The following is a 117,967-nucleotide window of genomic DNA, read 5'->3' on the forward strand; positions in this document are numbered from 1 at the left end:
GGTGATTGATGAGGTCGTGCAACCACAGAGAGGTGGTGATATTAAAAAATTACTCATCCAGAAGGAAGCGTTTTGGATACACCGTTTAGGGACTCTGGAGCCGCGCGGTATGAACCGCGATTATGAACTTTCACGATTATTATAGATATATGTTGACCTGAATGGCATGAGTTAATGTATATATTTGCTAATTTCTTTACAGAGCGGGAAATGAATCTGCACTCTACGGAAATCTCCGCTATGAAAATTTTCTATTAATGATTTGTTTTCTTACTTTTTTTCATTTTATATTGTTTTCAATATGTATACATCTTCACAGTACATCATGTGCTTTGAATGATAGCAATTAATGACATGGTACCTGTGAACCGGATGTAATTATATAAGCTGCATTCTAACAGTTACCTGTACTGGTTGACAAAGGCTATTGAGCCGTAACGCGTACCTACCCTGTATGCTATGCATGTTGCATAAATAAAACCTTTGAGATTTCAAAAGCTTCTGAGTGCCGGGACCCTTTCTTCTAATGGTATCAGGTTATGGCCTGACCTCTGGCCACGAGCTGTTCAGTGACCATATTCATGTAACTAGCCAGCTGAACGGAATGAGTTAATCTGTGAGTGATGAGTGAATTGCAATGAGATTTCTCTATTCTGATTCTGGACATTACAAAGGGCTTTTAATTTATTTTGAAAGTAAAGTATATTATCTGGAGTTCATGGAAAACGTCGACAGACATATGGGGGGAGATTTATCAATTCCTGTCCAGAGGAAAAGTTGCTGAGTTGCCCATAGCAACCAATTAGATCACTTCTTTCATTTTTAAGAAGGCCTCTGAAAAATGAAAGAAGCAATCTGGTTGCTATGGGCAACTCAGCAACTTTTCCTCTGGACAGGATTTGATAAATCTCCCCCATGGTGTACATAGCAGTACAGGAGGGGGCCATAGAAAACTGGGGCCCCATTTTGGTGCCTAAATTTGCCTCCTAGAGCAGAAAGATGCATTAATGCAGTTCCTCTTGGAAAAGGAGTCAAAGGCTATGGAAAGGAATTCTGCAGACGGTGGTAGGTGATACTTCCCTAATGTTGTAATTAGAGATGAGCGAACTTACAGTGATTCGATTCGTCACGAACTTCTCGGCTCTGCGTTTGCTGACTTTAGCCTGCATAAATTAGTTCAGCTTTCAGGTGCTCCGATGGGCTGGAGACTCTCTCCTAGGACTGTATCCACCTTTTCCAGCCCACCGGAGCACCTGAAAGCTGAACTAATTTATGCAGGTTAAAGTAAGCAAACGCAGAGCCGAGAAGTTTGTGACAAATCGAATTACTGTAAGTTCACTCATCTCTAGTTGTACTGGCAACACAATGTTCCGTTGTATCCGAGCTCTGCAAAATAAGGTGGTCAGTCCTAGGAGAGTCTCCAGCCCACCGGAGCACCTGAAAGCTGAACTAATTTATGCAGGATAAAGAAAGCAGCTGCCGAGCCGAGAAGTTTGAGACGAAGCAAATTACTGTAAGTTCGCTCATCTCTGGTTGTAATTGCAACACAATGTTCTGTTGTATCCGAGCTCTGCAAAATAAGGTGGTCAGTCCTAGGAGAGTCTCCAGCCCACCGGAGCACCTGAAAGCTGAACTAATTTATGCAGGCTAAAGTCAGCAACTGCCTAGCCGAGAAGTTCGTGATGAATCGAATTGCTGTAACTTCGCTCATCTCTAGTTGTAATTTCAACACAATGTTCCGTTGTATCCGAGCTCTGCAAAATAAGGTGGTCAGTCCTAGACGTCAAGGTTTAGGGTTTGGGAATAAGTCTAAAAATAAGATCAGAAGCCACAGAAGTCTACAACATTTTTGTCTGAGGTGTGGCTGTGACTTTTATGCTACATTTCTGTCCAGAAAACACTGGTAAAGTACAATGCAGAAAGTACAGCCTGTGGGAACATAGAGGTTCTCAAGTTGAGGTTCTTTCATTTATAAAGCTGTTTAGTCCCATCAGCTTAGTGATGTGTTTCTAGTGTGCACTATGTAAAAATATTTTTATTTCAGTTTTTTTTTATAGTTATGTTAATATATATATGTATACCTCTGTTCTAAGGACTAGCAGTGATTCTGAAGTGGTGGAAGGGGATTGCATGTGGCAATCATGTGCCTGATGAGTGGACACCAGGGAGAGCAAACTTATATGGTACAGCTGCCCCTATAGGAAAATCATCAGGAACACTCCTGTACACTGTCTAATCATTGAGAACACAAATGTATACAAAAAAGAACAAACAGAGGTGCTCTATGTGCACAACCCCCAAATATGTAGTGGTATCATGTCAGAAGTTGTCCAGAAAAACAGGATAAAAGTATCCTAAGATGATGTCAGCTAGTGATATTCATTCTGGACAACCAGTGTTAAATTTAAAAAAAAAGTTTATTTACAACAGACAACACATTTCGAGCTGTTGCTAAAATAAAATGTATTTTTCTTATTTGCACTGGTTGTCCAGAATCAGTCAATACCAAAGGTTAGCTCTGGATCCCTTCTACAGCTTATAAAGAACACAAGAGCTCCTCTGTCTTCTCCTGTTAGGGTATAGTCACACAAGGCAGATTTGTGGTATATTTTCCAGCTCCGGAAGTTTATGCATATATTTATGGCTGTGTATAAAAGGGAAACATGTGAGTAGGGTAGTGGCTAGCAGTGATGTTGGGTGCTGGAGATATGAAGCTCATCCTCTCCTCTCTGCCTACCCTACTCTTGGTAATGCTATCTTCCATCTGATGAAACAGAAAAAGTAGTCCAGCACGTTACTTGTCTTGCAGTCCGATTTTTCTTTTTTCAGGAACTTGTTCACAAGGAGTAAAAACATCTAACGCATTGCACTTGGAGGGAAACGCGTTAGAAAAAGTAGTCCAGAACGGTACTCGTCTTGCAGTGCAATTTTTCTGAATAAAGAAAAATTGCACTTCAAAATGAGTACCGTCCTGGACTACTTTTCCTGTTTCTACGTACTTACCAAGGGCCGGGGGCAAGTCCGGTCAAGCCTGTGCATGGGAAAGTTAGAAAAGAAGGGGTGAGCTGTTGAACGCTACTATTGATCTGCCATCTGATGGTGAGAGAATAACAACTCTTATGTAATGTTCGACATTCACCATCAAAAGGACAAACAACATTATATATAGACCAAAAAGACTGTCTAAACAGCTGGAAGAGGAGCACCACAGGGAAGAGCCTGGTTGCAAAAAAATGGTACAAGTTTTTAACCTTATAACCCCCCATCATCCTTGTGTTGGCTGGACCACAGCTGGAGTTGTTGTCAAGGCTCAGAAATAGCTAGATGACATATAAGTACCATGAAGCATAACATTGGCACTACTAGACAAAAATGGGACTATAGAAGTGTCAAGTTGTCTAGTAGATCCTGGATCATAGAAAATCCTGGATTGTAATATGGATGGCAGCTAAATTTTACAGAATTCAAGATGTATCATTATTTCAAGCTAGTGATCTATCAGAAATATAAAATCTTACTGACAATACCTAGGGTATGTGACACTGCAAAGGTGATATTCCTTTATTAATCATTAGGAAAGGGACATCTATAATAAGATCATAGGTGTTCAGAGGCTGCATGTTGTTGGTAACCCATGGATGCCTTAAATGGACAACAGATAGTTAAAGCGTACCTGTCAGATCCCATAAATTAAAAAAAACTGTTACATGTTACTCAGTACCTCATCCTGATCATGTGCATGTTATTTGTATGTCTCTATCACCGATATTTCTCTAAAAAAAAAATAGCATGTTACAGCTGCTCACTGTCTTTTCCATCTTGTCAAAGGGAGGGAGAGTGTCCCTCTCTTGCCTACACTGTATGACTCCTCCCCTCCCTCATCCTGCTGACTCACTGCTCTTGGGAGCGAGCCTGGCAGCCCTGCACTGTAACCCTTTCCTCTCTGGATTTATGCTGTACACACATACAATGATTATTGGAGATTGCCTGTACTCTATCTCCAAAGACAATATGGTGAGTGTATAAAGGCTGGTTCACATCACGTTTTCTCCCATACAGGAGCGCATACGACAGGGGGTAGCTAAAAACTTGCGCTCCTGTATGCCTTCGAATGCGCTCCCATATGTAATTCATTTCAATGAGCCGGCCGGAGTGAAACGTTCGGTCCGGTCGGCTCATTTTTGCGCTGATGTGCTTTTTCCACAGGACCTAAAACTGTGGTCAACCACGGTTTTAGGTCCGGTTGTAAAAGCGCATACGGCGCAAAAATGAGCCAACCGGACTGAACGTTTCACTCCGGCCTTCTCATTGAAATGAATTACATATGGGAGCACATATGAAGGCATACGGAAGCACGAGGTTTTAGCTCCGCCCTGCCGTATGCGCTCCTGTATGGGAGAAAACGTGATGTGAACCCAACCTAACTTAGATTTTTCTATGTCATTCATGTGTGTCAACCTTAGGCAGTGCTGTAATGCTGGGACTTGTAGTTTTGGAATAGTTGGAGGTACAGTGTTTGGATAAGTCTTTTTTGCAGCAGTGCTGCCTTCATATGTCTACCTGCAGCTTTTGCAAAACTGCAACTCCCTGAATGCACCTACATCCTTTGACTGTCCAGGCATGCTTGGAGTTGTATTTTTTCAACATCTGGAGGAACATGATTGGTAAAACTGTGTTACATCAGTGTTGCTGCAGGCTGTGTTCCCCCTTCAGCCTTGTCAATCAGCCACCTCGTGTCCATGACCCTTGGACACGCTCATGCTGCAGTGGGACATATCAGTGTCCCAGGAGGTATGGGGACCCCTAGTGGTGGGATTTTCGAAGGCAGATTTCTTTAATAAAATGTTATTTTATTTTTATAGAAGTATATTAAAAAAACTATTGTTTTGCCAAGATGTACAACATATAAAAAGTTTTTTATCTGCCCATTTAATGTTCACCAAAATCAATTGTAAACATAGTCAATTGTAAACAATTTTCCATAGCATTACAATCATTTTAAAAAATGGTTCACCAAGAAGAATTTTCAGTATATCTATAAACAGATTAAGTATTCACTAAATTCACAATACATCTTTGAGATTCTAGAAAGTCCAAGAAAGAGCTTATAGTACAAGCATTTTACTAAGTTGTCCAAAAATACCTTTCTATAAGCATATCTGGAAGGACAAGTTGACATACTCTCTAAGATTCCATCAGACATCCTAGTGACCTTTTACCTTAGTGGAGGAATTCATTCCAAGCTTAGATTAAGCAGCCATTTCAGGTCTGCGGATGAGATAACATAGGATTTGTAAGCACTCTCGCTACAGCACAGCTACTGTTTAAAGACAGAAATCACTGTGATGGTTGCGAGGGGCATGGCCTTGACATCACGACCCCCGCAATCAGACATCTAATCCCCTATCGTTTGGATAGGGGATAAGATTTCTAGGGAAGAGAAATGTTTCCACAGGGCATCCAGAAATATTAAGTGGTTGTCTCAACATTTCTTAAAGTTCTCTTTTAAAGGGGTTTCCAGTTTTAGATTTGTAATAAATAATATAATAAACAAGAAGTTCTAACTATATAATATACACCATATTTCAGTTTTCAAGATGACTTTGTCATCAGTGAATAAGAGCAATATTGTTCACATTTACAAGCTAAAAAGCTCAAAATTGTAGATGCACACCCATTGGAGCCACATGTGGTACCCTAATCACTGGTTGGGGAACACTGTCTTACATAGCCAGTCCTTCTCCCAGCTGAAAAGTGGGAACATTTGTGTCCAGATAGGCCCTGCTCTGTGAGCCAAATACATCAGTAGCAGCATTTTCCTAAAAATGTACAACTCCTAAAACATAACCTAGACAGAAAACAATGATAACCAGAGGCAAAACTTGTAGGTTCTGGGCCCCAATACAAAATCTGGCCCCGTGTGCCATTTGTAATGCTGGTCTCTTATAGGGCAGATGTGCCTTGGGGGACCCTCTAGGCCCCAAGGCACTGATGTGACTGCTACCTCTGCACCCTCTAGTCACACCCCTGCCGCTAGTCATAAACTGGTTTACAGCCTGTGAGTGTTCTTATTCATTATTGGCAAAAGTAGAAAAGAAATGTCTAGAAAATATAAATGTCTAGAAAATATAAAGAAATTGAAACATAAAATATACAATAAAATTATAAAATTGTACAACTTTACAAACAGTAAACCCAGTTGTGTAGATGAGGCCTTGGGCTGCATTTTAGCCAGTGTCTCTTCCAGCAATAACATGGCTATCTATGTTAAAGGGGTACTCCGATGCACACATCTTATCCCCAGCTTCGTGACGTCACACCACGCCCCCTCCATTCATGTCTATTGGAGGGGCCCGACGGCTAGTACTCCCATAGACTTGAATAGAGGTGGGGGGCAGCCTGCATAGCCAGTCATGGGGGTCCGGGGGTCCCCAGCGGCAGGACCCTCGTGATCAAACATCTTATCCCCTATCCAAAGGATGAGATGTGTGCAACAGAGTACCCCTTTAAGTTCAGACCTTTTATTTAGTCAATTGAAAGAAAGAAACAATCTTTATGTTTGGTTTCTTAAATTCAGCATCCATTTGAAGTATCCATTAAATGTATCTACACTGAATTTTTTAACAAATGTATCATGTATAGTCTGCCTATCCATAACTTCTTACAGCAGTAGGCATTGGAATAACCATGTTTATAGCTTCTTTTTGTCTGTGTCTTCCCACAAGTAAAAGGATTAAACCTGACAATAAAATGAACTGGGGCAGTGATGTAGCAAAGAGATAGTCTTTAAGCCTCTAAGGGACTTAGTCAATTCTCCATCTTCAAAGTACAGTATAATCCGAGGTGTGAGGGAAATTGGCAGGGACAGGTTGGCATGCCTAGTAAGCTCTATATATAGCGGGAGCCAACTTTCAGCCACCCTCTGTGTGTTTGCCAGTGTCCTGTGATCCAAACATATAAGAGAGAAAAGCGAAAGAGTCAAGTAAAAAGCCCTACACAGGGTGGGGTGACGCCACTGCTTGGTGTTGTATCTGGAAAAAGAGGAAAACAAGAAAGGAAATTATGAATTTTGTTGCCCAGTTCATTTATTCCAGGATTTTACACAGCAAGGATCCTGCCCTGAACCATAAGCAAGAGGAAGATTCTGATCCCTTCTGGAACAGGTTGGGAAATCTGTAGTCCGCTGTTTACCCTTAGGAGACATGGGCAATGACCGAGCCCTTGGTGGCCCTCTGTATCCAGACCCTCTCCTTCCTCCCTTGGGGGCAGTAGTGGCGTGCTTGCTTCACATCGCTGTATTTGTTGTAGCTGTGCTATATAGGTAAATCCCTTTATGTTGTCTACAATGCATTTAGCTTGTTAGTAACCGTACTTGTCTGCTGGCAATGGTTCTGATTTGTATGGTGGTTAATGTGTCAGTATAAAGACTGAATAGGCCATTTGAGATACATTTTGACACTAGTCCTCGGTAGAGTATTGTGTAGTCATTATTTGTCCAAAATAAAGTTGTGAACATAATCAGCTTAAGGTTATGTTCACACGGGCAAACCCTGCACCTCTGTAAAGGGCTGCACTACTGTCTATGAGCAGTGGGCAGTGTAGAAAGGCACAGCCCTGAAGTTTTCATTGAATTTAATTGGAGCTTCATAGCTTAACGTGGTACTCCACCGGCCAGCATTCGGAACATTTAGTGCGCGCTGCGGGGATCGGCCATGCCCCTCGTGATGTCAAGCCACGCCCCCTCAATGCAAGTCTATGGGAGGGGGCGCGCCCCCTCCCATAGACTTGCATTGAGGGGCGTGGCCTGAAATGTCCCAAACTCTGACCAGTGGAGTACCCCTTTAAACACACAGAAAGTTTGCATGGTTTCTCCTGTGCAATTGAGATCAGTAGAAGCAGGGTTTTCTAAAGTGATCCGGAAATCAGAGTATTATCAAAAATCATGCCGGTTTTGCCTGTGAGGACATACCCCAAAAAGTAAAAATTTTTATTTTCTATGAATACAGTTGTGGTGCTTACTATTTTTAGAACTTCCTGTCATTCTGTGTTTCTGTTATTCCCCCTGTATATGTATTTAAAAATAAAAAAAATATAAAAATGACAATAAGGCATTTCCCTACACACATTTAATGTACAGATCTGACAGTGTGGTCACGCCCAGTTGTCAATGTGAACATTTCCAGGAGGAATAACAGAGGGATGGCATAATACAGATTTTCTCCAGTGTTCTTATTTCATGTAGAATACCATTATTTAAACAGATATAACAGCTGAGATATTCCATGTAACATCCATGTACATCAACCATTTTTGATGCGTTAAAAATATGGCAGCACTATCTGTAAAAACAAATGCCAGTGGTAGTGACATTTACATTTATAATATGCATTGCTGCCTAGCACACAGCTATACCCAGAGCAAACATTTGCTTTTGCATGGAAAGTGAGACGAGTCAGAGCAGGGCTTTCCAAATTGGGCATCATGACACATTAATGTGTTGGCGGCAGTCCCCAGGTGTGTCACAAGACCGCCCTGTCGCGCAGCAGCAGATGCCGCTGGTCCAATGACCCTGCTGCTGATCTTAAAAAAATGGCCGCTTGAGATCAGTGAGCTACAGTGGCTGCTGGGACTGGCGAGTGACATCCCTGACATACCCTGGAGCCCCGCAGGAGGACATCACTCATCAGACCTGCCTAGATGCTGATGCTCCACCTAGGCTTGCCACAGGGGGTGGTTAAGGGGGTGGGATAAAATGGCACAGACGAGGTTCAAGGGGGGGGGGATAATGTGGCACAGGGGATGGAAAAGAGGGGGTAATGATGTGGCACAGAGAGTGATCAAATGAAGGGATGAATTAACACTGGGCAGGATCGGGGGGGGGGGGCAGGGGTGAATCATGTGACACAGGAATGATAAAGGGGAATGAAATGGCAAAGGGAATCAATGAGGGAGAATGGAATGGCACAGGGGGTTAAGGGGGAGGATGTGGCACAAGGAGGGTTTAAAGGGGGTGAGAAATGAAATGGCACAGGGTGAGATCAATGGGGGGAATGAAATGGCACAGGGGGTGATAAAGGGGAATGAAATGGCACAGGGGTGATAAAGTGGGGGGGGGGATGTCATGGCACAGGAAGTAGCAGCCACATTTGTAATGCTGATACAAGTATCGTGTTGTGGGTCGTAGGAAGCACCAAGTGATACATGCATATTGGCGGTACTGCGAGGGAGGTGTCACCAAACTACGCATGTCTAAAAGGGAGTGACCGACATGAAAAGTTGGGAAAGCTTTGGATTAGAGGCATTGTGGATATTTGGATCTGATTTGGCTTTTCTCAGAAATGTAAACTGTTCTTCCTTTTGTTTGTGCTGGATATTGACTAGTGGATAAAAAGGAAGAAGAGTCATAAGATGCAAATGACTGGATGACAGCTGAAGGTAGGGGGATGGAATCACTGAGCTGCCAACCAACCTTTCAATGGCTTTTAATAATGGAATAATAGCATAAATGTTTGTGCTAATATATCACAGTAAAGATCAGTACACAGCTGCATATTGGCTCAGGGATTTAATCTACTTTCCTTCACTCCTATCTATGCCAGGTTGTATATTTAGAAACAGACATTGGTGACAGCAGTAGAGGAGGATTGTGTACACTGTGTACCGGTGCAGCATGGTTACAAGGATTCTTATTTGTTTCTCGTCATCTTATAAACTAGTCCCGACATTTTCGTGTAAATAATTCATCTGTTATCTGTTTTGGCCACCTCCATCCTACTCATCCCTAATTTAAAAGTCAGAAAGATTTTCAAACTACTTCATTTTATGACATTTTTAGGTCAATTTCCAATTTAAGTTATAACAATATCCTTGTTGACTGTTTAAAAAGAAAAAAATATATATCTTTGCATCTTGGCAGTAAATAGAAATAATAAAACAATGATTTCTCAGATATTGAGCTAAGGGAGATCAAATGACAAAATGCAAGCATTCGAGTCTAAATACACTCTCCTCAATAGGCAGGATAGTGAGAAGTTTCTTTCTTTTCTCCATAACATATGTTAACCATACATACCCCCTAATTTTTATCTATATTCAGAAACTTATTAAACAAGGATAATTATTGAGCCCACAAATGCTCAAATGGGGTAACATATGTGTACAGGGTCAGATGGGATCCTTGGGTACAAAAAAAGAAATTGGTCTGGGTAGCCCCCTGTTATAGAACACATACAGGAGTAATTGATCTAAATCAAAGTAATCTGGAGCTGTCTACCACACCGATTTGCCTCATCATTTAGAAGGCCCTTAAGGTGCTATATAAATGTCTGTATGTACATCAATATTTATGTTTTTCTAAGAAGATAGTTATTCTGATACGTAGTCCTCAGTTTGGTGGACATAATTTGAGCCCTTAAAGGGGTACTCGGGTGGAAAATTATTTTTTTAAATCAACTGGTGCCAGAAAGTTAAACAGATTTGTAAATTATCATTCTACAGCAAGGATAGTAATGGTTACAGCACCTTTCCACCTATATGTCCTAGACTCTGTTCACACTCTATGCACCATATGTGTAGCGATGCCGGATGTGGATCCACTGACCTTTGTGGCTGATGACACGGGCCGTATTGGGGAGCGGAGTCTAAGGTGCTGCAAGGCAGGATGGGCTTGCTGCGGCAGGCGACACCCGGGTTGCTATACCCGTTACGACTCGACCACACTGGTAGCTGGGCAGGCGAGGTACAGATGGATAAGGCAAAGGCGTTGGACTTAGCAGAAGGTCAAGGCAGGTGGCAAAGGTGCATAGTCAAAAACGAAGGAGGAGAGGAAGGGCCTAGAACACGGGAAAGGCAAACAGACAAAAGTATGCTTAATCTCAGGCAATGGGCACTGAAGATCTGGCAGGGAGGAAGAGGCTGAGCTGACTTAAATAACCTGGTAGAAGGACCAGGCACCAACCAATGGTGCACTGGATCTTTAAATTACATGAAGCTGGCGTGCGCACTCTAGGAGGCAGGGACGCGTGTGCCAGGAACCAGAGGACAGAGCGGAGGCAGGTGAGAAGCGGGTCACAATTAGCATGCGGGCGCAGGTCGCGATTAGCATGCGGGTGCGCCCCGCGATGAAAATCGCGGCCCAGCCGGGAGAGCGGGGAGGTGAGTGCTCACAGTCGGAGCGCCAGACTGGAGCGCTCACCGCAACAGTACCCCCTCTTTAGGTCTCCCCCTCTTTTTGGAGGACAAGAATTTCCGAATGAGGTCACTGTTAAAGGATGTTCCCAAGACCTCTCCTCCGGCCCGAATCCTTTTCAATCCACAAGGAAAAAACATTTTCCTCTGATAAACTTGGAGTCCAAAATTTCTTTACCAACATGAACATCGGAGGTACCTGAGATGGGAGTAGGTGAGAGGGAGACATGGAAGGAATTCGAGATCCGGAGAGAGGATGGCAGATGGAGAGAATAGGCCACGGGGTTTAGACGTTTCTTGATCTAATAAGGACCCAGATAGCGAGGGCCCAGTTTATAACCTTAAAGTGGATATACTTCGTTGACAACCAATGCCTTTTCTCGTCCGCCTGAGACTTTATACGAGAAGTGGCATACAAAAGAGATTGACGAGTCTTCTGCCAGATGGTGGAGAAATTCTGCACTTGTTCATCAACCAAGCTGAAGCGAAGGCGGATTTCAACAGTTTAGAAGCCTCTTCAGCCTTTGGAGTCCAAACCTTAGGATTAGAAGGGTGCTCCCAAGGTGGAGTAATGAGGAATAAATTGCCGATAGTAATTGGCAAAACCGAGGATGCGCTGAATAGCTCTCAAGCCTGATGGTCTTGGCCAATACAGTACAGCAGACAATTTGTTAAGGTCCATTTTAAGACCTTGACTGGTAACGATATAACCCAGAAAAGGAAGACTGTTTTTGTTCGAAAATACACTCCTCCAGTTTTACATAGAGATGATTGTCTCGGAGACGTTGTAGGACCTGACGCATGTGGGAACGATGAATCTGTACATTGGGTGAGTAGATGAGAATGTTGTCTAAATAGACTACGACACAGGAGTATAGGAGGTCACAAAAGATATCATTGACGAACTCCTGGAAGACTGCAGGAGCATTACAGAGTCTGAATAGCATTACAAGGTACTCACGAGTATTAAATGCAGACTTCCTTTCGTCACCTTCTCGTATGCGAATCTAGCTATAGACCCCACGAATGTCAAGTTTAGAGAAGAATTTTCTCCACGCAGATGATCAAATAATTCCGAGATCAATGGAAGTGGATAGCGGTTCTTGACGGTAATTTTATTCAGGCCACGATAATCAATGCAAGTTCGCAAAGAACTGTCTTTCTTTTCCACAAAGAAGAATCCGGCTCCGTCTGGGAAAGAAAACTTCCTGATAAAGCCTTTTTGACAGTTTTCTTGAATGTATTTTGACATGGCCTGAGTTTCGGGAATAGACAAAGGGTAAATTCTGCCCCGAGGAGGACTAGTTCCGGGCAATAAGTGAATAGGACAATCGTATGGATAATGAGGTGGTAAAACTTCAGCTTGTTTCTCACTGAAGACGTCAGCAAAGTCCTGAAAAAACCATAGCAAACTGGGCAGAGGAGTAGAAGGAGACAGAAGTGTATGAATACAGTTGTTGTAGCAAAAAGGTCCCCATCAGAGAACTACTCCAGTTTTCCAATCTTGCTGTGGGGCATGGAGTTGCAACCAAGGAAGGCCAAGCAGAAGAGCGGAGGAACAATGAGGTAGTACATAGAAGGACAAGTTCTCCGTATGCAAGACTCCAACCTGCATAGACAATGGTTCTGTGCGAAATGGCACAGTACAGTCCAGATTTTCTCTGTTGACCGAAGAGATGTACAAAGGCTTCAACAGGCGAGACACCAGCAGATGATACCTATGTACTATGGAGTCATCAATAAAATTTCCCGTGGAACCAGAGTCTAGGAAGGCAAGAACGGAAATTCTCTCTTTGGAGGGTAGAGAAAGATGGGAGGCCTCTCCCACAAACCCTAGGTGCGAGCATTCCCAGTGACTGTGGACGTACAGGACAATCTTTGAAGAAATGATCTGCACTGGCACAGGAGAGACATAGATTCTCAGCTCGATGGTGAGTTCTTTCCTCCAGAGTAAGGCGAGACCAATCCACCTGCATAGCCTCCACTGTAGGAGGCCACGTAGAAGGTTGCGGTGGTTGCTGGAAGACTGGTGCCAGGCGAGGAAAGGCCGAGGTTGTGCAGACTCCCTTTCTTGACGTTGTTCCTCACGTCTTTCAGAGAAACGGATATCAATCCGAGAGGCCAGCTGTATGAGATCATTTAAAGTAGATGGCAATTCCCGGGCAGCAAGGACATCTTTAATTTGGCTAGAAAGTCCTCTTTTGATAGTGGCGCAAAGAGCTTCATTATTCCAGGATAACTCTGTAGCCAGGGTACGAAATTGGATAGCATATTCGCCCACAGAGAAGTTACCCTGAGAAAGGCTCAGCAAAGCCATTTCAGCGGAAGAAGCTTGTGCAGGTTATTTAAAAACACTTTGGAATTCCTTCAGGAAAGCCTGAAGACTGCCTGTGAGTGGGTCACTGCGATCCCATAACGGAGTTGCCCAGGCCAGAGCCCTTCCAGTTAACAAACTGACAACAAAGGCCCCCTTTGCTCGTTCCGTAGGAAGCTGTTCTGCCATAAGCTCTATGTGCATGGAGCACTGTGTCACAAATCCATGGCAGGAATTGGGATCCCCTTCATACTTCTCGGGAAGAGACAAATGGAGCTTGCATCCCCTGGTGACTGCTGGAGCAGGAGGCATTACAGAAGCAGGAGGAGGCTGTGGCTGCTGCAGTTGTTGCTGGGCAGTAAGCAACTGCTGCAACATGGCGGACAACTGGTTTAACTGTTGCACTTGGTGAGCCAACTGCTGCGACTGGAGAGCCACTATAGTGGCGAGATCCGGATTCTCGGGCTGTAACGATGCTGGATGTGGATCCACTAACCTGTGAGGCTGATGACAAGGGCCGTATCGGGGAGCGGAGTTTAAGGTGCTGCTGGTCTTCATTAGAGCCCGCCGCAAGGCAGGACGGGCTTGCTGCGGCAGGCGACACCCAAGTACACCCGATACGACTCGACCACACTGGTAGCTGGGCAGGCGAGGTACAGATGGAGAAAGCAAAGGCGTAGTCGGACTTAGCAGAAGGTCAAGGCAGGTGGCAAAGGTGCGTAGTCAAAAACGTGGTGGAAGGGTCTAGAACATGGGCAAGGCAAACAGAAAAAAGTGCACTTAATCTCAGGCAATGGGCACTGAAGATCCGGCAGGGAGGAAGCGGTGGAGCTGACTTAAATAACCTGGGAGAAGGACCAGGCACCAATCAATGATGCACCGGCCCTTTAAATTTCAAGAAGCCAACACGCGCTCCCTATGAGGCCAGGGTGTGCGTGCCAGGAACCAGAGGACAGAGCGGAGGCAGGTGAGAAACAGGTCGCGATTTGCATGCGGCGCGTACCACGATGCGAATCGTGGCCCGACTGGGAGAGCGAGGAGGTGAGCGATCATGGTTGGAGCACCGGACCAGAGCGCTCACCGTAACAATAAGTATCTCCAAACTCGTGGCTTAGTATACACCTAGTAGGTAGTGCTGCTACGTGCAGGCAGTGTAATAGATCATGAACTGATAAGAAATAAAGACGGAGTACTGACCGGTAAATCTTGAAGCAGGTGAATATTTATTCTTAAGACAGGAACACTGTGCATAGGGGAGCGGACTGCCAGGAACAACTTCAGGCAACGGACCGTATCACGCTTCTGCGCTTCCTCAGGCCCTACCGTATCACGCTTCTGCGCTGTAGGGCCTGAGGAAGCGCAGAAGCGTGATATGGTCATTTGCACGAAGTAGTTCCTGGCAGTCTGCTCCCCCATGCACAGTGTCCCTGTATCAAGAATAAAGATTCCCCTGCTTCAATATTTACCGGTCAGTGCTCTGTCTTTACTTCTTATCAGTTCAATATTTGTAAATTACTTCTATTTAAAAATCTTCATCCTTCCAGTACTTTTCTTTTCTTTCTGACCACAGTGCTCTCTGCTGTCACCTCTGTCCGTGTCAGGAAGTGTCCAGAGTAGGAGCAAATCCCCATAGCGAACCTCTCCTGCTCTGGACAGTTCCTGACACGGACAAAGGTGTCAGCAGAGAGCACTGTGGTCAGAAAGAAAAGAAATTCCTTCAGCGGTTGGTCCGCACGGACCTGCACTGTCACCATTGATGACAATGCAGTCTGATTGTAATTCCTCCAAACTAATGAACATGTTCATTGTTTCAGCAGATTGATTTCAGTGGCGGAATTCTGCTGCTGAAATTCTGCAATGTGAACGAGTCTGCGGAAGGCCCATTCACACCAATGTTAAGATTTACACAGCGGAAATCCAGAGCTCAATTCCACGTGCAGAAATTCTGTAGTGTGAACATACCCTTACTGTGAACTATTGAATTAAAGCTTGACAACACTTTAGGAAATAAAATATTGTACAATAAAACAAACCTATGGTGAACATGAAAACTAATATTTGTATAAGGCCATATGCATCCAATAGAGAATGAATACATGAAGGCAGGATTACAGGATAAATTTACATAGCGATAGTTGTATGTCAGAAAAACAAAGCAAAGTACACGGATATCATATTCAGCATGGATATAGAGGTCTGTAGGGTAATAGTATAAAGGCAATACATTTCTATCATCCACGAGTGTACAATTATTATCACTATAACTAAAGGAAATCCATCACAATGAATTTTCAGCCCAATCTGTGGACAACAAGTTATAGAGCAGGAGTAACTGAGCAGGTTGATACATAGTTTTTGGAAAGATTCGGTGTAACTTCTAAACTTAAAATTTTTAGACCCTTCTATGCGTAAGAGTCCAGTGAGAAATCTCATCATTGATTGATATCTATTTATGTATGCATAGTAATATAGAGAATGCTATCAGTCACAAATTAGACTGCCCACTGGACTCTAAACCCCCAAAATAAGCATTGAAACAAAAGTGTAACCATAATGTTGTTGAGGCAGTAGGATACACTTTCAAAACTCCTGGCAAATCCGTGTATCTGTCACTTTAGCAGCAGGATATGTAGTTGCCAGGTATGTTTACAAGGGTCTACAGCGAGTTTCCCCCTGTGGGTGTAAGCCGCTGTAGGTCTAAGCTGTGGCGGCTTTTCTGTGAGGATTTTCCACAGTGGAAAATGAGTCAGTGTAAGCTGCTGTGTTTTCCGGTGGGGAAAACTGGCCACAGCTGAAACTCGCAGCGGAAAACTCGCTGTTGATCTGCCCCTGTGAACGTATCCTAAAAGTGTATTCTGCTGCCGCAACATCATTGTAGTTGCACTATAATGAATTATATTGAACTGATTCTTTTCTTGTAATATTGTATCAATCTGCCAAGCTCTTCTTCCTTTATAACATGGTGTCCACAGATCAGACTGCATGTTCAACTTGACAGGTTCTCTTTAAAGGGGTACTTCATCTCTAGACATGTTATCCCTTATCCAAAGAATAAGGGATAACATATCTGATCACAGGGGTCCGACCGCAGGGACCCTCTGTGATCTCCAGGCCTGTGCTGCGATGTCACGGTCACAGAAGCCTGGAGCTTCCTTGATCATAACATCACGCCACACCCCTTCCATTTATGTCTATGGGAGGTGACGGCTAGATAGACATGAATGAAGGTTGCGTAGTGTCTGTGTTCGCCTGTCATCCGACACAGAGTGGATGGAGTACCCCTTTAAGGGTATGTTCACGTATTAGTATACAATAGATCCCACCTATGTAAACGTACCCTAAATCTGCATGATGAGAAATCAAAAAAGTTGCCAGGATATAGAACTCAACTGGCTTAATATCATGCTTTTGGCTTCACAATTTTTGTCGCTATTAGGATAGGTAGTATAACATAAGTGTAGTATGAACTAATAGGGAAGGTGTTTGAAGCCTGAACCTTATTCATTTACATGGATATAAACCTATTTATATGTGGATTTATACTGATTATTCTTACTTTATATGTTTTTTTTTTATTTTTTACATTGTGTCATTCTGACGAGAAAAGCTTTGTAACAGTTAATTTGTTTGTTTTTACAATTGTAATAGCATTCAGGGTTATAATGCACTATAGAATTTTTTTTTACCATAAAGCATATCTCATCAGGTATATCTGGATTTGGTCTTTTCAATGTAATTTTTGCTGTATCTTCTGGTAAGATAGAGAAACCCCCCACTCGATGTGACATCTTACATAAGTTCTGCTATTTACTGTTTCCTTTGGCAGTCAATGGGCTGCATTCATGTCCTCTGAGTCACTGTATTATCACTTCTGCCTCATTGTGTGATATACTTGCATTTCTCTTTTTCTTTCTTCCTGTCCAGCTGTGTCCAGAGGTTGGTCCTGCACAAGTAGGTTCATGACACATAGTTTTAACTCCTGCCTGCTTGCTGTGTTTTTTTTAAAGTACTTGCTGTGGGTCTGTCAAGCGATTGGTGGCCCCGATGACATACATCCTTACTGATTTACTCCTTGTGTCTGCTCTTGATGAGAGAAGGTTCCCAGCTATACATTAAACATAGATTAATAGGGCAGCGAGCTGGTCTTACATCATTTATACATATGACATTCATAATAGGATCTGATATGCTTCAACATTAAAATAGTTTGTTGGTTGTGTAATCGCTCCCCTCTGTAGTTCTACAGAGCCCCAGGACATGATGTAATAATATGAGCATAAACATAGTAAGCAGCGAGGAAGAACACAGAACACTTCTTAGGGTGGGTTCACACTACGTTTGCAGTGTACAGGTACCAGATCTGGTTGGGAGGAGCGAAAACCGTCCGCTCCCGTATCCCAGCCGGATCTGGCCCAAACCCCATTCATTTCAATGAGCTGAATGGAGTCAAACGCTGACTCCGGTCGGCTCATTTTTGCGCCCTGTATACGATTTTCTGACCGGACCAAAATCTGTGGTAGGCTGGGTTCACATCACGTTTTAAGCAATATGGGACTGCATACGCCTGGGAGGAGATAAAACCGGGTGCTCCCGTATCCCTGCCGGCTCATTTGGTGGACCACAGTTTTAGGTACGGTGGGAAAACTGCATACGGGACAAAAATGAGCCGACCGGAGTCAGCGCTTCAGTCTGGTCGGCTCATTAAAATACATTACATACGTGATGTGAACCCAGCCGTATACCACAAATGAGTTTCAGGCCAGATCTGTCTGGGATACAGGAGTGGCTGGTTTTTGCTCTTCCCAACCGGATCTGGCACCCGTACACTACAAAAGTAGTGTGAACCCACCCTTACAATGGATTTATCCACATAACTCTATATTCCATTGGACTTACAACGGGGTTAAAATAAATAAATAAAGAATGGTAAGAGTCTTATTCATGTAACCTTCATCATTCTCTAACTGAGCAAGTTACTTAAAGGGGTTCTCTGCCCCTAGACATCTAATTCCTTATCCAAAGGATAGGGAATAAGATGTCTGATGGTGGGGGTCTTGCAGCTGGAACCGCCGCAATCTCTGTGCAGCACCCAGCGATCATACAGGGAAACATACAGTCTCAATTCAAAAGGTTTGCAAAGCCATTTCTAAGGCTTTAGGATGCCACTAAATACTCAGGTACTGTTCTACCAATATATGGCTCTTAGAAGAAGCAGTGATGAAGGAATCTCAGAGCTTTAGAGGGGTACCCTTTGAGCGGGCGGCGGGGGATTGCCCCCTCCCATACACTTGCATTGAGGAGGCATGGTGTGAGGTCACGAGGGTCGTGGTCATGACATCATGACCCCCGCTGCCCGCTCAAAGCATTTGGAACAAAATGTTCTGTATGATGGGGCAGCAGAGTACCCCTCCAAAGCGCTAAGATTCCTTCATTACTGCTTCTTCTAAGAGCCACATATTGGTAGAACAGTACTTGAGTATTTAGTGGCATCCTAAAGCCTTAGAAATGGCTTTGCAAACCTTTTGAACCGAGACTGTATGTTTCCTATGTATTGTTGCAAATGGAAAGATGCCATGGCCTGGGTGTCTGTTGCTCTTCCAGTGACTTGTAGGTATCCTTATATTGTGCTGTCATACAGGGAACCAAAGGAGCCCATTGCTCTCTCTTCAGAGGCCTGGAACCTGGTGTTGCCTATATTAGAAGGTCAGGCAGGGGGTGGCACTAGTTTGTAGAGAGCTTAAAACTTCTTCTACCTCTGGCTCTGGTGTCTCCTCCATATTGCTTAGGGTTGAAGGTAGTCCAGTTCACCTTCGAAGAATATATTGCAGTGTTTTTTTTAATCATTTCTAAGCAGGTATTTTGTATTTGTCTAGGACTGTTGGGGATCTATGTTGTGCTGCACATGGGTGTTTGCAGTTGCTCGGGAGGTATGTTGTTCTGGACTCTAGTGCTGACAGGGGTTATTATTTACACTGCATTGTGGTAATATGCTTGGTATATAGGGTATTTTGGCTACTGCGCAGTAGTATTTGTTGACTTGCAAAGTCTTGTCATCATCATGGATTTACTGCTGAGGTCTGAGTTGATAAAGTAGCCAGAGCAGCCATGAAATAATAATTGGTAATGCAACAGTGCGATCAGCATTCCAAAGTGTTATATAAGTGATCCAATATACACAGCATCATATTCCTAAGTGGAGCTTAAAGGGGTATTATCATCACAAACATTTATGGCATAGCCATAGGATATGTTTGATGTCAAGAACAAGGGTCCCCCATAAAGTCCACCATTTTTCGCAGGGGCTGGCTGTGCCTAGGACATGTCTAGGAGAAATAGCCAAAACACAGAAGAGGTTTTTTTTTCCATTTACACCCCCCCCCCTCCCCCCCAGCATGCAACCAGTTATTACAGACCCCCCCCCCCCCCCCAAATAAAATAGAAAATAAAAAAGTAAAAACATCACCACATCTATCAATTGGTTGTGTCTGGTTCTGCAGCTACTCCACACAAGTAAATGGGGCTGAATTATCTCTATTGCAGTGAACTCCCCCATATTCAGTCTAAAGGAAAACTTTTGAATTAAAAAAAAATCTAATACTTTTATATTTGCTGCTGCTGCTGCCAGGGGACCAGCCTTTATCTTTCGGCCACCCCATAACTTTATCCACACCAAGGACACCACCAATGGGTCTGAGTGAGTGGTTCTTATTGGACTGTGCATCATTTTATTGTTGGCAGTAAATATTGACCAGCCACATCACATGATCATTGCATATTGCATGTTTCTGATTTTCCTACTATTACTTCCCCGGATGAACCCTGCATTGCTCTGTCTTATCCAGATAGGCGGGGGGGGGGGGGGGGGGGGCTGGGGGGGGGGGGTGAAACGCGTCAGGAATATGAATTATGTATTGTGTCCAGTGACACAACATTGTGCATTGTTGCAAATCTGTTTGCTGTGTTAGGTGATGGTTTAGAACTAAGATGGTATTGGGTTCTTTATCCTAACTACACTGTTTAATTTTTGATTTATTTTCATATTTTTGAGGAGGATTTATTTTATCATATAAGTTACAATTAAAGGTTAAGTTTTAATGAGCTAACAATTCTCTTCCTGTGAAATTTTGTCCATATTAGCTCTTACTGTACCAGTGTATCTTTATCAATTTTCAGTAATACTTTTACATGGATACAGCTGAAAAACAACTCTTGATAAAGACAACAGGCTTTCCAAGTCCACCATATAGAGAGAAACATCACATTTTCTAAGGCAAGAACAGATTTTTGTCATAAAAATCTACTTTTTACCCCCTTTCGCTAAAGTGGTTGCTACAAAAACCAATGGGATGAAGTTAGATGTCATCTTTTCTCTGCCTTTTTATAGCTTTGGGTTGGGGGGATGTGAACCAACACATAGATGTGAATTAGCCCTTAAATGTCCTTGCCTAGTTTAGTCGCACAGTAAAGTATCCAATGTCCGAGTGTAATATTACAACATTGTTTCGGTGGTTTGTGATAGCATACATATACCTACTTAAGAAGAGAATATTGTATGGATTTATTACAATTGTCTTTGGTTCCATTTGATCCACCCTTATCCCCTGGTTGCTATCTAAGCCTAACCATATCTTGCATTGATGAGGAAAAACAAGTCCAGAAAAGCTGTATGCAAAATGGAATCATGCCTCTAAGAAGCCACTATGCTAAAACAAATGCTTCCCTTCTTGTGGGTTTGTGTAGAAAGTGATGACATGTAAATTCCTTCTATTTATAGACAGGAGTGTTGGACTTTACAGCCAGACCTCAAAAAGGTTACCTGACAGAATCACATTCCATGCCAGTGAGCCTAAGTTATAGATTCTACAACTTTGCAACTACAGTCGCAAGTCTTGCTGACACGTAGGTCACCAAGAATCGCAGCACTTGCAAGAAAGTTAAAAATGTGAGGTGATAATACAGTACAAGCTTGCTATGGCTAAACGATGTTTAAAGGGAAACTGAAAGTTGGATCAACTCCATTAATCTGAATATATAGGTGGGTAGTGTGGGTAATCTTGAGCAAAATGATGTATTCCTTTTCACAATCTGTTCAACTGTCCCCGAGATATAGCAGAATTTTGCAATATGCAAGGCATATTTGAAATATCATATCTGCACATCTGATGCCGGCCCCCGGGTCATTATCTCATCAGGAGAGGAATATCGGTGAGTACATCATTGTACTCAGGATCAGCCACGCTAACCACATGTATATTCAGGTTAGTGTTGAGCCAGTTAGGGTTGAGCCATCTGTCAGTGTCCCTTTAAGACAAGTGTGGAAAAAATGCTGCAAAATAAGAATGCTTTTCATTTGTATCAGTTAGCAAAAGGCAAAGTGAATGAACAGATGAGAAATCTAAATCAAATGAATATTTGGTGTAAACACCCTTTGTCTTCAAAAGAGCCTTGATTCTTCTATGTACACTTGAAGGAACTCTACAGGAAGGTTGCTCCAGACATCTTGGAGAATTACGCATAGGTTTTCTGTGGATATAGATATGCTCAAATCCTTCTATGTGTTCATATAATCCCAGACACACTTAATGATATTGGGATCAGGGCTATGTGGGGTCATATAATCACTTCAAGGTCTCCTTGTTCTTTTTTATGCTGAAGATAGTTCTTAAAGGGGTTGTCTGACAATGAAGCCTATTTTCAGCTGTCTAATACATGAACATATATTGGTCAATAAAACTATGTTACTACCTTATTTTGTGGTCTGTCATGCTTTCCTTCTGCTTTAAGTGCAAACTGTCTGCTCTGTTGTCATTAGTAGCCTAAATTCTTTTCTGGTGTATATCGTGTAACAGGCTTCCTGTTCCTGTGTACACTCTAGCCAGCAATTCAGCTAACTCTATTTCCCTCCCGCTCCACCTTCTTGACTATGAGTCTGTCAACATATTGGTGGGGAGACAGAGGTGACTGAACTCCCAGCTGAAGTGTACATAGAAACAGGAAGTCCATTACATGATGTACATCAGACAAGAAGTTAGGCCAATGAAGACAACAGAACAGTTTGCATCAAAAGTAGAAGGAAAGCATGAAAGACAGTAGAAAGCTAGTAAAATAACTTTATTTACCAATATTTGTCATAAGACAACTCCTTTAATGACATTGGCTGCATGTTTGGGTCATTGTCCTTCTGCAGAATAATGCATGATAAGTAACTGGCAATGTAGTCCAGCTCGCTTCGCACCCAGCCCGGTGCACACAAATCCCAATGCAAGAACGGCAATCCAGCGTGGGTAAATAGAAAATCCAGACTTTATTAGCTCACGGTAAAACGGTACAAGCAACCAGCAGATCAGACGCGTTTCAGGCGCATGCGCCCTTCGTCAGTGATGTCAGCCCTCTGCACAGGTGTCAGTTATATACCGGACAGGTAATGGGCGGATAGCTTACTACCAATCAAAACTCGTTTAAGTCCACTGCAGGGGGAAGATACTGATACAATACAAAAATATAAAAATGCAAGTAAAAGTACAAAAATTGCTAAAACAGTACACTAATGGGCGTTATGGACATAGATGGTTAGGAAACATTTAGAAAAACAGTGGCATAAAACAATGTCATGAAATCATGCATTAAACATGTAAATAATATATGACATATATCCCTTTTGATTTCTCCATCTAATCATCAAATACAATCATGTGGCCCAGACTTTCAAAATAAGCCGGCCATTGCACTTACCTATTCACCTCAATTCACACAGGTCAAAAGCATTATCAATAGACATCTTCATTTTCTTAGACAGGACGAGACTGTAGCTAAAATTCTGTCCAAAGGATGCCACATAGTCCCAAAAAAGCCAAAACTTTGGGAGATATGTTATCTCCTAGTTTAGTGCTGTCAAATACCAGACACAGCACAAACTGATGGAGTAATAAGGGATTCTATAAGTGTGGTGGCAGGATTTGCAGAACACGTAATTATGCCAAGTTGTGTACACATTTTTCTGATGCAGAACAAATTAAAAACTATGGCATAAAATATTATATCAACTGTAATCATTACAATGTAATTTATGTAATTGAATGTTCACAGTGCCAGCTGAAATATGTAGGGTCAACTACTAGAAAGTTAAAAGTAAGGGCACTTGAACATCTCAATGACATATCTAGCAATGCTATTAGAAACCGCTCAGCAGCGTCTTTGCATTTCAAAACCGTTCATGGTGGCAGCACCAATGGTTTTCAAATATATGCAATAGAGCGTGTTCACACAGGACCTCGTGGTGGTTGCATGCGGCGAAAATAACTTGAACGTGAAGCATATTGGCAATTCCCCTTGGATACTAGTGCACCCAAAGGGTTAAATCTAAAAAGGGAACTGCTATTCCACTATTAATACCGCATTGCAACCTACACGATTAGAAATACAGTTTGTCATATGAAATGAAACCATACATTCTTTCATTTTACTCTGTCATATATTATTTACATGTTTAATGCATGATTTCATGACATTGTTTTATGCCACTGTTTTTCTAAATGTTTCCTAACCATCTATGTCCATAACGCCCCTTAGTGTACTGTTTTAGCAATTTTTGTACTTTTACTTGCATTTTATATTTTGTATTGTATCAGTATCTTCCCCCTGCACCGGTGTCAGCGGACTTAAACGAGTTTTGATTGGTAGTAAGCTATCCGCCCATTACCTGTCCGGTATTTAACTGACACCTGTGCAGAGGGCTGACATCACTGACGAAGGGCGCATGCGCCTGAAACGCGTCTGATCTGCTGGTGGCTTGTACCATTTTACCGTGAGCTAATAAAGTCTGGATTTTCTATTTACCCACGCTGGATTGCCGTTCTTGCATTTAGAATAATGCATGATGTATGGCCAATCAGATGCCTCCCTGGTGGTATTGCATGATGGATAGGTGTCCATTTGCTTAAATGCAGTCCAAACATGCAGACACGGTTGGCTGCAGATGTTCATTATTGTACCGCTCTCTAAAGCTTTGGTGAACAAACTGTTACACCGTCAGTTACAGACAAATATTTAATATTTTGAGTCATCAGTCCAGATCACCTGGTGTCATTTTTAGGACATTTTAGTTCCTATGTTTTCATGCATAGTTGTTTAGCCTTGTTTCCACATAAAGGTATGACTTTTTGGCCGCAATTCTTCCATGAAGACCACCTATGGCTAGACTTCCCCTGAACAGTAGTTGGGTGTACCTGGGTTCAACTGGCTTTTTCCTGTTTTGAACTGATGGCAGGTTTGAACAGGTCAATGGGAAAATGTGGATCCTACAGTGGGCCCCTGAATATTAAGACATGTCTCTGCATTTTGCAAAATTGCTTAGGCTTTGCTCAATTTACAGCAAATTTGTTGCATCCTAAAATTCTAAAACGGTAAAAGAGGAAAAAATTGCATGTAACTTTAGGGTGGGCCTAAGCTAATTTTACTCAACGGTCCTAGGCATCCCAGTTCAATTCTGGTTGAAGCAACAGCTGGACATTTTTTTTTTGTCAATAAGAAGTAAGCATGATATGTCTTTCATTTGCTTAACTCTTTCCTTGGCAGAAATCTACAGTCCTAAACATTGACTGTTTCTTTGTGCTTCTTGAAATAAGCCTGAACAGCACATTCAAGAAGCACTTAAAACCCCAGCCTGCTTTAATACCTCTGCCTGAAAAAGACCTTGCTGAAGCAGTATAACTACCATGGGTCTTGTTGCTGTTTTTACTCTTGCCATGGCATATAAAACATCTAACAACACTGTCTAACACAACCTCATTTTGTATCAGAGTTTGGCTGTTCCTCACCCAGTTTTAAATCTCTCACACAGCTGTTTCTGTTTCAGTTACTGACTGTGTTTAAACTTACATATGAAAATGATTATCAATATCACCGGTTTTGTATAATGAGTTAATCATTCGCATTACTATAATCCTACAAATACCTTGACTTTTAGCAAGTATACCTAGAACTGCATTTTTTTCCGCCCCTATCTAAAACTTTTGCACAGTACTGGCATCTACTCACTGGTATGTCTGCATTGTCTACTTGATGTGGCACAACAATAAACATGCATGAGGATTCACAGTGAGTGTCAGTGCCTTCATTCTCTTTCTGCCAATTTTGAGATGGAGCTGTCTTACTTAGAGTACTACTGTTTCTATAACTGTTTTAATAATTGCACTTATGGTTCAGCAGTGCCAAACTCCACTTTCTTTTTTTATTGCACTGTAATTGGGTATTGTTGGCATTGTTCTGACCCACAGAATAAAGATAACATGTCAGTTTTAACTCCCACTGGAAAGCATGAAAATAACCCCCACCAATTTCCAATTTTTTTGTCAGTCTCACCCTGCAAATTATCATATTTTTGTTTCTTAATATGTTTTATAGTAAAATTAAGGGTAGCATTAGAAAAAGGCCCAATAAGGCTCTGTTGAAAGACAAAGAGTTATGTCTCTTAACCCTTCCAGGACACAGGGCATACAGCTACGCCCTCGCGTCCTGGGACTTAAAGGGGTGCCAGAAAGTTAAACAGATTTGTAAATGACTTCTATTAAAAAAATATTTACCCTTCCAGTACTTTTTAGCAGCTATATGCTAGAGAGGAAATTCTTTTCTTTTTTTATTTCTTTTTTGTCTTGTCCACGGTGCTCTCTGCTGACACCTCTGTCTGTGTCAGGAACTGTCCAGAGCAGCTTAGGTTGCAATGGGGATTTTCTCCTGCTCTGAACAGTTCCTGATACGGGCATCATGTGTCAGCAGAGAGCACTGTGGACAATACAAAAAAGAAATGTAGTCTAACTCGACATCCTCATCACTGCTTTGCAGTCCTGCCTCTAGTGACTGTGATGGGGGGCTACTAGAGGTGGGGCTACAGAAATGACAGCCCATTTATCTCTTAGTCTCTGTCCAGTGGAGTAATGGGGATGCACTTGATCCTTCATTCCATTTTTCTTCAAATACAGTGTTGCAGTCTTTTCAAAACTTCATGCAACAGCTGTTTGCACTAAATGTCCTTCCTCATATATAAAGAATGGTCTGTCATCTTTTAGGATGTCAAGTGTGAATCCGTCTGGAAGCATCAGAATGTGGAAGTGAACTGTTATGGATATTCACAGCAAAAAGAGATGTAGAGTGTTAATTGACCTGTGTAGGATATCTGGGGGTTATATCTCCAGGAACCATGTTTTAGTTTTCTCATTCTTATTTAGATTTGTTTAGCATTCCAAAAACATCTACAAATCTAGCACCTGTAAGTACAGACAGGTGCCAACTTCAAATAGGAGGTCACATATAACTAGAAATGACCTTATAGGGTTTCAGTTTTTTCTGGGAGGATTGACAAGAAAGTCCTTTAATGGAATTATCTTTCTTCATGAACTACTTTATGTAGATAGACATGTGACTGCAGGACATCTTAGGGTGCATTCACATCACGATTTTACCATCCTACTTTTTCTCACAATTTTTTACTTTCAAATTGTACAAATCTGCATGCCAAGTCGTATCCATTGACTTCCATTCAATAATCATATCCAACACATGCATCAGTTTTGATCCACATCCGAATTTGTACGGTTTTAGATTGGCGGTAAAATCGTGGTTGACCACGATTGTCCTCTCAGATTCAAAATCGAAATCGTATACGATTTTTTTTTATTATTATGGCCTATGTAAATTGTACTGAATCGTGTGATTGTGAGATTTATCGCACACGATTTCTTTTTACACATGCGCTGTAGTGTCTTTAAATAAACTTTATTGCCTTTGACATACATATAATTTTCCAAACATGATCAGATTAACAGGTCATATTTTCTGAATAAGTATGGGCAGGGTATCAAGGATTGTCCCAGGTATTCTTTATTTGTGATATCCTCATGTTAGGATACATTGGGAGTGGAGACTGGAGGTACGAAACGTGTAACATGCAACAGGTGTGGAAACACTGTGCCACCCAACTGATTTGACCTTGGGACACTCCTGAGGGCATTGTGTAAGTAGCACCCTGGTTTTCACTCTTAAACCCTCACCCTGAGGTCTTGTCACAGATGACCATCAGTTTGCTACCTCTGGGAGGGGTCCCAGTTTGGATGGCTGCTGGCTTAGTGGGCCCAGAGATGCTGGGGTTGGGCACTGTGGAATAGGACAGACGAGTCCAGATACTGGTCAAGGGTTCGGACTGTCAGGATACATGTGTGGTCAGAAACGGACTAATGGGTTGAGACAGGCAGCACAGACTCACAGTTATCAGGATGAGATCAAACAAAGGAAAGGCAACAAAGTACTGTACAAAAAAGCAGGCAGAGGTGGAGTCAAGTAGGCAAGAGATGAAAACACTTTCACTGGATCATAGGAACCTTTGCTCAAGCAAGGTGGTGTGGGTGATTGTAGGTGATTGTAAGGAGGCAGATGGGTATGTGCATAGGCCCTTTAATGGAGTTGCCAAATCTAGCCAAGCGCTGTACTTGTCTCTCTTTAGCAGCTAGATGGACAATGAATGAAGCGGCAGTGTGACTGCATGAGTTACAGCTCCATTCAAAAGAAAGGAGTCAGGGCCCTTTCCTAGAGATGAAGCTGGGACCACCTGCTACCTGACACTTATCACCTATTCTGTGGAAAGGGGATGCAGTAAAGAGGTTGTCTTTTGAGGGTGTTGCATGATCTATATATAATATTAAATTTTTTTATTTCCAGTGCTCCTTGTGTTCCTAGGCTGGGACACATGACTCCCCTGTCTGTAATTTCAATATTTTCTATGATGTCACGATCGCTCTGACTTCCTGTTCCTTCCAGTGAATGTGATGTCACAGGATGAGTCATCAGGTGGGTGGGGCAGGCATCTCTTCCATCGATTGGCTGCAATTAAACATTGATCTTAGCCTTGCTCCTAAAGGCAAGGCTGACAACAGAGCCCAGTGGAAGCTGCAGCATTAACCCCTTAAGGACCATTGGTTTTTCCGTTTTTGCACTTTTGTTTTTTCCTCCTCACCTTTTAAAGTCATAACCCTTTCAATTTTGCACCTAAAAATCCATATGATAGCTTATTTTTTGCACTCCCAATTCTACTTTGCAGTGACATCAGTCATTTTACCCAAACATCTATGGCGAAACAGAAAAAAAATCATTGTGCCACAAAATTGAAGAAAAAAACGCCATTTTGTAACTTTTGGGGCCTTCCGTTTCTACGCAGTGCATTTTTCAGTAAAAATGACACCTTATCTTTATTCTGTAGGTCCATACAATTAAAATGATACCCTACTTATATAGGTTTGATTTTGTCTTACTTCTGGAAAAAATCATAACTATATGCAGGAAAATTTATACATTTAAAAATGTCATCTTCTGACCCCTACAACTTTTTTATTTTACCGGCCGGTATGAGGACTAATTTTTTTGCGCCGTGATCTGAAGTTTTTATTGGTACCATTTTTGTATTGATCGGACGTTTTGATCGCTTTTTATAATTTTTTTATTACATAAAAAGTCACCAAAAATATGTTATTTTGGAAATTTTTGGACTTTTTTTGCACATACACCATTGATCTTGCGGTTTAATGAATGATTTATTTTTATAGTTAGAACATTTATGCACGCGGCGATACCACATATGTTTATATTTATTTTTATTTACATGTTTGGTTTTTATGGGAAAGGAGGGGGGGGGGTGATTTGGACTTTTATTAGGGAAAGGGTTAAATGGCCTTTATTAACTTTTTTTCCCTTTTTTTGCAGTGTTATAGCTCCCATAGGGGGCTATAACACTGCACAAACTGATCTTTTACACTGTTCACTGCAAAGCCATAGCTTTGCAGTGATCAGTGTTATCGGAGGTCGATTGCTCAAGCCTGCATCTCAGGCTTGGAGCAATCAATGGCCGAAGGGATGCACCGGAGGAAGGTAAGAGGACATCCGCTCGCGGGTTAGCTGATCGGGACACCGCATTTTCACTGCGGTGGTCCCAATCAGATCTACTGAGCAGCCGGGAAGGGTTAATAGCGCTATTAGCCCTGGGTCCTGGCTTCAGATACATACCAGGACCGACCCAATATGTCACGGGGTCACCGTGAGGGGTCACCGTTGAGGGCAGCATGAAGTGGAGAAGAACAGGGGCTGGTAATAGCTTTGTGGCTGGCTAAGTGGTTTGCACTGTTGCCTTCCAGCACTGGAGTCCTGGGATCAAACCTCAGCTAGGACAACATCTGAAAGGAGTTTGTATGTTCTTCCTGTCTTTGTATAAGTTTTACCCCACACTCCTAAACATAGTGATAGGTCAATTTTGAATTTAGATTGTGAGCCTTATTGTGGACATTATTATCATTGTGGCAGGGACGTGTCCTGGCTCCACCAACTATAATCCTTTCCTGTCTACATGCAAATTGTTTCCTGACTTTACACGGTATTGTTAATTAAGAGTAAAAAAAAAAAAAAAAAATATATATATATATATATATATATATATATACATATATATATATGCTAATCACCAAGTCACCATGCTGCCCTGCAGACATATACTTTTAATAACATAATGAGTATTTCCTGCCTAGGGGTAGAGTAGACAGGGCTATGTTCGTTGAGAAGGATGTTGAGTAGGAGGCTGTGATGTCAGCCGTGCCGACCCCTGCGATCCAGATATGACATCAGCAGGAAGTTCTTTATTTAAATAAACAAACAGCAACATAAAATGCCCATGGGCATGAAGGCAACATAGGTTAGAGTAAACAACTAATGGAAAGGACGGGATTACAAATGATGGTCTATTACAGTACGAAGAAAGGGCTGAACAACCCCATAATATTAACTCAGGATACCCTTTTATATAAACCAATCAGCAGCATTTACTGTGAACTGTAACATTATTATTACAATCACAATACTCTGCACAAGCTCCTCCAGCTTCAATAATAGTCACAGATAAGGAAATTGTTGCATTATTGGCACACATATTTACAGATGGTTGGTAACCTTGGCAAGGTTCCTGCAGATCACTATAAGCACAGGAGTCCACACACATGAATATGTACAACTCTTAAAACCCTCATTTATAGGATTAGACACATATTTGCTTAAGTGAATGGGACTTCTGAATGAGCTTATAATGATCTGCTGGAGAGTATCTGTTTAAGGTATTTAAACTAGTGCAGCACACAACCTTGGAGAAAAGGTGACATAACTAGTGAAATTTGTGTCATTGATGTTATTTACTCTAAAGTCATGTTTGGAAAGAACCTTTAGAATATAATTCATTTTGATATTATTATGATGTCATTACCTATTGTGGTGACATGTGGTAATGAAAAAGGGGTTCACAGCAATGAATGGGTTATATCATATAAGCAGCCCTGGTCTAAGCAGTGAACTGTAGCTGCTGATAAGGACAATCTAAAGAAAAGGGGGGTGGGGGACTACATTTAGGAAGCAACTCTGTGTAGGGAGTAGGGATACTTAAACAAGGATAGCTGCTTAGAACTGTATGGGTTATCAGAGATGAGAGGAAAGCTTTGATTTACCATTCAGGCACAGTGTAGAGCCTCTGGACTACATGGATCCTCTGGTGAACACTGACAGGATCAGAATGAATGCACACAGCCATGCTTTCTCCCCTGAATAGCACTTTCTTTTACTTTTTTTTTTTTATTCTTTATTTCATTTTCATACATATATACAAAAAAAAAAAAAAATTCATATACTACAACTCCTAACCAGGAGCATATCATTTAATATAATCATACTAAACCATACCTACCTTCAAACACCACCATTCATACGTACTTACATATGAATGCAGACCCCTCATTACTAAGACATTTCAAAACAAAAGGATAGTATAACGCAGAGTTAGTACCTACTCAAACCAGAGATATTTCTAAAGACAGTTATCTATTCCTCTAGCTCTGTACTCCATTTTTCAAGTTGCCTCTCTCGTACTCCTAAACGTCTACTTATATATACCCTTCCATCGTGATGTTTTGGGGGTACAGTGATCTTTACAGCCGATAGGTCTGGTATATCAGCAGATTTCCACCGCTGAGCAATGGAGATTCTAGCTAATGCGAGAACATGATATAAAATAGATGATCGCGTATCTGTATTTTGTCTAGAGTTAAACAATAAAATGCCACTTCTGGTCCCCATACAAGAGGAAAAGGGAGTAAATACTCCAAATAACCCCTAACACTGGACCAAAAGGGACGGATAAGTTCACATTCCCACCAAATGTGCATTAAAGTACCAATTGAGTTGCCACACCTCCAATAATGCATTGGGGATGAGGAATACATTTTGGCTAACCTATCATGCGTATAATACCACCTGAAAAGTAGCTTGCGTGAGGATTCAAAATGATTAACGCATCTAGACACCTTCCTATGGATGTCAAAAACGAACCTCCACTGCTCCTCTGTAAACTTTTTGCCTAGATCCTCTTCCCACCGTATCTGGAATGGACAATACGAAGGCTTCTTAACTCGTACCAACTCCTTACAGGCTATGGAAATTCCTTTAGTGAACACCTTCTTATTTAAGAAAAAGCTCTCAACTCGTTCTGCTTTTATTCTGAGGCCACTTAAGAGAACCCACGAAATCGCGTATTCTTAAATATTGATAAAATTCCTTATTAGGGTGTAGGTACGCGTTACTTATGACAGAGAATGGAAGCAGACTTGCACGTTCAATCATTTGAGATATATGAGTTATACCTAGTTTAATCCACAAGGTAAAATCCAGATCAGTTATATAATTACTTATTGCAGAGAGAGGTATATCTGATATACGTAGTGGACATACATTTCTGGTACATTCCAATTTACTCCCCACTCTTATAGCTGCTATAACTGAAGAATACATAGAGGGCGCTAAGTAATCAGGATTAAAACGCAGAGCCCATAGAAAATTTTGTAAAGATGAAGAACCCAGCAGATCAGATTCCATCTCTACCCAATGATAGTTCATCCTGCCACCATCATTTCTTCAACTGATCTAATATGACTGCACCCCCATTCCCCCATCCCTAAGTGAGTGATATAGCAGCTGAGCATTAACTCTAGGGCATTTACCTTTCCATAAAAATTGTAGTATAACCCTTTGTAATTCAGTAATATACCGGACAGGGATTATGATTGGCAAATTACGGAAACAATATAAAATTTTTGGTAGCAAAACCATCTTTATCACTGCTACACGACCAGCCCATGACACCGGCAGTGCAGAGAATCCAGAAATGTCTTTGATTATTTGGGATTTGAGAAAGGAAAAATTTACTAAAGCCGTTTTAGAAGAAGAGGTAGCTAATACAATACACAAGTAAGAAATCTGGTCCTCCAGCCAAGAAAATGGAAAAGCAGAGCATATAGAGCCCTGTAGATCTGTAGAGAGATTAAAGGGAAGGAGAGTTGACTTAATAAGATTTATCTTATAATAGCTAGCCCTACCAAATTCCTCCATAACAGCTAAAATCGCAAGCAGAGATCTCTGGGGGATCATTAAACAAATAATGATGTCGTCGGCGAATAGTCCTATATGGTGATTTTTTGTTCCTACAAGAATTCCAGAAATTGCCGGCGACATCCTTATATGTTGAGCAAAGGGCTACATCAATAAAACGAAAAGTAAAGGGGAAAGAGGGCATCCCTGTCGAGTACCGTTGCAAAGGGTAAATTTATGTGAGACTGTCTCCATGCTAAACACTCTGGCAGTGGGGGGAATAAAGTGCCATAATAGCCTGTTCAAATTTAGATGGAAATTTGAATTCATGTAGGACCTGGCGCAGGCAGTCCCAGTGAACCCAATCGAACGCCTTCTCCGAATCCAGTGAGAGAAGCAGAGAAGGCGTTCGATTGGCGCACACCTTAGCGATGAGATCAAGGCAGCGTCTGGTGCCATCAAGTGTCTGGCGGCTTTTAACAAAGCCGACTTGGTCTTTAAAGACCAATTTAGGTAAGATTTTATTAAGTACGATAGCATACTGTCACGATGCCGGCTGGCAGGAGGTGGATCCTCTGTGCCAGAGAGGGATGGCGAGGACCGTGCTAGTGGACCGGTTCTAAGTCACTACTGGTTTTCACCAGAGCCCGCCGCAAAGCGGGATGGTCTTGCTGCGGCGGTAGTGACCAGGTCGTATCCACTAGCAACGGCTCACCTCTCTGGCTGCTGAAGATAGGCGCGGTACAAGGGAGTAGACAGAAGCAAGGTCGGACGTAGCAGAAGGTCGGGGCAGGCAGCAAGGATCGTAGTCAGGGGCAACGGCAGGAGGTCTGGAACACAGGCTAGGAACACACAGGGAAACGCTTTCACTGGCACAATGGCAACAAGATCCGGCAAGGGAGTGCAGGGGAAGTGAGGTGATATAGGGAAGTGCACAGGTGATCAGACTAATTGGAACCACTGCGCCAATCAGCGGCGCAGTGGCCCTTTAAATCGCAAAGACCCGGCGCGCGCGCGCCCTAAGGAGCGGGGCCGCGCGCGCCGGGACAGGACCGACGGGGAGCGAGTCAGGTACGGGAGCCGGGGTGCGCATCGCGAGCGGGCGCTACCCGCATCGCGAATCGCATCCCGGCTGGAGGCGGTATCGCAGCGCCCCGGGTCAGTGGATCTGACCGGAGCGCTGCAGTGAGGAGAGTGTAGCGAGCGCTCCGGGGAGGAGCGGGGACCCGGAGCGCTCGGCGTAACAGTACCCCCCCCCTTGGGTCTCCCCCTCTTCTTAGAGCCTGAGAACCTGAGGAGCAGACTTTTGTCTAGGATATTGTCCTCAGGTTCCCAGGATCTCTCTTCTGGACCACAACCCTCCCAATCCACTAAAAAAAAGGTTTTCCCTCTGACCTTTTTGGATGCCAGAATTTCTTTGACGGAGAAGATGTCCGAGGAGCCGGAAACAGGAGTGGGAGGAACAGATTTGGGAGAGAAACGGTTGATGATAAGTGGTTTAAGAAGAGAAACGTGAAAGGCATTAGGAATACGAAGAGAAGGAGGAAGAAGAAGTTTGTAAGAGACAGGATTAATCTGGCACAAAATTTTGAAAGGACCAAGATAGCGTGGTCCCAACTTGTAGCTAGGGACACGGAAGCGGACATATTTAGCGGAGAGCCATACCTTGTCTCCAGGGGAAAAAATGGGAGGAGCTCTTCTTTTCTTATCCGCGAACTTCTTCATGCGTGATGAAGCCTGTAAGAGAGAATTTTGGGTCTCTCTCCATATGATGGAAAGGTCACGAGAAATTTCATCCACAGCGGGCAGACCAGAGGGCAACGGGGTAGGGAAGGGGGGAAGAGGGTGACGGCCGTACACCACGAAAAATGGGGATTTGGAGGAAGATTCAGAGACTCTGAAGTTATACGAGAATTCGGCCCATGGAAGAAGATCTGCCCAGTCATCCTGGCGGGAGGAAACAAAATGTCGTAAATAATCACCCAAGACCTGGTTAACTCTTTCTACTTGTCCATTGGATTGAGGATGATATGCAGAAGAAAAATTTAATTTAATCTTGAGTTGTTTACAGAGAGCCCTCCAGAATTTAGACACGAATTGGACGCCTCTATCCGAGACGATCTGCGTAGGCAACCCGTGAAGACGAAAAATGTGTACAAAAAATTGTTTAGCCAACTGAGGCGCTGAAGGAAGACCAGGAAGAAGGATGAAATGTGCCATTTTGGAGAATCGATCAACGACCACCCAAATAACAGTGTTGCCACGGGAAGGGGGTAAATCAGTAATAAAATCCATACCAATCAGAGACCAAGGCTGTTCGGGGACAGGCAGAGGATGAAGAAAACCAGCGGGCTTCTGGCGAGGAGTCTTATCCCGGGCACAGATAGTGCAGGCTCGCACAAAGTCCACAACATCCGTCTCCAGAGTCGGCCACCAATAGAAGCGAGAGATGAGTTGCACAGATTTCTTGATGCCTGCATGACCTGCGAGATGGGAGGAGTGACCCCATTTGAGGATTCCGAGGCGTTGGCGTGGAGAAACAAAGGTCTTTCCTGGAGGAGTTTGCCTGATGGAGGCTGGAGAAGTGGAAATCAGGCAGTCAGGAGAAATGATGTGTTGCGGAGAGAGTTCAACTTCAGAAGCATCCGAGGAACGAGAGAGAGCATCGGCCCTAATGTTCTTATCGGCAGGCCGAAAGTGAATTTCAAAATTAAATCGGGCAAAGAACAGAGACCACCTGGCCTGGCGAGGATTCAGCCGTTGGGCAGACTGGAGGTAGGAGAGGTTCTTGTGATCGGTGTAAATAATAACTGGAAATCTTGATCCCTCCAGCAGATGCCTCCATTCCTCAAGTGCTAATTTAATGGCTAGAAGCTCTCGATCCCCGATGGAGTAGTTCCTCTCCGCCGGAGAGAAGGTCCTAGAAAAAAAACCACAAGTAACAGCATGCCCGGAAGAATTTTTTTGTAGAAGGACAGCTCCAGCTCCCACTGAGGAGGCATCAACCTCCAATAGGAAGGGTTTGGAAGGGTCAGGTCTGGAGAGCACGGGAGCCGAAGAAAAGGCAGACTTGAGCCGTTTAAAGGCGTCTTCCGCTTGAGGAGGCCAAGACTTGGGATCGGCATTTTTTTTGGTTAAAGCCACGATAGGAGCCACAACGGTAGAAAAATGTGGAATAAATTGCCTGTAATAATTGGCGAACCCCAAAAAGCGTTGAATAGCACGGAGTCCGGAGGGGCGTGGCAAATCTAAGACGGCAGAGAGTTTGTCTGGATCCATTTGTAGTCCCTGGCCAGAGACCAAGTATCCTAGGAAAGGAAGAGATTGGCATTCAAACAGACATTTCTCTATTTTGGCATAGAGTTGATTGTCACGAAGTCTCTGAAGAACCATACGGACATGCTGGCGGTGTTCTTCTAGATTGGCAGAAAAAATCAGGATATCGTCCAGATATACAACGACACAGGAGTATAAAAGATCACGAAAAATGTCATTAACAAAGTCTTGGAAGACGGCAGGGGCGTTGCACAGGCCAAAGGGCATGACCAGATACTCAAAGTGTCCATCTCTGGTGTTAAATGCCGTTTTCCACTCATCCCCCTCTCTGATGCGGATGAGATTATAAGCACCTCTTAAGTCCAGTTTGGTAAAGATGTGGGCACCTTGGAGGCGATCAAAGAGTTCAGAGATGAGGGGTAGGGGGTAGCGGTTCTTAACCGTGATTTTATTAAGACCGCGGTAGTCAATGCAAGGACGTAGGGAGCCATCTTTTTTGGACACAAAGAAAAATCCGGCTCCGGCAGGAGAGGAGGATTTACGGATAAAGCCCTTTTTTAAATTTTCCTGGACGTATTCAGACATGGCAAGAGTCTCTGGGGCGGATAGAGGATAAATTCTGCCCCGGGGTGGAGTAGTGCCCGGGAGGAGGTCGATAGGACAATCATAAGGCCTGTGAGGAGGTAGAGTCTCAGCTTGTTTTTTGCAAAAAACATCCGCAAAGTCCATATAGGCCTTAGGGAGACCGGTCACAGGAGGAACCACAGAGTCACGGCAAGGGTTACTGGGAACCGGTTTTAGGCAGTCCTTGGAACAAGAGGGCCCCCAACTCTTGATCTCCCCAGTGGACCAATCCAGGGTTGGGGAATGAAGTTGAAGCCAGGGAAGTCCAAGGAGAATTTCAGAAGTGCAATTGGGGAGGACCAAAAGTTCAATCCTCTCGTGGTGAGATCCGATGCACATTAGAAGGGGCTCCGTGCGGAAACGTATGGTACAGTCCAATCTTTCATTGTTTACACAATTGATGTAGAGGGGTCTGGCGAGACTGGTCACTGGGATGTTGAACCTGTTGACGAGAGAGGCCAAAATAAAATTTCCTGCAGATCCGGAGTCCAAGAAGGCCATAGTAGAGAAGGAGAAGGCAGAGGCAGACATCCGCACAGGCACAGTAAGACGTGGAGAAGCAGAGTAGACATCAAGGACTGTCTCACCTTTGTGCGGAGTCAGCGTACGTCTTTCCAGGCGGGGAGGACGGATAGGACAATCCTTCAGGAAGTGTTCGGTACTAGCACAGTACAGGCAGAGGTTCTCCATGCGGCGTCGTGTCCTCTCTTGAGGTGTCAGGCGAGACCGGTCGACCTGCATAGCCTCCACGTCGGGAGGCACAGGAACGGATTGCAGGGGACCAGAGGAGAGAGGAGCCGAGGAGAAGAAACGCCTCGTGCGAACAGAGTCCATATCCTGGCGGAGCTCCTGACGCCTTTCGGAAAAACGCATGTCAATGCGAGTGGCTAGGTGAATGAGTTCATGTAGATTAGCAGGGATTTCTCGTGCGGCCAGAACATCTTTAATGTTGCTGGATAGGCCTTTTTTAAAGGTCGCGCAGAGGGCCTCATTATTCCAGGATAATTCTGAAGCAAGAGTACGGAATTGTACGGCATACTCGCCAACGGAAGAATTACCCTGGACCAGGTTCAACAGGGCAGTCTCAGCAGAAGAGGCTCGGGCAGGTTCCTCAAAGACACTTCGGATTTCCGAGAAGAAGGAGTGTACAGAGGCAGTGACGGGGTCATTGCGGTCCCAGAGCGGTGTGGCCCAAGACAGGGCTTTTCCAGACAGAAGGCTGACTACGAAAGCCACCTTAGACCTTTCAGTGGGAAACTGGTCCGACATCATCTCCAAGTGCAGGGAGCATTGGGAAAGAAAGCCACGGCAAAACTTAGAGTCCTCATCAAATTTATCCGGCAAGGATAGGCGTAAACCAGAAGCGGCCACTCGCTGCGGAGGAGGTGCAGGAGCTGGCGGAGGAGATGATTGCTGAAGCTGTGGTAGTAACTGCTGTAGCATAACGGTCAGTTGAGACAGTTGTTGGCCTTGTTGCGCTATCTGTTGTGACTGCTGGGCGACCACCGTGGTGAGGTCAGCGACAACTGGCAGAGGAACTTCAGCGGGATCCATGGCCGGATCTACTGTCACGATGCCGGCTGGCAGGAGGTGGATCCTCTGTGCCAGAGAGGGATGGCGAGGACCGTGCTAGTGGACCGGTTCTAAGTCACTACTGGTTTTCACCAGAGCCCGCCGCAAAGCGGGATGGTCTTGCTGCGGCGGTAGTGACCAGGTCGTATCCACTAGCAACGGCTCACCTCTCTGGCTGCTGAAGATAGGCGCGGTACAAGGGAGTAGACAGAAGCAAGGTCGGACGTAGCAGAAGGTCGGGGCAGGCAGCAAGGATCGTAGTCAGGGGCAACGGCAGGAGGTCTGGAACACAGGCTAGGAACACACAGGGAAACGCTTTCACTGGCACAATGGCAACAAGATCCGGCAAGGGAGTGCAGGGGAAGTGAGGTGATATAGGGAAGTGCACAGGTGATCAGACTAATTGGAACCACTGCGCCAATCAGCGGCGCAGTGGCCCTTTAAATCGCAAAGACCCGGCGCGCGCGCGCCCTAAGGAGCGGGGCCGCGCGCGCCGGGACAGGACCGACGGGGAGCGAGTCAGGTACGGGAGCCGGGGTGCGCATCGCGAGCGGGCGCTACCCGCATCGCGAATCGCATCCCGGCTGGAGGCGGTATCGCAGCGCCCCGGGTCAGTGGATCTGACCGGAGCGCTGCAGTGAGGAGAGTGTAGCGAGCGCTCCGGGGAGGAGCGGGGACCCGGAGCGCTCGGCGTAACACATACAGCTTTATATCACTATTTAATAATTAAATAAGTTTAAAGTTTGCTGTATTATCTGTTGGTTTACCTGCTTTGGGAATGGTGACCACCAGCGCCTCCAACATTTAGCCAGGGGGAGCACCTGTTGAAACAATAGCATTGAAGGACCTGAGTAAATAGGATGCTAATAACACTTTCTAAGCCTTTGTGATATCTTGGTCTGTTACATCGTTCTGTATTACATCTTGGTTAGCCAACAGCCAACTTTTATTCCGCCACGCTGAACACATAGAAAATGATAAGGCTAACGGACCATAGTAACAAACAGATGCAAAAGGATGCAAACTGATGCAACTGGATGCCATTTGTCTGTTATTTTAACAGACTATTAAAAAAAAGAAAAAAGGACAAGTGGCATCCTTTTTCATTCTCTTGCATCGGTTTCTATCCTTTAATGTCCATTAATGTCTGTTTTTTCTGTCTGGCTACTTCCTGGTTGCCCACACCTCTTCTGAACATGCTCAGAAGTAATAACTGATCAAAAACAGATTGGAAATAACTGATGCAAAGGATGCCATTAAAGGCTTAACAAATTGCCTATTTTTTGTCCTATTCAAGCACACCGTACAAAAAAATAAAAAAAAATAAAGTAGATATTAAAAATCAGGAAAAACATATATTGGAAAAATATATTTTCAAAATACCATGAACTCTGTTTATCCTTAGCACGATAGTCTCAAATTTATTCTAATCCAGAAATATAATTTCTGCGGCAGGTTAACTGAAAATTACTGACTGTGATAAATTAAAGAAAGAAAAAAAAACACAATAGTAAAAAATCTAATGACCTCTCAAAGGGCGAAATTATTAGAGCTTTACTGTATTTGTGTATATATTGACAGACCTCCAAGCACGCTTCAATATTAAACCAGGGTGTTGTTCCATAACCCTTGTATGCTTTGATGTGAACTTTACTAGCAAAACTAAAAATGAAACAAATTGAGACATGTGAAACATCAGACCTATTATTTTGTTTTCTTTTTTGAATAAAGCCCTAGATATTGTATATGCATTATATTCATCACATGCTTTATTTATTTAAAAGTTTTATTTCCCTTTGACATGAGTGGGTTTAGATCTGTTTTCACATATCTTTTGCTATTCCTAACAGTTGTGTGTTTGTACATGCATGTACCATATTTAAAGAGTCCCTGTCACCAAACATACACTTTGCTATTTACTTGCTGGTAAAATTCTCAACCTTAAAGGGGCACTCCGGTGGAAAACTTTTTTTTTTTTTTTTAAATCAACTGGTGCCAGAAAGTTAAACAGATTTGTAAATTACTTCTATTAAAAAAATCTTAATCCTTCCAGTACTTATTAGCTGCTGAATACTACCAAGGAAATTCTTTTCTTTTTGGAGCATAGATCTCTCTGCTGACATCATGAGCACAGTGCTCTCTGCTGACATCTCTGTCTATTTTAGGAACTGTCCAGAGCAGGATAGGTTTGCTATGGGGATTTTCTCCTACTCTGGACAGTTCTTAAAATGGACAGAGATGTCAGCAGAGAGCACTGTGCTTGTTATGTCAGCAGAGAGCTCTGTGTTCCAAAAGAAAAGAATTTCCTCTGTAGTATTCAGCAGCTAATAAGTCCTGGAAGGATTAAGATTTTTTAATAGAAGTCATTTACAAATCTGTTTAACTTTCTGGCACCAGTTGATTTAAAAAAATAAAATGTTTCCACCGGGATACCCCTTTAATAAGTTATTTATGTGATTGAAAAAGCAGCCACAACGTGGCTCTGTTCTGTTACCTGCCGCAAGTCAAACAGTTAGTTTGGTCTCCTCCTTGCCTGGCATTAGACCAAACTCAGGAAGTGTGTGTGGGGCATGGCTAGGCACAGCGCTCGCAGGCTTCAGTGACGTTGCGCCTGCTGGGGAATGCCCACTTTCTCCTGCTGGGAACTCACACAATGTGAGCAAGGGGAAAGGTAGGATACACAGCTTTTTAAAGCTCGGAAAATGTTTTAAGGGCAGGAGGGGTGTTGGGAGTAGTTAGAGAATATAATCTCAGTTAGTTTAGAAAATATAGTTTTTCTTTAACAAGATATAAAAAAATATTGTATTGTAATGGTATTTTCTTGTTTGTAGAAATGATGGAATTACAGACAAAAGACAACATGCTGCAGAGAAAAATAAGACTCAACTGCAGAAAAATGGCCCAGTGCAAAGTGACCAGAAAGGTCCTCCTGTTCCTCCAATTCATCCCGAGAGGCTAAAGGACTTTGTGGAAGAAGAATTCCTGAATGGAAACTTGACCACATGGGAAATGAAGATTTCAGGGAACCCAGAGCAACCTTTGAAAGATGCTGTTGAACCTGTTGCTGTAAAAGCCCGAAAGCCAAGTGTACGGCCAAAGAACGAATTCTTAAGGTTTGAAGATATCAGTGGTGCAGCCTTTAAAATTCAAAGTGGTATACAAAAGACCCCCTGCATGGTACGAGGCGCATGAAACTGGAATAAGATATAATGGGTAAAATTGCATAGTAAAAAGGGGGTGTTAGCTGTGTAAATCACCGGCACAGGAATGTTCATAGATAAACTTGAGTACTGACAAGATCGCAGTGTACACACCTGAACCAGTTTACCAAAATTACTTTTTCTATAGTACTGGTCTACATATGTGGGACAGAGGGACTTTTTGGGCATCCTCAGGCTCCTGGGTACAGGTGTAACTACCTACCACCTATTTACATCCCTCGGCTTTACATGTGCAGTAGAAAACCCATCCGTGTTTAATCAATAATCTTTGTGTGGATGGGGCTGTATGTTCCTCTTTTTATTGACTTGAAACACATCTAGTCTTACAATGTCTTATTTCAGTATTCAAGGATTTCCAAACAATATGGAGTAGACATTTATCTGAAGAAGGAATATCTCCAGTATACAGGATCTGTGAAGGAGAGGGGTGTATTGTACCTTCTTACATCACTCCACGAGGTACAGTCTCATTCTTGATTTTGAATGAACACATATTGCTTGAACCATAAGAGTCACAATGATAAGTAAGATGAGTAATATTAAATATGTTCTGGAGCTCACAGGGGGTTCCCTCGTAAGATCAGACACTTATCCCATACCCTGTTTATGGAAGAGAAGTTGTTCTTGAGTGGACAACCCCTTAAATGGTTCCTGACATTGATTAAAATGACCCAATATGTAACACCACCTTTCCACTGAAATTAAAATCACTCATGGAAATCTAAAAAAGACAATGGAATGCAGTCCTCTAGGTTATATAAGAAATGGAACACAAAGTGGTAATAAAAACAAATAAACGTATTTGTAATAGTGATAAACTGTTAAAAAGTTATTGGAATTATTGCATGTATGCAAAAGATTAAAAATCAATCTGTGTTAAAATCAACATTTTTTTATTTATTTGAAAGTGTTAAAATGTATATAAAATTTATAATAAAAATGGTAAAAAGTTATAAAAAGCATAAGGTGCACACCAATAAGTACTTAAGCTACCTAACCAAAAACTCCTTATAAAATAAGAACACAGAACCCTGAAAGCTGATAAAGACCAAGTCTGCCTATCCGGTGTTCTCAGTTTTACATACATTCTTGGTCAATTGCAGTAAATGTGAAAAAAAACTATGATTATAAGCAATGATTACAGCAATGCCCCCCCCCCCCCCCCCCCTTCCCCTGCCTTCAGTAGTGATTTTCTGGTGGTCCTTGATTGTTTTGGTATATGTTTGCAGCCACAATGTCATGTACATGTATGTGCCCCCATCAGCCAATCACTGATCTCAATGCTTCTACGCCATACATGCCAGTACCACTGCTGAGGCCCAGTGATTGGCTATAGCAGTCAAGTGGATATACAGCTTGACACCACTGAGGAAAGAGCAAATAACCTTTGTTTTTCAATAATATAACATTTACTGCAGCTTGTTTATTTTTTTAAAACTCCTAGACAGCCCCATTAAACCCTTCATTGAACCGTCCCTACTTGTTAGAAGATTCCTGTCTCGGGTAAACTGATCAAAAGGGTGCCCCTGCTGAGACCCCCCAGTGAGCATTTGTAACATGGGATCTAGGCCCACAGTGAGAAAGAAAATAGATAAAAGGGGGTCCACATAGGAAAGCACAATGGCACCCACTGCTGTTGGTTTATATTATTGCCTTCTTCCATCCCAAGAGAGAGTACAAGAGCTTGTTGCCTCTTCATACTTTTCCAACCTTTGTAAAAATGGGGGACCTGAGCTCTCACATTTTGCTAATGTTGCTGTACTTGTAAAGATAGGGGATCTCTGTGTAAGTGTCCACAGCCATGGGGATGGGGTCAACTTCAACTGGGTTTGCTAATATAATACTAATGCCCCAGATTTATCATGGTGGCTCATCTTCACACTGTCTAGACCAACTAGTAGTTAGCTTGCTAAATACCAAAATGTTCTACCCCTTTTTATTACCAAATATAGTTGCACCACACAAGCCACTGTCCCTTTGCTGGTAAGCCAGTTTTTTTGGCAAAAATGTTGACACAATTCTGAATCATTTGTAAATGTAAATTATCCTCAATATGTTGTGACATTTTATACCATATCACTGCAGAATACCAATACAACGTCTTAGGACATAAAATTAATACACGTAGTTGCATGATCCAGTAGGACTTGGAAGCACAAAGAATACAATCATTCTTTTAGACATTTGTGTATAGATTTTCTCCATTTTTTGAACAGGTATGGCTCTAGAACATTCCACTGTCTATTCAGTAAGTTATAACCTTTTCCTCCCACAGGATCAGCAGAGGAAAGGAGTGATTGTGGCTACAGATAGTAATTTTGCCATGGCTGTAGCTTTTCATGCATCAGAATTACAGATCCCTGTGTTTGTCATTGTGTCGGCTGGAACATCACCAAACCGGGTCAAAATATGCCGCGAATATGGGGCTATGGTTATTTTATTTGGACCCACAGCAAGAGATGCTCAGAGCCATGCCCGGAGACTGGCGCAAGAGAATGGTTACCTATATATTGAGGAGTATGTATCATTCCTATTCCCACACTCACTTTTCCTACATGACTTCAGTTTAGTAAAACAAATGAGCACATAGCTATCCAAATAGTATGGAAGATTGTTTGGTCCATTCTGTTAATTAATGTAGCAATAATAACATACTTTGTTCAATAAAGTAAAGAATGAATGTTTATTTTTATTACAGATAAAAATATTAGCAGCTGAAAAATGATAGCCCAAATATATGACATTCCAAGCCAAATACAAAAATTAGTACAAACACCTTAGAAAAAAGAGAAAGATTCTGGCACTGCCACTGCCTTCCTAATTTAGTCCAAAATGACATGTATTGTGTCTGCTGGTAGCCAAACAAATGTTCAACTGGGGATCAACGTGGGTGGTGCTACACGCCAAATAGATACAAACATAATCAGCGCACATAGAAGAAAAAGAGGTTGCGGAGCAGCTCACCAAGTCCGAGGCTAGTAGTCGATGATGTCACATCGCGATCAGGTGGCACGAGAACGGAGAGGCTGAAATGGTTACGGGGGGAGTCAGGCGTCGGGCCACAGCTATATCGCACCGTTTGGTGCTTCGTCAGGGCCCTAGGGGCCGGACGAAGCACCAAACTGTGCGATACAGCTGCCCTAGGGGCCTGACGAAGCACCAAACTGTGCGATACGGCTGTGGCCCGATGCCTGATTCCCCCCCCCCCCGTACCATTTCAGCCTCTCCGTTCTCGTGCCACCTGATCGTGATGTGACATCATCGACTACTAGCCTCGGACTTGGTGAGCTGCTCCGCAACTTCGTTTTCTTCTATGTGTGCTGATCAAATACAAAAATTCTTCAATCCCCTTGGGTGTCTGACAGTAAAGTTAGGCTGGTCTGCATTCCAAATAATAATATTTGTTCATATGTTAATAATAACTTTTAATAGCAGCAATAACATGGTAATGCTTAGACTTTAAATTTGCCATTTATAAAAATAAGTTCCTTTTATTTGTTAGGAGTATATTTCACAATGCCAGAATGTTCTAGTAAATATAGTTTTTGTCATATCTGTGACCTGTGTAATTGCAAGGATTATATATGTTCCTTCTACCTATATAAGCAGACAGATAATAAACTACAATTACATCTATAGCATTTTTACTCCACTTACATGTGTAAGGACCTTGTATTTATACACATGAAGCCCTTTGTGTCGCCATTTGTGCCTCCAAGGCATCATATACAGTACTTCCCTACCAGCAATTATTATATTCTTAAAGGGGGACTCTGGCATTAAACTTTTTTTTTCCAAAATTATGCATAGGCTGCTGCCATAAAAAAAATTAAAAAAACTCTACTTACCTCCTATTGCTCCACAGCCTTTGGGGAAATCCTCTTTTTGGTGCCAGAGGTTGACGCATTATCGCTAGCAGCCAGAGATTGGCTTAGTGGCAGTATGATGTATTAGGCCCTGGCACCAGAAGACCAGAACTGGGCCTCAAGACCAGATTTTAGACAGTGACATTTTTGGCCGTACAACCCTTTAGTGAGTCAACCATCACAACATTATGTGACAGTGAGGTACATAGTCTCACTGCTCTTATAGTAAAGAATCCCCATATGTGATGGTGAAACCTTCTTTCCCTTAGATGTAGAGGATGCCCCCATTTTATGGGTCCAGGTTCTCTTTTTTAGGTTTCTGCTATAATAGACAATGCATCTCTGTTTTTTTATTCTCAGGGAAGACAGTGCTGGTTATCTTGCTGGGCTGGGAACTGTTGGGCTGGAGATATATGAACAAGTGCCCAATTTAGATACCGTCATATTTCCTGCAGGTGGATACTGTGGCTTGTTAGCTGGATCAGCAGCTGCCCTAAAACATCTGAATCCGAAAATCACAGTAATTGTAAGTATATATGGAGCTCAACCTAACATAAATATTGGCTGTGCATAGCTTTATGCTGTTGAGTTCAGATTCTTGTCAATTTAACATTTGCTAGAGGAGACAATGGCAGGGCCAATAGACTGACATAGCCTAACATGTATTACATTATTACAAACATAACACATAAGTCTGCATACAATAGAATAATAAAATACTCTTGACTGTCCAACATGGTTAACATGTGTTATAGTCCCCAGGGCAACCTGTTCATCCACTCCCCTTTCCACCAGCTTAATACCCCAGTGGCATTGCAAGGGTCTATAAAATATGCCCCTTTCTTTTGTTCCCCCATACAATTTCAATGCTGCCTCTTTGAGCACCCATATAGTTATCTGTTTTGTGGTTCAGATCCCAAATTGTACCGCCTTTCCCTAAATAAATAGATAAAAAAATGTAAAAAAAACTCTCTGAACCCTGTTCTTGCATTGAGTAGCTGAGTCCCTTTCCTGTTGCCTGTTGTCCATGGTTCAGTACAATCGGTGTGATGTAGTGATGTCCTCTGCTGCTTGCGACCTTTTTTAGTTCACAGGCCTAAAGCAGCCTATAGCTTACAAGACTGTATTGAAATAAAAAGAAAACAATCCGGGTGCAGTCCTAGTGCAGTATTGCAATGTCAGCTCAGGAACACAATATATTAAGAAATTTGCACTTATCGAAGGCTGTTGCGCTAAGAGCACAACACCTAAATCAGCATGTAGTTAAATGGCTATTGGTCAGCAGCCCTGGGCAGGCCCGATAGCTTCAGGAGCTTTGGATATACGCACTGTATAAAGAGGACGGTAATAGGCAAATGATCCCAGTGATGGCGCTTCCCCAGAGTAAAAAGATTTATTCCAGGATAAATAGCATAAAGCAAGTAAGATAGCACATCCATCGTGTTTCGGGTCCGAACTAGACCCTTTTTAAGGTGCATGCACACACTTGAGAAAGGGTCCGGTTCAGACCCAAGATGCTTTGTTGTGCTATCTTACTTGTTTTATGCTGTTTATCTTGGAATAAATCTTTTTACTCTGGAGAAGCGCCATCATTTGCTTATCACCGTCCTCCTTATACAGTGGGGCTTACAAGAGGAAATGATGGAACAAAGAGCTATTTCAACTAAATCTATCTCCTGAGGAGGTGGGTAATGCTGAGTGATGCTCAATAAGGATAATAGGCCACAACCTTTTTCCTTCCAGGCCCAGTTGTGGTCACACCACCTATGACCAGGATAAGGGTGGGTTCTCACTACGTTTGTAGTGTACAGGTGCCGGATCCGGTTGGGAGGAGTGAAAACCGGCTGCTCCTGTTCCAGCCTGAACACCATTCATTTCAGTGGGCCGACCAGAGTCAAATGCTGACTCTGATCGGCTCATTGAAATGAATGAACCCACCCTAACTGATATTTGATCTTATTTCCTCTAACATTAGTCATTGTAGGGAGAGTTAAATGGCACATTTTCATACAGGTTGTCACGTTCTGCAGAAATTGCCGGGTTCGGCATACTTTGTTCTAATGCAAAGTTATAACATTTGGCTTTATTTAAGAAACTATATGAAAATACAACCTTGCTTCTCAAAAAAGTAGTAATAAAGCTGATGGCATTACTGTCTACATTTTAGGCCAGATAAGTGTGGCACAATGTCAAGGCTGAATACAACATTTTTGAAATGTAAACATTGTAAATTTATTGATATATTATTCTCATTGTTTGTTGTATTATTTAGGGTGTGGAGAGTGAAAAGTTCCCCATTGTACAGCAAGCACTGAAAAAAGGACACTGCTTAACAGAACATGACTATCTCACTCATCCTTTGTATGGGGGTAAGGTTAGAATTGAATATCACACTTCTTTTTATTCAGATGTTTGTTTTATTGAAAGAGTTTCTATGTGCATATAACCATAATCCCACCCAACATCTAAGAAGATACTCAGGGCTTCTGTCTTCTGAATATTAGTACTATACAAGGTCTCATAAATGAAGATAAACAAAAGGCAATCGGAGAACTCCCTTGTGTGGAATCGCTTGAGGCACAACACAGAACACATAGGCCCGCTCATCTTGTAATGTTGTGCAAAGGAGGCACAACACTCAGATGTATGTATCACAGAAGGAATTCGACTGCAGCAGCTTCCACGCTGACAAGCAAGCGTGCACACAATGAATGAAGAAGAGAGAGCAGGAAGGTGGAAGCTAAAGATCGCGATGCCGAGGAACACCAGGTAAGTCTGGACTGTTTTGCAACAGGAGATGTTTAATAAAAAAAACTAAAATTCCAATACAAGCAACGTGTTTCAAGACCATTCCGGTCTTTTCATCAAATGAAAAGACCGAAACGGTCTTGAAAAGTGTTGTGTGTATTGTTATTTTAGTTTTTATTAAACATGCCCTGTTAAAAAACATTGCGGACTTACCTGGTCTTTCTCGACAGCGCGATCTTTAGCTTCCACCTTCCTGCTCTCTCTCTTCTTCCTTCATCATAACTTAGAGTATACAGAAGCACAGAAAAAAAACCTTGGGAGCAGTCTGAAATTCTCACCACCAACACACCTCAAAAAATCATAGAAGGGTTGTAAGATAAATTTACACTTGAAACTCTTATATATCATCCAATGTGGATCCTTCATCCGCTTCAATCCTGTTCGACCGGCTCCAAAACCGCCCCGAATCAAATAGAAAAAATAAAATAAAAAGATACGAAAATTGGAGAGCAGACAATTTCCACTTTAGTATATATGCAGACTCATGAAAGAACTTCTCAGCACTTACTTCACTGAGAGGGGTATATGCGTCCGTTACCCCCCTCAATTCTTGCCAGCCTTACTATGATCCTCTCAAGATCTCTTCCACGCTCTGACTTCAGCCACAAACCAATCCTCCTTTCCTCCATGTGTGCCGTATCCAAAAGCAAACAACCTCCACAATCTTCTTTTTGGATATAGATATTATGCAAATTTATGAAAAATACCACTTAATACAAAAAAATTATAGTGACTAGTGACTAAGTTTTAGTCTATTCCCTTCATGTATAGGTTTATTTTGCAGCACTGTAAAGCACAGCAGACCACACTTTTTTAGTCACACTAAGTAAACATATACATGCAGAAAATGGACTAAACATAGACACTAGCCCTTGACTATGTTTAACCTGTGTAGAAGTAGAAAAAAGGCCCAGAAGAGGCGCCTAGTGTGTTACGCTAAAAAAGGGGGAGAGGGAGATGGACCCCACTGTTAAGTGGGGAGAGTCGGAGACGCTATAAAATGGCCACTCACCTTGAGTGTATGTCAAATATGAATATATCCTCATGCAGAGGTACAATGGAAGTGAATCCCGTGCAAGCCCACAGGTCCCAGGAAGTATCCAATGGAAATCCTGGAATGGAGCTCAATAGAAGAAAATTACCTTTGGAATAGGCGCCCAGGTGTCCAAGGAAATAAAACAATAATGTGTTTCCGGGTTTAGCAACCCCTTCTTCAGATTTTCTATTGTACACTGCTTTCTTTTTTTTTTTTTAAGTCAAGCATTTTTGTTTTTAAATTGTATTCAGACCCCTGTAACATTTTTAATTTTCCCTATATGGGGCTGTATGAGGGCTAATTTTTTGCACCATGATCTGTAGTGTTCATCAGCACCACTTTTGCACATAAAATACTTTTTGATCACTTTTATATTCAATTTATTCTGGGTTGTGATGTGGACATTGGCATCATTTTACATTTACGCTGTTCCCGTATTGGATCATAAATATTATATTTTAATAGTTCGAATATTTTCGCATGCAGTAATACCAAATATGCAGGGTTTTTAATTTCTTTTTATTTAAAAAATAGAAAAAGGGAATGATTTAAATCTTTTATTAGTTTATTAGTTGGGGCTTATGTGTGTTTTCCCCAAAAAAAAAAAAATTTGTATTAGTTTACTTTCACTTTTTTAGGTCCCCGTGAGGAACTTTTACATGCAATCTTCAAATTGCTTACACTGAGTAATGCTTCACTGTTGCATAGCAATACTCAGTGTTATTGGTGATCTGCTAGTAGAGTCTGGCTAAGCAGGCACTATCAGCAGATTGGAGCCGGGACCCACACGGAGCAGGTGAGAGGAACTCCAGCAGGGGAACAAAATGATTGGACGGCCCCTGCGATTTTAAAGTTAACGGGGGGGGGGGGGGGGGGGGGCCGCCACAGAGAGGTAACTGCCGGGACATTCTTGTGTCCTGAAAAGATCTTTCGGGACACATCTCTGGCTCTGACTGCCAGCAGCCGTGGCCCGCGAGAGTACAGAGTTGCGAGAGTAGAGAGGATTTAAACTCTGTTCTCTCACGATCTTGCAGCACGGGCGGCTCCGCTCCTCGGCGGCCTTTTTGGCGGCCGTCTGGGCCTATTTTACTGTAGGGGCCTGGAGCTACAGCTCCATCAGCCCCTACGATAATCCGTCCCTGTTGGCAGGCACAGTCCGTAAACAGCAAACTCAAGTAGCCCAGGACTCTGTATGTTATGTGGCCACTGCACCTGAAGCCCTTGTGTGGGCAGAAGAACTTTGTTTATGGCGCTGCAACTTTTTCCTGATGCCTGGGTCCTAAGGACGCACCAGGATCAATGGTACAACCAGCCCTGGTTTCTTTTAAGATTTTGCTATCATAGAAAGAAAGTGGGACACCTTTTTTTCCTTGCACACAGAACGCCTGTTTTTGAAATGACCTTTTCAATTTGTCACCTCTATAAAATGTTCTTGCAAATGTCTCTGGGCTGTCTGCCAATGAGTTAATGACTCAGGGGTTCTTGATAGAACTTGTGCCAATTCAGTGTTACACATTCTAACTCTCCGGCTTAGGATGTCGCCCTAGTAATCAATTGTACTTAAGGGAGTTATCTATTGCTTTAATTAGGTTTCTATGTTAAACCTATTTCTAAAGAATTATTGGTTGATTAATAAATATAATTTTCCAATTGCTATTTATATATTTTATAATAATCCTGAAATATTGGAGTTTTCATTCTGGCCACTAGGCCTAAAACTTAGTTGAGACTTTCTGTTTTGTACAAATCATTTCCCAGTATGTGACACCAGTAGAGATAACACTGGATCCACCACCATTCACAGCAGAGATCAGTGTCCCCCTTCCCTGTAGAATCACCTCTGAAAAGGTCACAGAGAATGCCTAGTGCTATCTCTAATTGATCTGAATGGGACAGGTCCTGTTTATTGCTGTTTATGGTCCATGGTTCCTGCCGTAAAGCATAAGGGTATGTTCACACTGAGGAATTGGAGAGGAATTTCCACAAGTAATTCTGCTCGCTTTTTCCTCTCCAATTCATTCAGCAGTGAAATCCCCCTAGAGCTGTGCAGAATTTCTGCCCCTCAGTTCACACTGAGGAATTTCCTCAAGCAGAATTCTGACGATGAAGTCTGTTCCGCTTGAAGGAAGAACATGTTCTTTCTTTCAAGAGGAATCAGCGTCGTTCTCCCATAGAGATCAATGTTATTTTTTTTTTTGAGTCAGAAGCATTTCCACGCGGAATCCACGCGGAATTGGCACGGAATTGGCGCGGAATTTGCACGGAATTTCCGCATAAAAAAAAAAAATTGTATGAATAGAAATACTTGATACTCCTACTCCGCATGAAACCTGCATTTCCGCGCGGAATTCTGCGCAAATTCCGTGTGATTTCCGTGCCAATTCCGCGCGAAATTCCACCCAAAATCTCTGTGAGTTCTTGTGAAAAAGTAACAATATTTTGAGGCAGAAAATTTCTGCTTGATTTCCGCCCCAATTCCTCAGTGTGAACATACCCTAAGACTAAATGCTGTTAAAAACAGCTCAGACAAGATGGCAGCCCCATAATGCACATAAATAAATTACAATAAGAAAATAGAAACAGATTAGAAAAAAAACATGTTTCAGTATGTGACTGACTATCTAGGTGATACATTTCCTTTAAATGCTGCTTTCATTGTGTCCCACACAATAACAAAGTCTATAAAGAAGTCTATAACATATTTGAAAATTTTCATGTTATCATGTACATCTAGTCAAAACATGTTCAGCTTCCACATATCTCTATCAGGGCAGGTAGTTCTAGTGATATTTTCCTTAAAGAGTACCTCTCTTGATCTTGTTAAATGTTATAATACTACCAGTTCACTGCCCCTATCATGATAAACCACCTCCTGCCTTTATTTTTATTATTTTTTAGTTTTCTACCTTGATATTATTCTGTATTTTCTGATCAGTCTCAGTCAGATTCATAGACTGGGAAGGGGCGTTACCCAGCAGGTGTGACATCATCTGAAGCCATACAGGGGAGAACTTTCTCCCTCACTCTGCCCAGAGCAGTTCAGTGTGAGATGAGCTATGATTGGCTAAGGCTGCACACACTCCCCTCAGCACCCCAGACTGCATTTTTTGATTTTGAACTTCTGCCAGGCTAGCAGGAGTCCAAAGTCTGTGCAAGAGATGGGGAGAAATGTGCTCCGGACAGTAGGGAGACACCTAGTGGCAGCTTTTTTAAAATACAAATAACAAATAAATTATGAATTCGAGTAGAATACAGACATAGCGCACATCTACAATCTTGTATAATGATCTGATTGCTTCTCAGCACAATATCAAAAACTAACAGGTTGTTAGTATACATTTTTGATCAAAAAGTACAAGCCCACTCGCCATGTCAAGGCCACCTATTCAGAGTGGGTCCCTAACATCCCTAGCATAAAATGGCGTAGCACCGGGCAGCGACCACCACCGCCGCAACACAGGTGCCCACAAATAAAATTAACTTAATTTTAAAAAAAAAGTACATTAGAAAGATTTTTTTATTTACAATAGGAGTGCAATAGCAAAAATTAGTTTTAATGAGAGTGCCCATTTAGCAGCATAGGGGAATAGTAGGATAAGGCTCTAGGGAGTGTCCCCCCTTACTCACATTTCTCAAGGGGCATTGGAGGCCATAGGGCCATATCTATAATGAACAGACAAGAATACCAGGAGAACTGTCTGCCTTCTGGACATTCTATTTTCTACAAATCTACCAACTACAGTTCATGGAGGAAGAGGCCAAATGCAGTTGTAGGACTATTCCTAGGTCCAACATCTGACCTGAATTTATCCCAATAGGGATGGATAACGTTATTAAAGTCAACTAGTATGTGGAATGCAATAGCCTGCCTGCTTCTCAGAAATGTCAGTGCTTTACATATTGCATCATAGGTGAAGGGTGGTCAGACATAGTTGTTAATAATAGTATATTATATGGAACACAGAGTGCAATGCAAGCAGATAAACCTGCCATCTGGATTCATTTCTTTTCCTATACATGTAAATGGAATAGAGCAATAAATACATAGTAACATAGTTCATAACGTTGAAAAAATACCAGAGTCCATCAAGTTCAACCTATATCCCTAATGAGTCCCTACTGAGTTGATCCAGAGGAATGCAAAAAACCCTCACACTAGAGGTAAAAATTCCTTCCCGACTCCAAATATGGCAGTCGGAATAAATCCCTGGATCAACGTTCTGTCCCTATAAATCTAATATACATAACCAGCGATGTCATTACTCTCCAAAAATGCATCCAGCCCCCTTTTATTTTTTATTACAGAGTTCCCCATGACCACCTCCTCTGACACAGAGTTCCATAGTCTCAATGCTCTTACAGTAAAGAACCCCGTCTGTGCTGATGTAGAAACCTTCTTTCCTCTAAACGTAGAGGATGCCCCCTTGTTATAGATACAGTCCTGGGTATAAATAGATAATAGGAGAGATCTCTGTACTGCCCCCTGATATATTTATACATAGTTATTAAGTCTCCCCTAAGCCTACTCTTTTCTAAACTAAATAACCCCAATTCTGATAATCTTTCTGGGCACTGTAGTCCCCCCATTCCCCATATTACTCTGGTTGCCCGTCTTTGAACCCTCTCCAGCTCCACTACATCTTTCTTGTACACTGGTGCCCAGTACTGTACACAGTATTCTATGTGTGGTCTGACTAGTGATTTGTACAGTGGTAGAATTATTTCTTTGTCGTGGGCATCTGTGCCCCTATTGATGCACCCCAGGATTTTATTTGCCTTGGCAGCAACTGCCTGACACTGGTCACTGCAGCTAAATTTACTGCTAACTAAGACTCCTAAATCCTTTTCCACGTCAGTCGTTTCAAGTGATCTCCCATTTTATACACAATCGCAGCCTAGATTTTTTCTCCCCATGTGCATTACATTACATTTATCAGTGTTGAACCTCATGTGCCACTTCTCAGCTCAAACTTCCAACCTATCCAGATGCATGTTACGCCGAGCGCTCCGGGTTCCCGCTCCTCCCCGGAGCGCTCGCTTCACCTCCTCCGCTGCAGCGCCCCGGTCACGTCCTCTGACCCGGGGCGCTGCGATCCTGCTGCTAGCCGGGATGCGATTCGCGATGCGGGTGGCGCCCGCTCGCGATGCGCACCCCGGCTCTCCTACCTGACTCGCTCCCCGTCTGTTCTGTCCCGGCGCGCGCGGCCCCGCTCCCTAGGGCGCGCGCGCGCCGGGTCTCTGCGATTTAAAGGGCCACTGCGCCGCTGATTGGCGCAGTGGTTCCAATTAGAGTTATCACCTGTGCACTCCCTATATTACCTCACTTCCCTTGCACTCCCTTGCCGGATCTTGTTGCCTTAGTGCCAGTGAAAGCGTTCCTTGTGTGTCCCTTGCCAGTGTTTCCAGACCTTCTGCCGTTGCCCCTGACTACGATCCTTGCTGCCTGCCCCGACCTTCTGCTACGTCCGACCTTGCTTCTGCCTACTCCCTTGTACCGCGCCTATCTTCAGCAGCCAGAGAGGTGAGCCGTTGCTAGTGGATACGACCTGGTCACTACCGCCGCAGCAAGACCATCCCGCTTTGCGGCGGGCTCTGGTGAAAACCAGTAGTGGCTTAGAACCGGTCCACTAGCACGGTCCACGCCAATCCCTCTCTGGCACAGAGGGTCCACTACCTGCCAGCCGGCATCGTGACAGTAGATCCGGCCATGGATCCCGCTGAAGTTCCTCTGCCAGTTGTCGCTGACCTCACCACGGTGGTCGCCCAGCAGTCACAACAGATTGCGCAACAAGGCCAACAGCTGTCTCAACTGACCGTTATGCTACAACAGTTGCTACCACAGCTTCAGCAGTCATCTCCTCCGCCAGCTCCTGCACCTCCTCCGCAGCGAGTGGCCGCTCCTGGGATACGCTTATCCTTGCCGGATAAGTTTGATGGGGACTCTAAGTTTTGCCGTGGCTTCCTTTCCCAATGTTCCCTGCATCTGGAGATGATGTCGGACCTGTTTCCCACTGAAAGGTCTAAGGTGGCGTTCGTAGTCAGTCTTCTGTCCGGAAAAGCCCTGTCATGGGCCACACCGCTCTGGGACCGCAATGACCCCGTCACTGCCTCAGTACACTCCTTCTTCTCGGAAATCCGAAGTGTCTTTGAGGAACCTGCCCGAGCCTCTTCTGCTGAGACTGCCCTGTTGAACCTGGTCCAGGGTAATTCTTCCGTTGGCGAGTATGCCGTACAATTCCGTACACTTGCTTCAGAATTGTCCTGGAATAATGAGGCCCTCTGCGCGACCTTCAAAAAAGGCCTATCCAGCAACATTAAAGATGTTCTGGCCGCACGAGAAATTCCTGCTAATCTACATGAACTTATTCACCTAGCCACTCGCATTGACATGCGTTTTTCTGAAAGGCGTCAGGAACTCCGCCAAGATATGGACTCTGTTCGCACGAGGCGTTTCGTCTCCTCGGCTCCTCTCTCCTCTGGTCCCCTGCAATCTGTTCCTGTGCCTCCCGCCGTGGAGGCTATGCAGGTCGACCGGTCTCGCCTGACACCTCAAGAGAGGACACGACGCCGTATGGAGAACCTCTGCCTGTACTGTGCTAGTACCGAACACTTCCTGAGGGATTGTCCTATCCGTCCTCCCCGCCTGGAAAGACGTACGCTGACTCCGCACAAAGGCGAGACAGTCCTTGATGTCTACTCTGCTTCTCCACGTCTTACTGTGCCTGTGCGGATGTCTGCTTCTGCCTTCTCCTTCTCTACAGTGGCCTTCTTGGACTCTGGTTCTGCAGGAAATTTTATTTTGGCCTCTCTCGTCAACAGGTTCAACATCCCAGTGACCAGTCTCGCCAGACCCCTCTACATCAATTGTGTAAATAATGAAAGATTGGACTGTACCATACGTTTCCGCACGGAGCCCCTTCTTATGAGCATCGGATCTCATCATGAGAGGATTGAACTTTTGGTCCTCCCCAATTGCACCTCGGAGATTCTCCTTGGACTTCCCTGGCTTCAACTTCATTCCCCAACCCTGGATTGGTCCACTGGGGAGATCAAGAGTTGGGGGTCCTCTTGTTCCAAGAACTGTCTAAAATCGGTTCCCAGTAACCCTTGCCGTAACTCTGTGGTTCCTCCAGTAACCGGTCTCCCCAAGGCCTATATGGACTTCGCGGATGTTTTCTGCAAAAAACAAGCTGAGACTCTACCTCCTCACAGGCCTTATGATTGCCCTATCGACCTCCTCCCGGGTACTACTCCACCCCGGGGCAGAATTTATCCTCTCTCTGCCCCAGAGACTCTTGCCATGTCCGAATACGTCCAGGAGAATCTAAAAAGGGGCTTTATCCGTAAATCCTCCTCTCCTGCCGGAGCCGGATTTTTCTTTGTCTCCAAAAAAGATGGCTCCCTACGTCCTTGCATTGACTACCGCGGTCTTAATAAAATCACGGTTAAGAACCGCTACCCCTTACCCCTCATCTCTGAACTCTTTGATCGCCTCCAAGGTGCCCACATCTTCACTAAATTGGACTTAAGAGGCGCCTATAACCTCATCCGCATCAGAGAGGGGGACGAGTGGAAAACGGCATTTAACACCAGAGATGGACACTTTGAGTATCTGGTCATGCCCTTTGGACTGTGCAATGCCCCTGCCGTCTTCCAAGACTTTGTCAATGAAATTTTTCGTGATCTATTATACTCCTGTGTTGTGGTATATCTGGACGATATCCTAATTTTTTCTGCCAATCTAGAGGAACACCGCCGGCATGTCCGTATGGTTCTTCAGAGACTTCGTGACAACCAACTCTATGCCAAAATTGAGAAATGTCTGTTTGAATGCCAATCTCTTCCTTTTCTAGGATATTTGGTCTCTGGCCAGGGACTACAGATGGATCCAGACAAACTCTCTGCCGTCTTAAATTGGCCACGCCCCTCCGGACTCCGTGCTATCCAACGCTTTTTGGGGTTCGCCAATTATTACAGGCAATTTATTCCACATTTTTCTACCATTGTGGCTCCTATCGTGGCTTTAACCAAGAAAAATGCTGATCCCAAGTCCTGGCCTCCTCAAGCAGAAGACTCCTTTAAACAACTCAAGTCTGCCTTTTCTTCGGCTCCCGTGCTCTCCAGACCTGACCCTTCCAAACCCTTCCTATTGGAGGTTGATGCCTCCTCAGTAGGAGCTGGAGCTGTTCTTCTACAAAAAAATCCTTCCGGGCATGCTGTCACTTGTGGTTTTTTCTCTAGGACCTTCTCTCCAGCGGAGAGGAACTACTCCATCGGGGATCGAGAACTTCTAGCCATTAAATTAGCGCTTGAGGAATGGAGGCATCTGCTGGAGGGATCAAGATTTCCTGTTATTATCTACACCGACCACAAGAACCTCTCCTACCTCCAGTCGGCCCAACGGCTGAATCCTCGCCAGGCCCGGTGGTCTCTGTTCTTTGCCCGATTTAATTTTGAGATCCACTTTCGTCCTGCCGATAAGAACATTAGAGCCGATGCTCTCTCTCGTTCCTCGGATGCCTCAGAAGTTGATCTCCCTCCGCAACACATCATTCCACCTGACTGCCTGATCTCCACTTCTCCTGCCTCCATCAGACAGACTCCTCCAGGAAAGACCTTTGTTTCTCCACGCCAACGCCTCGGAATCCTCAAATGGGGTCACTCCTCCCATCTCGCAGGTCATGCGGGCATCAAGAAATCTGTGCAACTCATCTCCCGCTTCTATTGGTGGCCAACTCTGGAGACGGATGTTGGGGACTTTGTGCGAGCCTGCACTATCTGTGCCCGGGATAAGACTCCTCGCCAGAAGCCCGCTGGTTTTCTTCATCCTCTGCCTGTCCCCGAACAGCCTTGGTCTCTGATTGGTATGGATTTTATTACTGATTTACCCCCTTCCCGTGGCAACACCGTTATTTGGGTGGTCGTTGATCGATTCTCCAAAATGGCACATTTCATTCCTCTTCCTGGTCTTCCTTCTGCGCCTCAGTTGGCTAAACAATTTTTTGTACACATTTTTCGTCTTCACGGGTTGCCTACGCAGATTGTCTCGGATAGAGGGGTCCAATTCGTGTCTAAATTCTGGAGAGCTCTCTGTAAACAACTCAAGATTAAATTAAATTTTTCCTCTGCATATCATCCCCAGTCCAATGGACAAGTAGAAAGAATTAACCAGATCCTGGGTGATTATTTGCGACATTTTGTTTCCTCCCGCCAGGATGACTGGGCAGATCTCCTTCCATGGGCCGAATTCTCGTATAACTTCAGGGTCTCTGAATCTTCCTCCAAATCCCCATTTTTCGTGGTGTACGGCCGTCACCCTCTTCCCCCCCTCCCTACCCCCTTGCCCTCTGGTCTGCCCGCTGTGGATGAAATTTCTCGTGACCTTTCCATTATATGGAGAGAGACCCAAAATTCTCTCTTACAGGCTTCTTCACGCATGAAGAGGTTCGCGGATAAGAAAAGAAGAGCTCCCCCCGTTTTTTCCCCTGGAGACAAGGTATGGCTCTCCGCTAAATATGTCCGCTTCCGTGTCCCTAGCTACAAGTTGGGACCACGCTATCTTGGTCCTTTCAAAATTCTGTGTCAAATTAATCCTGTCTCTTATAAACTTCTTCTTCCTCCTTCTCTTCGTATCCCTAATGCCTTTCACGTCTCTCTTCTCAAACCACTCATCCTCAACCGTTTTTCTCCCAAATCTGTTCCTCCCACTCCTGTTTCCGGCTCCTCGGACGTCTTCTCGGTCAAGGAGATTTTGGCTGCCAAAAAGGTCAGAGGAAAAAATTTTTTTTTAGTAGACTGGGAGGGTTGTGGTCCTGAAGAGAGATCCTGGGAACCTGAGGACAACATCCTTGACAAAAGTCTGCTCCTCAGGTTCTCAGGCTCCAAGAAGAGGGGGAGACCCAAGGGGGGGGGTACTGTTACGCCGAGCGCTCCGGGTTCCCGCTCCTCCCCGGAGCGCTCGCTTCACCTCCTCCGCTGCAGCGCCCCGGTCACGTCCTCTGACCCGGGGCGCTGCGATCCTGCTGCTAGCCGGGATGCGATTCGCGATGCGGGTGGCGCCCGCTCGCGATGCGCACCCCGGCTCTCCTACCTGACTCGCTCCCCGTCTGTTCTGTCCCGGCGCGCGCGGCCCCGCTCCCTAGGGCGCGCGCGCGCCGGGTCTCTGCGATTTAAAGGGCCACTGCGCCGCTGATTGGCGCAGTGGTTCCAATTAGAGTTATCACCTGTGCACTCCCTATATTACCTCACTTCCCTTGCACTCCCTTGCCGGATCTTGTTGCCTTAGTGCCAGTGAAAGCGTTCCTTGTGTGTCCCTTGCCAGTGTTTCCAGACCTTCTGCCGTTGCCCCTGACTACGATCCTTGCTGCCTGCCCCGACCTTCTGCTACGTCCGACCTTGCTTCTGCCTACTCCCTTGTACCGCGCCTATCTTCAGCAGCCAGAGAGGTGAGCCGTTGCTAGTGGATACGACCTGGTCACTACCGCCGCAGCAAGACCATCCCGCTTTGCGGCGGGCTCTGGTGAAAACCAGTAGTGGCTTAGAACCGGTCCACTAGCACGGTCCACGCCAATCCCTCTCTGGCACAGAGGGTCCACTACCTGCCAGCCGGCATCGTGACAATGCATTTGTAACAGTGCACTGTCCTCTATAGTGTTTACCGGTTTACAGAGTTTAGTATCATCTGCAAAGATTGCTACTTTACTATTCAACCCCTCTACAAGGTCATTAATTAATATATTAAATAGGACAGGACCCAAGAAGGACCCCTGTGGTACCCCACTAGTAACAGTCACCCAATCAGAATAAGTACCATTAATAACCACCCTCTGTTTCCTATCACTGAGCCAGTTATTTACCCACTTGCACACATTCTCCCCCAGCCCAATCCTTTTTTTTATGCACCAATCTTTTATGTGAAACCGTATCAAATGCTTTGGAAAAATCCAGATATACGACATCCAGCGATTGCCCCTGGTCCAGTCTGGAGCTCACCTCCTCATAGAAGCTGATCAGCTCCTCATAAAATGTATAATGTATACATTAACCCCTCTTAAACAACACATGTGAACAGAATGATATTCACTGCCCAACCAGACCCTATATTCACTTTAAATGTTATCACATATCTATGTAAGACATACTATGGCTATAAAGTGAGTTCTAAGAGAGGAATGCAACATGTGTAGCCATAACAACTCAATAATATGGATATGAAATGATGAACTGGTATAGTTGAGGGCTACCAGACTAACACACCTCATATAGCTACACGTTCCCCAATAATAATATGGTCTTATAATGCCAATGAGATAATTCTGTATTTATGATAGGATACAAGTTCCTTGTAAGATTTCCACTTGGCACAGTGCTGATACATACGCCAACAAGGTTCATATAAGTTGTACATTTTCTAACACTTTTCATATTAATAACAGGTTCATATAAGTTGTACATTTTCTAACACTTTTCATATTAATAAATGTGCAACAATCTCAAAGGTAACACATTTTTTTTTTTACGATTACACCATATTTTCCTGCTGGAATTAAATCAGAATTTTTTAGACAGAAAAGTTACATATAAGGTTGTATAGTATATGTGACACATGTTTGCCTTTTGTTCGTGCTAGATACGCTCTAAGCAGCGTATACAATGCATGTGAAAATGTTTTGAAGTAAATTTTCCAGAACTAACTATGCTTGATGGAAAACTTTGTCATTGCGCTTCAAAGGACTTTCTCTGTATTTATTTATTTTATTTGTCTGGATTCTTAATTATGTTATGCATGGTTAACTTTTATGAAAAAAGTAACTATGAAAAAAGTAACTATGAAAAATGTAAAAAAAAAATGCAATCATACTAGATAATCAAATCAGAAGAAGTCAGTGTAACTGAGAAACATAGCATCTCGACACTGGCAACTAGGGATGAGCGAATCAAATCTGACGAATAAGAATTCGTTACGAATTTAAGGAAAAATATGCTTTGCATTGAATGCGAATATCGCCATGATTCGATCTCACAAATCGCTTCATTAAACTCCATTTAGTGCGGTCCAGGCTCAAGGGCGTCTAAGATGGCGGCTCCACATGTCAGGACATTGGGCAAGGAATGCTGGGAAGGCGTGAACAAGGGTAGATGGGATGACCCTTAATCCCATGCAGCATGTAGCCTATCAGTAGCCAGCAACCCCTGTGATGTCACAGCCCTATATATAATCGGCAGCCATCTTGCGGCCACTCACATCAATGTTCTATTGCAGAGAGAGAGAGGGACAGAGAGCAGTGTGTGTTGCACAGAAAAGCATTTTTACAGCAGCGATTCACCTCAAGCCCAAATCGCGCCTAGTACACAGTGACTGTGTGCTGCAGCACTGGTGTGTACAACAACTGAAAAGCTAATAGTAGTCAGCCAGTTAGGGTGAGCAGAGCACTAAAAGCTTATTGTCCTCTATTAAGTGTAACCTGTGCGTACATCTAAGTGGTGTACCATTTTGTTCCTGTTAAAGTCTTAAAGGAGATATCCAATAGTGAAAAAAACGAAATTATGTACCACAATGTAGACCTTGCCTCCATCATCACACAGCACTTTTCATTATTTGTCTGACCGCTCCAGTTTTTGAGATATGCTGCATTTAAAATCCCTGTACTTCCTGGTTATGGAGCTCAGCTCCCATCATCCTCTTCACTCTCACACAGCCGACTTCCTCCCTAGTACAAAACATAATGTACGCCCCCATACAATAAAAAAAACGCCCCCAAGCTGTCCTCTAACATGCCCTACTATGCTAAGTCACTGCCCTTCCTAGTGCTCACCAATCACAGTCCTCATAGCTGTGTCCATTCTGTGTATTTGTGTCCATTCATAAGTCAGGCTGTGCTAGCCTGACATAAAAAGATATGTACAGTGCGCATGCGCGACTTGCGCTTGTTACGATCCTCCGGCACAAGTAAATAGAGCAGTGGTCTTAAACCTGCTGACCTCCAGAGGTTGCAAAACTACAACTCCCAGCATGCCCGGACAGCCAACGGCTGTCCGGGCATGCTGGGAGTTGTAGTTTTGCACCCTCTGGAGGTCCGCAGGTTGGAGACCACTGAAATAGAGTATGCTGCGCTTGCGCAGCAAAGCATCAATGATTGGCTGACTACAGAGCCAATCGGATAGGGCTTTTTACGATCCTCCGGCCACAGCAATTAGAGTATGCTGCGCTTGCGCTGCGAAACATCAGTGATTGGCTCTGACTACAGAGCCAATCGCATAACTGTGGAGGAGAGGGGGAAATGAATGGGCCGTGCGAAGCCGTGCACGGGGCGGGCAGCAAAGAAGAGAAAAGTCACGAGCCGACCTCAACATGGCCACGGGTACAGAGAAAGTGTGGGTCGACATGCAGGATACTCCAGCGCTTCCTGTCCAGAGGAAAAGCAGGAAAAAAAAGCTACTTTACGTTCAATTTGGTTTAAGTGAGTATATTACAAAGTAATATAACTTTTAAAACAGTTGCTAACTTTAATTAATTTTTCACCGTTGGACTACTCCTTTAAGGGCCTAGATACTGTGAAAGGCCAGCCAGAAGTACACATCTGCTGGTGTTGTAGACAAATACTGTTTTAACCTCTTAAGGACGCAGGGCGTACCTGTATGCCATGCGCCCGGTCCCGGTGTATAACGTAAGGTCACACCGTGACCCCGCGTCATACTGGGTCGGGCTAACAGCGCGGTACTGATCGTTGTGCCGCATGCTATTAACCCTTTTGACGCGGCGTTAAAAGTTCATCACTGCGTCTAAAATGAAAGACAAAGCTTCCGGGCAGCTCAGTCTAGCTGATCGGGACCATCGCGGGGAAATCGCGATTTCCCGATCAGCTAGAATGCAGCAGGAGGGTCCCTTACCTGCCTCCGTCGCGTCTGATCTGTGATTGATTGCTCCAAGCCTGAAATCCAGGCTTGAGCAATCGACCGACGATAACACTGATCTTTGCCATGCTAATGCACGGCAATGATCTGTGTAGCAAATCAGTGTGTGCGGTGTAATAGCCACTAGGGGGGGGGGGGGGGGCTATAACACTGCAAAAAAAAAAAGTGTGAAAAAAAGTTAATAAAGATCATTTAACCCCTTCCCTAAGAAAAGGAAGAATTACCCCCCTTTTCCCATTTAAAAAAAAAAACTGTGTAAATAAAAATAAATATATGTGGTATTGCCACGTGTGTACATGTCCGAACTATAAAAATATATTGTTAATTAAACCGCACGGTCAATGGCGTACGTGCAAAAAAATTCCAAAGTCCAAAATAACGTATTTTTGGTCTCTTTTTATATCATGAAAAAAATGTATAAAAAGCGATCAAAAAGTCTGATCAATACAAAAATGATACCGATAAAAATTTCAGATCACTGTGCAAAAAAAGAGCCCTCATACCAGCCCGTATGCAGAAAAATGAAAAAGTTATAGGGGACAGAAAATGACAATTTTAAACATAGCGTCCACATGGCCAGGAACATACCGTCCAACAAGCAGCAAGTCTCGGATGGAGAGTTCTGAAGACACCGAGTGGATTGATCTCTGAACAGTTCATTGAGCACCGGGTGATTATGTTCTGTATATCTCGTTTCAAGTTTGTATATGAATATTGAGATAAAGAACTTTTTAAGTGCAATTCCCAGTCGTTATGATTTTTTTCAGAAGTAATACAAAATCAAACCTATATAAGTAGGGTATCATTTTAACCATATGGACCTACAGAATGAAGATAAGGTTTTTTTTTTTTAGCGAAAAATGCACTGTGTAGAAACGGAAGCCCCCAAAATTTACAAAATGGCATTTTTTCTTCAATTTTGTCACACAGTGAATTTTTTTTCTGTTTCCCTGTGGATTTTTTGGTAAAATGGCTAATATCACTGCAAAGTAGAATTGGTGGCACAAAAAATAAGCCATAGTATGGAATTTTAGGTGCAAAATTGAAAGCTTTATGATCTTTAGAAGGTGAAGAGGAAAAAATGAAAATGCAAAAACAGAAAAACCCTGTGCCCTTAAGGGTTAAGCGTACTGGAGCGCATTTTACTCCCCTCATAAGTGCATACTACGTACGTACATCTAAGGTGTACCATTTTGTTTCTGTTAAAGTCCTAAGGGCCTAGTTACTGGGAAAGGCCCACCAAAAGTACACACCTGCTGGTGTTGTAGACAAATACTGTTTTAAGCATACTAGAGCGCATTGTACTCCCCTCATAAGTGCATACCATGTAAGTACATCTAAGGGGTGTGCCATTTTGTTCCTGTTAAAATCCTAAGGGCCTAGTTACTTTGAAAGGCCAGCCAAAAGTACACACCTGCTGCTGTTCTAGACAATTACTGTTTTAAGAGTAGTGGAGCGAACTGTACTCCCCTCATAAGTGCATACCCCATACGTACATCTAAGTGGTGTGCCATTTTGTTCCTGTTAAAGTCTTAAGGTCCTAGTTACTGTGAAAGGCCAGGCAAAAGTACACACCTGCTGGTTTTGTAGACAAATACTGTTTTAAGCGTAGTGGAGCGTATTGTACTCTATACCCTCATTGTACCCTCATATACGCACTAAATATGTCCGGCAGAGAAGTGCCAGGACATCAGGTGCTGGCAGAGGTCGCAGCAGACTAGGGACGAGTGGCAGCAGGAGTCGCAGCGAGAGGCCTGAGCTCCCGTTATCAGCTAGCGGTCGTGTCTCGACCAGCAACCCATCTGCTGTTATCGCTTGGTTAACACGGTCATCCACTTCAGCACAAGTGACATCTGACACCCCCCGTCAACAGTCGGTGGGTTCCTCAGACGCTAGGCGGGCAAGTAGTTATGAGGAGAGTGGCGTGGGAGGTGGTGTTGCGAGCGTTCAGGCTCCTGAAGCAGACACTGTTGAGGAACCTGAGGAGGACATCAGTGACGTGCAGACACAACTCGATGATGATGAAGCCAATCGCACTTGGGAGTTGGGTGCAGAAGGGGCTTCATCATCATCAGGAGAAGAGGGTTGCAGGTTGCCCGTGAGGCAGCAGCTGAGAAAGCAAGATGGTAAAATGGCTGGCAGTCAGCATGGTGGCAGAAGTGGAAAGTCTGGAGCCAAACGTGCCCGAGGTAGACCACCTGCTTCGCGGCAATGTACCTGCCCGGGAGGTAGTGGAACAGGGGTTCCTGGAGTCGGCGGTAGTAGCAGTCAATCAGAGTGGACTGTGGCTGGGAAAATCAGCTACTCGGCAGTGTGGCAGTTTTTCATCAAGCATCCGGAGGAGGTTAAAATTGCAACATTCAAGATGTGTCAGTAGAAGGTGAAGCGTGGCCAGGGTCCCAATGTTGGCACCACGGCCCTGCGTCAACATATCCAGCGTCACCATAAAGCGGCCTGGGAGAACCGTGGCTCCAATGTGGTGGTCCAGCCTGCTGCATCACCCAGTGGCACGCCGCTCCCTATTTCAGCCAACCAAGGCTTCACCACCTCAGCCGAAGGGAGCTATGTGTCATACCCATTTTATGTATCTCCAGATGCTCCTGCTTCTCCTACTTTGAGTCAGTCATTCCACCAGCAATACATTGGCGAAGCCATGACCAAGACACAACAGTATGCGCCCACTCATCCAATGGCACAGAAGCTGAATGTTCTCCTGTCCAAGTTGCTGGTGCTACAGTCCCTCCTTTTTCAAGTGGTGACACTGCACCTTTCAGAGAACTGATGGCTTGTGCCGAGCTGAGGTGGAGAGTCCCAAGCCGTCATTTCTTTGTGAAAAAGGCAGTACCAGCCCTGCACAATTTTGTGGAACAGAAGGTGGGCCAGTCCTTGAGCCTGTCGGTGTGTACCAAAGATCCCGGCAGCGCAGACGTGTGGAGCTGTAACTATGGTCAGGGACAATACATGTCCTTTATGGCCCCCTGGGTGAATGTGGTTCCTGCACAGCCACAACAGCAACTTGGGCAGGTCATGCTCTCAGGCTGTTGGTCCTGCTGACAGTGTACAACTCAGCCTCCTCATCCTCCACAAGTCTCAGTGCCCCTCCAGAATACCATGTGTGCAGGGCACTGCGGTATCACGCTGTTCTTCACATGATTTGCCTTGGCGAACTGAGTCACACAGGGGAAGTCATTCATCAAGAAATTGAATCATGGCTTACTCCACTAAAACTGGAAATGGGAACCATGGTGACCGACAACGGGAAGAACATCTTGTCTGTGCTGTGACAAGGAAGCCTGAGCCATGCGCCCTGCATGGCACACGTGTTCAATCTGGTTGTCAAGTGGTTCCTGAAGTGTTCCCCCATCTGCAAGACATCCTAACAATGGGAAGGAAACTGTGCATGCACTTCAGCCACTCGTATACCCCAAAACACACCCTCCTGGAGCTGCAGCGTCAGAACTCCAACATAGTCTGATTTGCGACGTTTTCACATGTTGGAATACCACCCTCCATATGTTGGACCAACTATATGAACAGAGAAAATCCATCACCGATTTCTTGATGATCCAAGCGGATAGGGGGACTCCCCTTTGTAACTTCAATGTGAACCAGTGGCAGCTCATACGTGACACCTGCTGTTTGCTCAGGCCCTTTGAGGAAGCCACATTATTAGTCAGTCACCAGGATTATGGGATGAACTACGTCATTCCACTGCTTCATTTCCTACAACATGTGTTGAAAACGATGGTTGGTCAGGACACTGGAGACGTGGCGCCTACATCTCACAGCCACATGAGCTCTGTGGGGGCTGAACTGGAGGAGGAGGGGGGGAGGGGCACAATGGAGCACAGTTTAGGTTTCATGAAATGAGCAGTTTTTCTAGTCATCTGACAGGAGAGGAGCAGCAGGAGCAGCCAGTGGAGCTAGAGGGTTAAGAGGAAGGTGAGACAGAGGACCCAGACACACCATGGTAGTATGCAGTGGAGATGGAGGCAGGGAGTCCCTCCGAATCACTTGCACAAATGGCACAATGCATGCTCAATTGCTTGCGTAGTGACCGCCGAATTGTCACCAAGCAGGATGACTTCTGGCTCTCCACCTTATTGGACCCTCGCTACTGGCACAAAATGGGGGCCTTTTTTACACCCACTGAGAGGGAGGACAAACTGACCTACCACAGAGACATCCTACGTAGTTAATTGGCCAATGCCTATATGCGCCATCATCCATCCTCTTGCAGGTCTGGCTCGGGGGGCCCTCTACACTCACCTTCCACTGCCATGGCTGCTGGGGAGGTTTGGAATGGCAGGAGCAGTACCAGCTCAATCAGCAGCAGCCTCAGCCTCGCTGATGAGTAGCTTTCTACACCCACATAGTGAAGCAACCCATCAGCAGCAGGTAGACCTGGAGCAGGACCTGAACCAGCAGGTGGTGGCATACCTTAACATGACCATGCCAACACACCTTGAAGATCAGCTGGACTTCTGGGCAGCCAAACTTAGTTTGTGGCTGCAACTAGCAGAATTTGCCCTGGAAAAGCTGTCCTGCCTGACCAGTAGTGTGCCATCAGAGCGGGTGTTTAGTGCAGCGGGGGCCATGGTATCCCCAAGGAGAACTCGTCTGTCCATGAAAAATGTGGAGAGTCTGACCTTTGTGAAGATGAATCAGGCATGGATCAGCCAGGATTTCCACCCACCAATGCCTGATGCATCAGAGTAGATTGACCATGGTGCCACACCAACACTTCACAAATATGGATAGTGCAAAACATATTTAACGTCTTGCTCCCCGGTTACAAACATTCCTCCACATCAGACCACAAGTAAGTATTGAGAATATGCATTTGCTTTTCTTAGGATAAAATATATGGACCCAAATTCTTTTTTGAAATCAAACAAAAGGAAACGTGTGCAAAAAAACCCATGTGCCACCTACACCACCAAGTATTGATGTGATGCAAAGACCTCTAAAAGGTGGAAGGGAACAACGTATGGTCCATTGTAACCGGTAGGGGTAAAAACTTCCCCTGTAAGGCCCTACTCTCGCATTATTAATTCCCTTATTGGCACGTGTTACACGTCCTAAAAAGGGCTGTCCCACACAGGAACCTCTCCATATTTACACCTACAAACACTGACATTTCCCAGGGTTTTTAGGTGGAAATAGGGAGAGTTTCCTGTGTGGGGCCGCCCTTTTTAGGGCGAGTAACACTTGCCAAGAAGGGAATTAATAGGGCCAGAGTAGGACCTCACAGGGGAATTTTTTATCCCCACCTGCTACAATGCTAATACGTTGTTCCCTTCCACCTTTTCAAGGAAAGTGTTACTTGTCTTAAAAAGGACGGCCCCACACAGGAACCTCTCTCTTTTTCCACCTAAAAACCCTGGGAAATGGCAGTGTTTGTAGGTGGAAATAGAGAGAAGTTCCTGTGTGGGGCCACCCTTTTTTAGGGCGAATAACACTTGCCAAGAAGGGTATTAATAATGCGAGAGTAGGGCCATACAGGGGAAGTTTTTACCCCCACCGGTGTTACGCCGAGCGCTCCGGGTCCCCGCTCCTCCCCGGAGCGCTCGCAACATTCTCGCAATTGCAGCGCCCCGGTCAGACCTGCTGACCGGATGCGCTGCGATACCTCTCCCAGCCGGGATGCGATTCGCTATGCGGCAGGCGCCCGCTCGCGATGCGCATCCCGGCTCCCGTACCTGACTCGCTCTCCGTCGGTCTTGTCCCGGCGCGCGCGGCCCCGCTCCCTAGGGCGCGCGCGCGCCGGGTCTCTGCGATTTAAAGGGCCAGTGTGCCGCTGATTGGCGCCTGGTTCTAATTAGTGAATTCACCTGTGCACTTCCCTATATAACCTCACTTCCCCTTCCCTTCCTTGCCGGATCTTGTTGCCATCGTGCCAGTGAAAGCGTTTCCCAGTGTGTTCCTAGCCTGTGTTCCAGACCTCCTGCCGTTGCCCCTGACTACGATCCTTGCTGCCTGCCCCGACCTTCTGCTACGTCCGACCTTGCTCTTGTCTACTCCCTTGTACCGCGCCTATCTTCAGCAGTCAGAGAGGTTGAGCCGTTGATAGTGGATACGACCTGGTTGCTACCGCCGCTGCAAGACCATCCCGCTTTGCGGCGGGCTCTGGTGAAAACCAGTAGCAGCTTAGAACCGGTCCACTAGCACGGTCCACGCCAATCCCTCTCTGGCACAGAGGATCCACCTCCTGCCAGCCGAATCGTGACAGTAGATCCGGCCATGGATCCCGCTGAAGTTCCACTGCCAGTTGTTGCCGACCTCACCACTGTGGTCGCCCAGCAGTCACAACAGATAGCGCAACAAGGCCACCAGCTGTCTCAACTGACCGTGATGCTACAGCAGCTACTACCACAGCTTCAGCAATCATCTCCTCCGCCAGCTCCTGCACCTCCTCCGCAGCGAGTGGCCGCTTCCGGCCTACGACTTTCCTTGCCGGATAAATTTGATGGGGACTCTAACTTTTGCCGTGGCTTTCTTTCACAATGTTCCCTGCACTTGGAGATGATGTCGGACCAGTTTCCTACTGAAAGGTCTAAGGTGGCTTTCGTAGTCAGCCTTCTGTCTGGGAAAGCTCTGTCATGGGCCACACCGCTCTGGGACCGCAATGACCCCGTCACTGCCTCTGTACACTCCTTCTTCTCGGAAATTCGAAGTGTCTTTGAGGAACCTGCCCGAGCCTCTTCTGCTGAGACTGCCCTGCTGAACCTGGTCCAGGGTAATTCTTCCGTTGGCGAGTACGCCATCCAATTCCGTACTCTTGCTTCCGAATTATCCTGGAATAATGAGGCCCTCTGCGCGACCTTTAAAAAAGGCCTATCCAGCAACATTAAAGATGTTCTGGCCGCACGAGAAATTCCTGCTAACCTGCATGAACTTATTCATCTTGCCACTCGCATTGACATGCGTTTTTCCGAAAGGCGTCAGGAGCTCCGCCAGGATATGGACTTTATTCGCACGAGGCGTTTTTTCTCCCCGGCTCCTCTCTCCTCTGGTCCTCTGCAATCCGTTCCTGTGCCTCCCGCCGTGGAGGCTATGCAAGTTGACCGGTCTCGCTTGACACCTCAAGAGAGGACACGACGCCGCATGGAGAATCTTTGCCTGTACTGTGCCGGTACCGAACACTTCCTGAAGGATTGTCCTATCCGTCCTCCCCGCCTGGAAAGACGTACGCTGACTCCGCACAAAGGTGAGACAGTTCTTGATGTCAACTCTGCTTCTCCACGCCTTACTGTGCCTGTGCGGATATCTGCCTCTACCTTCTCCTTCTCTACTAAGGCCTTCTTGGATTCCGGATCTGCAGGAAAATTTATTTTGGCCTCTCTCATCAACAGGTTCAACATCCCAGTGACCAGTCTCGCCAGACCCCTCTACATCAATTGTGTTAACAATGAAAGATTGGACTGTGCCGTGCGTTACCGCACGGAACCCCTCCTAATGTGCATCGGACCTCATCACGAAAAAATTGAGTTTTTGGTCCTCTCCAATTGCACTTCCGAAATTCTCCTTGGACTACCGTGGCTTCAACGCCATTCCCCAACCCTTGATTGGTCCACAGGAGAGATCAAGAGCTGGGGTACTTCTTGTTTCAAGGACTGTCTTAAACCGGTTCCCAGTACTCCCTGCCGTGACCCTGTGGTTCCCCCTGTAACCGGTCTCCCTAAGGCTTATATGGACTATGCTGACGTATTTTGCAAAAAGCAAGCTGAGACTTTACCCCCTCACAGGCCTTTTGACTGTCCTATTGACCTCCTCCCGGGCACTACTCCACCCCGGGGCAGAATTTATCCTCTGTCCGCCCCAGAGACTCTTGCTATGTCTGAATACATCCAGGAAAATTTAAAAAAGGGGTTTATCCGCAAATCCTCCTCTCCTGCCGGAGCTGGATTTTTCTTTGTGTCCAAAAAGGATGGCTCCCTACGTCCTTGCATTGATTACCGCGGACTTAATAAAATCACGGTAAAGAACCGCTACCCCCTACCTCTTATCTCTGAACTCTTTGATCGCCTTCAAGGTGCCCACATCTTTACCAAACTGGACTTAAGAGGTGCATATAATCTCATCCGCATCAGGGAGGGGGACGAATGGAAAACTGCATTTAACACCAGAGATGGACACTTTGAGTATCTGGTCATGCCCTTTGGCCTGTGCAACGCCCCTGCCATCTTCCAAGACTTTGTTAATGAAATTTTTCGTGATCTCTTATATTCCTGTGTTGTTGTGTATCTGGACGATATTCTGATTTTTTCTGCCAACTTAGAAGAACATCGCCAGCATGTCCGCATGGTTCTTCAGAGACTTCGAGACAATCAACTTTATGCCAAAATGGAGAAATGTCTGTTTGAATGTCAATCTCTTCCTTTCCTAGGATACTTGGTCTCTGGCCAGGGACTACAAATGGACCCAGATAAACTCTCTGCCGTCTTAGATTGGCCACGCCCCTCCGGACTCCGTGCTATCCAACGTTTTTTGGGGTTCGCCAATTATTACAGACAATTCATTCCACATTTTTCCACTATTGTGGCTCCTATCGTGGCTTTAACCAAGAAGAATGCCAATCCTAAGTCCTGGTCTCCCCAAGCGGAAGACGCATTTAAACGGCTCAAGTCTGCCTTTTCTTCTGCTCCCGTGCTCTCCAGACCTGACCCATCTAAACCCTTCCTATTGGAGGTTGATGCCTCCTCAGTGGGAGCTGGAGCGGTCCTTCTACAAAAAAATTCTTCTGGGCATGCTGTTACTTGTGGTTTTTTTTCTAGGACCTTCTCTCCGGCGGAGAGGAACTACTCCATCGGGGATCGAGAACTACTGGCCATTAAATTGGCACTTGAGGAATGGAGGCATCTGCTGGAGGGATCAAAATTTCCAGTTATCATTTACACCGATCACAAGAATCTCTCCTATCTCCAGTCTGCCCAACGGCTGAATCCTCGCCAGGCCAGGTGGTCGTTGTTCTTTGCCCGTTTTAACTTTGAAATTCATTTTCGCCCTGCCGACAAGAACATTAGGGCCGATGCTCTCTCTCGTTCCTCGGATGCCTCGGAAGTAGAGGTCTCTCCGCAACACATCATTCCTCCTGACTGTCTGATCTCCACTTCTCCAGTCTCCATCAGGCAAACTCCTCCAGGGAAGACCTTCGTTTCTCCACGCCAACGTCTCGGGATTCTCAAATGGGGTCACTCCTCCCACCTCGCAGGCCATGCGGGCATCAAAAAGTCCTTGCAACTCATCTCTCGTTTCTATTGGTGGCCGACTCTGGAGACGGATGTTGTTGATTTTGTGCGGGCCTGTACTGTCTGTGCCCGGGATAAGACTCCTCGCCAGAAGCCTGCTGGTCTCCTTCATCCTCTGCCTGTCCCCGAACAGCCTTGGTCTCTGATTGGTATGGACTTTATAACAGACTTACCCCCATCCCGTGGCAACACTGTTGTTTGGGTGGTCGTTGATCGATTTTCCAAGATGGCACATTTTATTCCTCTTCCTGGTCTCCCTTCAGCGCCTCAGTTGGCAAAACAATTTTTTGTACACATTTTTCGTCTTCACGGTTTGCCCACACAGATCGTCTCGGATAGAGGCGTCCAATTCGTGTCTAAATTCTGGAGGGCCCTCTGTAAACAGCTCAAGATTAAATTAAATTTCTCTTCTTCTTATCATCCCCAATCCAATGGGCAAGTAGAAAGAATTAACCAGGTCCTGGGTGACTATTTACGGCATTTTGTTTCCTCCCGCCAGGATGACTGGGCAGATCTTCTACCATGGGCCGAATTTTCATACAACTTCAGAGTCTCAGAATCTTCTGCTAAGTCCCCATTTTTCGTGGTGTACGGCCGTCACCCTCTTCCCCCCCTCCCTACTCCCTTGCCCTCTGGTTTGCCCGCTGTGGATGAAGTGACTCGTGATCTTTCCACCATATGGAAAGAGACCCAAAATTCTCTTTTACAGGCTTCATCCCGCATGAAAAGGTTTGCCGATAAGAAAAGAAGAACTCCCCCCATTTTTGCGCCCGGAGACAAGGTATGGCTCTCCGCTAAATATGTCCGCTTTCGTGTCCCCAGTTACAAACTGGGACCACGCTATCTTGGTCCTTTCAAAGTCTTGTGCCAGATTAATCCTGTCTCTTACAAACTCCTTCTTCCTCCTTCTCTCCGTATTCCCAATGCCTTCCATGTCTCTCTCCTTAAACCACTCATCATTAATCGCTTCTCTCCCAAATTTGTTTCTCCCACTCCTGTTTCCGGCTCTTCTGACGTCTTCTCCGTGAAGGAGATTCTGGCCTCCAAGACGGTCAGAGGAAAAAAAATTTTCCTGGTGGATTGGGAGGGCTGTGGTCCCGAAGAGAGATCCTGGGAACCTGAGGACAACATTCTAGACAAAAGTCTTGTCCTCAGGTTCTCAGGCTCCAAGAGGAGGGGGAGACCCAAGGGGGGGGTACTGTTACGCCGAGCGCTCCGGGTCCCCGCTCCTCCCCGGAGCGCTCGCAACATCCTCGCAATTGCAGCGCCCCGGTCAGACCTGCTGACCGGGTGCGCTGCGATACCTCTCCCAGCCGGGATGCGATTCGCTATGCGGCAGGCGCCCGCTCGCGATGCGCATCCCGGCTCCCGTACCTGACTCGCTCTCCGTCGGTCTTGTCCCGGCGCGCGCGGCCCCGCTCCCTAGGGCGCGCGCGCGCCGGGTCTCTGCGATTTAAAGGGCCAGTGTGCCGCTGATTGGCGCCTGGTTCTAATTAGTGAATTCACCTGTGCACTTCCCTATATAACCTCACTTCCCCTTCCCTTCCTTGCCGGATCTTGTTGCCATCGTGCCAGTGAAAGCGTTTCCCAGTGTGTTCCTAGCCTGTGTTCCAGACCTCCTGCCGTTGCCCCTGACTACGATCCTTGCTGCCTGCCCCGACCTTCTGCTACGTCCGACCTTGCTCTTGTCTACTCCCTTGTACCGCGCCTATCTTCAGCAGTCAGAGAGGTTGAGCCGTTGCTAGTGGATACGACCTGGTTGCTACCGCCGCTGCAAGACCATCCCGCTTTGCGGCGGGCTCTGGTGAAAACCAGTAGCAGCTTAGAACCGGTCCACTAGCACGGTCCACGCCAATCCCTCTCTGGCACAGAGGATCCACCTCCTGCCAGCCGAATCGTGACAACCGGTTACAATGAACCATACATTGTTCCCTTCCACCTTTTAGAGGTCTTTGCATCACATCAATACTTGGTGGTGTAGGTGGCACATGGTGTTTTTTGCACACCTTACCTTTTGTTTTATTTCAAAAAATTTGGGGTACATATATTTTATCCTAAGAATATTATTAAAAGTTAAGTTTTACATAATGCATATCCTCAATACTTACTTATGCACACTAACACTTTTACTAAAGAGACCGTTTTCTTCTGCCTACCTGCCTTAGCTACTATTCGGATCCTGTCACCCGCCTGATGCCACACATCTGATGCCAAGTTCTCCTTTTTTCACCCACCTTCATCACCAGGTACTGGCATTGCCACTCACCGCCCCACTATGTCACTGGGTCACTTTCAGGACTCCTGATGCTGCTGATGCCACCTCCAGGCTGTCTCATACTGCCACCATATGTTCTCCCCATGCTGTGGCCCCCTCCAGGCTGTCTCATTCTGCCACCAAATGTTCTCCTCATGCTGCTGCCACCTCCAGTCTGTCTCATTCTGCCACTATATGGTCTCCTCAAGCTTCCGCCACTTCCAGGCTGTGTCGTTCAGCCACTATATGGTCTCCTCTTGCTGCCGCCAACTGCAGGCTGTGTCATTCAGCCACTATATGGTCTCCTCTTGCTGCCGCCAACTCCACGCTGTGCCATTCAGCCACTATATGGTCTCCTCTTGCTCCCGCCAACTCCAGGCTGTGCCATTCAGCCACTATATGGTCTCCTCTTGCTGCCACCAACTCCAGGCTGTGCCATTCAGCCACTATATGGTCTCTGCTTGCTGCTGCCAACTTCAGGCTGTGCCATTCAGTCAATATATGGTCTCCTCATGATTCTGCCACCTCCAGGCTGTGTCACTGTACCACCATGTGGTCTCCTCATGCTGCTGGCACATTAAATAAAACTTTTTAGGTACATCTATTTGAAATCTTAAAAATTTAAAAAAATATCTTTAATCTTTTCAATTGTGAGGACCTATGGTCTTGTCAGGCTGTTGCCACCTCCAGGCTGGGTCATTCAGCCACTATATGGTCTCCTCATGCTGCCACCACCTACACGCTGTGTCATTCAGCCACTATATGGTCTCCTCATGCTGCCACCACCTGCATGCTGTGTCATGCAGCCACTATATGGTCTCCTCATGCTGCTGCCACCTCCACGCTGTGTCTTTCAGCCACTATATGGTCTCCTCATACTGATGCCACCTCCAGTGATTTTAATAATGACGCCTCTAATCTGCATGTAATACTGAATAACAGTATTATTTCACTAACTCAGTACACACCCTATGCGTGTTACAGCAAGGCAAAGTGTTCTACACCCCTATTGAGGCTCTCTGTAGGCCAGAAATAGCTATTTTTAACAGAGATTCTCTGCAAACAAAATCGGACCGAACCACATTTTTTAAAAATTTGCTCATCTCTACTTCCAACTATATCCTTACTCTGTAGTGGTAAGAAGCATTCAAAACAGGCGCTGTAGGGATGGGGTATGGGTAACTTTAAAACCCTGATGTCCCCCATAAGGCACAAACAACCCATAAGGTATAAACCAAGTCTAAATCATACTTCCTTATGCTAAGTAGCAAGGCAATTTCCTTACGTTGAAGACGACTCTTGACTTTTTTTCAACCTTACAAACTATGTAACTATGTAAGAGAGCTAGTATGCATGTTAAAAGATATTTGAAACCCAACCTACTACCTAAAGAATCAGGCCATAGAGGACATCAACTTGCAAATTTGCTTAGTACTGCATACTAAGATGTCAAACTTGTCCCCAAAAAATCCTCAGTCTTAGTATAGACTGGAGCAACCAAGCACCATCCTACATTCGGTGAGGCATCAGTGGTGCTGGGACATTTGCCTTTCTATGGAATTCAATCTTTAGTTTTCATCCACTAACTATTCATCTTAGAATGTGTTAAAGGGGTACTCCAGTAGAAAACAATTTTTTTAAATCAACTGGTGCCAGAAAGTTAAACAGATTTGTAAATTACTTTTATTTAAAAATCTTAAAGGGGTATTCCTGCCAAATACATCTTATCCCCTATCCAAAGGATAGGGGATAAGATGTCTGATCCCGGGGAGATCAGATATCTTATCCCCTATCCTTTGGATAGGGGATACAATGTATTTGGCCAGAATACACATTTAATCCTTCCAGTACTTATCAGCTGCTTCAGTCTGACCACAGTGCTCTCTGCTGACACCTCTGTCCATGTCAGGAACTGTCCAATGAAGGATAGGTTTGCTATGGGCATTTGCTTGTACTCTGGGCAGTTCCTGACATGGACAGAGGTGTCAGCAGAGAGCACGGTGGTCAGACTGAAAAGAACTCCATTAAGAAATGCAACTTCCTGTGGAGCATACAGCAGCTTATAAGTACTGAAAGGATTAAGATGTTTTAATAGAAGTAATTTACAAATCTGTTTAACTTTCTGGAGTCAGTTGATTTAAAAAAAATTGTTTTTCAGTGGTGTACCTCTTTAAGTAAATAACAACTTGGAGCCTGTTTATTATAAATCCCAATTTGTGATCTGCCCATTGTTGTATAGGGAGATATGGTAGGACAAAGATGGAGGTAAGAAGAGTTCTCATCAAACTGATGATGAAATACGTGTAACATCTATGTATGAGCAGTCACTCGTCTATCACCTTCTGTGATCTGTGACCTTATACTGGGAGGAGCATATGTGCAAGAGCTGGAGAGCCACAGATTGGGAATCCCTATATCAGAGGACCTCTCCTTATGCTTTATTCTTCAAGTGAGCCTACATTAAGACTTTTACTTTTATCTAAAGTTTATTTTAAAGCTTGTCATGTCTGGCCCCCATATGTAATGTACTCAGTCTAATGTATAGGAAGCTAAAAATAAAAGGCAAGTTGGTGAAAAAAAAAAGGAGGTAAAAGTGGGTGTCTAAAGACTCGGTGACATGGAGGAAATTTGAGCATATTGAATTTATAAAATGTACAAAACAAAGTATGAAGTTGTATCATATAAAAAAAAGCCCTTCTGTAGGACACATGTCTGTATCTCAATAATTGGAATATATCAGCTATGCCAAGTAAAATCAAGCACATAGATTACCGTTTTCTTCCATTACATCTTCCCATTGTTTAGTGGTATCCTAAATGCATTAGTAAATTCAATGGTCTAACAGGTAGTGCAAACTTTTGCGCCAGATTAATTACAGTGACTCATGTTGGTTTAGATCAACTATTATAGTTCCTCAACCTTGAGAACAGTTTACACAACCACAGTTGTCTCTCTGTTGTCTCTAATATTGGTTATCACGCTTGGTTGTACGCACTTATAAGTAAGCTACCTATACTCACTCTTTTAGATAAACTATTAGCTGGCTTACTGTACTCCAAAATGTTATGCCACAATTTTGGGGCAATTATTGGTGCATGGAGTCCCACATGAACCAAACCCACAAGTCCCTGCCTGTTTTCTGCTAAGTTATGCCCCCTTGCAGAGGCGCCATGCACAAAAGTCTCTAATAGGTGTGTAGAACTGGCAATAAGTACGGCATCGGTCATGATAGCAAGTTTTTTTTGGGCACATGTCAACTAATTTCTGGCACATTTGCAGTAGAAAATCTTCCCCAGTATATCTTTGCATATTTGTTTTTTTATTTTGTTTCTGACACATACAGCCCATAAGTGAGAATGACAGCAAGAGCTATAAACAAAATGGCATACTTCTTAAATAAGGAAATGCAACATGGATCAGAGATCTTGTTTTAATACATTAAAGGGGTACTCTGGTACTAAACAACTTAACCCCTATCCACAGGATATGACGTAAGTGTCTGATCGCGGTGGGTTTGACCAACGCTTTGTGCAGTGGTCCACACAGCTCCGTGCATGGGGAGAGCTGGGGCACCAAGCAGGAGATCGTGAGGGGTCCCAGCATTCAGACCCCTCGCGATCAGGCACTTATCCCCTTTTCTGTGGATAGGGGATAAGTTGTCACTTTAGTGAATCAGAACGACAGCTCACCTCCTCCTTCCTGCACCTGTGCGCGGGCCTGATCAGCAGCGTCCGGACCTACACTCCGTCGCGTTTCGGACCTACACTCGGTCCTTAGTCATGCCATGACTAAGGACCGAGTGTAGGTCCGAAACGCGTCGGCTTATTTGTCTTGTCGGAACTGACCCAATAAAAGAAGAAGTTGTTTTTTACCTGCAAACCTGTGCTGGACCGTTTTCTTAAGTTGTCACTTTAAGAACTAAATGGGACAAAACTTTGTTATTTACATTGTGTGAAGTTTTAAAGTGTCTAAAGACAGGATTTCTGGAAAAATATAATATTACAGGTTATGGATAGTAGATCTATTTGGGTAGAACATTTATCCAGGGATGTATTCTGATGCCATGTTGGCGTCCTCTGTCATGGGGCAATTGGCATCAGCCTCATGGGGTGTTTTGCCTTCCTCTGGATCAACACAATAGAGTTTTCAGTTGAACTTGATGGACTCTTGTCTTTTTTTTTTTTTTTACTCTACAAACGATTTAAGGGGTACTACAGTGGAAAATCTTTTTTTTTTTTTTTTTAAATCAACTGGTGCCAGAAAGTTAAACAGATTTGTAAATTACTTCTATTAAAAAATCTTAATCCTTCCAGTACTTATTAGCTGCTGAATACTACAGAGAAAATTCTTTTCTTTTTGGAACACAGTGCTCTCGGCTGACATCTCTGTCCATTTTAGGAAATGTCCAGAGCAGCATATGTTTGCTATGGGGATTTTCTCCTACTCTGGACAGTTCTTAATATGGACAGATATGACAGCAGAGAGCACTGTGCTCGTGATGTCAGCAGGGAGTTCTGTGTTCCAAAAAGAAAATAATTTCCTCTGTAGTATTCAGCAGCTAATAAGTACTGGTGGGATTAAGATTTTTTAATAGAAGTAATTTGAAAATATGTTTAACTTTCTGGCACCAGTTGATTAAAAAAAAAAAAAAAAAAAGTTTTCCACCGGAGTACCCCTTTAACTATGTAACAATCTCTGTGGCTCCATTGCATACATTAACCCCTTAACGACGAAGGACGTATATGTACCCGCGTCATATCGGGTCGGTCCCGGTAGCTATCAACGGCCGGGACCCGCGGCTAACCGCCGCATCTGAAATGAATGTCAAAGTAACCCGGCTGCTCAGTCGGGCTGTTCGGGACCGCTGCGGTGAAATCGCGGCATCCCGAACAGTTTACAGGACACCGGGAGGGCCCTTACCTGCCTCCTTGGTGTCCAATCAAGGAATGACTGCTCCGTGCCTGAGATCCAGGCAGGAGCAGTCAAGCGCCGATAACACTGATCACAGGCGTGTTAATACATGCCAGGGATCAGCATGAGAGATCAGTGTGTGCAGTGTTATAGGTCCCTATAGGAGCTATAACACTGCAAAAAAAAAGTTTAAAAAAAGTGTTAATAAAGGTCATTTAACCCCTTCCCTAATAAAAGTTTGAATCACCCCCCTTTTCCCATAAAAAAAATAAAACAGTGTAAATAAAAATAAACATATGTGATATCGCCGCGTGCGTAAATGTCCGACCTATAAAAATATATTGTTAATTAAACCGCACGGTCAATGGCGTACCCGTAAAAAAAATTCCAAAGTCCAAAAAAGCTTATTTTTGGTAACTTTTTATACCATTAACCCCTTAAGGACCAAGGACGTAACAGTACGTCCTTGGTCCTGCTCTTCTGATATAATGCGGGGTTACACGGTAACCCCGCATCATATCATGGTGGGCCCGGCGTCATAGTGAAGCCGGGACCTGCCTCTAATAGCGCGCAGCGCCGATAGCGGCGCCGCGCACTATTAACCCTTTAGCCTTGAAAGCTGACGGTTAACTCAGTGGGCTGTTCGGGATAGCCGCGGCGAAATCGCGGCATCCCGAACAGCTTACAGGACAGCGGGAGGGCCCCTACCTGCCTCCTCGCTGTCCGATCGCCGAATGACTGCTCAGTGCCTGAGGTCCAGGCATGAGCAGTCATGCGGCAGAATCGTCGATCACTGGTTTCCTATGAGAAACCAGTGATCAATGATGAAGATCAGTGTGTGCAGTGTTATAGGTCCCTATGGGACCTATAACACTGCAAAAAAAAAAAGTGAAAAAAAAGTGAATAAAGATCATTTAACTCCTCCCCTATTAAAAGTTTGAATCACCCCCCTTTTCCCATAAAAAAAAAAAAAACACAGTGTAGATAAAAATAAAAATAAACATATATGGTATCACCACGTGCGGAAATGTCCGAATTATAAAAATATATCATTAATTAAACCGCTCGGTCAATGGCGTGCGCGCAAAAAAATTCCAAAGTCCAAAATAGTGCATTTTTGGTCACTTTTTATATCATTTAAAAATTTATAAAAACCGATCAATAAGTCCTATCAATGCAAAAATGGTACCGTTAAAAACTACAGATCACGGCGCAAAAAATGAGCCCTCATACCGCCCCATATACGGAAAAATAAAAAAGTTATAGGGGTCAGAAGATGACAATTTTAAACGTATTAATTTTCCTGCATGTAGTTATGATTTTTTCCAGAAGTCCGACAAAATCAAACCTATATAAGTAGGGTATCATTTTAATTGTATGGACCTACAGAATAAATATAAGGTGTCAATTTTACCGAAAAATGTACTACGTAGAAACGGAAGCCCCCAAAATTTACAAAACAGCTTTTTTTTTTTTTATTTTGTCGCACAATTATTTTTTTTTCCCTTTCACCGGAGATTTTTGGGTAAAATGACTAATGTCACTGCAAAGTAAAATTGGTGATGCAAAAAATAAGCCATAATATGGATTTTTAGGTGGAAAATTGAAAGGGTTATGATTTTTAAAATGTAAGGAGGAAAAAACGAAAGTGCAAAAACTGAAAAACCCTGTGTCCTTAAGGGGTTAAGCACCATGTATCTTTTACGATGATCAATAAACTTCTGTCCCTAAGGGGCAGTGGAGGCATAACATTTTAATGTTTCTACATGTACTTTTTAGACTTGGGTGGACCTTCGTTTGGTGCAAATACCATAAAGCTGACCAAGAAGCTTATAGACCAAGTGATATCAGTGAGGTGAGTACCACCGTTCTTACAGCTTAATGGGGTATTCTCAGGTTCTTATTCTCAGATGAGTGAAAAAGTGTGTAACATGGGTGAGGCTGATGTACAACTGAAGCAATGAACATTGTAGGCTATAACAAGCTCTATAGGCTTCCACATAGTGTTTCAATTGCATGTACTCTAGATATCTAGTTGGCATGTGGGACCAGGAAGGACAGTCTCATATGATCTCAAAAGAGAGCCCTCCATAAAACATGATACTGTCAAGACTGGAAAGCATTCAACACATAGGAAGGGAAGCATGTGTTCCCTTAGACAGAGGTAAGTGGGATATCGTGATATTGGGGAAGATAGAACAGGGTGACTTCTGCCAACATCTGAGTATCCAATGGGAGCTCAAGGATGACCAAACTCTGTGGCGTTTGCCTTGAGGACATGAGGGGGTTCTATATGAGAGGTTGTGGCCTGAATGTCTTATAGAGAAAGAAATCAGTGCCCCCCTGTCATGACCTCCTGCTAAGTAATAGGAAAGTGGATTGAGTAGGGTGAGTCCCCCTCCTGTGTCTTCCACTGTATTAAATTAAATATTAAAATGTTTTTGCCAGCTGTGGTGAGCCAAGCTCATTTTATGCCAAATAAAAAATGTTGCCACTCTTTTAGCAAGTACTAAGACAGATTTTTTAAATTATCTAAAAAAAAGAACTATTTTTGTTGCCCATAGCAACCAATCACAATTCAGCTTTCATTTTTTAAACTGATCAGGTAAAATGAAAGCTGAGCTTTGGTTGCTATGGGAAACAAAGTCAGTTTTTTCTGACCAACAAGCACTCCAATGTGTAGGATCCACTAATCCGAATAAAGGCAATGCCCTAGTGATAGGGAGCAACTCACGGGATCATGTTGTGCAGGTACGAGGCACAACTCTCAATATGGTTCAATTCAGTGGTATATTCACTATTGCTTTTCCCCAGAGGACAAGACTGCAGCTCCCCCTTACCTCGCAAACATGCGAGTAATACAAATAGAACAAAAGGGGAAATAATATCTACAATACTTGATGTAAGGGTAAGAATGGAGTGCTGCAAAAAAATTGGATATTAGGAAAATGTGTAATCACAATTTATTTCATGTAATGCGTTTCAGGATCGATCTGACCCTTTCTGAAGAAATGGTCAGATCGATCCCGAAACACGTTACAGGAAATAAATTGTGATTACACGTTGCTCATAATATCCGTTTTTTTGCAGCGCTCTGTTCTAACCCTTACATCAAGTATCGAAGATACTATTTCTATTAGTTTTTTTCTTTTAGACAGTTTTGAGAAATGAGGCCAAATTGTGCTGACCCAGTTCAGAATACCATATCCTGTCAGGCAGATGTTGTCTTCAGTGTTCGTCTTGGGCCCACTACTCAGGACTCAATATACTATATTGTTAAGCCATTCTTGTTATTCTGAAATTTTCTATGTTGCTTTTTCTTTAAGTTTGTTAGCAGAGAAAGTGCAGAGTGGATCAGGTGACTTGTCTGCCCCAATGGGAATCCTCCAAATTGCCCTGTATATAGTGTAGGGGGAGAGAGATGCCCAGAGTGGTTTCAGTTTCTGCTGTGGGCAGAGCACTCCTGAGGTACAGTGTGGAGAAGTTAGAGAGAGAAGTGTGAGTTGATCTGAGGAGGCCTCAAGTTTATCAGAAGTCTAATCCTGCGACCACGCATCTTCTAAGTAAAATCCCTATGCTCAGGTGAATGTCACAACCTAGCGGTAAGCACTAAACCCTGGGGAAGAAAGTCAGTAGTCTTCAGTTAGTCAGTCTGCAGCACCAAAGTCAGCGTTGGTTGTCATTCATCACAAGTCAGTCACCATACAGCACAGCACAAACAACTACAAGTCCTAGCAAGGCAGTTTACTTTGCACCTCCCTTTGCACAATTCTATGCTGTAAAGGAATTACCATTTATCCTGCCTCAGTAAAGAAAGTTATCTGTAACCTTGTATGAGAGTATTTATTGCCCCCCGGCTTGGCCCAGGAGAAGCTGTTTTAAACCTCGGACCACTTATAGGCTAACAGTGCCTTGGCGTCACGAGAAGGTTAACTTCAAGTTATCCACCCCGTAGACACCACAAAATGTTGCACAACTCTTCATCTTTCTGACATGCCATCTTCCCACTACAATACGATTTCTTATCAAAGGAGCTTCAAAAGTGTCCGTGACGTGGTGCAAGGCATGTAGACCAGTTTTTTTGTCCCATTTGCAATAGTAAGTCTGCCCCATTGTACTAAAAGGATTTATATTGACGGTCATCTTCTGCATCTTCTCTTCTATTACTGAAGAAATGGGAAGAAATATCAGAATAATACTGACTATGCCATTCATTGTTATCCAGGGAGGAGGACGTGCTGTTGTCCATGCTGAGGCTCCTGGAGTGTGAGAGGGTTACAGCCGATGCAGAAGGAGCAATGGGGCTTGCAGCCATAATATCTGGAGTACTCCCAGACCTGAAAGGAAAAAGGTAATGCAGCTCATCATGACACAGAACAGTGTTTTTCAACCAGGGTGCCTCCTACTATTGCAAAACGACAACTCCCAGTATGCCCGGACAGCCAACGGCTGGAGGCACCTTGGTTTGGGAAACACTGACATAGACTGTTCTTACATCTTACAACCCTCAACCTGAGTAAGGAAATTACGGTATGAATACCGAATAGTGTTTCTCTACAATAATATTCTCCTCGTTCTTCAGGGTGGCCGTGGTTGTGAGTAGTGGGAACCTGCCATTGCCTTTATTTCGCCATTGTCTGGACAGAGCTCTAGTTCTGGATCATCGCGTGTGCAAATTTTCTATTGTGCTGCCAGACTTCCCCGGAGAGATCACTAAACTCTTAGAAGCCATTGGTCGAGAAGAAGTCAGGTGATTATACAAGTTCACCAATAAGGTTAGAAACAGCTTAGTCCCCCGTTGTGGGGTTCAAACTTTACTTAAGGTACATTCCTAAATAATTCTAACAGGGGGGCAACACTGGGGTACTAGAAAACTCCATCCCCCAAGTGCACTTTACATTGGCATTGTTTTATGGCTCAACATACATCATTTTAGTTAGCCTTCCTTCAGACACAAATTTCATTTAGCATTTTTTTTGCCAAAATGAAACGCCACTATAAACCCCTATGAGAGACTTTTTTTTATCTGGCACGTATTATCCTTGTATCACACACTGCCTGACAAAGAACTCAGCTCAAGTTCAAAACTTTAAAGTTGCACCCTCGTTCTAATAAATATCTTTGGACCAATTTTTGGCATCTAACTTTTACTATTTAGGAGAGGGACCAGTCCAGACGTCCCGGTTTTCTTTTGTATTGCGGACCACTATGTAGATATGGGTTTTCATATTTTCCTACTGACTACCAGAAAACATCTGGCCAAGGTTTTTTTTGCTAAATAAAAAAGCCATGGTGAATATGGTGTTTTTACCTTGAAACGGCATGTCTGATTCCACCCTTAAAGGGGTTATTCAACTTTTTTTTTAATTGATGACCTATTCTTAGGAAAGGCCATGAATATCAGATCAGCTTGCAAACCCTGTCAACCTATTGAAACCGCAGAATTTTCTAAGACTTGTCCCAAGCAACTGAACAGGGTTTGGAGAGAGCCAAAGTTTAGTTATGGACGTTTTTAGTGAAAAAAATTTTAAGCCAAAACCAGGAGTTTATAAAAAAAAAATAAAAAACGGAAAAACACAAAGTAAAGGTTGCTATGCCTCTCAAATGTCCTAAAAATCCTGGACAAAATAACGCAACATGTACTTCTGCTTTGTTTGGGAAAATGCCAAATGCCATGACAAATGCCTGACAGGCCCCATTAAACAAATGGGGTCAGGTGAGTGTTACTTGTTCATTCGGCGTGGCTTTTACATTTGGTTTCCTTGTTTCTATGAAAGAGCAGAATAATAGAAATATTAGGGCACATGTGATTTTCCTGTGTTTAGTACACACTCCTCGTTTTGACTCAAATATATACAGGCATAATGCCAACTACATCTGCACTGTGTGCATGATGCCCCATTGTGCAGATTGTGACCTTCCTACTGTAGAAAGTATTATAAATATTAAAGGAAATCCATCATCAGTATCACTAACTGCACTAACCTGTCATACTTGTAGTGCAGATGATATTGATCAAAAGGATACTTACGGCGTCCCGAACCATCACTCCATTCCGCCATAATTCATATTTTTCGTATATTCAAATTAGTTGCTCGGGGCATGGGCCGAGTTATGACCCCTGCTCCGGGCACTGTTACGTTATCTTCGCCGGGAGCCGATCTCAGCCGCACGCCGCTTTCGGTTGTACCGAGGAAGTGGCGCATGCGCAGTACAGGCTGAGCGAGCAGGGAGGGGGTTATGAATATGGAGGAGCCCGGTGCAGCCCACCCGGCTAAGATGATGTTACAGTGCCCGGAGCAGGGTTTTTAGCTCCACCCATGCCCCACGCAACTAATTTGCATATACCGAAAAAGATGAATTACAGTGGAACGGAGTGACGGATTTTTTTTTGAGCCAAAGCCAGAAATCGGTTTAAAAGGAATGAGAAATTTAAGGAAGGGCTTATTTGGCACTTGTGGAGAGTAAGAGCGCCAAAGCCAGATTGGCTGTATTCCTTATTTCAATACCTTTTCCACAGCCCCTACTATATAGGAATCATAGAAGAGAGATGGAACAAACAAACACCTACCGTAATCCTCTTGTCCCATGCAATCTGGATGAAGTGGTGTGAACTAGCATCTAAAGGGAGCCCTATTTTAATCTTTGAAAGGGGCCCCCACCTCTCTGCAATAGACATATGTAATACAGTTATGTTTTGTAGTATGATATGAACCTTAATTCTTTAATGTTTCTTTAAAACAACTAGTGAAGTTTTAAATTTGGAAAATCCATTAAGTATTTCCATCTAAGAAGTAAGAAATTGTCCCAAGCTCAGGCTGTTCTGAACGTCTTGTGGTGGGTATAGCTGCCAGCACAGCACTACTGCCAGATAGCTCACGTGGACTTTATAAAATGGTTTTGTTGGCTAACTTCTTAAGTTTATTTGCAGTGAAAGGTCCAAATCATTATAATGAATAGTTTGAAGTATGAAGCTTTTCACAGAATATCCACAGCAAGTGAAATCTGCATTAAGATTGTTATTAATAAGATATATTGATTTCAGGGTCCTGGATATGCAGAAGGAAAACATCTTCTTGTGCAATGATCTGTTCACCTTGGAGGTAGGCTCTGCTGCCATGTGTTTTTACTCTTTGGGTGTATGTTGTGTTTAGCGGTAGACACAGTGATCATAGCCAGACTTACAGCAAGCTAAGCTACTAATCTCTCTTTACATTGTTGTCATATATCGCCTTGTTGGGGCCAATGTATAGCATGTGGATGTTGTTATAAATCATTTTAAGTCAGAATGTAGGAATGTATACCCTTAAACATTTACAGAATATAGATATTTACACTTCATGTACTCAAGGAGGATCTTCATCTAACTATATTAATACTAGGGGCTTCCTGTTTGCCAGTTCCAATGCAAAACTGGGGTTAATGAGTTGTGTATCGCTAGTAACCAGACTTTCAGACACAACTGAGCTGGCACATAACTAAATGGGTTTTGCCACTGTGAACACTTATCCCCATTCAAAGGATTGCAGGAAGTTGGAGAGCTCGGCTATTTTCTGGACTCCTATAGAGAATGTATGGAAAGGCAGTTTACATACCTAAACATTTCTCCATTCAAGTGGGAACTTCAAGAGTCTCATTCTGGAGATTGTTGGGGCCCCAGTGGTTGGACCCCCTGCAATCTTACACTTGTTCTCTATCCTTTGGATATGGGATTATTGTTTGTGGTGGCTAAACCCCTATAATAGGCATATAACATGCAGTATTTTGGTCAGTGTCATTTTTGCACAAAATGGAATGGTAAGGATGGTGCCTCATCAATATAACCCTTGTCCACATGACTGTTGGGGCCTCTGGAGATTATAATGGTAGATCCTCACAGATTCCCTCTCAGAGCCACAGCTTGAAAGCTAAAAAGTAGAAAAACCTACAGTAGTAGCATGTATGTATGAAGAGGTGGCCATATATTTGAAGAGCCACCATGTAATTCCATCTTCCCAGCAGCTTTGCAGGGGAAATTACCAGTGAGCAGGAACTTTCCCTGGCAAAATCAATTGTTTGTTGAAGGGTTTCAGAAGCAAGATCAGCAGCAGCCATACAAAATTAAAGTGGGTATCTACAACAAGGCAAATGGATATATTCCAATGAACACAAAATTGTACCCATTTTGGTTCGAGCACCACCCTGGAGTGCCGTGAGATGTTGACAATGAGGTCTTGCATGACCCCTGCCAACCAGTCCAACCCAGCACATGGATTGCTTGTCACTTGAGTGAGTCTCTTTCTGATTTTGTACTACCCTCTAGGTTTTGACTCTCTGGCTTGTCCTTGTCTGCTGATATGGTACTGTTTTGTCTGTGTGTTGCCCACCTGGCCTGTCTGGCGTTCCTTGACTAAGTCCACTGTATAAATCATTTGAAATGTAAAGATCCTTTAATTGGATGAGCATGATTAGTTTCCACTTTTTCTTTAAATCAGTTTTCATACATCTCTCTCAATGTCCAAAGTCAGATAATTGTTCCTTTTTCTTGTGTGTTTATTGGAGGAATCTGTGTTCATTGGAAATCGCCAGATGTGCTTCTAACCTATCAACCACTGCCAAATAATGAATCACAAAGGCTCTGTACATTCCTGGCACTGAGCCCTTAAACTTTTTGTCTTGTTTTCCCTACAGACATGGAATTTGCTGTTGTAAATCACAAATGGTTCACATTATGGTATCCAAAATAAACACATAACCTTAACTCCTCCAGTTCTGGTCCCATTATCCTGACCACGCCACATGCAAAGAAATAAAGGTTAAACAGAATAGTATAAAAGTATTGCCTATATACACTGCTCAAAAAAATAAAGGGAACACTTAAACAACACAATATAACTCCAAGTCAATCACACTTCTGTGAAATCACACTGTCCACTCAGGAAGCAACACTGATTGACAATCAATTTCACATGCTGTTGTTCAAATGAAACTGACAACAGGTGGAAATTATAGGCAATTAGCAAGACACCCCTGATAAAGGAATGGTTCTGCAGGTGGTGACCACAGACCATCATGGCTCCCGTTCAGTGCTGGTCTGACGTGATTTAACATCTACCTGGCGTCCCTGCTGCTGTAAAACCTCCTAATAAAGTCCGGATAAGAGAAGAATCGTGAGTGCCCCCTGTCTTCTTTCCTTCTTTTGGTTATTATTGCTTTGTGGGGGTTTGCACCTCGAGACGACCTTAGGACTATATCCATATTACATGTGCTGGTCATTGCCGTTACCTAGTCCTTGAAGTGCATCATTACCGCTAGTGCCGACAGCTCTCTCTCTTGACTATAGCCACTTCTCAGTTCCTATGCTTTCTGGCTGATGTTTTGGTCACTTTTGAATGCTGGCGGTGCTTTCACTCTAGTGGTAGCATGAGACAGAGTCTACAACCCACACAAGTAGCTCATATAGGATGGCACATCAATGCGAGCTGTGGAAATAAGGTTTGCTGTGTCTGTAAGTGTAGTGCCCAGAGCATGGAGGCGCTACCAGGAGACAGGCCAGTACATCAGGAGACGTGGAGGAGGCCATGGGAGGGCAACAACCCAGCAGCAGGACCGCTACCTCTGCTTTTGTGCAAGGAGGAGCAGGAGGAGCAGGAAGAGCACTGCTAGAGCCCTGACCTCAAGCAGGCCACAAATGTGTCAACTCAAACAGTCAGAAACAGACTTCAAGAGGGTGGTATGAGGGCCCAACGTCCACAGGTGGGGCTTGTGCTTACAGCCCCACACCATGCAGGACGTTTGGCATTTGCCAGAGAACACCAAGATTGGCAGATTCTCCACTGGCACCCTGTGCTCTTCACAGATGAAAGCAGGTTCACACTGAGCACATGTGACAGACATGACAGAGTCTGGAGATACCATGGAGAACCTTCTGCTGCCTGCAACATCCTCCAGCATGGCCGTTTTGGCGGTGGGTCAGTAATGATGTGGGGTGGCATTTCTTTGGGGGGCCGCACAGCCCACCATGTGCTTTCCAGATGTAGCCTGACTGCCATTAGGTACCGAGATCCTCAGACCCCTGGTGCGGTTGGCCCTGGGATCCTCCTAATGCAAGACAATGCTAGACCTCATGTGGCTGGAGTGTGTCAGCAGTTCCTACAAGAGGAAGGCATTGATGCTATGGACTGGCCCGCCCGTTCCCCAGACCTGAATTCGATTGAGCACATCTGGAACATCATGTCCCACTTCATCCACCAACGCCACGTTGCACCACAGACTGTCCGCCACCTCATAAGGAGCATGCCCAGGTGTTGCAGGGAGGTCATACGGGCACGTGGAGGCCACACACACTACTGAGCCTCATTTTGACTTGTTTAAAGGACATTACATCAAAGTTGGATCAGCCTGTAGTGTGGTTTTCCACTTTGATTTTGAGTGTGACTCCATATCCAGACCTCCATCGGTTGATAAATTGGATTTCCATTGATCATTTTTGTTTGATTTTGTTGTCAGCACATTAAACTACGTAAAGACAAAAGTAATTCATAAGATTAGTTTATTCATTCAGATCATTCGGATGATTCAGATCATTCTGATCATTCGGATGTGTTATCTTAGTGTTCCCTTTATTTTTTGAGCAGTGTACAATAAGGCAAATTCAGTGCTGAGAGGTTCTCGTTGCATTGGAGGTCAATAAGAAAGGGCCATAAGGTGATCTCTTTCTGCTGTACGATTTGAGGAAGCTCCTAGTTCTTTTTGTTCCAACTAGAAACTCATATATATTATGTAAATGACCAGGAGTCTTGCTAAAGGGGGTGCAGAAGCATTAGTTGCACCTGTGCCCTGGTACCTGAGAGGGAACACATCAGTATTACCAATGGCACACTGTTATGAATTTAAAATCTCTAGAAGTTTTAGATTCTTCCCCTGGCTGTATTAATTGTACTAAAATACATATAAGGATTTATTTCATCTGTGTGTTTTCCATTTCCCTTTACTCATCTTACAGTAATATCATAGCATAAAACATGACGCACTCTTCTCTCAGTAGCCATTTGTCATTCAGTATGTTCCTCATTTGCAATCACTTCATGGGTTGATATGAAATAAATAAAGAGTTACAGGTTCAGTCCGCAATCTTTTTTTTTGATGATCGTCTGTCAACATTGTTTATGAGTCCATTAAAAAGTTGCTAGTGTAGAAAAAGCTCTAAGAGAAAACATAAGCCAGTCAGCCATTACATTAAAGGGATACTTCAGTTTTGAAAAACGTATCCTCTACAATCTCCTGCATGGCACCCTGGCTCTTCTCATGCACTGAGCAGGGGTCGGCATGCGGGGGGACATGAGCAAGAGGGTAACAGCAGTTGGGCCCCCCTGCCATCAGACACTTATGCCCAGTCCCATGGATATGGGATATGTTTTTCAAAACCAGAGTACTCCTAGAAAACTACTGAAAAGTTAAGTTAATATTATATCATCTTATGGCATTGGCACCTGTCAAGGGTTGTCACCCCTTGTTTTTCTACAGAAAACACCATTCTTCAAATGTTCGTTCTAGTTTGGTTATGCAGTTTCTTGGATCCATCATTAGGATCCTTGCCATTTTAAGATAGTGTCAACTTCTTAACTGTAACAACTGATGACTGTCTGGTAGTTTGTAGTTTTTTTTCTCATTATGTCTCTCATAGTTGAGGTATACCTATGATGAAAATGACAGGCCTCTCTCATCTTTTTAAATGGGAGAACTTGCACAATTGGTGGCTGACTAAATACTCTTTTTGCCCACTGTAAAAATATAGGGTAGGAGGTTCACATTTACAAAATTAGAAAATAAGCTACACCATAATACATACATGTGTATATATATATATCTATATATATATATATATATGTATAAAATCCAACAACAGCGAAGCACTCCATGTCAAAAATAGGTGAATTTATTAAGTCACATCAAAACAAGCAATGTTTCTGCTCCTATGGAGCCATTTTTAAGCTCAGTGATACACACCAGTAAGGGGTTTAAATACCCAACAAACAGTGCTCAATTACATATTATATTGTTTCTATACATGTGCCAATAAAGTGCTTCAAATACATCTAGTGTATATGTAAAGTGCTTAAAGAGTGCTTAAAATATAAAAAATGCTTGAATATGGGAGGTGTCATGGTGACGGTAGCACCTGCGCATCTCTCTCTCTCCGTTCTTCCTCCCCCCCTTTGTCCTCTGTCCCTGTTCCGTGACGCTGGGTGAAACAGCTCTGAAAAGGGGCCATGGACTTGCTGTGCTAAGGAAGATTCACCCCGCTTGAACATGCCAAGGTGGAGAATGCGCTCTCAGTGTGGGGCTGTTTGCAGTGGGGGTTGGGATGAACGGCTGCTCGTAGCCTGGGGAGACCCGAACAGCGATCAGGTGGAATGGAATGGTAAGGTCCGAGATGCTGGCTCCCCCCCCCCCCCCCCCCCCTTCTGAACGGAAGAAAATGGAACAGTCCGACTCTGGATAAGGTGATGCGGGTCACATGGGTCTGGGGAGCGAGGTCACATGCTCTTGGACACGGATGTGGAAGTTGGGCGCACGCAAGGGTTCCATGAAGAGATGCCACAGCTATGGACTAAGCCTGTGGAGTAATATAAGGCACATGCAAGTCTACATATGTAAATACTGCCAGAAGATATAACTGGTTGAAAAATACAGGTCACAACAACCTAAGATGCCTCCCAAAATGGCACCAAGATGGTGAGGATCTCCAAAAAATCTGGGAGGCACTGGCAAAATCGAAAAATACATGCGGACATCACAAGCGTGGGTCAAAGAAACATAAAAAAAGTAAAAAAAAAAAGCAATAAGCAATCACCTAATTTAAAAGATGTACAGGCTCAAGTTTCTTGGTCTTACAAGATCTAAAGTATAACGGGGAGGAGGAATTGGTAATAAGCAGAGATAATACTATGGAGACCATCTTAAAAGAAGTATGTGCCTGTAATCTTTCACTGACTGATCTAAATACCCAGGTTGGAACCATGGCCAGTGAAATTATGATTATAAGGGATGAGGTGAGGTATCTCATTCAAGGGTGCACAGTCTACTACTTTTTAAGTCTTGATATTATTCTCTCCATACTGTTTCCGGTTTGTAGCATTTCCATTTTTAGCCTGCTTGAATCCACAGCAGTGTTTCATGGTAAGCTTATATGCTACCCAGTGGAGTTATCTGTGCCCCCTGACCACAGTTGGTTATTATTTCTGGAGCATACCCCTCATTTCTACTGTTGGGATTTCTGCATCTGCCTATTATGTTTTTTTTTTAACATTGTCTGTAATTTTTATATATGTTTAATAAAGCTGATTTGGATCTACTCTTACATTTTTTAATGATTATATTGAAGCACAGCAATGGTTAAAGTAGGAAGGGATATAAAGAAATGTGATATTTGATGGTGTAGGGCAGGGGTGCTGGGAGGAGGGGTGGGGTGGAGTGGAGGGAGGGTAATGCATGACAAGGTATAGAGATCGGTACGATATGTACCAATCACATGCGGGGTGGGGGGGATACTGCTCATCGGGGTGGGTTGCTTTTTTTTTTCTTTCTGAAAAATGGCAGTGAATTTTTTGATATGGAACGTAAGGCAGAGGTTAATAAAAGAATAGCAGTCTTTGATCGAGTCAGTAAAGACTTGCCAGCAATTGTAGGTTTACTTGAATCCCATGTAACCAGGGCCATTTGAAGGAATTTGGTAGTGCGACGTGAGTGAACATCGATACGAGGCCCCCACATTAGGTGCAGCAGAGTTCCCCCCACATTAGGTGCAGCAGAGTTCCCCCCACATTAGGTGCCGCAGAGTTTCCCCCACATTAGGTGCAGCAGTGTTCCCCCCACATTACGTGCAGCAGTGTTCCCCCCACATTAGGTGCAGCAGTGTTCCCCCCCACATTGGGTGCAGCAGTGTTCCCCCCACATTAGGTGCAGCAGTGTTCCCCCCACATTAGGTGCAACAGTGTTCCCCCCACATTAGGTAGGCAGTGTTCCCCACAGACATACAGCCTCCAGCCATATACAGTGTATGGCTGGAGGCTGTATGCCTGTGTACTGCCCCACTTCAGTGCTCCGACCACCACTCCTCCGGTCCGGCCATAGCATTTGTTACCGGGACCGGAGAAGCGGTAGTCGGAACACCGAAGATGACGTCCCGCCGGTCACTTACCAAGCTCGCCAGCGCGCGTCTTCCTCCTCCTCGTTGCTCCGGTCTTCTGCGCCTCCGTTGCTATGGGCGCACGCACGGGACATCAGTGATGTCCCGGCGTGCGCTATCTCCCGGCGGCCCCTGCGTTTTTAAACTTAACACGGGACCACAGAGAGTTAGCTGGGGCATCCCTGTGTCCAGAAAACATCTTTTGGGACACAGGGATGTCCTTAATAGTGATGGGGGAATTGCCCCGTCGCTACAGGACGGGCAAGCACCGGCTCTGCTCGGGGCCCCGGTCCAGCTCGGGTCCCCAAGCAACTGCTTGGTTTGCCTGTCCTGTAGCGACGGGCCTGCATGTAACTGCGGAATCAAAGGGTAGGATAGCCAGAAGATGGGCACAGTTAGAATTACACTTAACATTTTCCACCTATTCAGCCCCCCGCTGAAAAAAATATATCAACAGACAGATAAAAAGTTAAAAAAAATAGATCAACGGGGACAATATATTTTTGTTCATTTAAGAATTGATGCATTGGAATTTATACTGGCTTGCTTTTATGACCCTCCACCATTCAACCTTCGGCCTATTAGAGGTTTGTTAGGTTTTCTAAAGGGAAAGGAACAATTGCCCTTATATATGTGTGGGGACTTTAATTCCACAATGAATCCTGAAATTGATAAATTTAATGGGGGGTACAGAAATGTGGAATGGAGTCCCAGACACCACTATTTAAGTTGGCAGCAGAAATAGGATGGAACGACCCATGGCGGCTTAAAAAACGTTTTCATGTTTTTCAGCCACATACAACACAGCATCATGCATTGATTTATTGCTTTGTAATGATGTAGGGTTGCAATATGTAGAAACGATTAAAGGGGTACTCCCATGAAAAACCTTTTTCTTTTAAAATCAACTGGTGCCATAAAGGAAAGTTAAACAGATTTGTAAATTACTTCTATTAAAAAATCCTACAGTACGTTTTAGGGGCTGTATACTAGAGGGGAAATGCTTTAATTTTTGGATTTTTCTTCTGTCACGAGCACAGTGCTCTCTGCTGACATCTGCTGTCCATTTTAGGAACTGTCCAGAGCAGGAGAAAATCCCATAGGAAATATATGCTGCTCTGGACAGTTCCTAAAATGGACAGTAGAGGTCAGCAGAGAGCACTGTGGTCGTGACAGAAGAGAAATCCAAAAATTAAAGCATTTCCTCTGTAGTATACAGCCCCTAAAAAGTACTGGAAGGATTAAGATTTTTTAATAGAAGTAATTTACAAATCTGTTTAACTTTCTGGCACCAGTTGATTTAAAAAAAAAAAAGTTTTCCACTGGAGTACCCCTTTAAATATGAGTCCTAGTCAGTTTCTGATCATACTCCCCTTATCTTTAGCCTTAAGACAAACAAACATACGGTAGATGTTTTAAGCTGAACCCGCATTGGTTAAATCTATTAGAAGATAAGGTGGAAATAAAAAAATGATTGATAGAATTTTGGGACCTGAACGAAGGGTCGCCCTCTTATAAACTTTTGTGGGACACTTTAAAAGCAGTGATGAGGGGACTCTTCTATAGAAGAATTCAAAGAAAGAAAAGAGAATGTTATGCTCATAAAAGAAAAAGTAAAAAAAAAGCAGAGGTAACATTTTTGCAAACTCAAAATTCAGAAAATTGTGAGCATCTTAAAGAGGTATACAGGGCAAAAACTATTTATCCACTATCCAAAGAATAGGGGATAAGATGTCTGATTGCGGGGGGCCCTACATTTTATTCGGGAGCTGGGTCTCCAGTTTCGGAAACCTCTGGGTTTTTGGGACTGGGGATGTGACGTCACACCATGCCCCCTCCATTCAATGCCCCCTCCATTCATGTCTATGGGAGGGGGCGTGGGCCGCAGTGTAGTCGGGAAGGGGGAGGTCATCGCCGGGCCCGAATGCACTGCCATTTCAGGTCTACCTGGACTTTGGGGATGTACTTCTTCCTTTCTTCATGCAGGTTCTAGAGGAAGCTAAAATGACTGGGGATCTTCCCCAATCAATGCTAGAAGCAACAATAATTTTAATTCCAAAAAAAGATGAAGAGCCTAGTAAAGTTGAATCATTTCGTCCGATTTCACTTATCAACACAGATGCAAAAATTCTAGCAAAGGATTGGCTAAAGTAGTACCGGAACTGATTGGAGAAGATCAGACAGGATTTGTACCTGGACGAGTGATTCAGTCTAATCTAATACGTACCTTCTGAAATATACATTTGGCCCATGACTCACTCCACTCCATCCTGTCATTAGATTTGACAGGACCATTTGACCATTTGACAGGGTGGAGTGGAGGTTTCTGTGGCAATTAATGGAAAAATATGGTTTGGGTGGGAAATTTTTGAACTGGGTAAAATTGTTATATAATGCACCAAGGGCTAAGATTAGTTTAATGGCACTTTAACAGAAAGTTTTTATCTCTCAAGAGGAACTAGACAAGGGTGCCACCTCTCACCATGCTTTTCGCGTTGTTTATTGAACCATTAGCCATAATGAAAAGGAATTCAAATAAAATATCAGGGTTCGGTCTAAAAGAGGGGGAAGATAGAGTTCTGTTATATGCAGATGACCTATTGTTATTTTTAGGAAAGACTGAGACTATTCTTCTGGTGGTTATGAACATGGTTGATAAATTTGGTAAGGTGTCTGGCCTAAGAATAAACTGAGAGAAATCAATGATACTCCGAAGATCCCAGGGGGCTATTTAAAAAATAGAGACAGTGAGGGCACAGGCACATGAGGAATGTATTGATTATTTGGGATTAAAAATCATAAATAAAGTAGATTCATTTTTACAACTAAATTTAAAACCTCTGATGAATAAAATAAAAAAGAAAATTGATCTGTGAGTGAAGCTTGTGGGAGTGTGCCTAATAAAAATGGTAATATTTCCACAAGTTCTATATGTGATCTCAGCATCCCCAGTTTGGATCACTGCTAAATGGTTTAAAGGGATTGAGGCAATGCTAAGTAGATTCATATAGGGAAGATTGCGGGTTAGGCTAAAATATTCAAACCTGGTTCTGCCAGAGGGGACGGGGGGCAGGGCACTCCCAGATTTGAGGCTATATTATCTGGCGGTAAAAATACAGAATTTAAAAATGGGCGGAAAAGATTGGGTACTGAAACAACTATGGCTTCATCAAAATGGTAATTATAAAAACTATATTAAGTGGGCTGAAACGGGATTCCCAGTACAAAATAAATATGCAGGCGTCTCAGTGATAAATATGTTTAGAAGAGTATGGCAGGAATTGAAGATAAGATGTAAAATTGCCGGGAGCACTAGATTTACTAGAATATGGCATAATTTAAATTTAGAGCACTTTAATAAAGGTATGGGACAGGATTTTTGGAAACAAAAAGGTGTATAATATGTGCACCAAATAGTCACTAATAACCAAATTAAATCTTTTGCACAAATAAAAGAGGATTTTGATATCACGGATAAGTCTAAGTTTTGGTATATACAAATGTTTGAAGCAGTTAGGGCTATGAATAGTCAACTATTGCTATAGATTCACAATCGTTAATTGAAGCATAACACAATGCACAAGTGAGTTTGACTGGTAAAATGTATAAATTATTAGTGCAAGAAATCACTTTACTGTTCATAGAAAAGGTTAAAAAAAAAAGGGGGGGGGGACTAGAAATAGGTAGTGTAGATGAGGATTCTTCTCTCCCCCTGGCTATCGGTGCCGCTGCCCGTTCTCTCCCCCTGGCTATCGGTGCCGCTGCCCGTTCTCTCCCCCTGACTATCGGTGCCTGCGCCCCATTGCCGGCGCTGATATCAAGGGGGAGAGAAGTGGTGCCGGCAATGGGGCAGCGGCGCCGATAGACAGGGGGAGAGAACGGGCAGCGGCACCCATTGCCGGTGCCGCTGCCCCGTTGCCTCCCCCATCCCCGGTTGTATAATTACCTGTTGCCGGGGTCGGGTCTGCGCTGCTTCAGGCCTCCGACATGGCGTCCCCTGCGTCGTTGCTATGCGCTGCACGGCGCAATGACGTCACTCATCATTGCGCTGCGCCGTGCAGTGTATAACAACGACGCATGGGACGCACACCGGAGGCCTGAAGCAGCGCGGACCCGACCCCGGCAACAGGTAATTATACAGCCGGTGATGGGGCAGGCAACGGGGCAGCGGCGCCGGCAATGGGTGCCGCTGCCCCTTCTCTCCCCCTGTCTGTCGGCGCCGCTGCCCTATTGCCGGCGACGCTTCTCTCCCCCTGGCTATCGGCGCCAGCAATGGGGCGCCGGCACCGATAGTCAGGGGGAGAGAACGGGCAGCGGCACCGATAGTCAGGGGGAGAGAACGGGCAGCGGCGCAGATAGCCAGCGGGAGAGAAGCGGCGGCAGCAGGGCTCTAGACCCCAGGAAAGGCAGGGGGAGAGAAGCGGGCAGCGACGGCCTCTCTCCCCCTGCCTTTCCTGAGGGTGTATCGGGGTATACACATGCACATTTTTTTACCCGAATATCCTTGGTAAAATGAGGGTGCGTGTTATAGGCCGGTGCTTGGTATACCCCGATAAATACGGTAGTTGATATTCTCCTTCCCTCTGTATGATCATGTCCTGACATCTTAACCCCTTAAGGATTGAGCATTTTTCCGTTTTTGCACTTTTGTTTTTTCCTCCTTACCTTTTAAAAATCATAACCCTTTCAATTTTGCACCTACAGACCCATATGATGGCTTGTTGCCACCAATTGTCCTTTGTAACTTTTGGGGGCTTCCATTTCTACACAGTGCATTTTGCGGTAAAAATGACACCTCATTTTTTATTCTGTAGGTCCATACGATTAAACTGATACCCTACTTATATAGGTTTGATTTTGTTCTACTTCTGGTAAAAATCATAACTACATGCATGAAAATTAATACGTTTAAAAATGTCCTATTCTGACCCCACATAACTTTTTATTCTTCCGTTGATGGGGCGGTATGAGGGCAAATTTTTTGCGCTGTGATCTAAAGTTTTTATCGGTACCATTTTTGTTTTGATGGGACGTTTATTCATTTTTTTATGGTATAAAAAGTGACCAAAAATACGCTCTTTTGGACTTTGGAATTTTTTACGTGTACTCCATTGACCGTGCGGTTTAATGATATATTTTTATAGTTCGGACATTTAGGCACATGGCGATACCACATATGTTTATATTTATTTTTATTTACATAGTTTTTTTTTTTTAAATGGGAAAAGGGGGGTGATTCAAACTTTTATTAGGGAAGGGGTTAAATCACAGTTATTAACCTTTTTTACACTTTGTTTTACACTGCTATAGCTCCCATAGGGGACTATAACATGCAATACATTAATTGCATACACTGATCAATGCTATGCCATAGCATTGCATTATTCAGTGTTTTTGGCGCTCGATTGGTCCAGCCTGGATCTCAGGCATGGAGCAATCAATAGCCGATCGAACGCCAAGGAGGAAGGTAGGGACCCTACTCGTGTGTCCTCAGCTGATCGCAACACAGCAGTGAAAGAGCGGTGGTGCCGATTAGCCTGACTGAGCTGCCATGATGTTTGTTTTTTTTACATGTTAGACGCGGCGATCAACTTTGATCGCCGCGTCTAAGGGGTTAATACCGGACATCACCACTATCGGTGATGTCCGGTATTAGCTACGGGTCCCGGCCATTGCTAGGTGCTGGGACCGACCCGATATGACGTGGGGTCAGCCCGTGACCCCGTGTTATATCGCGGGCGCAGGGCGTACAGGTATGCCCTGTGTCCTTAACAGGTTAAAGGGGTACTGCAGTGGAAAACTTATATGATAAGTACTGGAAGGATTTTTAAATAGAAGTAAAAAAAAAAATATATATATATATTTTTTTTTTTTATTTTTTTTTTTTACTTCTATTTAAAAATCCTTCCAGTACTTATCAGCTGCTGTATGCTCCACAGGAGGTTGTGTAGTTCTTGCCAGTCTGACCACAGTGCACTCTGCCGACACCTCTGTTACGTGTCAGGAACTTTCCAGAGTACAAGCAAATCCCCATAGCAAACCTCTCCTGCTCTGGACAGTTCCTGACTACAACGGGGAAATCGAACTGGCTCGGTCCAATTGACTTTTAGCCTAGAAAAAAAGCCACATTTCTCCATTAGGTTAAAGGGGTTATCCAGCAATAGAAACCCAGAGCTTATTTCTTCTTAAATAGCACTATACCTAGTGCAGGTTGTTTACTGTATTACAGCTTGGCTCTATTCACTTCAATGAAGCTGAGCTACAAAACAAACACCCAGCCTGCAAACTTATGTGGGTTTTTAAAAGAAATTAGCTCTGTTTTTCTAATGCTGGACAACCCCTTTAAGGAGGGAAGGCAAGAAAGATTATCAGCCAGGTACACAAAGCTGTCTTCTGCATATATGGAAATATTTATTACCAGTCCACTAGAAATACCCTTAAATGGGTACTGTCATTAAAAAAATGTTTTTGCATATGATAGAGCAGGTAAAATAAAGAAGTAATTTACTTCCTGTAAAAAAAAAATTATTTTTATGTCACTTTCATGGCCTTATAAATCTGGCCACTAGGGGTCTCCCTTCTGGTCCTGACCGCATTCCGTTTGCTCAAAAGCACTGACTTTGGTCACCTGCTGAACTGTCAGGAGACCAAACTCAGGAAGTGCGGTCTGGCCATAGGCAGTGAATAGCACTCGCTCTGTGCCTGTGTATGAAACAGTGAAATTTTTTACAGGGTGCAAATTACAAATCTTATTTATTTTACCTGCTATATCGTATGTAAAAAAAAATGTTTAATGACAGTGCCCATTTATTGGTTGGGAAGTGATGAATTGTCAACTCTATATGCTCAATAAAGAGTAGAATAAGAGGAGTTGAGGTCATCGCTCTGTTCAGGCCACATTAGTTCCCCCATTTCAAACCAGATAAATGATGTCTTTATGGTCCTCACTATGTGCACTGGGCCAAACTGTTGCAAACAAAGTTGGAAGTATACTATTTTTCTAAAATGTCTGGTATGGTTTCCTGAACAGGAGCCACATTCCTCCATAAGGTTAAGGAGGGAAGCCAAGAAGGATCACCATCAGCCAGGTACACTAAGGTATTATCTGCACAGGCCCATCGCTACAGGACAGGCAAACCAAGCAATTGCTTGGGGCCCCGAGCAGAGCCGGTGCTTGTTGTGCCTGGCCATCCTCCTGCCCCTATCCCGGTTCGGCAGCTCGCCCTGTCGGCCGGCCGGGCCAGCAGTGCGAGAGCCTGGAGCGGGAGGCAGAGACTAAAGCCGCTCGGCTTCCGGCTCCTATTTTTGTGCCCGGTGCACCTGTAGTTGCTGGGAACTCAGGATGTCCCCGCCCCCAGTAAAGTGCCATACAGCTACGCGCGTCGGCCTCGTATTGACGTTCGCTCACGTCACACTCCCAGAATTCGTCACCTCCATGTCTATTTTGCTTGGGGCCCCCAAATTCCTACAGACGGCCCTGTATCTGCATATAAGGAAGCATTCTCTACTGGGTGCCCACTGGAAATATTAAAGGTTGGGGAGTGACAATCTGTCAACTTTAAAGGCTCAATGGGGAGCAAAATAAGTGTGGAGGAACAGCACACCATTGTATGAAGTTTCTTCTTTACTTAACTAACCAGCTATATTGATATCAATCTCATTTTTCAGCAGTCTTGTTATTAACACCACAGGCAGGTAACACCTCTATTATAAAGTGCAGATAACAGGATCATACCATTGACAATAGGTGATACACACTGGACAACCCCATCCCTGCCAAGCAGCCTCTGTGTAGGTCCCAAAGCATGCCCACACCATTCTCCTATAGAAGTCAACTGGTTGTTTCCTGAATTGGATTTTAATGTCCACGTGGCTGCTACAAATCTCTGTAACTACTGTTCACAGCTAGGACTTTCATAACATAGATGTACTCTGTTTTTTATTTATATAGGTAACATGCTTGGTGGAGACTAGAGATAAGACCCACTCTCTACAGTTAAGGACAGCCCTTGCAGACAGATATTCTACCCTGAAGTGGATAGAGCAATGAAGATCAACCTGGAACAATTCTTATTTCTGAGAGATAAATGCAAAGACATTATTGTTCGAAGTGTCAGAATCTGAATACAAATGGTAGAGTTGGATAAGTGGTAAGACATAGACTGTGACCGATGCTGCTTAAGTTACTGTCTAGGTTTTACTATAAGGTGAGCATTATGTAAGTTATACATAAACCATCTACTTGGTGTTCTATTTTGGTAGTTTTGGAGAATGTTTTGCAGCATAATCCCTCACTAGTATGGACAATATTTTACAATGGTGTGTTCTCTCTTTGTAGCTTGGTAGCAATTGAAATTTACTGTATGATACACTACAACCAATGTCGATAAAAAAAAAAAAAAAAAAAATCCTGGACTCAAAGTAAAATAAAATTTTGTTTTTAATTCATGATTAATTAAAACACTTCTTCACATACCAATCCATGTGGACATAGGAAAACACCAACACTACATGGTTCTTGTTACAAGTCCATATGCTTTTATATGTTATCTGTTAGATTAATTTTCTAAGTATACAGTGAAGAAGAAACATTTGGTGTTCAAAATGTGTCGGTTCTGCCTATGTCCACATGGATTTGCTTCTTAAGATGTGTTTTAATGGATCATCAATATAAAAAAGGGGTTTTATTTGCTTTGGAATGCCAGATTTATCTCCTGTTTTTATCAAGTCTACTGTCACCAGCCAATGGCTAATCCACACTCCTGGCAGGATGTCTCCTATATTAAAGTAGTGAGCACAAACTTGTAGTGTTCTTACTTGTATCTCCAATGTAAAAGCTCTAGCAACAAAAACATGGCTCAACTGCCAGGTAAAGAATGATGTCAAAAAATGTACTATAACCTTCATATACAATTACTTTTACAGTCATTTCTGGTATAAAGCAAATGACTGGACGTACTGGACTGGATGCTTACTAATGTATGTGAAGAAAAGTATGTGCACACCTGACCATCACACATATATGATTCAAAGGTGCGTGAGGTCAGTGCTCAGTGCAGGCCATGTGAGTATTCCCATTTCAAGCCAGTTAAGTCATGTATATTGGCCTCACTGTGTGCACTGGGACTTAGTCATCCTAAAACAGGAAGGAGCCTTTAGCAAAGTGTCGCAAACAAAGATGTAAGCATTCAGTTCTCGAAAACGTTGGTTATGGTTTGCTAAACAAGAGAGTGGATCTTTATAACTGGAACTGGTTTTGCACTGGCTAGGCTGGGTGCAGAGTCTAAGGGATCTGGTATTCACTGTTAAAGGGGTACTCCGCCCCTAGACATCTTATCCCCTATCCAAAGGATAGGGGATAAGATGTCAGATCGCCGGGGTCCCGCTGCTGGGGACCCCGGGGATCACTGCTGCAGCACCCCGCTATCATTACAGTACAGAGCGAGTTCGCTCTGTGCGTAATGACAGGCAATACAGGGGCCGGAGCATCGTTACGTCACGGCACCGCCCCTCGTGACGTCACGGCCCGCCCCTGTCAATACAAGTCTATGGGAAGGGGGCGTGGCGGTCGTCACGCCCCCTGCCATAGACTTGCATTAAGGGGCCGGGCCGTGATGTCATGAGGGGCGGAGCCATGATGTCACGCTGCTCCGGCCCCTGTATCGCCCGTCATTACGCACAGAGTGAACTCGTTTTGCGCAGTAATGATGGCGGGGTGCCGCAGCGGCAATCCCCGGGGTCCCCAGCAGCGGGACTGTGGCGATCTGACATCTTATCCCCTATCCTTTGGATAGGGGATAAGATGTCTAGTGGCGGAGTATCCCTTTAACCACTGCAAAGAGGTATGGACTGTCACAGAAAGATCCCCATTTCGTGGTCCACAGCGATTGCAGGACAGGAAAAAGGCAAGAAGTAGAATGTTGAACAGGACCATGGACACCAGCAATAGACTAGAAGCTGGAAGTACAGTGATCCCTCAACTTACAATGGCCTCAACATTCAATAGTTTCAACATACAATGGTCTTTTCTGGAGCATTGTAACTTGAAACCAGACTCAAATACAATGCTACAGACAGTCCAGATCTGTGAAACATATCAATGGCTGGAAGAACTAACCAATCAGAATGGGCATTCACAGGTAAAACACCTGTATTACTGAGGTGCATGCACTGACTGGTGTCTGGTCGAGCCTCCTATAGTACAGGGAGGTATTACATGTTCTGTAAGACTTTTTACATGTGCCAGGGTTAGCTGATCCTTCGGACACCAGGTGAGGACGGCTCCATGTTACTTTTTTAGGACATTGCGTGTACTGTACAGGACCCTGAAGAAGCTCCTGTCCTCTACATAGACAGTGATTTACAGTTCCCAGCAGATCTCTCTTACTTTTATATGTAAGGACTTGCTTTATCTATATAGGTTATCTACTTATTTTTCTTTAATCCTAATTTTTTCCTATTTTTGGATAACATTTTGGTGGCTTCAGAACCAATTACCAGCTTTACATAGTTATGGTCTCAACATACAATGGTTTCAACATATAATGGTCATCCTGGAACCAATTAATATTGTAACTTGAGGGACCACTGTACAGAGCCCAGGAATGTGGCTGGTAGCTGGGACATGGTCAGAGGTTGTCACCAAGAGTTCAATATGGAGAAACAGCTGTAGTATCCAAGGGTCAAGGCTGAGAATAGTGCAGACACTTGATCTACACTGAACAAAAGTAAACACTGTGTTATATAGAACAGTAACAATTCTCAGAAACAGGGAAGAGCTAACCATTACTTTGCTACAGCAGCAGTGTGTGGTCCTGCTATGAGGGCACTCAGGCAAGGGTCCAGAGGTCCTTGCTACAGATATGCCACTGAGATTGAATGGTGTATATATGGGTGTTTCTCTGTTGCATAGCAATGTAGTACACATAACGTACACAAGTAAAAGCCACTTAAAGAAAATCTGTCATCGGGATCACCCGCACTAACCTGTCATACAGACATGTAGTGCGGGTGATACTGATCAAAATGATACTTACAATTTCCTGAATGGCGCCGTTATCGCTGTTTTTCATTTTATGTAAATGAGGTCCCTCGGGCACGAGCGGAGTTAGGACAGGAGTTCTGAGCACCCCAAGTGATCTTCTACTGGGCAGGCGCTCCGCCCTGCTCATCAATATGCATGGCTTCCAGAGTACCCCCGGAAGCAGCGTCAGTTTCAGCCTCATTCACCCTCATGCCTTCGTGCATCCTCCCACTTCGTTGCTGGCTGGGAGAATGAGGCTGAAACTGATGCAGCTGCCTGGTGTACTCTGGAAGTGGCGCATGTGCCATGGCAAAAACCTGCTGCAAGAGCAGGGAGGGAGGCCATGCATATTGATGAGCCGGGTAGAGCGCCCGCCCGGCACCAGATCACGCGGAGTGCCTGGAGCTCCAGTCCTAACTCCAACTGTGCCTGAGGGATCTCATTTACATAAAAAGAAAAACAGAGATAATGGTACAACGGCTGGGCCATTCAGGACATTGTCAGTATCATTTTGATCAGTATCACCTGCACTAGACACCTGTATGACGGGTTAGTGAGGGTGATACTGATGACAGATTTCCTTTAAGCCAGGAGCGGCGAGTACAGAGTTGGATTTTATGCACCTGTGTGCAGAGGTGTGCCTGGAACACCTGAACTCAATAAATAATTCACATACTTTTTGGCATATACTGGGAGATTTATCAAAACCTGTGCAGAGGAAAAGTTGACCAGTTGCCCTTAGTAACCAATCAGATTGCTTTTTAAGAGGGCTCTAAAAAATAAAAGAAGCAATATGATTAGTTGCTATGGGCAGGTTTTGATAAATCTCCCCCAGGGTGTATGAGCATATACAGCCCGTCTTCTTCAATCAAGATTGAGCAGAATGGTTATCAATGTAAAAGGAATCTTAAGATAGACATTGAAAGATTTGATGCCTTCAATAGACAGAATGTGGCTTTGGATAGAAATCTGTAGGTATATTAGAGATTGCACTACAATTTGTGCAGACTATTATTGGAATCTGTTATATGGGTGATATTACCAGTAACACCCTATAAGCACTGTCAAGGCCTATAGGCCAGTATTACGCAAAAGAAAAGAGCTTACATATTGTTAAGTAAGAAGTTTTCTGTATATATATATCTATATCTATATATATGTATAATGTGCAGATGTACAGTGGCCATTTCTATTCTGTTTATATTCTAAGGCTTGCTCGGCTGAGAGGCAGATAGAAGTGAGTCCCATCTTGGTAATACTCTGTGGGTTCAACACCTCAGCAGCTAAAATCTTATCCCCAGGTATGAAGGTATGCAAAAGTAACCCAGAATAATAGCAATATGATGGACATGTAGCCTAATCTTCACATATGAGAATTTTAAATAATGCCAAATGTGAGAGGGAGAAAAAAAACAATGTCACTGCATAGTTTTTATGGGGGATAATTTAGCACCCAGGGCTGAACAAGAACAGAATAATAACCACATGTGATATGTAATACATAACTGAATGTACATCCTATGCAGCCCAATGCAATGGATTCAGAAAACTGAATGGCTGGCTATGTATACAGACTACAGCAAAGAATGTGATGTTGTCTATGTTCAGATGCATGTCTTGTCAAATAGGCAAAAGATATGACATACCTAATATCACCCTTATTTGTATAAAAACTGTTGGCCGTGACAATCTGAATCTGATCAGACACTATATGACGGCACTATTTTTTACACTTAAAGGGGTACTCCACTACTAGATATCTTATCCCCTATCCAAATGATAGAGGATAGGATGGCTGATCGCAGGAGCCCCGCTGCTGGGCCCCCTGCGATCTCCTGCAGCACCCGGTGTTCTAAACAAACATCGGGTTACTGCGGCAGTGGTTGCGACGTCACGGCCACGTGCCCCTCGTGATGTCACACCACGCCCTCTCCATTCATGTCTATGGGAGGGGGCGTGGCGTCACGATCACGGCCTCCGGCTCAGAGCGTTCTGAACAAAACTTCAGAACACTGGAGCACTGGAGTACCCCTTTAACAACCAATGTCAGCTTATATGGGCTGCTCGCTTTCCACTGATAATACAATGCATTTAGAAAGTTCAGGCCCTTTCACTTTTTTCACATAGTGTTATGAAGTAGCCTTGTGCTAATAAATTAACATTTTATCCAATCATTCTGCACTCGATTTACCATAATGACAAAGTGATAACAGAATGTTAGGAATCGTTGCTGATTTATTGATAATGAAAAACTAAAATATTGCATTAACATAAGTATTTAGACCCTTTACTTAGTACCTAGCTGAAGCACCTTTGGCAGTGATTCCAGCCTCCAGTCATCTTGGATATGATGCCACAAGGTTTACACACTGGATTTGGGGATTTTCTGCCATTCTTCTCTACAGATCCCCTCAAGCTCTGTCATGTTACATGGGGACCATTGGTGGAAGCCATTTTTTAGGTCTCTCCAGAGATGTTCGGGTTGGGTTCAATCAGGGCTCTGGACGGGCCACTTAAAGACATTCACATAATTGTCCCTAAGCCAGTCCTGTGTTATCTTCCTGTATGCTTAGAGTCACTGCTTTGTTGAAAGGTGAACCTTCAGCCAAGTCTGAGGTCCAGAGCACTCTGGATCAAGATTTTTTTTTTTTTTTTATTAAGACTATCAGAAGTGTTTTTGTCTCCTTTGTGGCTTCACACAATCGTGTATTTCAGCTCTATAGGCAGTTCTTCCCTCCTCATCCGAATCTCAATCAGCTGGACATACCACAAGTGACTCTGAGCATTATGTAGAAACATCTCAGACAAGATCAAGAGAAATGGCACAAGGCCACAACATAACAAAACGTCAAAAAAGTGAAAGGGTCTGAAGACTTTCTGAGTTCATTCTATTCAAGTGAATTTTCAGTGAGAAATGTAACAGTAAATGTGGTGGTTTATTTTTCAGCTATGTATTGAAAACCTGTATGGAAAATCCATAATAAACATCCTGTAGAACACTTCAGGGGTTCTTTACCTAAGTGTACATATACTGTATTGTATCCATATGTATTCTCTACTTACAAGTGTATCAGATCAGCAACAGTAGCACATTACCGAGATGTGTTCAGTGGTAATGTGAGCCGCATGGTAAGACCCCCTTCACACACATAAGTACATGCAATGTTAATATTGGCTATAACTTACTGCTTGGTTACTTGGCACTCCACACAAAATCAATTATATACCTACAAAAGAGTGCATACTAAAACATAACTTTTATTGCATTCTAGAAAAAATCTTCACCAATAAAAGGTGTCCCAAAAACAAAACAATAGGCTAAGTGCACACCACAGTTAAGCTTTACTAAAGGGAGTTCTGTTCACTCAACCCGTTGAAAGGAAGGTAGGTGAGCAGGGAAAAAATAATGCATGTCTGGTGTTTTTTTTTCCACTCAACTATTATAAGATATCAGACACCGACTGACCCCATTGAAGTCAATAGGATCCATCGGGACCCATTAGTGTCCATTGTGCAAAAGGTCCATTTGGCACCAAACAGACCCTAAACAAGACAGAGTACAACAGTGGTGGGCATGTAGCCTAAGTTGGAAAATGAAGGGTGAGGGGGGAAGCAGTTGATTTCAAACTTGTCCTACCTTCTGACCCTATCGCGTCCTTTTTGGCAAGTGTTACATCACCCTTAAAAGTGCAGCCCCTACACAGGAACCTATGCCTATTACACCCTGGATCACCCTGACCTCCTTAAATGTGTCTTCTGCCTCTACCCAGAGAATTCTCAGGGGACAATAATGTAAAGAGCAATGCTTACAGGGAGTCTGCCAGACCAGATCTTTTTCTTGCAGGTCACTCCTGTAAATCTTTAATTCAAATTTTAAACATAGCAGTTAATAATAACAAACATAAACATACCATATCTGACAGAACATAACAATATAATGAATCATAAACCCAACACCATAGCATAAAATACAACACCGATCGAACCCAAACTCATTCCTCCACACAAATAAATATATTCAATATTTACAAGACATTTTCCTATAATAACCATAACATACTAATAAACTATATATACTAATATTAACTGGTTAACGACACGTCGTATACTCGTCCAATGGCCGTTAACCGGTTATGAAGCGGACTCACGACTTCAGCCCGCGTCATACTGGCCGGCCCTCAGTTTAGTCTTGTTGCTGAAGGCCGGCGTTAATAGCCGACATGCGGTGATCGGTGCGGGCAGATATTAACCCTTTAGATTGCCACTGTCAAAGTTGACAGTGGCGTCTAAAGAACCCTTTAAATGCTCCCTGGTGGTCCGGTGGGGTGGATGCCCCCCCCCCCCCCCCACACAGATCACACAGATCAATGTGGTTCTATGGAACCACATCAATCTGTATGAGGAATCTAATGATTCCTCCTAAAATTACCCTAAGGGGACTAGAAAAGTGTAAAAAAAAAAGTTTCAAAAAAGTAAAAAACAAACAAACACACATTAACCCCTTCCTTGGGAATGGGATAATGTCCTCAAAAACAAGAATACTGACACTAAATGGGAGACTTTTAAAAATATCTTAAACTCTCACTGTAAGATGTATAAACCTTATGGGAATAAAAGGGTCAGAAATAAAAGAAAACCAATATGGATGAATAAAAACGTTAAGGGGGCAATAAATGACTAAAATAAAGCATTTAAAAAGCTATAGCGAAAAATGTAAAATATGTAAAAAACTGATGAAAGCCACAAAATTAGAGACAGAAAGACTCATTGCCAAAGAGAATAGAACTAACCTCAAAATGTTCTTTAACTATATAAATAGCAAAAAGGTCAAAAATGAAAGTGTAGGCCCTTTAAATAATGATAAAGAAGAAATTATAAACGGGGATCAGGAAATAGAAAATATATTAAACAAATTCTTCTCCACTGTATTCACCGAGGAAAATGAAATGCCAGGTGAAATACAGCGAGATAAGGTAAAGTTCACAGTACAGGTCACCTGTCTAACCAAGGAAGAAATACAGTGCAGCCTACAAAAAATCAAAATAGACAAATCACCAGGTCCAGATGGCATTCACCCCCGTGTTCTAAAGGAATAGACAGACCCCTATTTTTAATATTCAGGGACTCTATAGTGACAAGGACTGTTCCCCAGGACTGGCGCATGGCAAATGTGGTGCCAATATTTAAAAAGGGGACAAAAGGTGACCCAGGGAATTATAGACCTGTCAGTTTAACCTCTGTTGCATGTAAATTGTTTGAGGGTTTTCTAAGAGATGCTATTTTGGAATATCTTGATAAAAATAAATGTTTGACTCCATATCAGCATGGGTTTATGAGGGATTGGTCCTGTCAACCTGGGGGGAATCGCTGGATGTCGTATATCTGGATTTTTCCAAAGCATTCGATACAGTTCCACATAAAAGGTTAGTGCACAAAATGAGAAGGATTGGGCTGGGGGAAAATGTGTGTAAGTGGGTAAGTAACTGGCTCAGTGATAGGAAACAGAGGATGGTTATTAATGGTACTTATTCTGATTGGGTGAGTGTTACTAGTGGGGTACCACAGGGGTCAGTCTTGGGTCCTGTCCAATTTAATATATTCATTAATGACCTTGTAGAGGGGTTGAATAGTAAAGTAGCAATCTTTGCAGATGATACTAAACTCTGTAAAGTGGTAAACACAATAGAGGACAGTGCACTGTTACAAATGGATCTGAATGGGTTGGAGGTTTGGGCTGAGAGGTGGTAGATGAGGTTCAACACTGATAAATGTAAGGTAATGCACATGGGAAGGAACAATCCGGGCTGGGATTATGTATTAAATGAGAGCACACTTGGGACGACTGACATGGAAAAGGACTTGAGAGTCTTAGTTAACAGTAAATTTAGCTGTAGTGACCAGTGTCAGGCAGCTGCTGCCAAGGCAAATAAAATCATGGGGTGCATCAATAGGGGCATAGATGCCCACAACAAGGAAATGATTCTACGGCTGTACAAATCACTAGTCAAACCACACATAGAATACTGTGTACAGTACTGGGCACCAGTGTACAAGAAAGATATAGTGGAGCTGGAGAGGGTTCAAAGACGGGCAACCAGAGTAATACGGGGAATGGGAGGACTACAGTACCCAGAAAGATTATCAGAATTAGGGTTATTTAGTTTAGAAAAAAGGAGACTTAGGGGAGACCTAATAACTATGTATAAATATATCAGGGGGCAGTACAGAGATCTCTCCCATGATCTATTTATACCCTGGACTGTATCTATAACAAGGGGGCATCCTCTACGTCTAGAGGAAAGAAGGTTTCTACACCAGCACAGACGGGGGTTCTTTACTGTAACAGCAGTGAGACTGTGAAATTCTGTGCCAGAGGAGGTGGTCATGGTGAACTCTGTAAAAGAATTTAAAAGTTCTGGATGCTTTTTTGGAGAGTAAGAACATTGCTGGTTGTGTATTTTAGATTTATAGGGACAGAACGTTGATCCAGGGATTTATTCTGATGCCATATTTGGAGTCGGGAAGGAATTTTTTCCTCTAGTATGAGTTTTTTTTTCCTTTCTCTGGATCAACTCAGTAGGGACTCATTAGGGTTATAGGTTGAACTGGATGGACTCTGGTCTTTTTTCAACCTTATGAACTGTTATACTATTATACAGTTTGTCTTAATAAAAGTTTTAAACACCCCCCTTTTCCAAATATAAAAACATAATAAAAATAAACATATGTGGACCCGTGGCTAATAGTGCGCAGCACTGATCGCGGTGCCGCGGGCTATTAACCCTTTAGACGCGACGTTCAAAGTTGAACGCCGCGTCTAAAGTGAAAGTAAAACAATGCTGGTGTCACGCTGCCGGCTGGCAGGTAGTGGATCCTCTGTGCCAGAGAGGGATGGCGAGGACCGCGCTAGTGGACCGGTTCTAAGCCACTACAGGTTTTCACCAGAGCCCGCCGCAAAGCGGGATGGTCTTGCTGCGGCGGTAGTGACCAGGTCGTATCCACTAGCAACGGCTCACCTCTCTGGCTGCTGAAGATGCTGAAGATAGGCGAGGTACAAGGGAGTAGGCAGTAGCAAGGTCGGACGTAGCAGAAGGTCGGGGGCAGGCGGCAAGGATCGTAGTCAGGGGCAACGGCAGGAGGTCAGGAACACGGACTAGGAACAGACAAGGGAACGCTTTCACTAGGCACTAAGGCAACAAGATCCGGCAAGGGAGTGCAGGGGAAGTGAGGTAATATAGGGAAGTGCACAGGTGATCACACTAATAGGTAATTGGAAGATTGGGCCAGGCACCAACATTGGTGCACTGGCCCTTTAAATTGCAGAGACCCGGCGCGCGCGCGCCCTAGGGAGCGGGGCCGCGCGCGCCGGGACAGGACCGACGGAGAGCGAGTCAGGTACGGGGACCGGGGTGCGCATCGCGAGCGGGCGCCACCCGCATCGCGAATCGCACCCCGGCAGGAGGCGGGACCGCAGCGCACCCGGTCAGTGGATCTGACCGGGGCGCTGCAGCAACGGGGATGAGGCGAGCGCTCCGGGGAGGAACGGGGACCCGGAGCGCTCGGCGTAACAGTACCCCCCCCCTTGGGTCTCCCCCTCTTCTTGGGGCCAAAGAACCTGAGGAAAAAAAAGTCAATTTTTCCGTGAAGAGGTCCGATGCACATTAGGAGGGGTTCTGTGCGGAAACGCATGAGACAGTCCAATCTTTTATTGTTAATACAATAGATGTAGAGGGGTCTGGCGAGACTGGTCACAGGGACGTAGAACCTGTTGATAAGAGAGGCCAAAAAAAATTTTCCTGCAGATCCGGAATCCAAGGGGACCATAGTAGAGAAGGAGAAGGTAGAGGCAGATATCCGCACAGACACAGTAAGGCGTGGAGAAGCAGAGTTGACATCAAGAACTGTGTCACCTTTGTGCGGAGTCAGCGTACGTCTTTCCAGGCGGGGAGGACGGATAGGACAATCCTTCAGGAAGTGTTCGGTACTGGCATAGTACAGGCAAAGATTCTCCATGCGGCGTCGTGTCCTCTCTTGAGGTGTCAAGCGAGACCGGTCAACTTGCATAGCCTCCGCGGCGGGAAGCACAGGAACGGATTGCAGAGGACCAGAGGAGAGAGGAGCCGGGGAGAAAAAACGCCTCGTGCGAACAAAGTCCATATCCAGGCGGAGCTCCAGACGCCATCCGGAAGAACGCATGTCAATGCGAGTGGCAAGATGAATGAGTTCATGTAGGTCAGCAGGAGTCTCTCGTGCGGCCAGAACATTTTTAATGTTGCTGGATAGGCCTTTTTTAAAGGTCGCGCAGAGAACCTCACTATTCCAGGACAACTCGTAAGCAAGAGCACGGAACTGAATGGCGTACTCGCCAATGGAAGAAACACCCTGTTCCAGGTTCAGCAGGGCAATCTCGGCAGAAGAAGCTCGGGCAGGCTCCTCGAAGACACCACGGACCTCAGCGAAGAAGGACTGGACTGTGGCTGTGGCAGAATCATTGCGGTCCCCATCAAACTTGTCCGGCAGGGACAAGCAGGGGTTAGGAACGGCCGGTTGCTGCGGAGGAGTTGCAGGAGCCGGCGGAGGAGATGGTTGTTGCAGCTGTAGCTGTGACTGAAGTTGCTGTATCTGCGGCAGCAGCTGCTGTGACTGAAGTTGCTGTATCTGCGGCAGCAGCTGCTGTAACTGTGAGTGAAGACGCTGTGTCTCGGAGATCAAGTATGCCAGCTGTTGATCTCGTTGGGCGATCTTTCCGCCAAATTTGTCCGGCAGGGACAAGCAGGGGTTAGGAACGGCCGGTTGCTGCGGAGGAGTTGCAGGAGCCGGCGGCGGAGAAGGTAGTTGCAGCTGTAGCTGTTGCTGTATCTGCGGCTGCAGCTGCTGTATCTGTGACTGAATACGCAGTGCCTCGGAGGTCAAGTATGCCAGCTGTTGATCTCGTTGCGCTATCTGTTGCGACTGCTGGGCGATCTGACGAGCTTGCTGGGCGACCAGCGTAGGGAGGTCAGCGACAACTGGCAGAGGAACTTCAGCGGGATCCATGGCCGGATCTACTGTCACGCTGCCGGCTGGCAGGTAGTGGATCCTCTGTGCCAGAGAGGGATGGCGAGGACCGCGCTAGTGGACCGGTTCTAAGCCACTACAGGTTTTCACCAGAGCCCGCCGCAAAGCGGGATGGTCTTGCTGCGGCGGTAGTGACCAGGTCGTATCCACTAGCAACGGCTCACCTCTCTGGCTGCTGAAGATGCTGAAGATAGGCGAGGTACAAGGGAGTAGGCAGTAGCAAGGTCGGACGTAGCAGAAGGTCGGGGGCAGGCGGCAAGGATCGTAGTCAGGGGCAACGGCAGGAGGTCAGGAACACGGACTAGGAACAGACAAGGGAACGCTTTCACTAGGCACTAAGGCAACAAGATCCGGCAAGGGAGTGCAGGGGAAGTGAGGTAATATAGGGAAGTGCACAGGTGATCACACTAATAGGTAATTGGAAGATTGGGCCAGGCACCAACATTGGTGCACTGGCCCTTTAAATTGCAGAGACCCGGCGCGCGCGCGCCCTAGGGAGCGGGGCCGCGCGCGCCGGGACAGGACCGACGGAGAGCGAGTCAGGTACGGGGACCGGGGTGCGCATCGCGAGCGGGCGCCACCCGCATCGCGAATCGCACCCCGGCAGGAGGCGGGACCGCAGCGCACCCGGTCAGTGGATCTGACCGGGGCGCTGCAGCAACGGGGATGAGGCGAGCGCTCCGGGGAGGAACGGGGACCCGGAGCGCTCGGCGTAACAGCTGGTTAGCTCAGGTAGCTGTTCGGGATCGCCACGGCGAAATCGCGGCATCCCGAACAGCTTACATGAGAGCCGGAGGGTCCCTACCTGCCTCCATGCTGTCCGATCGCCGAATGACTGCCCAGTGCCTGAGATCCAGGCATGAGCAGTCAAGCAGCAGAATCATCGATCAGTGGTTTCCTATGAGAAACCATTGATCAATGTAAAAGATCAGTGTGTGCAGTGTTATAGCCCCTTATGGGAGCTATAATACTGCAAAAAAAAAGAGTGGGAAAAAAAAGTGAATAAAGATCATTTAAAGGGTCACTCTCATTAAAACTAATTTTTGCTATTGCACTCCTTATGGTAAATTAAAAATATTTCTAATATACTTTGTTTTAAAAAAAAAATGAAGTTTTCTATGTTTTATTTGTGCTTAAAAAAGCTCAAGAGCACATTTTCCCCCAACTCATACACAGACTTTGGACCAAAGTCCAAACACAGGAAGTGCCGCCTGGAGTGCTGGGGGGGGGGGGGGGGGGTCCAGCCAACAGCATATGGCAGTTATGTGTGTTAGGAGCTATGATTGGATGAGGCTGGACACCCCCCCCCCCCCCCCCCCGCAAAGTCTGTGTATGAGTTGGCGGAAAATGTGCTCTTGAGCTTTTTTAAGCACAAATAAAACATAGAAAACTTCATTTTTTTCTTTAAACAAAGTATATTAGAAATATTTTTCATTTACCATAAGGAGTGCAATAGCAAAAATTAGTTTTAATGAGAGTGCCCATTTAACACCTTCCCTAAGGGTGCTTTCACACTACGTTTGTAGTGTACGGTTGCTGGATCCGGCCCGAACCCCATTCATTTCAATGAGCTGACCGGAGTCAAACGCTGACTCAGGTTGTCTCATTTTTCCCTGAATACGGTTTTCTGACCGGACCTAGAACCGTGGTATACCACGGTTTTAAGTCCGGTCAGAAAACTGTATACGGGGCGAAAATGAGACAACCGGAGTCAGCGTTTGACTCCGGTCGGCTCATTGAAATGAATGGGGTTCGTGTCGGATCTAGCAACCGCAGTAAAAGTTTGAATCACCCCCTTAACCCATTTTAAAAAAAAAACTGTGTAAATAAAAATAAACATATGTGGTATCACCACATGCGGAAATGTCTGAATTATAAAAATATATCATTAATTAAACCACATGGTCAATGGCGTACGCGCAATCAAAATTCCAGAGTCCAAAATAGTGTATTTTTGGTCACTTTTTATATCATGAAAAAATGAATAAAAAACAATCAAAAAGTCCGATCAATGCAAAAATGGTACCACTAAAAACTTCAGATTACGGCGCAAAAATAAAGGCCCGTACTGCCCCATACGCGGGGCGTATAAAAAAAGTTATAGTGGTCAGAAGATGACAATTTTAAACATATACATTTTCCTGCATGTAGTTATGATTTTTTCCAGAAGTACGACAAAATCAAACCTATATAAGTAGGGTATCATTTTAATCATATGGACCTACAGAATAAAGAGAAGGTGTAATTTTAACGAAACATGTACTGTGTAGAAACAGAAGCCCCGAAAAAGTTACAAAATGGCATTTTTTTTTTCAATTTTGTCTCACAATGATTTTTTTTTCCGTTTCACCATAGATTTTTGGGTAAAATGACTGACGTCATTACAAAGTAGAATTGGTGGCGCAAAAAATAAGCAATCATATGGATTTTTAGGTGCAAAATTTTAAGAGTTATGATTTTTTAAAGCAAGACAAAAAGAAAAAAGGACACGCGCCCCTAGTGTAATACTTCAAGACCTTGGGGTAAGGGAAGGGGTTGGTGTTCCACTTACCAGATGGTGTTGCGCTATAGGCACAACACCTAGATGAGCTCGAGTGATGATGCAGTTTGCTGAATGCAGCCTGGATCCTCCGGTATCAGCGTGGCTGGCCGGCTTGCAGAGATATCAGGAACAGGAAAGGGAAAAATGATCCTGCATGCACATTTGCCTGAGGAAGTGCCAGATCCGGGCAAGAAATGCGTTGCTACTGTGTGCTCAATAAATATCTTTATATGAATGATGGATGACCATTGAAATCTCCTTCACTGCTGTTTATTGCGCCTATTGAGGATCATTTTTCCCTTTCCTGTTCATGATTTTTTAAAAGTAAGGAGGAAAAAATGAAAATGCAAAAACGGAAAAACCCCGGGTCCTTAAGGGGTTAAAGGGGTACTGCTCAGCGTTTGGAACAAACTGTTCCCCATGCTGGAGCCGGCAGCTCGTGACATCATAACCCTGCCCCCTCATGACATCACGCCCCTCCCCCTCAATGCCAGTCTATGTGAGGGGGTGTGACATCCATCATGCCCCTCCCATAGACTTGCATTGAGGGGGCTTCAAGAGGGGGCTGTGCTATGACATCATGAGCTCCCGGTGCCGGCTCCAGCATTGGGAACAGTTTTTTCCAAACACTGAGCAGTGGAGTACCCCTTTAACCCCTTAAGGACGCAGGACGTAAATGTACGTCCTGGTGCGGTGGTACTTAACGCACCAGGACGTACATTTACATCCTGTGCATAACCGCGGGCATCGGAGTGATGCCCGTGTCATGCGCGGCTGATCCCGGCTGCTGATCTCAGCCAGGGACCCGCCGGCAATGGCTGACGCCCACGATCTCACGGGCGTCTGCCATTAACCCCTCAGGTGCCGGGATCACTACAGATCCCGGCATCTGCGGCAGTGCGCGATTTCAATGAATGATCGGATCGCCCGCAGCGCTGCTGCGGGGATCCGATCATTCATAACGCCGCAAGGAGGTCCCCTCACCTGCCTCTGTCCGGCTCCCGGCGTCTTCTGCTCTGGTCTGAGATCTAGCAGACCAGAACAGAAGATGACCGATAACACTGATCTGTTCTATGTCCTATACATAGAACAGATCAGTATTAGCAATCATGGTATTGCTATGAATAGTCCCCTATGGGGACTATTCAAGTGTAAAAAAAAATGTACAAGTATAAAAAAAAGTGAAAAATCCCCTCCCCCAATAAAAAAGTAAAACGTCAGTTTGTTCCTATTTTACCCCCAAAAAGCGTAAGAAATAAATTTAATAGACATATTTGGTATCGCTGCGTGCGTAAATGTCCGAACTATTAAAATAAAATGTTAATGATCCCGAATGGTGAACGGCGTGAACATAAAAAAAAAAGTCCAAAATTGCTACTTTTTTAATACATTTTATAAAAAAAATTTTATAAAAAATGTATTAAAAGTTTTTAATATGCAAATGTGGTATCAAAAAAAATTACAGATCATGGCGAAAAATTAGCCCTCATACCGCTTCTTATAA

At 44.2% G+C, this 117,967-nt stretch overlaps 1 protein-coding gene across 3 annotated transcripts; it reads left to right on the top strand.

Moving 5' to 3' along the window:
- Positions 1-886: 886 nt before the first annotated feature.
- Positions 887-103,030, top strand: LOC130282760 (L-threonine ammonia-lyase-like). 3 transcript variants are annotated; one of them, XM_056531390.1, is made up of 12 exons: positions 887-1,065; positions 7,095-7,321; positions 41,242-41,587; positions 41,974-42,090; positions 43,907-44,148; positions 45,858-46,023; positions 47,770-47,866; positions 81,451-81,526; positions 83,897-84,022; positions 84,254-84,421; positions 86,717-86,774; positions 101,793-103,030. In XM_056531390.1, the coding sequence occupies exons 2-12, from the start codon at positions 7,203-7,205 to the stop codon at positions 101,889-101,891; spliced, it is 1,614 nt and encodes a 537-aa protein (XP_056387365.1). In that variant the 5' UTR covers positions 887-1,065; positions 7,095-7,202; the 3' UTR covers positions 101,892-103,030. The 3 variants fall into 3 exon arrangements, with proteins under 3 accessions (XP_056387365.1, XP_056387366.1, XP_056387367.1); XM_056531391.1 differs by lacking the exon at positions 7,095-7,321 and having other exon boundaries at positions 101,793-103,028; XM_056531392.1 differs by lacking the exons at positions 887-1,065; positions 7,095-7,321 and adding an exon at positions 30,553-30,680 and having other exon boundaries at positions 101,793-103,028.
- Positions 103,031-117,967: the final 14,937 nt, after the last annotated feature.

The sequence above is a fragment of the Hyla sarda genome, chromosome 7 (genome assembly GCF_029499605.1).
Source record: "Hyla sarda isolate aHylSar1 chromosome 7, aHylSar1.hap1, whole genome shotgun sequence".
Classification (NCBI taxonomy): domain Eukaryota; kingdom Metazoa; phylum Chordata; class Amphibia; order Anura; family Hylidae; genus Hyla; species Hyla sarda.

Coding starts and splice junctions, on each gene's coding strand:
- LOC130282760 (XM_056531390.1), top strand. CDS start 7,203: ATGGGCAATGACCGAGCCCTTGGTGGCCCTCTGTATCCAGACCCTCTC. Junction 42,091..43,906: donor TTCTTACATCACTCCACGAG/GTACAGTCTCAT, acceptor TTCCTCCCACAG/GATCAGCAGAGGAAAGGAGT. Junction 84,422..86,716: donor ATTGGTCGAGAAGAAGTCAG/GTGATTATACAA, acceptor TATTGATTTCAG/GGTCCTGGATATGCAGAAGG.